The 108,123-nt window shown below is 38.0% G+C and overlaps 1 protein-coding gene across 1 annotated transcript; it reads right to left on the bottom strand.

The window, feature by feature from the left end:
- Positions 1 to 12,487: 12,487 nt before the first annotated feature.
- Positions 12,488 to 107,761, bottom strand: OTOGL (otogelin like). Its single transcript, XM_068401736.1, has 57 exons — positions 107,683 to 107,761; positions 106,739 to 106,778; positions 105,587 to 105,635; positions 103,316 to 103,376; positions 101,514 to 101,612; positions 100,669 to 100,823; positions 97,302 to 97,423; positions 95,886 to 96,091; positions 92,995 to 93,122; positions 92,281 to 92,387; positions 89,894 to 90,000; positions 89,066 to 89,191; positions 88,278 to 88,386; positions 87,978 to 88,024; positions 86,433 to 86,578; positions 84,736 to 84,859; positions 82,894 to 83,071; positions 81,830 to 81,954; positions 79,789 to 79,998; positions 78,830 to 78,995; positions 77,644 to 77,718; positions 76,462 to 76,514; positions 75,608 to 75,770; positions 74,918 to 75,025; positions 73,713 to 73,851; positions 59,891 to 60,025; positions 59,364 to 59,507; positions 57,348 to 57,467; positions 55,006 to 55,122; positions 51,997 to 52,153; positions 51,419 to 51,445; positions 47,209 to 47,376; positions 45,366 to 45,644; positions 44,621 to 44,738; positions 43,278 to 43,357; positions 39,477 to 42,361; positions 38,613 to 38,790; positions 37,596 to 37,738; positions 36,200 to 36,223; positions 35,976 to 36,068; positions 35,118 to 35,307; positions 31,798 to 32,012; positions 29,804 to 29,945; positions 29,273 to 29,458; positions 28,564 to 28,776; positions 27,562 to 27,666; positions 27,153 to 27,260; positions 26,711 to 26,812; positions 25,705 to 25,809; positions 25,574 to 25,614; positions 24,534 to 24,597; positions 23,380 to 23,558; positions 22,963 to 23,067; positions 22,026 to 22,145; positions 20,006 to 20,051; positions 15,840 to 15,919; positions 12,488 to 12,688 (listed from the first exon to the last, which is right to left on the bottom strand). The coding sequence occupies exons 1-57, from the start codon at positions 107,759 to 107,761 to the stop codon at positions 12,488 to 12,490; spliced, it is 9,792 nt and encodes a 3,263-aa protein (XP_068257837.1).
- Between the last annotated feature and the right edge of the window lie 362 nt (positions 107,762 to 108,123).

Below are 108,123 nucleotides of genomic sequence, written 5' to 3'. Positions count from 1 at the left end.
CCCTCACCGTAAAGAAGTTTTTCCTCATATTTATGCGGAACCTCCTGTGTTCCAGCTTGCACCCATTGCCCCTTGTCCTGTCAAGGGATGTCACTGAGAAGAGCCTGGCTCCATCCTCATGACACTTGCCCTTTACATATTTATAAACATTAATGAGGTCACCCCTCAGTCTCCTCTTCTCTAAGCTAAAGAGACCCAGCTCCAGTTTAAGGAGTGTTTAACTGTAAAAGTACATACTTTGCTAGGCTATCATTTAAGTAGTAGATGTCAAGTACAGTAACACATTAGTAGCATAACTATGAATTATTTCCTGTAGCTATACTAACTTTCAGCAGTCAATGGCTGCTGCGATGTTTTCAACTTGCTTTGTATTTTTCCCAATGATGTTGTTCTTATTCAGATCCTAGACTGCACCCAAAGCTAGTATGAACTTGTAATGTGTACAAAGGTAATGCTATAAACTATTTTAAAGCAATTAACAAAATTAAAATCAGAAAGCCCTTTCATTCTAGTAATTGGTGGGACTTGTGGTCCTCAACAGATTTACAACTATAAATTATGTTTTTATAAGTTCAGTGGCTAGACTCACAAATTCTTTTACTAAAAGTTTGCTTCATTTAGTCACAATACTAAGATCTTCAAGCTACTCATTAACCCTTTTTAAAGAGGGATTGTCATAAAGCAGAAACAAAAAAATTTAATATTTAACCAACATATTTAATTTACGTAAGACAAACAATCACAACCCTATGTTGATATGAAATTTCCAGGCTTTAAGTAACTTCCTCAATGGCCCTGTTTTATAAACCTCTTCTCCTAGAATTACTGTAGTATAGCGTGTAACATTTAAAAATCTCCCAAACTTTTACATCAGTCCCATATTGCAGTATTGTTACACCAATCAAACAAGCTATATAAAATTATTCCTTCTACTCTTCATTGCTGAAAACATGCATTGACGCAAAGTTTCTGAATACATGAGTAAGCTCAGGATTTCAACCCCTACTTCTTTAATCTTCAGTATTGTACTATGACAATACCAAAACATTTTTGTGCTACCCTACTTACGTGTCTTAAATGATTCTACACTTATGATTCGGCCATTTTTTAGGGATTCTATTGTGATATCATACTTCTTATTTTCCTCAAGCAGAATTGTAGTACTGACAGGTTTCTGTTCAACTTTAGAAATGTTTCTTACATTCTGCAAGTTAAAAGAATTTCTGGATATAGTGAAAGTAATAAAAATACAATTCATAAATGATCTATGAAGTTTTTGAAAGGGTAACTTATATTGCAGCATGTCAAACTTAAGGCTGTAGTTAAACTGCAAAATACCAAATGCATTTAAAACAAAACCTTTTAAAAATCAAACTATTAACAAACACCTTCATACTAAAATAGCCATATTTTCTATAAGTTCCAGAACATCCTTTGCTCAAAATAAGAACAATGCCCTCCCACAGAGATCTAGGGGTAGCGTCTGTGGCTCTCCTGGAGAAGTTAGACAGCTCCTTCAAGCCACAGTACCTTGAAGAACTTGCGTATTCTTAACTTTGGACGTATGCCTATCTATCCTTATTCAACCAGGATACCCAAGGGTCTTTTAAGTCCCACTGGCTTCAATAGGACTCTGTAAGAGTGCACATAAATGACATGAATTACAGAATTCAGTACAGTCTTTCCAAACTTTCTCTTTATTTGCTATTTCACGTTGTTTTTTTTAAACAAATGCTATTAACTACTGGTACCTACAGCTTAAGTACATTTGGAACTACTTATCGCTTAGATTGACGAAATTTACTTTTTGACTGAAAGCATCTGCTTGCTGGTATGTTACAATATAATAGTCTGGATCCTCTCCTTGGGGCAACTCAGTCCACTCCATCAAAACTACTCTAGCAGGCTTTTTCACTCCGTCACAGTCTAGACTCTCCGAACCCTGTAAAAGAAACATACGTGAATGCAACTTAGTCGAAAATGCAGAAGATGTACCTCTAACCAAATAACTAAATTCTGTCAATTTTAACTACTTTTACCTAGAACTTGTCAGCTAGCAATAGTTTTTATATGGAACAGTATTACCAGCCCTACTGTGTGACACACAGAGGCTTCATAATTTTTTACAAGTTCTGTAGGCAGAGGTTCTATTTTTCTTTGCCTCTCCAGAGGTGGACAAACCATGTCAGCTGACCCAAACGCTCTACTGGGAAGAGAGAAATCTGTCATCATTTTAGAAATGAGGTCAGAGATTTCACTTGCAATGTACAGATTGCAATCACAGCAGCCACTCAGGAGCTGGAGGTCTCAGTCCCATTCTCACATTACACGGTAAAGACTTTAGTGGCATCACTTTCACAACTTCCAAATATCTCAGAATAAGAAACAGCAACATTCAAGATGTAAAGAAATAATTTATTAAACACCTCCCTACCAATCCAACTTAGACATGGCAGTACAAACGTCATTCAGAGTTTCAAGTTCTTACAGAGGTCAACTCTTTCTAGACACAAGTCTTCTGTATTTTTGACACTACCTTTTTAATAACTGTACCTGCTTTTGAAGGATTTCAGCTTAGCTCTTTAGAGAAGCAGGTTCCTTCTATGTTTGAATTTCAATTGGAATCAGAAACTTACAGGTTGCTTCCATCTAACAGGATATAAACCAGAATCACACCTCTAAAATTCAGAGAAATTGGGTCATGCGATACCAATCCGTATCACATAACATTTATTAAAAGATTGCAGTTCTGTCTTTTAAGTTCCATTTTTATTTTCTTTGTGAATTGGGATGACAAATAAATGCCATCATTCAGCAATGAACTGAAAATGCAGCTCAAAAAACCAAACCAAAACAAAAATCAAATAGGAAGCCTAGTACACTAAAATAAAAGTTAGGATTTTTATTATTATATTACTTTGTGTTGTCCTGTAAAGCAATCTACCACACACAAAAAACCATAAAAACAAGAACTAAATTTGCAAATGTACACAGAAATTTTACCATACTTGTATCTCATGAGATGGATTTAGAAAGTCCCTTTTCGTTGCCAGCACCTTGTCAGTACCTTTTAGGCCCTTACACAAAGACTGCAGCAATTAAAAAAAAAAATTAAATTGACCACAAAGACCTAAGGTTCAAATCTATCTTCAGGCTAGCTACACACCAGCCAGGAGACCTAAACAACAAACAGTTACTGACTTCTGCTGTCGACTGCTTCTCAACATATGACTCTAGTAGGCTTTTCAGCCTGAAAAAGAGGCACTTGAGGGGAAATACAACAGAGGTCTGTAAAATCTTAAGTAGCCAGAAGTAAGCAGAGATTGATTTTTCATTTTCTCTTCAAGTACAAGAACTGTGAAGAATGAAATACAAGAACTGGTATGTTCCAGATTCAAAGTAAACAAAAAGAGACAGTTCTTCACAAAATAAATAGTTTATCTGACAAAGCTTAAAACAAGTACTAAAAGTTTCTATGGGCTTCAGAGGGGGCCGGACAACCTCACAGAAGAGAACTACAGCAAAGCTCACAAAACACACTGCAACTACATCTGTCTCAGGAAGTCCTTAAGCTGCAAATGGTGGGAAACTAACACAGTATAGGTAATTCTCACATTATGCTATTCTTACAGTCCTCCCCAAAGATGTGCTTTTTGCCACTGCTGGAGGTATGGTACTGAACTCACTGAAGTTCTCATTTCACTCCATACCACCATCCTTAAGAGCCAAACAGTCTCAACTAGTCTGCAACTGTCAGGAAACCTCCCTAAGGCAGATCACAGACTGCTGCATGATGGCTTCCACAAAAAGCACTTGTTCTTAAGCTCAAAATTGGCCAGTGCAACCAGACACTATCCAGATATTCTCAAGGACTATACGAGGAGCCTGAGTACCACAACAGCATTTCACCACTCCAAAGACACAGCTCTCTTCTCCAAAGGAAGGGAGTGGTAATTGTACCAGTAATTGACAGAGCTTTGAAATCACCTTTGCTGCAAAGCACATTAAGCTAAATGTAAAATAAAGATTACACATACAAAAACTAAATATAGATAAACATGGACAAAGTGTAATAGAAAATTAAGCAGAAAGATACATGTGGTACCTGTGTATGTGGTTCTTTCAATAACAGTCAAACACAAAGGGCTAACCCACAAATGTCAGTTTCGGATTAGAAAGTAAAATACTTTTTGCAGAAGTACACTTCCTAAAGGCATAGCCAGATTATTATTATTATTATTATTATTACCTTGAATTTCCAGCATCACCATGCATGTCTCCACAGTGTCCAAAAGGTGAAAATTTACACAGCAATATGAGCTAGCTTAGCACTTAAAGATGCTGGGATCTCTTACTTCTTCTGGGGAACAACATTAAACCAGAAACAGCAAGCAATAAAGCAGATTAAGGATCTCAAAAGAGCTTCCAACAATTTAAATAGAAGGAAGACTGGGAATGTTCAGTAGCAGTAACTGACAGCTCCCTGTGGCTGCTGGAACAACGAAAAACAAGTCCAAATCATGAACCATCAATTTTCAACACTCAATTAGAATATCTATCCACCTTCAAGAAAGGGAATATTTTTCTTACCTTAAAGAAATATTTTAATAAAAGCAGGAGAATTGCTTGATCCATAGAGAAAGAAACGTTGTAGTCCCAGTGCCTCTTATGTGTTGGAATCACAACAGCTTCGAAAAAAAATCCTGTTAGAATATCTAAGACATAAGAAGAGAAAACCTCATACACATATTTGTACTTCACAGAGATAGAGCAGCAGCCAATGGTGCACCTGAGATTTGTGTCTTCACCCTGGCCCTGCCTCTTCCCAGGCCTCATATGAAGTTTCCTGAGATCAGCAGAAGGCTGTCCTTTAATTCACTGAACTGGGGATGTGCCTGTTGTTCATTAGTCATTTAGAAACCTCTCAGTGTAAAAAACATCAAGGTTTTTTTAAGTTTTACGAGTGATTACTGGATCGCAATCCATTGAAATCAGTGTAACCCCTTGCACTTTCCTCAGACTCCAGCTGTTTTCCACAGTACGCATTTCTAGCAAGGTGCCCCTTTTTCAATGTTCAAAATAAGCCTTAAAACACTTCTCCGTGGAAGTACTAAGCACACCTGCAGAACCCATTGATATGTCTTGCTAGGGTGTCCAAAAGGAATAAACAGTATAAGTTTATGATAATTTCTGTTAAATTTTCTCATCAAAAGACAGGTGCACATCAGACTAGCACCAGGAACTGCATAAGTAAGTTTAGAATTGCTTACAGAAAATACAAAATCCGATTTCTCAATGTAAAAGCAGAGCCGACAAATTTCCTATCTCGCACACAACCTACTTATCAGAGGACTTCTTAAATTTCTAGTTATCACGCAATTCCCGGGATAAATCTTCACAGCACCAAGAAGACCTGGGCATTAACGGCGAACGAAGAAGCGCCGCCGCTTTCTCCTGTCAGCCCCCCACGGCGGCAGGCCCCACGCCCTGACGGCCGCCGCACCCATTTTAAGGCACCGCCCGAGGTTGGCCCCGAGCCGGGCGGGGCGGGGGAAGCGCGGGAGACAGCGCTCGGCTGCGGAGCCCAGAGCCGAGCGAGCGGCATCTGGGCGGCCCCCGCCACCAGCTGCCGCCCCACGGGCCCCGCCCCCTGAGGGGAGACGACGCTCCCCTTCCCCGGAGGGGACAGACACCGACCTGCGCCTGGCTAGGGCCTCCGCTCCGGCTCTGGCCGCTTTCCTCTTCCCCTCCTCGCTTTCTCTGCCCCCACCCCGCACCCCCGATTTGTTCTGGCCTTTCCTGCCCTTACCCCGGCTGCCGGAGGGAGGGTGGAGGCGGGAACGGGGAGCAGCGGGTTCCACTGGGCAGCGCCGTGCGGCGGGGCCCCGGCTGCCGGCACTCGGGTCCCCTCACGCCCAGCGGAGCCGTCGCGGGGGTTCAAACCCGAAGCTTCTCGATGATTTCCCACTCCCTGCGGAGCAGCTCCGCCGCCCGGCGCTCGCCAGGCCGGCCCCGAGGCGATGTCTCCGCCGGCAGCGGGCCGGGCCGGTGTGAGGGGGTGCGGCGGCGGGGTGGCCTCCCGCCGCCCGCGGTGAGGCCGAGCAGCGGAGCCACCGACAGCCCAGCACCGCAAACGCTTCGTTAAAATTAAAAATTGCTGGGATGCTCAGAGAGATGTATATGTATAGATGTAGGAAGTCACAGTCGAACTATTTCTTCAAAATTACTGGGCCGAAGGGAAACACTGGAAGACAGATGGGGCATTACGGTGCTGGGAGCAGTAGGCTGAGTGTTTGTGTGTGCAGAGCTGTTGGGCTTTGTAGTGCCGCACCCCATCTGATCGGCTCCCCGACACCGTTCTTCATAGAATCATAGAATGGGTTGGGTTGGAAGGGACCTTAAAGATCATCTAGTTCCAACCCCCCCAGGGACATCTTCCACCAGACCAGGTTGCTCAAAGCCCCGTCCAACCTGGCATTGAACACTGCCAGGGAGGGGGCATCCACAACTTCTCTGGGCAACCTGTTCCAGTGTCTCACTTGGGTTTTGTTACCCAGCTGTACTGGAATACGGACCCATCTTAAATTCCCTACGGAAGCATGTTCCTCAACTCTTCTTACATGTAATAGCTATGTCTTTGAGGCTTTGTAAATAAATGTGTGCAAAATATGAAAGTTGCTCCCAGGAGTACTGGTTTTAACGTACGTTGAGAAAATACTTTCCACTTAGGCATTACAGAGTTTCAGAGTACGCCTCTGGGAAGTATTAGTAACGAATACTATAGAAGCAACTAGCATGAAATATTGCATTGTATCATTTTAAGTAGCTAGTCTCTTAACAAGCATTTTTTAGTTCTAGATTTTACATGAAAAAGGGTTAAATCAGACTTTAGGAATAAAGTTGGTCTCAGAAATAAAGTTGGTCTCAGAACCGGTACAATTACTCCCCATTGTTACACCAGTTTCCTCACCAGTGAGTATCCCTGCTGTAAAACATGGAGAATAGCCACAAAGGGGAAATAGACACTGACATTGTCTCCCTGCTGGGGTCACTGTAACAAACCTCATTTACCTCCTTTGGGCAGAATTTCTTCTTGGAGCAGAATTTCTGATTCTCCTTATCCAGCTGCTGGCCTCTGTACAGAGGTCCCACAAAGTTATCAGTGCAAGCGTCTATAAACAAAGAATAGACAAGCATATGTAACAGTAGGACCACTGATTTATTTCCCAAAGGCTACTGAACAAGAACTCGCTCAGACAAAAACTTGGGGTGACATCTGCCTTTGGCTAGGTTTGAAGCAGTGAATTCAGAGGTAAACTTACCTCAATATAATTCCCAGTGCCCTAACCTTACCTAAATTAACCTTTTTAATAGAAAATTAGTTTTCCACTGTGCTCTTTGAAATGAAATCAGTTTAATAAGCTGATAAAAATTGTTCACAAATTATTTCCAGACAAAGCAATTAGAGAATAAATAAAAATTAGTGCTACTGTATGTATATGTACCATAAAAATGAGCAACACTCATATTATTTACTGTGTATTTTCTTAGGTGTTATCAAAAGCTGCTGCAACCCCTGTTCCCAAAACACTGAATCAGCCTCTCTGAGAAACACACACACGCATACAGAGCATACGGGGGTGTATCACCTGAATGCTATTTTAGCCTTAAATGTCACAAGTTAGCTGCTGCCTATTCAGCTATTTTACAAAGCAAACATACTAATTTTTTTTTTTCCAGAGCTCTTTGTAATCACCCAGCACAAAGGGAGGCTTTATTAATGGGGCGATTTTCAAGGCAACATCAGGAGCCCTCTTTTTTTTTAACCTCATTAAATTAAGTGTGTGTGGCACATTCCACATCCTTTGATTAAAAAGGAACACTCCCCAAAACTTAACCACTTTCCTTTTATTCAGCATTTCTAGTGATTAAGTTTTAACATAATTAACTATTGGTTTTCTCCAGAATGCAACATCAGTACAGACGCAGCTCTTCAAGTTCCCCCATTCTTCATACAAAACCTACTTGTAAAAGTAGAAACTACCTGTATAAGACATTTTTTTCAGACTATCTCCTTTGAGTAAGATTCTCAAATCTCTGATCTTAGGGAATCTTTTACCACTGATTTTGATAGGCATATGACCACCTCATTGGTCTGTATGTGGAATTATTTTTCAAAATAGTCAAAAAAGGCAGTTCTAAAATGCTCAATATGTGGCTGCCAAGAACTAGTCACTGAATATTTGCAATTGCTGAAGTTCATTGTTCTTCAGCTCTGAATATGCCCTTCCACCCTAAATTGTGGTGACTTGTTCTTGATAACGGATAATTTCTGAAGTTTCCTTGTTCTATAGGCAGCTTGCACATTATGCGTGGCATTTAAAGAAAGGTTGGAGAAAATTGAGTACACAATGTTACGTGCAGACCCTCTCGACCATAACCTTTCCTCAATAAAAGCTTTTTTTCTTTTGCATTAATGGCAAGTGCTGAAGTCTATCCCTCGAAAGATCTTTTACGTTCATGTCCCACTGTAACTATAAGAATTTTCTGTTGATGTTCTGGCCTTCATGCTGCCCCTCCACAATCACTATATTGCTACGGTTATGTGTGACAACTCATTTATGTTTTGTCCCCTGTACTAGAACACACATCTGTGGGATTTTTCCATAGGACATATACCAGCACATGATTACACCAGCAGCATAACATCAAGGTAACCTCTGGAAAAGGATTTGATGGGACAGAACTTAAAAAAATTTGTTCAAGTCAATGTTTTCCTCTGCCACAGTATTCCTGATTGGTTCCTACATGTTTATTGGGCAGTAAGTTTTTACACAAAGGTGAACCTCTGTAATATTTGGAAATCGGGTTTGTCCTTTGAATTCTTATAAAAGGAGAGATGGATGAAAAAGAGATGGAAAGAACTACACAGAACCAATGCATAATAATAAAAAAAATTATCCAGGCTCTGTAAGCTGAGTTTATCAGCAATGCAGAAGGTCAAGAGAAAAAAAACTGGATTTGTGTCAGGAAAAAATGGGGTGCAAAAGAAAGGGGAAAGGAGCCACATCTGAAGCAGCATTTTGTAACTGCTTAAGCACTGTGAACAGCACAGTGGCCATTTGTCACCCTGGAGTACGTTCTTGTAAACACCTCCACTTTTTAGTATATTATGTGGCTTGTTACTGTGTTCTAACGTCATACTTCAGGCCTGATCCTGCTCTCAAAAGAAACTAGTAACAAAGACCTCAGTGCAAATAGCTTTTTCACCAATACACAGGTGCGTGTATTTGGGAAGATGTCTGCCTGCAGTGTGGAAAAGTAAGAAATCATGCAAATATGTTTTTACTTTCAATTTACACTCAATTTACACAAATCACACTCAGTCATGCACACAGCTTCTCCCCAGTTCCTCGCATTTTTCCGGAGGCAGCGTGGGAGTTTGCGAGAGGCATGCATTCCCAGCCTTTCATTTAGGGGAGTAGAAATTATTCAAGTCTCAGTTTCAGAGGGGGTAGAAGGGAGGGAACTCTGTGGGTGTTAAAGCTCTTTTAGTCAATAATAAACAAACTAATTAATTTTGGTATTTAACTAGGTTAGGTTGGAGTTGGATCAGCTTTCCAAACCAGCTCACAAGACGCCTGCGCAAACAGGGTTACACACAATCTGAGGCCGGGGGTTGAGGCAGGAATGCAGAGTTGAAGAGAGATGAGGAAACCGAGACAGAACCGTGAACTGCATCTACATTTATATTTAAGTTGCAGATGGAGGAAATATTTGGAGCAGAACAGTCCTGCCAAACTGCAGGCTCCTTCAAACCTTCTATCCGCTGCAAGGCCTGCAAGGCCTTGTTCACTCTATATGATACATACCACGTTATGCCAATATCACCTTCGTGGGGGTAATGGGAGTGGGTGGCTGTCCAGACAATGGCTCACAAGTTTTAATAGATGTTCACTTTCTGACCAGACCAAAGCAGCCTGAATTTGAAGTTTAATTGTGAAATGAAAGGCAACCTTAGACCATATCCATCTCCACTGAAGATAAAAAGTTTTGCTGTAGGCTTCAGGGAGGATCCTGACATAGTTCCTACTGATTGTTGCACTTAAAAAAATGAATTGGCTAAGTGGGAAAAAGATCTTTTAATACCATTTTTCCTATTACAGGTTATCATGGGGTTAATTTTAACCATAACTGCTTTTAATTTCCAGGTTTGTCTAAGATTTTACATTATTGTTCATCCTTAGTGGCACAGGTAAATTAATTGCATCAACATGGATTTATTATCATGCTGCAAAATAATGTTTATTGATTTCTCTTTAATTACAAATACAGTTCTAAATCTTAGAAAAGCACATTGCTTATAAAAAGGACAGCGGTTCAATCAAAACACATCAAGTGTTCGGTCATTATATGGAAAAATGCTACCTTGTAGGAGCTTCCTTAAGTAATTTATCGAATGCTAAATTCATTAAGAAATTCTGAGCCAAACTTTCCTCATGCAAATATAGGATTCCTATCTCTGTGTTAATAAAACAAAAGGCCTAAGGATCTGCTTTTCTTTTTAAAGTTGTCCTTTTAATTTGCTGTGTGAGTATATAAACTTTACGGCTATGACTATGATTTAATTTCCATTCCTGGCCTGCATGACAAGTTTCTGTACACACATTCCGACAGCAATTTCAGAGACTATTTTGGTTCTAGGCCCCAGTATATAGCACAAAGTGAAATATTTGCCATAAAAATCATAAAAACGTGCAAATGAAGCATATGCTTTCTCAAAATGGCACTTTATTTTGATAGTGAGGTGATCACTATTTCTGTACAATGGTTAAATATTTTACTGATAACACAATGGATTGTTCTTTAATTTTTAAACCAAGTCACTATTTTTTAAGGAAATGGATGAGTAGATGACAGTCTTGTTAGTAAAGACAGTTTTCACTGTATATGCTATTTTTCTTTATAAGCCATCAAAGTGAATACAGCAAGCGTTTAAAGATTTGTCACACAAACCAGCAAAAGAGCCTTGGATTTTAAGATTTTTTAATTTTATATTGCTTATTTTTCATTGTATAAACCAATGTAATAATCCAACCTTTTTGTAATTAAATGATGACACCTTGAAATAAAAACTGTCAAAAAGTTTTCAGACTTTCAGACAAGGATTTTAATTCTGAAACAATTTCCATGATAAGGAAAATACTGTTATCATTTAAACCAGTTTCATTCAATGAGTTTATAAAGCAAAGTAATCTTCTAAAAACAAGCCTAAAATTGTATCCTTAGTTTTTAAGATAAGATTATGTAGTATGTTTAATAAAAGGGAGAGTATATTCCGCATAAGGTGCTGAATCATGGACATTCAAGGCCTGATTGAACATGAATAGCTCACCTAAGGCCTTCAAAACATATATTTTACCTGGATTTTTTTTTCCTGGACTCAAAAATTATGACTCCTAAATTCAGTCAATAGTCCAAATCTCAATATTTAAAAAAAACCAAACAATTTTTATGTATTTTATAAAAATATACTGAACACAAATCTTCAAACTGGAAATTAAAGGAAGAAACTCATAATGAATAGTTAAAATGTGCAGTATCCTGTTTTTTTAATAAATATATATACACATAGACTCTTATTCTACAGCTAGTAGCCAATTTCTTATTTGTGAAAACTGAAAAATGGATATAAAATAGAATCCTTCATATCAGAAACAGCTTTTAGATATTTTGAATGAAGGCAGAAAAGCTTGAACTCTTCAGCCTTTGCCTAGTCATGCTTCATATTTATAATATATATAAAAATTAAATAAATGTCTAAGGTTTAAAGACATTATTATGATTCTACTATATGCTTTGGAGATTTACTACAGGTACTTACAGACCACAATCGTGGTGTTTCTCAGTGACTTACAGTGTAAGCAGAGTCCAGTCATTGACAACAGCTAAATGGACAAAAGATAAGACTTTTCAGCAAGATCAAAAATGTTTCAGTTGAACCCACTTTTTAAAATAAATTTATTCAGTCATTCTCAAAACCCTACTATGCTTCTTTCCCATTTAAACATGGGACCAGTGATGGTTCGCAACTGGCAGTTTCTAAGTAAAAGGAAAACAACCACTGAGAAATTCTGAAGTTCGATAGGTAGCCACAATCCAAAATTTTAAAACACTGGAAACACAGACATTAACCAATATTCAAAGGCTCATCAGAAAGCTGCTGAGTAGAAATAAATGATGGCTAAATTATACGTTGTTCAAAAGGATGTATATTTTTCTTTCTGTACATATTTAAAAAGAAAATTTGAAGAACAATGAACAACATCATCTTTACTAAATTTGTGAAAAGTTATATTATAAAGCCTAGTTGAGGACTTTTGTTTTTCCTCTGCAGAGTACTACAGCCATCCAAGGTCAAAAAAGAGAGTCTGGTGAAAGGAAACTCATTTTAATTCTACAGATTAAATTGTATCCACAGTAATGTTCAGTTCCATTGGCATGAGCAGTCTATAGGCTCTTGAATGACATACATAATTTCAGTGCCATTTCCTGAGCAGCGTAGTGGCACAGTCAGATTACGTGTTCCATTTTCTCGACAACATTTACAGAATCTTAAATGGCTATCAATGTTGACATTGAAAATTGTTGCAGACGGACATTTTCCATCACAAGAAGCCACATTTATCTATGAGTAAAATAAGAACTGAAATTAGACATCTCAAATTTATTTTTTGAGATGATTACATCAAGATATTACATTTCAAACTTCTTTGTGATTAAATCCCATTTTCACATTTGAAAGGGACTCTGGTCTTAAAAACTATTTATCTTCTAAAATTCATTCATTCTAAGTGTAGACACATTTTTAATAATTTTTTTTAAATTAAACTTTTTTTTGGTTGTTTAGTCATGTATTCTGTCTTAACAGTCATGTATTCTGTCTTAACCTTGAGCAAAACGTTGTGCTGTGGATACCAAAATCGAATCCCTGGTTTACAAATTAATAGCTTCAAAACAGCATAGCTAAATTCATGTTCTTTTCATATTCACTGGTGAAAAGTTAAATTCTTCTAAGCAAAATGAAGGAAAGTCTATCCTTCTCCTTGAAGGTTCAAGAGGAAAACCATATCAGTGCAAAAGCTTTTCCCTTTCTTATTCATACTGCTTGTGACTAAGGGCACACCAATATTAGCTGTGTTATCACTGTAACAAATATATCCAAAAAGTAGTTGCAGTAACAAACCAGCAAGGGCAGAGATTGGCTATAAAATTATTTGTGCTCTGGACTTCAGCAGAGCTAAGCTTTTTCACAGAATCACACAGAATCACAGAATCACAGAATGTTAGGGATTGGAAGGGACCTCGAAAGATCATCTAGTCCAATCCCCCTGCCGGAGCAGGATTACCCAGACCATATCACACAGGAACGCGTCCAGGCGGGTTTTGAATGTCTCCAGAGAAGGAGACTCCACAACCTCTCTGGGCAGCCTGTTCCAGTGTTCGGTCACCCTCACCGTAAAGAAGTTTTTCCTCATATTTATGTGGAACCTCCTGTGTTCCAGCTTGCACCCATTGCCCCTTGTCCTGTCAAGGGATGTCACTGAGAAGAGCCTGGCTCCATCCTCATGACACTTGCCCTTTACATATTTATAAACATTAATGAGGTCACCCCTCAGTCTCCTCTTCTCCAAGCTAAAGAGACCCAGCTCCCTCAGCCTCTCCTCATAAGGGAGATGTTCCACTCCCTTAATCATCTTCGTGGCTCTGCGCTGGACTCTCTCTAGCAGTTCCCTGTTCTTCTTGAACTGAGGGGCCCAGAACTGGACACAATATTCCAGATTCCAGATATTTTTCTCACTATTACATTAGGTGAAGAGTCTTAGCTGATACTCTAACAGAAAAGAAATTGATACTTTTTAATTGAAACTTAAGCAGAGTTGATATTCTGGGAAATCAAGAGTGGCCGTACTAGATCTGATTCTTTTTGTGATAGTTTTAAATCTGATTTCTTATGCAAGTGACGTGTGTGAAAGATGCTTTGATCCCTTCCAGCCTGTGAACAAACGGGCTGTATCCAAACGAATTAGACCAAAAGGTTACTCTTACAGCTTTCCTGAAATTTGACAGGGGAAAAAATAGACCTTGTCCTAAGCACTACTAATCTCAGTTATTAATTAATTAAATGAAATCATACTCAGCCCTATCCAAAGTTTGACAGCATTAATCTGGCCAAGGAACACGTATGTGGTTCCAAACCATCCATAGCAGATACCGCCATTTGATGGGCCAAAATCACACAACTGAAACAGTGCCAGGGGCTTTGCAGTGGGGAAGCTGGAGGGGAAAGGAAGTGGAGCTAAGGATATGAATAGAGATTTTGAGGACATGAAAACTTGGAGGTACTTCTGGGTGAAGGGTAAGAGAATCTGGACTGTGGGAAGTGTGGGCAGCCATCAAGGAAATGTGGAATGAGAAGATACTGGGGAAAGGGGGCTGTAATATGGATGGAGGTGGGATGGAGGTAGGTCTTTTTGGAAGGCAGTAGAATGGGAAGGAAAGATAAAGAATCTACAATAGAAAGTCATAAAAAGGAAGGCTTCATTTGTTGTGCTATTCATGGAGTGACCTGGCCAACATTCTCATTGCTCCTCTCTGAACCCTCTCTAGTTCTGCAGCAATGTAGAGGGACCATAACTGCACAGAACACCCTCAATAGTACTGCACCATTGGCTTGTAAGAGACACTAGAATGAGTTTGTTTCCACTCCCTATCCTATTCCCTAAGTGCCTTAACTCTTAGTTAGCCTTCCTGTCTGCAGGAGAGCATTTAACAGAGGTTTTCACAGAACTGGATGCAAGGGCAAGGTCCTTTTCAACTAGCTTAAAAACCTATGAGGTTTGACTAAGTCTTTCTTTTTAATATTCTTTGCTTTAGTCCAATACCATGTCTTTATTTTGTCATACTGCTGTCTCTTAACCTAGGCTGCTGAAATAACTGTGAAGCTCTCCACAGCCTTCTCTCCTCTTAACTGTGGCAAATAACTGTAATTTCATCTCCATATTTATACTCCCTCCTTACCAACCCTCCTTCTAAAACTAAATAAACCACACACTCTTAGTTCTACTATTAAACTTCAGGCATGTCACTGTTGACCTTCTATCAGGATCGAAATTAACCTGCTCAGCTTTCAATCTGTGATGATATTTTGCTTCTTCCCTTATGACTGTTTAGGTTCTTCAACAGAATCTTACCAGAGGCCTTTTGGAAGTCTAAAGACATTGTGTCGATTGCTTCTCCTTTAAGTGCTACGTGAGAAGCACATTTGCTGCTTGGACGTGTCCTGGGTTTTGTAGATGGGACTACACCAAAGCTGAGAAATAAGATGTCTTAAGCAGACCCATAAATAAATGGGATCATGAATTTATGATATGGAGACACATGCTATTTGCAGAAGACACGTAGAGCGTAAAGGTCTTCAAAGAGGAATACAGCAGTGTTTCCATCACATCCTAAGTGGAAGCATTTCTACTCCTCTTTTAGAGTGGGATGTTATTTCATGGTGAAGAGTTCAGTGCCTTTGTTAGTTGCAAGCAATTATGCTGTGTACTTTTCATTAGAAGCCAGATGTTTTTCCAGGTAGGAGGGCTCTGTCTTTCAGCCATAGGAACAGCTAATTTTACTCCATTTACAAGTAGGATAACATTCCTAGGGTCAAAGATCTGCTTTTGAGAAGACAGCAGCATTTTTTGTTGCTTGTTGATAGCTATAACCCACTTCTTAATACTTGATTTGGTATCCTATAGGCCCAGCATCAAAGACAGGTCTTTTATGCTTACCGGGCTTTGACTTATACAGTCATTTTTTCTTATGGTTGTTCTGATTGTCATTTTCTGGCATATCCTTTCTTCCTTTTTGCCTGATAAAATACAGAAAAAGCATACTGAATCAATACACTTTTTGTAATGTATTTGCTACTAAAAAAGTGAAACTAGTAAAATAATTTTAATAATTATACTTTGTTTTTATTCATGTATACACTGAAACTATTACATCCATAATTTAACAATTTTTTAGAAAAAAATCTCATATATTAGTAAATATTTCCTGTGCAGAACTATCTATTTTATAGCTGGCACATATGAGGCATCAAGTGGCCCATTAAGCTACACAGATTTTATAAATATTAAAATATTAATATGATTTTAAATTGCACATATGGCAAGACAACTATAAGCAATTAGAAAAAAGATGTCTCAAGTAATTTTGAATAGTATTAGAATTAATTCTGTTTTGATAGGAATATTGAATGTAAATAAGATTTTGATTCTGCATTTTAGAAAATTTTCAGAACAACATTTGAGAAGGTAAAGCTGTGAATGTGATTACAACCTTGATGCTATTTTGAATGATTAAAATTTAAATAGAGCTAGATAATTTCAATATATTTTTGAGAAAGATGTTCTTCAAGGAAGCTTTGAAAGAGAGAGATGCATGTATTTGCTAAATGTGGTGTGGTTTTTACCACCAGAACTGAAGTGTGTAGCACTGAGTCAGCATACAGATCCAGGACTAGGGAAATACTGCATTTTTAAGTATATTCTGGGAGATATTGATAGGAGGTTTTTTCTTTTATTTGAAAAATAAAGCTGCACAGTACAAAGCCATTTTAACACAATAAAAATCATAATACTGACAGAATTAAATGTACAATCTTTCAGGCTGCACTCCATATCAGACTGTTATTACCATCTGTGTAACAGCAGTTATTTAGATCTCCTATTTCACTACCCATCAAAATCGTCTATTAGTTTTGCTACACAACCATCCTGGACATCCAGCATATAAAATAATAAGCACTATTCAGCAGAGTTTCTCCACCTTCAGCATATGCCTTCGTGGTTGGGTGTACCCAAAAAGAACAACTTTCCTGTTCCCCAGAAGCTTGTGAGCACTTTTATAAGATCAATGAGCACTGAGTAACCAAAATATTCTGCAACCACAGCTCCACTGGTTATTTAAAAATTAGGCTGGCTGCAGAATACAGATAGATTTTAATCTGTGCATTGCAGGATCAAATAAGGTTCTGTTATTGAACTAACACATCACTGTACGATCGAAGCTGTTAGCCTACAGCATCTCGATTTTACTTCCTCGGCAACGCTTAAGAAAAAGAAGTCCTGCGATATTTCCACCAGAAAGCACTTGCCAGCATGAATATGTGTAGACAATGCAATCCTTGTACTTCTACAACTCATAAAGAGAGATACATGACGTTTCACTGTATGAGATGCTGATGTCTAATACTGCTATACTTTTCTCTCTCCTGCCTTCAACTGTCAAGGTCTGCATTCAGTATCAGGTGTGCTTTTTTTACTCACTCCTTATTTGAGTAAGGAGTTTCTATGACTTACCTATCCTTAAAGGCAAAGAATTATGATCGTAATGCAACAGTTCTGTAACATTCTGTAATTTCTGGTGTAAAGAGTATTTATTAATACGTGATTGTAATTGTATATTTTTTCACTTCCAACATTTTCATAATGTTGTAAAATGTTATTTGTGACAAAAAAGAAATACAGCATAAATCCATATCTGCAAAGGTGAGACCGGGCAGTAATGCACATTTTTGCTCTATTTTAAGGCAAAAACAATTCAGTCATTAAATTCAGAGACCTGGTATCAGATTTAGAATCTCTTGGTAACAGTATTCAGGATGATGTAATTTTTTAAAGTAACATTTCTTATTACAACTACCCTGTACAGTAAGTTCATGTTTTAAAACCAATTTTAGAAATGAACAGGAGGAAGAACCATCAGCAGCATATACCATAAATGGATGAACCTAATTCTGACAGGTGCTGAGCAGTGAACCCTAACAAGGCTTTAGGAGACCACTGATCTGGGAGGCCAACAGGGGATCAGCATCTCTCAGTATCAGGCCCAGTACCACTAACTGCACGGTAACATTTAATGGTGATGACAGCTATACGCATATATCAAGCAGTGCTTACACTATTATTGAAAAAAAAGAAAATACGTTATTAAAAATAATACCTGGTTCACAATTAATACTATCAGTAGGCACTACTGGACTAATGGCAAAGGGTAATAGACCCAATCCAGAACCTGGCAGAATCATTAGGAATATAAGTTTCTCATGAAATAAAAACATTTTTATATAAATGACATTTCATTAATTCTTACACTGCCAATTGCAATTTTTCTTTTAGCAAAAGATGACGAGCTTTCCTGTTAGTCTTCCAAATTTAGAAACTCTGCAGCTGCTTCCAGTCTCACTAAAGATGGCCTAAACTTTATTACTCTCCTGGATAACACAAAACTGGAATGATGCTTCCTTGCAAACCAAAAGTTTGCAATGAATCTCTCTATGGCAAGGTAAGAATTAAATATATGCACTCACTTTGCATGCATTGAATCAAGCTCTTTCAGAAAGATTATTTGTTCCCATTCAAATCCCAAGGTGTTGCAAGCTCTATTAGTACTCTTTTTAACTGCTTCACCACAGGCCACATGCTTTTAGTTAAAAATAAAACAAAATAAAAAAGCATATAATTGTATGAATTATGTCTGGTTTTTTAGTAGCCACCTCAGCAAGTATTTCTGAAGTATAACGATGCCTTTCCTGAGGCCACAGAATACGGCCAAAATTGTAAATCTTCCTGGTCAACAGTAATCCAGTAATCATTAATTTTTTTACACTATATTTTAAATAAAGCCAACCTAATTTGGAGGGGGGTTAGTTAAATATTTTTCAACATAGCTTATCTCATTAAAGAATATTGATTAGTAAGATTTTAGCACAATTCTGGTGTGTTACGTTTCTATGCTGATTCTCATTCAAAAAAAAAGTATTCTGTTGTATTAAAATAGATTTTATTTTCTATGTTTTGGATACAATAGAACAACAATACTTGCAGTTCACTTTCAAAGCTTTGCATATCTTGGAAACTTGAGAATTGTTCTGTATTTGATAAATACTAATATTTCCCCTTACATCACCAAATTATTTACAATACATTGCACTCCTTAAATTTATTTAATAACTGTGCAATATATGATTATAAGTCTGTGACTTCCTATTCAATATTATTAAGTAAAGGTTTGTTTAAAAAAAATCCAAAGACTAATTTGCTTATATATTTTAACTGTAATGTTAAACACAAAACAGGCCAAAAAAGAGGGGGAGGATTTTCTGTGGCATTCAACAAGTTCTTGCTCTACACAGTTAGTTTTACACAGCAGTGTTTTATTTTTATGTATACATAATTAAGTACCTTGATAATAAAACTTCTCCTTGATAATAAAACTGCAGACAAAATCAGTTTGTTCTCAATCAGCTTTCAATATTGCATAAATTATAAAACCTTTATATAAGCTTGCATCACAATTCATCATATTTTAAAGTTACACACTCAGAAAATGTGAATGTATTTCCCAGATATTAAAAAGTCAATTTAATGTAAGGGTTGCTAACATCAGTATTACTATAACTTTTCCTCATTTGGGATTTAAAAAAAAAAAGAAATTGTTCCAGTATTTTGGCCCTAGAAAATACATACTAGTGATACAGAATAAATTGGTAAGTATAGAGATGTATTTCAAAATGTCATGAATTAGGAATCAGTTTTAGGGGGTAAAATCTTTATCCTTTATGGTGAAAATCAGATAGGCAATATTTTAGAGTCAGCTTATCAATAAAGAGAATTTCATTATTTTAATACAGAAAACTTTTCGTCTTCCACAGGTTATATTTGGAGAGATTTGGTTATACTCCAGAACAATAATGTTAAAAATCCCCAAGTCAGCAGCCAAATGAAGCAAGACCTTTTAATAGGAGTAGTTAGGTAACTATAACAATTTTATGTGATTTGTGGGGGGACTGCATGCTTTTTCCTTCTTTATGTCCCAGCAACTGAGGTTAAAAAACAAGCCCTCCAAAACCAAAGCCAAACTAGCACATATTGCAGCCTTCATCACTTACAGGTCTTGCAGCAGCCGTTGTTATATGTCTGCACAATTCCTCCATTCTAGGAAAATAAAAGGAGAATATATCAAAGAAGACTGTGCCCAATGCAAAGGTGAATTGTATCTCAAGACATCCCATGCTTTAAAGATGTCAAACTAATAAAAAATAGTATCACTGAAATCAAGAGAATTACACAGATATGTATCAGCTGAAGGTTTGGTTTACAGATTCTTTACAGCCTTTGATGTTGAAAATGAACTCGTCACTGCTTATCTGATCTGATCTAGTCTCCTTTGAATAAGCCACTTTTAGTTTCTATAAGCATCTTTTTATGTCATCTACTACCATCTATTTCCCCACCACTGAGATTTATTAGGATAGTTTAAAAAATTCGTGTATGCAACTTTGCTGATGATGTAAAAGGATTTACACTGATTGTATGCCAAGGAGAAAATTAATACCTAGTAAGTAGCTGTTTACAACATGAAATATGCATATGTATATATACACACTTTTGAAAGAGAACATTAACTGCAGAATTTCAGAACCATTTATGTGCTCCATTCTTTTTCTCAATTACAGTCTTTGTTATTGATTTCTGCTAAAGTTGCTTGTTAGCTAGAAAGTAAATATGTATGAAAGTGAATAAAATGTCCTGTTGCAATTAAAAGAGAGCATGAGAGGGAGGAAGAGACAGAGGTTGTCAGAATCTGTCAGAATGGGTGCAAGCAAGAAACGTGCCCACAATTTTAGTGCATAGCCCAGAACTGCATATCAAGAAGACAACTGAACATAAATAGCACTCTTACAATAACAACAGACAAAAGACATTTTTAAGCTTCCATCTTTTCATGCTAGCATGCATTCTTTATCTCACTACAGAATTACTGAATAAGTAGTTCAAGAATTTCTCAAATGAGCGCTTAAATGCAGCCTCTTAAATCCATGTTCCTAAATTATCCTGAGCTGCCTGTCAGAAGAGCTTTCTCCTCAGCTACCTGTTCGAGTCTACGCTCAGCATCTCTGAAAAACAGGTCAGTGATTCAGGAAGTTAATTTTAGGGCTCCGTTCTTTAAAATCTTAACCATCATTACTAAAGAAAGATTCTAATAGATGGTAACAAAACGGTTCCAAGGAAGAAACTCGAGCATAAAGTCAAAGTAGAACAGGGATTAATTTTAGATAGAATGCCTTCTTCAGGATTGAAAAAAATAAGGACTTTTTTAAACAAATACAATGGAGAAGTAGGACTTGTGCTAAATTTATAATCTATAGTCAAGGCAGCAATGGTACTTACCCTCTCTACATGTATATTTATTTTATTATTATTTGTAGCTTATATTAAATATACGGTGTACTGCAAGTGCAAGAATTACACCATATATTTAATATAAAGAAGTATTATAGAGAAGTATTAAATTAGAAATTAAATTGTAAACAAATACGTAATGTACATGAAGCATCCACCTACCAGTTTATATGGGTATGTCAAATTTACATTTTTAGATATATGATCCAGGTAGATACCCTTTCATACATGATAGATATTTTTTGTTATGTTATACAAAGTTTAGTTTAAGTGATAATAAAGTTTATATATATACTCTGTCATCTTTCTAATCTTTGCACAACTTAAGGAATTTTTAATGTAACCCACTTGTATATGCAGCATTTCTGAATTGCTTGATCCAATTTATTTAGTGTATGTGAACTACAAACTTGGCAAAGTGTTATTCCAAACTAAAGTAAGACATAATGATTAGCACTTTATATAGTGGTATGTGAAGCATGATTCCAATTCCACAATATTTTAAAAGCTGTCATCATTAAGACCCAAAACAAACTTTCATACTCCTCACATATTTTGTCAGTCAAAAAGCAAACAGGAACATGGAAAACAAGACTATAAATTGCTCACTTACATGTTTTTACTTACCGTTTTTTTAATTTAAAGTGCATGAGGTATGCGTGTGTTGCCAAGTGTAAGCCAAACTCCAGACCAGTTATTGTCACTTACCTCACCCAAAGTACAAACCTTTGTACACTCAGTGTCATTAAAAGGGGGGCAGGCAACACTTGATCCAAGTGTGATAGCCCCCGCAGCAGTCTTTGCACACTTGTAGTTGGTGCAGTTGGAGCTCCAGGTGCTTCCTTCCTGAATATATGAAACAAAACCATTGTCAGGAAAGACAAAACATTTCAGCTTTATCTCCAACCCTAATGTCTGTAAAAGTGGTGCCCCCATGCTGTAGTACCTACTGGAGTGGAAAGGTTGTTGCAGACCACCCACAGGCAGCAAATACCATCCTCTAACTACTAGTGGCTACTCTTCCCTAGAGCTGTGGCTCTACTCTCCAGCATGCTGCTCAGCATGGGTGTCCTAGTGCAGAATAAAAGGGCTCTGTGCCAGAAAAAAAGTCTGATGGTTACTTTTGCTCTGAAAGCAATGGGAAGCATGAACCAAGTCATGGCCACATCTAAATTTTCTTGTGTGTGGGTGCTGAAACACACCATCAGGATCCTGAACCCCAGTGCTTCAGTTTGCACACTTCTTTTCAGTAGAAACCAGAATGAGGAGAAGAGTGGCCCTGGGAAGAGGGGTACATAGGAGTCCTGATGTGGACTCAGAAGCTCCCAACTCATATAAATTACAGTATATGGGTTAGAGTTACAATTTGAACCCTACCCTCCATTTAGAGCACACCCAGCCTGAAGTAAATTATGACATTTCCATATTTCTGTAGAAAATACTACAACCAATAAAATGAAATAAGGTATTCGTCCAGTGTGAAATGGCAGGTCTTAAACACACTTTTTTCCTATCATATACCATAAATTGTCCCTAAGTGCGTAACCAGCAGTAAGGAGGTATGAAGCAAGACTCATAGCGTGAGCTAAGAAGTGACTGTCAGACAGACACCTGTTTATCATATTGTTATAGTTATTTTCTATCTCTTTCCAGAGGCATTTACCTCATACACAATTAGTGTTCCATTCTCAGTGTGAAAAGAGCAGGACACGTTTTGACAGGTACCACAACAGGTATGGTGACTGGAGGAACGAACATATACTTGGTGCTAGAAAGAAAGGAAAGCAAAAAAAGAACAAAACAAGTATTTTTTTAAACATAGAGTATATGAAAATTCATTGATTTCCAAAACTAAAAATACCAAGAAAAACAATATACAGGTGTATGGATATGTTTATATATGTTGCTAGAAATTGCCTCTCAAAATAATCCTGAAGACACGAGATACACGTCATCGCTGTTAAGTTCTCAAGTTCTTGCTGAGCAAACAGGACTAGTGAAAGTCTTCACTTTGACTTTTATCCTTATTGTGTAATTGTGCTCACAAATTGCATTATTCCTGTATTTTAAGAATACTCACAGCTTCACATTGCTGGGAACAGTTCACCATTGTGAAGTGCATGGCATTGTATCCTGTGTTCTGGTCTTTTTCTGGTAAACACTGTACAGTGTAACAAAGGTCTCTGTCCAAGTACTGAATCACTGACTGTCCAGGATTCAGTACTGTGACCTCTTGGAAGATGCACACATCATCCTTCTCTAACACCAAAAGAAAGAAATGTTACCAGAGAGGGAAAAAAAAAATCATCAAGCAAATTAACAGAATCACTGTGAAGACAAAAGTAGGGCAAAGTCCTATGCTCTGGAAAAGTGTTCTAAATTTTAGACTTGATTGGTTTGTGGTTTTAATCACCAAACAAGTAGGGGAGGAGGTATAGTTCAGCTTAAGAAAATGCTACAAAATGCAAAATTGCCTAAAATGGATAGTGTTCCTACTATGGAAGTAAAAACAATATCTACTGATCTTATTTTTAGAGAGTTCTAATATTTAGCATTGGGCTAAGTATACTATATGAATTATGCTGCACATCACAAAATGTAGCCTTTCTGTCAATTAAACTAGTATGTCTACAATTACCTGTGGGACAGTAATATGCTCAAGCTACACTGTAAATGTGTGCTTTGCTCCTGGAGGCAGTTTAGCCAGGGTTGCAGTCAGGACTACAGCATACCTCAAGCACCCCCGTGCACAGTACAGCTGAAATCTAATCTACATGGGGTAGCTGAGTGAGGGAAGGAAGCAGAGGTCTGATCTTGAGACTGGGTACCTACCCCTGCACTGGTTGGACAGGTCTGTTGCTCTGGTGTGAGATGTTGTCTCAGTTGTGTGCAACAGCGGACTAGGAGCAGTTGCACTGCTCACACTCGGCTAAGTGACCTAAGCACAACCCGCTTCCCATCTGCCTCTCACCAGAGAGACCGTACCTGACTCTGAAAGCATGGACAGTTTTACGACACTCCTACACCCCACCAGAACAGACAGAAAATGGATGGGTTAGCAGACAAAGTATCATATTTAGAAAAGATAGCATAATTGCATAACTAGGTAGCCATAAAATCAAAATGAAAGAGTGTTTACATTTGAGAAGGTTATTATGGTCCTATTTCTGCTTTCTTTGTGTGCCCTTTTTGCTAAAAACTAAAACAAAACAGCTAGAAATATGAAAAAGTTACCACAAATGTAGTGAGTGCATCCACAAGCACTGGAAATACTAGTATCTATTTTTTTAACTTCTCCCTGAGTATAAAAAGATAAAAGAGTTTGCAAAGTCATGCATGATTAAATATAGTTCTAAACAGACATTTTTCTCTAAAAATGTAAAATATTACTTTCATCACTTCCATCCCTGCTTTCACAAAAGAGAAAAATAGCAATGTAGTCAGAAACAGTAGCATGTTCAGAGTTACTCAGTGTATTTATCTCTTTAACCAGGAGCAAAGCACTTCATTTTCTCTAGGAATGCATATGAATAGCAGAGTTGCTAAACAGCAATTTTTCCTGAGATACAAAGTTATTTCAATAATAAACATATTAGCAAAAGACTGCCTCCTATGAATTTTCTTCCAAAACATAGGTAAAAGCTACTCAAATTTGCAGCTCCTGTTTAGATTTTACATTATGCAGCCTTCACATAAGGGGAAGACAAGGACAAGCTACAGACATTTGTCTGACATCTGTCACTGTGTTAATAATGGGAGTTTGAACATTCACTCATAGTTATTTTCCAGATCACAGTGCCTATTATGAGAAAGTATGTGGGGAGCAATATTTATGACTTATCATATTAGCTAAATTCAATAATGTTAAATAATTTTCATCAAAAGCATGGATTATTAACAAAATAACACATTTCTTCAGATAAATGATCATAAAGCTCATTCCTCATTGATTATTAAAAACAATTGGGAATTATTTACATGGAAAACCTTCCCCACGTATTGTTTCAAGTCACAATTGAACAGAATAATATTACAGTTGCTTTTCTTCTTTTGATATCTTAAAACACACAAAGTGAAATTTCCCCGAGGAATCGTTGACAGCACCGTGCAGACACTTGATGGAGCTAAATGCTTGAGCTGGGGACTGGGAGGCAGTCCCAGCCTGTCCCTTTTCAGCCTTATCACCCTTTACAGTTTATTGAAACAAGGAATGGAAAGGGAGGAATAAGAGGGCTGAGCACCATTAATAAAAATATCTGAAGGACAGTGCTTACCAATTTACAGGTCAGCATAGTAGCGTTTTCACAGCTACATTCTGAGAAGAGAACAAGAAAACCGTATTAGTCAGTTAGCTAATTGTAAGCTTTTGTTAATAGCAGTGACTGAGGAATAAGGCAGTAATTACCACAGTGCCATTCTGGACAACACTGCCCAGGTATTTTTTCTTTCACAAGTGTCATGTCATCTGTGCAATTCATAGGAGGCTCAGAACAAAGATTTTCATCGCAAACTAAATGGGGGGAAAAGACATGTATGAGAATTTACTCAAATTTCCTTTGAATTTTCCAGCTTATGTATCTCTTGATAAATTATTTTTAAATTAATGACATTTAAATTTTTATTATGTTTCTTAAGCATCTGAACTATATTTGGAACTTGAAAATAAATATTTTCAAAAGTGCTTTTAACTTCCTTGAACATGTTTAAATTTTCAGAAAACATCACACAGGAACCATTTAATATTCTTCCTGCTTCAGAGTCACTCAAGCTGATAACCAGTACCAAAGTAAACTAAAATCACAGCTTTTGGAAAACATGTTTGTTTTTTTTTTCTCTCAGCTACAAATGTGCTGTGAAGCACATTTCTTTAAGATAACAGGGGGCAACTGCCCTCCTGGGATGATTCTAATAAGAAAATACCTGCCTCTCTTATCGGAGGTGGCTTAGTGGGACTCTGAAAGAAGATCACATACTAAGATCTAACTTTCTACCTGCCAGAATTTGGCAAAAACAGTGCCAAATGCCTTTGCTGAAACTTTCACCAGCGTGCAAGTGCTAGGAGAAGGAAAGGACCAAAATATGGAACCACCTGAAGTAAAAATTACTAAGCTCCAAACTTACTGGAAGACAGTTTAATTAATTGAAATTACCCGAAGACTACAATAGGACAAGAGTTAATCTAAATTAAGCAGTTACACTTGTAGACATTACTTAAGAAGATATAGCACAATTTATGAGTATACCAAGAACTCTGAACCTACCTCAAATGCAGAGACCCTCATTTAGATCTTTTAATCTCTATCTGAAGCCCACCCTAAATGCTGAATCAAAAAAATCTACACACACACACACAGAGTCTGTTATCTTTGTAAATTTTGGTAACGTAATGAACTGACAACAGTTACACTCACCGCAGTAGTAATGAGGACAACAGTAATGTACGGTATTAAGGTCTACAGTGAGAATTTCCCCTTCATTACACAAGGGAACAGGCTCAATGCAGGATTCACAAACTAAATTTAAAAAAAATCAGACACAAAGTTTTAAATATTAAAAAGGTAGCACATGTGAATTCTATTTAATAGACTACATAACAAGTCATATTATTTTGTTACTTGGATAACAGAGCTTTTATGGATTCACATTCAAATATAAAAACATAACAAAGTTCAAGTATGATGTTCAAAATTATGTTGGAAATAAAAGATACCAAAACCCAAGCCTGACTGTGTGAAGTCCCACTGACCTCCCCAGGAATTCCTGGCTTAAGATACTAGGTTTAGAACTATAGACTGGTTTTGAAAATACTTAACTATTCCTTAGTTATCCATAAAAATATTAGAGGCTTCTTACCACAGAGGTAAGAGAAACAACAGGGATCTTCCTGTTTTGCTTCAACAATAAATTGATCTTTTCTGCAGTCCAGCTGGGAAGCATTGAAACAAGCAGAAGTATCACATTCTGTAGGATGTGAAATAAACAGTATTTTAAAAAGAGTCACAGAAACAATACTAAAAAAGATAAAGAAAATATATTTTCCATCTACTTAGTAAACCAAAATACCCCAGATTGTAAAACAAAAGTGACACAAAACACAAAGACAAAAAATTTTGCAGTGGGAAAAAAAATACATCATTGCCTGGTGCTTTTACAATGTCCCATTCTGTTAACAATCAAAACAACTTGTAAGGCAAGTTTTCTTACAACACATAATACAAGTGTGGAAAATGTCCCAGTAACAGTGTTTTTGTATTTCCCTTACCACATCGGTACTGCGGACAGCAGGACAGGGGGTGATGGCCTACCACTAATTTTTCATTGGGTTTGCATGTTGGAATAATGGCATCACACAATGACATGTTACATTCTGTGGGATGAAAAACAATTTTGACACATTTGAACAGATTCAAGTGCCATTCCTATAGCTCAAGATATTCATATCATCTAGTATAGAGATCCACAAATTAAGAGCAGCCCAAGTCAGCTTAAAGTGCACTCCATACCATCATGTAGACCTCCGAGCTCAACCCAGGGCTGGTATAGCTCCATTCATGTGGCACTGTGCAAGCACAGATATATCCCACTTAAAGCAGGTATTTACTTGCTCTGCTTCCTACACATGAAGCCAGCTAAAATGTCCCAGTGAAAATATTCCCTAAACAGACTGACAATACAGTGTTGGTTACAGGTATCTAACTAATAAGCAAAAGCACCTTATTAGCTGAATCATTTGTTATCATTTTCCTTGAAGTTGTTATGAAGAAAGAAGTATCTTTTGCTTAACATTTTAGGAGCAATAAGCTTATTGCTTTTTCTAACAACAATGGCTAGACAGAATATTAGCATTCAGTGATCAGCTCACAGAATACTGCCTCTGGGAAACAGCAGAAGGTCAAAGGATACTGCTCTTGGTACCAAAGCACTAATAAGAAAAGCGAACAGGCTCTGATGACTGCCCCAATTACCAAGGTACTTCTATCATCAAGTATTTATCAATTTCTTTTGAAATTCTACCCAAGAGCTTAAAAATTCATTATTAACAGGAGTTTTGTTTCACTAGTGGACTTCTAATAAAAAAAAATATTTCAATGAGTCAGTTCTTACAAAGAAAAGCAGCCTGCTTTGCTGGCCCAACCAGCTACAAGTACCTAAAAATCACTTCTGAAAAATGTTATCTTGAACATTGTCTGAAGACTGTCATCTGCCAGTGAATGTCAAGCACTTATGTTATACTTTTGTTACAAAAAACAAGTGTGGTACATACCACAAACTTTCTTTGGGCAGCAAGCTCTCTCTTCGATGACATGGACAATAACTTCCCCTTCTCTTTCACAGACTGGTGGTGGACCCTCGTTGCATTCAGGTTCTACAGCAACAATGCTCCCATTTTCTAAACAGTTGTACATGCAACAGCCTCTCATGGACCCAGCCCAGATCTCCCCAGCAGAGCGGGGCTGTCCTTTGTTATCTGTACATGCTGAGAGAAAAAACATTATATCCCTTTAACAAGTAGAGAGCACAGATTTCCTTCAAGCAACTATGAATTACATAAAATTATTGCACAAAATAAGAGAGCTGTGGAACATTATGACTAGGGAATCCAAGAAAAGATGATGACTATAAAAAAACCCCAAATGAGCAAATGCTTCGCTGTGGGTGAAAACAAGTACTGAGTGCAAGGGAAAGAACCTGCCCATGCTATTCCTTCCTGAGTACTCCAGGAAAGAAAGCTTGGGAGCTATGGAAGAATGACCATCATTTTTCCCCAACAGAAGTACATCAGCACTGAGTCTTGAATCCAAGTGAACTGAAAGCGCAAACTGCTGTAGCTTGAGATAAAGCTAGGCTCTGTTGAAGGGGGCTGTACCAGATTCACACTTACTGAGGACTGACACAGAACTTAAACATCGCTTACACTGAGCTGCAGTTAATATTAGCATATCTGCAAAACCACTCTGTCCTGCTGCACTTACTACATTTTTCTTCTGGTATACAGAGGTCAGCGTCTGTTCTGTGCAGAATAGTGCCATTTTCACACACACAGTCTTCCCTTAAATAGGAACAGGGAGAATCTTCATAGAACCATTTATTCAAGCACGTCTTGGCTTCACAGGGCTGCACACAAGGCTGGTATTCCTTGCCCTCAGGACAACTCAATGCTGCAAGTCATAAAAATAGGACATTGAGTGCTGCTGTTATTCTTTCAGTATTTCATTGGATCAACAGGTAGTAAGAAAAAGTAACTGTATCATAGAAAGCATACATTTATACTTTCAACAGTGTACTTTAGGTAAGCAACTCATTCAATCAAGATTGAAACTGATTCATTACACTTTGACCAAAGCAATACATCTTATGAACTTTTACCCCGATTTACTCTAATGCTGTGATAGAATGAGATGGTACTTACAATAACAAGAGAAAGAAACATATTTTTAACTCATCACTAAACACACATCGCAGTATAAAGCCACATTGGGGATAGAACACGGCTATCTACTTACAACAGTAATCAGATGTCCTCCATTTAATGCAGATGTTGTGCTTGTTGCATAAAGCCACATATGCAGAAAGTGCATCACACTCATAATTCCAAAAATAAGTACTGTTGATCCACATCTTCTCACAAAACTCCTGTGGTGACACCTAGGAACATATTGTAATTGAGAGTTAACAAGTAGAAGAGCTTTCTGTAATTAAATCATTAATTACAAGAAATAATACAGCTACAAGGGAAAAAAAATCACAAGCAGTGTCTAAAGTAAAAAATACCATTTTTTCAGAACAATCATTCTGCAAAATTTAAACTGCCAGAATTTTTTATGCTCATTAGTAGGCACAGAACACAGTCCTAATGATATTGTCACACTACTTACAAGAACTTTTACAGTATAGCTGTGTCAGCTAAAAGTCAACAATCTCAGCTAAACGTTGCTGCTGCAACGTCCATAAATTCCTGCTGTGAACAAATTATTACAGAGTGCTCTGTTTCTGTGTCTATAGACCCAATAACCTATGTTACTGGGTCTGAATGCAGGTGGTGCAACCTATCTTGGTTCTGTTTTTATTTGCATAAGCTTATAACAAGATGGGAAAAGTCAGATTTTGTTTCATTCTGCCTGTTCACTGCTGTGCTGCATCCCAGCTCTCCCTGTGGTTTCAGCAAATCTTCAAGCAGTACCTCGCCACTTCATGAAGTTCATTACGCTGATGACTCTGTTACCTATCCTTGTCCAGTTGCTTCACACCTGTGAAGCGCACAATATGCTCCATACACTCTGTCTCTGCCACCAGCATGTATATGAAAGAAAACAAATTTCATAATGGATGAACCAAGTGCTTTGCAGTTTTGATGCTATGTCAGGTTTTGCTATAAACCAGGAAAAGATACAATTGCATTGTATCTGAGGCTATGAGAGTTCTCCTGGAACCATATATGAAGTAGGAATTCTGACTATTCAGATTCCCTTTAATTATTTTTAAATGAGATATGTTAAAACAATTATGAAAAGCATCCTGCTACCCACTGGTGCTACTCTTTCTCTTCTTCATTCCAAACTGCTTACCTCTGCTCCCTCCCATGTTTCTATGGCAAATATCTATCAATCTTTTTTTTTTTAAAAAAAAATCTCTTTAACCCCTTCCTTTCAGAAGAACTCCCTCCATTTTTTTTCTACCTGGGGAAAGTGAGGAGAGGTCTTGGGAGTTTGAAGGAAGGGGCTCAACTGCCTGCAATACCTTTAACAACGTTTGTCTGTGATGAAAACTGAAGAGTAACACAATGCAAAACAAGGGTGGAAAGGCAGAACAGCAAGAAGTGAATCAGGAATCTGGACACATTTATCTCTGGGAAAGAAAGGGACACTTGAGTAATTAATCCTTTTTATTTTGAATTAAGTGGGAAAAGTAAGTCAGACCTCAGAGATTTGGGGCTTCCACATTTCCCGTCCTGGGAAGCAGCTGTGCTGCACTACCCACCTCTAGTGGTAATCTGCATGCTACAGTTATATTCGCATTAGAAAGTACAGTGTCCAGAAACAAATGATAATGATGTCTGTAAGAAATGCTACCAAATTGTCAATGTAATAGTGACTACACCAAAATTTGTTTAACTGGAAATTTCTTTAGTCCAATCAGTGTCAGACTGCATGAGTTGCTGTTGTATGCAGCAGAAGCATGAGGCTTTCCGTTCTAGTGACCTGTGTCAAGCATTCATTAAAAATAACTCTTCTGGAATGCATTCATGTTGAGGTGATGATCTGGTGTCTCTTCTTTGAGCTTTGCCTACTAAATAATTTAAGATACAGCATAATAGCACATGGATCCATATAGATGTGTGTTTATGATGGAGAACATGACAAAAGTATTAAAGCCACACATCCAGTTAACTCATGAAAATAAGCAAAATGTTAAAAATGTGCATATCTCTCACTCTTTTCTTAACTATACATCTTTTTATTTAATTTGCACCTGGAATTTCTCAGATCTTTGTACTCACTTTCTTGTGACAGGGGATGAAAATGCTTCTGTTTAACAGTTCCATACAGTATGTGCAGTTATCTTCAGTACAGTTTCTTACTGGCCTCCTGGTTGTTACATCAAGTGATTTCTCAATTTCCCAACTCTTAATGAACACTTCAATTTCTTCCATATTTGTAATTATGGTCCTGTTCTGCATTTTCAAGTCATCAGTAGGGTCTCCATTGCACACCCCTGGAGACAGAGCATCACATTCAAAGAACAAACAAACATTTTACTTCCATTGGGAAAGAAAAGTGCACTCGATGAGGCAAGATTAGCATTGCATCAGGCTCACCTGTGAGACTTAGTCATCTGAATTTATAAATGAAAGCATTTATATGTCCACTGTACTTCCAGCTTTCTACTTGCGATTCTAGTTGTCAGCTCAATGGCTTAGCAAACCAAGCAGATCATAAAATACAAGTAACGATACTTTTCCCAACAATGAATTCATTTTTGAGAAAAAATGCTACCCAAATATGCTGTTGAGTGTAGCAAATTCACTGACATGGCACCAGATTCTGATCACATTCTACTCAATAGCAATCAGCTCCATGGGAGTAAATGTAGATGGCTTTCAAATTACCTGCGCGTCGCTGATGATTTGACACTGTACTGAAACATAATTGAACATTCTAAATGAAAGAAGTTATGAAAAGAATCTTTTGATGAACAAACTGCTTTCTCTAGAGAAAATGTTTTTCTTACTCAATTTATTAATACAAAACCACTGAAAAAAATGCCCCACTGTCATGTTTTAAAGCTGGGCTGGCTATTAAACAGGTGGCAGACTCTCTCTGTTAACCCTCCTCCCCCCGCCCAGAAGGGGAAGGGAAAGAGAAAAGGGAGAGAGACTTACGGGTTGGAAAGTTAAAACAGTTTTAATGAACTGTAATAATGAAAAAGAGTATAATAATAATGGTGGAAATAATTAAATATAAATATATATTTATATAAATATAAATAATAAATATATACAAATATATACAAAACCAAAATCAACCTCCCCCGATGGTGGTCGAGTCACCACTGGCACTGCAGGGGAGGCTCCGGGAAGGCCCAGACTGGTCTCAGTAACGGACAGGAACTGGATTGAGGAAAGCACGGATCGGGATCAGGGACAGCAGGAAAACGGACAGAGTCCTCTTCGGACACCGGCCATAGCAAAACGGGCAAGACCCTCGTAATCCCCTCGCTTTATACTGAGAATGACATGTATGGGATGGAATACCTCGCTGGTCAATTTTGGGTCACCTGTCCTGTCCGCTCCTCCCTGGAGGTGCAACCCTTCTGCGGCTCTTCACTCGTAAGCAGTGAGGAATTTAGCAGTGACCTTGGTTTCTCTAAGAATAAGTACAGCAAGAGCCTTTCTGCGTAACAACATCCCTACCAGTGCCTCAATGATAGCTATAAACATTGAGCGTTATCAGTCCTAGAAGCAGACACTGTCTGCAAAACATGCAGTTAGTTTCAGAAAGTGCAGTTACTTAGAAGAAGCTTAGCTGAAAGTAAAAATCACTGAAAGGAAAATTGGTCTGTTTTAGTCCAAACCCCTGACATCCATTAGCTACCTGAATTCATTATTGTATGTATTCAGTTAATTCATCAATGAAAACATATACTTCCTATAAGCACATAACAAGTCATTCATGCCAAAATTTTCATCTTCGGAATAGCGTTTTATGTCCCAGGGACTGATCAGCCAAAGTTCATATACCCTTTTTTCACTTTCCTTCCGCATTGCTAACCACACCCTAAGTCCTTGCCTTCATGCTTCCAGCCCTGCACCCTGATACTCTCCAGGGTCCCTTGTTAGAACTGGGCTAGCCTGGCATGACAGGTTGTTATTCACTCAGACAGCATGGAGAAACACAGAAGATGGTATTTGCATGCTAAGAAGCTATTGACAGTAGCATCACTTTCCAGTATTCTTAACACTTCTGCTTCTCGCTGCTGTCCTAATGCCATCCCACAAACTGTGCTGGCATACGAATTTGTAAGGCCATACTACAGAACTGCAGAATCAATACGGCTTTAAAAATAAAGCCAGTTTACCACATATAGTTCAACAATTTTTTCAGTATGAGAGAGAATAGGAGAATCCCAGACAGGAACAAATGGCAGAGAACAGGAAAGGAGGAACAGGAAAAGAGGAGGCTTCAGAATTTACTGCAAAATATCAGGTAGGGCAACCCTTTACAGCAGAGGTTGGATTTGTCTGCATAGTCTTCCTCTTTCTGTCTTTTCATGGCACAAAGAGTAACTATTCTGTAATCCTTCCTACCTCAGGATTTGACCTCATCTCATCCAAATCTTTTTCAGCGTGCATAGAGAAGATGGCATGATACTGGGAAAAGATGCAGTATGTGCCAGGGCCAGCATTTGCCTTATCTCACTACATCTAGGAGAACTTTCCTTTTGTTCAAGCAGAATATAGCAACTGATTTGAAACACTTAATTTGTTTACATGTATCTTTAAACCATATCTGAATTGGTTTATTTGCTTTTAAAACTAAGAGCAGTTTAAAAGATTATTAAAAGTTCATTTTCCTGTTCAATATGGGGTAGATTCTGTAAAAATACAATGCACCAGAAAATGAACATTTATGATAGAATTAAAGTAACTAAAATACCTGCTTACACTTTTTCATATAATTCATATTGGCAGAGTTATAAAAAGGCTATCAGGGAAGCCTGAAGCATGCTAAATTTACTATCATTGTAATTTAAGTCTGAGACACCTCAGCACGGTTTTGGACCCTAGATCCAACCTTAAGAGGTCTGAATTTGGAATCACTGTTCTCAGGGCACTTGGAGCCTTCCTTTTAGCAGTATTTGCCTTTTAGCAGTATTTGCATAGCAATAAGCTGCCACTGCTGACATTTGACAGTTGTTCTTTTCTCCCGTAATCACTGAAATATACTGTCACTACCTGAACTTCTTCAGCAGCCACTTCTCTGTGGAAAATTTTCCCCTTTTCATTACTTGACTTCAAAAATATTCTTAAATACAGGCAGAGATGAGTAAATTTTTTAAAAGTTAATTAGATACTATGTACTGATCATTACTTGCTCTGCAAACTACTTTATTAGCAAGCAGTGCTTTGAAACAGAATTATTGTTTTATTATTATTAATTAATAGAATTTCACAAAGCCCACCTCAAATCAGATTGTCAATGTAGTTAATGGGGGTGACAAGGAGAGCTATAGGGATAGAAGGTCACAGACACAAAAGGGAAGTGTAAATTTTAAATGGGAAATCATTAAATAAGAAAAAAATTGCCACTACAGCCTCACCACAAAGTCCTTCTGTCTTCATTGATGTGTTAGAGTGTAATCCATACTGTATATCTATGATGCCTGTAACATGAGCCCACTTGATGCTAATACCAGCGGGGGTATTAACGACATACATTGCACCAGTATCCTGAATGCTCAGTCCTCCTTTTGAAAATGGTAATGATTGAGTTACAGAATTCACTACTACCTAAAATAAACCAAATACATTTTAGGGATAAAAACAGATTGTGAAGGTGTATTTTATATGTCTTTACATTTTATAGCAAAAAATATTTTTTACAGCCTCTGCCACATACAATAACAGTTAGTGCTTAAATCACAGAGCTTCCTGTCAGTGCCATCTCCTATAACTGCAAATGAGGTAGGCATGAGAAAAATAATGATACAGAAATCTTTTCTAATTAAGGAAGCAGTAAATCTTATTTATCACATATCATATGATAAAAAAAACAAACCAAACCAAAACGAAAACTCATCCAAATTATGCAAAGTTATCTGTTCTGACCTGTTCTTGACTAGCAGGAAAGGCAGCTTAAGTATTTATCATGTCTTGGAACATTTCTGTTCAGTTCTAGGTTTTCTGGAAATATAGTCTCAAGTATAAATGCTTTTGCAGCTTCTTTAAAATCTCAAAACAACTTTGAAGTGTAATTTTGGACAAGTGACGTATAAGTGAAGCATGGTATCAGAAATGTATATTTTTTGCTTCTAGCACACCATGAACCTGAACTTGAAAAGTAATCCTAATCCTGTAGTACATTCATTATAAGTCTGATCTATTGCGTTCTACAACAGAATAGCCCTCAAGCTATCTTTTAAGCGTACACATGCTATATACTGGTGATACATACTTACTTTTCTTGCTAAACGATTGATAAGTAATTTATTTGTGCGTGTTGTTACATTTAATTTCTTAAAACAGAGCCCTGAAGTGCTCGCAGGGGGAACCTTGAAAGAAAAGTGACAAACAAGTTTAGTTACTATTGTTTTTCTAATTCTGTACCAGTGCTATAGGAAATTTTTTCAGTATGTGTAATATTAATGTATTTTATAATTAGTAAAAGAAAAAAAGTACTCACTAGTTTTCTTATTGAATTTACGCTCTGGAAAACGTTAAAAAATAGATTAGAAGTGCAATGATAATCAGCAGCATACTTATTTGGCAAAAATAAGTTGACTGTTTTCTTTGTGTTTGAAGTTCTTCTACAATCAGCTTCATAACTAAACTATTTTAGTATATTCATTAAAAATTATAAAAAATACACATTTCATAGCTAATGTACTGCACCCTTCTATGAACTATTTTTAGAAACTTGATTTCCTTGTTAAAGATTTAAATCAAAGGGATTTATGTGGAAAACAATACAGAAAAGATAACACAACAACCTGAACAAGTTGAGTTAAAAATACATAGAAATGCAATGGTCATGCCAATAAAATCCCCTGCCCTAACTTTGATAAAACTGCTATTTTACCAAGGCATCTTTCTGCACAAGATTGCAGTTCATATATACCATACCTCACCTGGCTTTTAACTAAACAGCTTTAATTGAGAGCAACTCATTACCAGCAGGTCAAGATTCAGCATATGCTGCAAAGCCCTTTCAAAAAATATTTGTTAAAGAACCACAGCTACAGACTTCTAAAGCTCATCTGCCTATGTGAGCTGCTTCACAACTTTAGACTGCAACCAAGAAACAGTGAAGAGAGGAATTTAAAAGAAAACCTCTCAAACACTCAGGACTTAAAAATCAAGTGTATAGTTGCCCAGTGAGAGTAAATAAGAGACCAAATAGGGATGGGAAGGAAAGAAGCCTGATGAAGTTCCTCATCAGGAACTTGTTTCTCCACAAACCAAAGATGGAAATACAAGCCAGTTGTTCAAAGGTTGCATAAATTAGGACTGTGGACAATGCAAAGGAAATGTATGTACAGACTCTAAGGATGAGACTGACCTGACCTAAACTGGCAGTCTAAAAATAAAGTGGCTGGATCCCCTCTGTAGGCAATGCAGAGAGTTAGACAACCACAAAGAACAACTCATCACACTAATCACAAACTCATTAATACCTTCCTAAAATGACTACAAAAGATTTTTGTGACTATTCAAAATATTTTAGTATTTTGACCATATTGTAAAGTATAAATTCAGGGCCTCAAGAAGATTTGTTGGTGGAGAGCCTGAAACGAGACATGCAGATTCAGAAGTTATGTCACCCCTGATAATTTAAAAGGAACCTACATTTGAATTTCCTTATAATATAATACAACAATTACTATTTAACCTGAGATAAAATTCTTTTATCTAGACAGCATGATTAAGCATGCTCCTTGAAAATTAAATAACTTCCCATTTTTCAGTGGGTATGGCTTTTATCTGAAGGTTTTAAGTGATACACCTTTGCAGAATTTCATACCTATAACACAAAAATTCAAGAAATTATTACAATTATTGTGGAAATGCAAGAATCTTACCTGATTAGCAGGACATTTTTCAATATGAGCAACAATAATTTCTCCTGGTAACCTGACTAAAATGTAGGAAGCCATATTACAGAGGGCTATGTTGTTTCCATCAAACGTAATAACACTCAGTTCAGACAATACGGAACAGTGACCTAAAAAAGAACTATCATTTAATGATGTTACCACAAAACCAAATATAGGGCATTTCTAAAAACTTTCTGTTTCAGTAGTATTTGTTTTCATATATATGTTCATATATATATATTGATGACCTTGTTCTGTGAACAGTATACTGAGCCATAAGCAGAAGCAAGTATCTTAACGTTACTCGGTGGAAATATCTTAACCTACTGCTATGTGTAGGGGAGAAAGTTTAAATTGGTGAAAATTTTCACTTAAGTCAATGTTTTACAGGCAAAGTCAATGAATCTGTACATTGTCAGATAAAATAGATGCATTAAAATATACATCTTTTTGAGATACTGATAACAAGAGACTGATCTGTCCTATCTTGAGACAAATATTTACTAGTGCGATATTGGTTTCACTAATGCTGCGATGTTTTTAATATGACTTCTCTTTGGCCTTTTTGTTCCCTTAGCAGACAGACATCTGTCAGTTTCTGCAGTTTCTAAGTAAAAACTGAAGTTAGAGATAACTGAAATTTGGTGTTTCTGTCTTTCAGAAAATGCCAGTATTTTATTAGTTTTCTTCCCAAAATGTTGAAACCTCAACATTTCTACTGATAGAAATTCTGAGAAGTCTCAGCTGGAAAATGTTGATGTTCATGTTGCAGATTTCATTTCAATGTTTTCATTCAAAACAAAATATTTTGACTTTCTTGAATGTTAATTCAAAGATACCAAAACATTCAGTATATTTCATTCTGTTTTGCTGATGAACAGCTCTTTTACATCCATTCCAGTATTCAGCCTCATATTCCCACTGTAATAAACCCTTAATTTATTACTTGAAATTTACAGATCAAGGCTCTATGTTGTATTTAAAAATAAAACAGTGACTTACAGGGACATTCCCATTCTGGGCAACAACTATCAGTGTTAACTTGAACTGGCATTCCTCGAAAACCACAGTCTGGCTTCTGCACATCCTTAGGGCAGTTCCTTGAAAGGTTGTATAACATCCAACTTGTATTAACACATAGATACTGGCTACATTTGTCAACAGGTTCAAGGTATCTTGGCTGTCATATAAGGAAAAAACAACCAGAATCAACTTTACATTCATTGCCCTTATGAAGTCCAAGCAATCACTTGTTCATCACCTTGCTCTGAGACAGAATCAGCGTTATCTATATGACCCCTCATCAGTTATTTTGGAATGAATTGCTTTTGTGTGGTTGTAACAGGTGACAACAGTGCACGTCCATACACCCACACCCTTCCTGTTCCATCTAGCTTTGGTGGAATACTCTATGTAAAGCATTATGCATTATGTATATGTTGCATTCAGGAATACTCTGAAGCATTTTAAGAAATACAGAATCATGCATTCCCATCATTTTAAACCCTGTGACAAAGAAACAAATGGAAAAAAGAAAGACAGGGTGAGATTATGCAGAAACCCAGAAATTCCACGGAGTATGTTTTTTTCTGCACCTCAGAAATATATTTCTCTATCTAGAACAGCACATAGCTATAAAAGCAATTTTTTTTCCAGAGCAATACATCCACGTTGCAGAATATACTAGGGCAGTATAAGAGCAGTGATACAACAATCCTCTAAGAATAATTGAATATTTTAAAATATACAAATAAAATCAAAAATAGGAGATATTTAAAATCTCTGGTATTACATACCTAGCATAACAGAATGGACTGAAAAGCAATATATATTTTAACACATAGGGGCAAGTAAAACTGATCATACCGTACAGTCGGAAGATGTAGACATTGGTGTATGCATCACTGTACCAAAGGAAGCCTTGTCAGCTATAGCTGTCATTGCTTCTGTGCTTGCCAGAGAAGTTTGTGTTTCCACAGGCTCTGAAGAGGAAGGCAGAGCCATTCCACCACTAGAATGAGATAAATCTGTTATAGTTCTGGTCTGCAGCTCTGTGGGCTCTGTTAAACCAAAGTAAGGTTTAATGGTTTCCTGTGTTAGGATTTTGGACCAATCTGATGTTGTTACATCTGGTACTTCAGAAAGAGAGAGGTTTTTTACTGGGGTGGTATTTCTTGATAAAGGCGAACTTTGAACTGCAGATACTGTCAAATAAGGCAGGGAAGATTTCTCAGTTGTGGTTGACTTTGTCTTGGTAACATTTCTTTGCTCATGTGAAATCTGACCACTTCCTAAAATATCCACAGTTCTTTCAAATGAGGTTGCATATTTAACTTCTGAAGCTGTAAATGAGGTACTCTTCATCTGTGATAATGGACTTGTAGTACCAGTTGTTTTCATGATCATAGTTTTTGGAGTTTCTTCAGTGAACTGTGAAGCTTGAGTCACTGCAGATGTAAATAAAGATTTGTGTGACCCATGCATGGGTGTTTCTATGGTGGTAGGAAGTGAAGCTGAAGCCATATAAAACTCCAAATCAGCAACAAAAGAATCAGTAGTTTTTGTAGTAATCCTAGAGCCTACAGTAGTGCTAGAAGGAACTAATAAACTGGCTGAAGAGCTAGGTGGCATTTTTGCAAAGATATAAGGTGCTTTTAAGGATGTAGCATTCACTGTTGTGTTCGTGATCATTGATGTAGTGGATTGAGTGATGATTCCAGCTGATATGGCTGATATTGTTCCATCTTCTTCTGAAGAACTTACTGAAGAACTCTGTTTTCCTAGAGAAACAGTAGAGATACAAGTGGTCTTAGGAGAAGGTGAAGACATAGAGACCCTACTGGACTGGCTTTCTAAAGTGGCTTCAGGAGCTGTAGGCATTAGTAAAGAGGGCATTACAATGGATGTTTTTAGCGCTGCTGAAAGGCTGGTAGAAGGGCTTATGTTTAAAGTGAATGTAGAAAAATCTGCAGAAGAAGTTGCAAAGTCTCTAACTGGACTTTTTGACATTCCTTGTGTAACTAGAGACGAAATTGATGTTTGGGTAGCAGTTATATTTTGTGTTAATGATGTTGTCCTACTAACTATGGGAATCAATGAAGAACTTGTAGTATGAGATGTCACATAAGATGGTACTGATGTGGATAACAAGATTGTAAATAAAGATGATAACCTTGTAAAAGAAGGATCTTTAGGAATGAAAGTGCCTGAACTTTGTGCCACAGGGTCAGTTTTCAATTCTGTATGTGAACTACTTGGGTGCTCTCTAATTTCTGAAGTGGTTATTAATGTAGCATTTAGAGGTAATACCGATGTCCTAAGAGGGAAGACTGTAGACATAATGGATTTCATTGGCTTTTTAGAAATGGATGACACCGAAAAGGAATCAGTGTGCATTATGTATTTCTTTTCCGTTGAGGCTTTACTTGCTATAGACATATCAGAGCTTGTTGGATTGACCAGAAGAGTGGAAGCACCAGAAGGTACTTTATAAGGACTTTTGGAGACAACAGTGACATCTGCCATAGCTTTGGGCTTCAGGGAGGTAATGGGACAATGCACTGGTATAGATAGTGTGTGTATTACAGAAGGACTCGAAGAAGTGTTTATAGGGATTTGAGAAGCATCTTGAGGTGAAGATACAGTCATTATGGGCAGGGGAACAGAAATACTGCCTTTTATTAATGGAGATGTCTGCTTGGGAACAGTCACTGAAATTTCCACTGAAGATAAAAGTGGCTTTGGAGAAAAACTAGCTAAAGAACTTGCAGTTAATGATATCAAAGAAGTTTTAGACAAGGATTTTGCTGTTTCAAAATATGGAACTGTGATTAATTGAGGAAAACTTGTCTCAGAGCTAGCAAATCTAGTAGTCATAGGAATTTGAGGAGCAGTTGAAGTCAGTGCAGAAATGGGTGTTGGGTGAACTGCAGTTTGACCAATGCCAGACCTAGTTCTAACAGACAAAGCAGATATAGGAGAAGTAGATGGGCTTAGTGTCAACCGTGAACCTAGAAGAAATACAGGTCTTGTGAAAGTTGCTCTGCCAGCCAGCAAAGCAGACAAAGACACTTCAGAGAATACTGCTGCTCCCTTAGAATGACTTACTGAAGGACTCCTACTCTTCCCAATCCCTGCGGGCAGCTCAGAAGTGACAAAAGATGGGTTGGAGGTTAAAGTTGTTAATGCTGGGGTAGGGGAAACTGTTCCTAGCTGTGTGGTTGATGTTTCAAGTGGAAATGGAACTACCACTAGGGAAGTGGGTGTTAATAATGCAGAACATGTTGGAACAGGACTTGGACTGAGCACGGTTGTTGGAGTTGCTATTGTACTGGGTAAAGTTATAGATGCCATAGAACTGACAGTACGTGATGTGACTGCTGATGCTTGAAGAGCAATTGGAAAATCGGGTGAATAGATGAGTTTGGAAAGGACAGTATGGCTGGCTGTGCTGTGAAGTACATCAGAAGGCTCCACTGTACTTGGTAATGAAAATGCTGAATAGGTGGCTGTATTAGATGCTTCCAATGAATAGAAGTCTGTAATGGACTGTGCCGACATATTCATTCCCCTTAAAGTTGTGTTTGCTTTCATGGTTATTTTGTCTGTCACACCAGTAGGAGTTGACTCAGTCCATGAAGTAACAAATAAAGGAGGTGTCTGAGGAAATCTCTCCATGGTAGCATCCATGTGAGAGATTAACAATGAAGGTTTTGTTCCAGTTGCTGGTTCTGTAGGTGTCACAGGTATGCCTAAAAGGAAAAATGCATGTTGCACTGTCTTTTATGGATTATTGGTAAAGCGAAATAGCAACATCTAGCTCTACTCAAGTCCCATTTAATATTAGCAAATCAGAGCATCATTTTGCTGAGAAGATAACTTGCCAGTGGTTCCAGGTTGCCTGATGACTTTGAGGAACTCAGCTGACTTAAGAAGTTTTCTAATTTTCTTTGCAAATGAAGTAGCTAATTTTTTATTATTAGTTAAAACCTTGATTTTGCAGATCAGTTTTGAAGCAACAAAGGAATTCAATGGGAAATTCAGTAAATCCAAAATATTAAACTATTTTGAATAAATATATCTTTGGAAGGTAGTATACTATATGAGATAACTTTGTACTAGCAAATATCAAGCATAATGTATTTAATTCAAAACTTGTAAAATAAAATAAGAGACAGTATTAAAATGTAATTGTTATGTTAAAAGAATACTGTATCCCCAAAATAAGCAAATAATGTGGTATCTTCACACACCAGAAGTTACGAAATAGATGCACTGAATTTGTTAGTGGTGGCTCATCAACTGAAGTGTGAACTTTTTGCCACCGCAGTAGTTCTTCCATTTGGGATCTTTCTGCTATATACATATGATATACTAGCAGTATGTAGTCAAATATAGTTGTGATGAGTATAACACCATCACAAAAGGTTAAATTCAACACACTATTAGAGAAATGAAATAATTCAACTTTAGATAAGGCTTGTTTGGTTGTAGGAGATGTATTTTGGATGACTGCGAATGAAGTCTATGTCCCAGAGAGACATTCTTCAACAGAAAGATGTTCTGGTAAAGCATTTAATAAAACAACAAAGTACGTTTGATTAAAACCTTCCCTGGGATCTCTAGAGTGATTTATAAGATTAGAACAACATAATAAAATATACTTACAGTCTTCTGGATAAACACATTTAAGTGTGACCTCATCAAGGATCATGTTTTTGGGACAGTATGGCAAGCATCCTTCAACCCTTTAAAATATTGTATAGTTAATTCTACAGTCACAGTAGAAATATAAATTAATTTTAAATCATTTACTTTGGCAAAATGAAACATTTGAATGTCTTCCCCATCAGAGTTCTGAGAACTTTCCAGTGTAATGGTGAACACGGTATTTTGAGGCATTGTAAGTCGAAAATACATTGAACAGCACAATTCTGCTTCTAAATTGTTAATAATCAATTCTTTGCATAGGCTGGTGAATGTGATAGCTTTGGACCATTCTGCTTCCACAAGCAGGTGGAAGTTCAGATCCCTAAGTAGAAAGGTTTTCCATAGGACGAAGAACTTCTCTACAAGACTTCTGTTTTACCCAGATATGTTCATCTGAGATATTAAAATATTTAGATTGACTGCATAGAAAGTCTCATTCTTGTGCAATTTCAGCCTAGGAGAATGCAGACAAGTCCATATATTCCCTTACTTTTTCACTTTTGGGGGATTTTTAATAAGAAAATCATGACATTAACAACCAGTGGGCCCATATGGAAAAAGCTAAGAATACCAACAGAAAAAATTAGTATTACAGTAATATTAGTAATATTAGTACTATTCCTAATCATAAACTGCATATGCCTAGGGAGGTAGTCTGAAATTCAAAATATCATTTCTTTTCCACCAGATTTCGTTCCTTGAGTTTTTAGGCATTTTTTCTTTTAGTTTGTTGTGGTTCCATAGATGCCAGGGGAGATCCATGAAGACAGGAAATCTTGTTACTAGTAACAAAACAACATCAGCCGTGTGAAATCCCTCACATCATGCCAACGAGCATCTCCTAGTATAAAGTTCCCTCCTCTTACAGGAGAGGGCGTAGTCCACCCTTACTATTCCTACAGTTTTTGATCTCTGTCATATAAACACCAGAAAGATGTAGTCATTTACAGCATCAGGGGATGCTGGTTTAGGATGTGAATATAAAAAAGGGAATAGCCTTCATTTAATTTAATAGATTCCTACTTAACCACTACCAGAAGCTAATCCCCTGGGCTAAATACAAACCCTCTTATTCTTGTGTTGAAGGATCGCATGTAAACAGGAATATATACTGTGGGAAATGAGGGGCTTGTTACAAATGTTTTCACACGACTTGTGAGAGTTGCTCACAAGAGTGATACTGAAATCCCGATGACTAAAAATGAATGGATATAGCAGCTGCAGTAATTTTCAGAAAGCATACGGTACACATATTAAAAAAAAAAACAATCCGGTAGCAATATGAGCTTAATTTTACTTACGGAGGAAGGAATTTACATGTTATTCCCTCAGGATCACTACATGTTTTAACACAAGGATTAGCACAAGATTCGTATCGCCATTCACACATCCTTCTATAAGGCACAGATGCACTGAGTTCTAAGAAAGAAGAAAAAGGTATTATTTATTGATTCTGTAGTCAATAAACTATAAATTTATAGTCTTTTCTATAATGTACATTGGGATTTTCAGAAAAATGAAAAAAAGAAAACCAAGTAGAGAAATTCTTGAGAACTTTCAAATAGGTGAGATTTTGTTAATTTTCAGTTTCAAGTATTTTAAATTCAAACAAGCTAAAAGACACTAAAGCTTCAAAGATACAAACAGCTACTCACTTTCACAATATATTCTGTTTAAAAACCTTAAAAATCAGTTAAACATAGTGAAGGTACTGTTGGTTGCAGAAGCAATACAGTTACCCCATTCATTTAAAAGGATAGATATCTATAGCTCACAAACAAGACATTAACATGCACCTTTTTGTGACATGCCATGTTCATTTTGAAAGAGTAAAACAGTGAAAATGTAGTTTAAAGATAAAGTGATCATCATATCTGCAAAAATTAGAAAATAATAGCATCTGGAGGCTGAATGGAAGACAAAGATAGAACAGTAATTAAAAATAGGATTAAAAAAGTATTTGTTACTATTGCTGATGAAAGACAAGTGCTCTGAAGGCAAGCAGAAAAAAACCATACTTATCCCTGGGGATTAAGTGAAATTTACCTTCAATACTAAAGCTACTCAAACGTTTGAATTTTTCTGAATCATCATACTTTGCCACTTTAACGCCAGCTGAGGTAAGAATGATGAAAAAGCCTTTTTTACTGTGCAGTTCAAAGGCGCTGAACCCTGGACTCCAGAGGCCCTGATGGTGGAAGAAGGTGGCTCGTCTCTGAAAGGAGGCACTTGCCTGCCACTGTGCCAACCCAATGGTGTCATTGCCATGTACGTACAGAAAGTAGTTCGGTCTTTCAGCAGATTCAAGGGAAACAAGAGAGAGAGCTTCCACAGAAGAAAAAAAAAACATTAATAGTAAGATTTTCACATAAAACAACTTAAAAAGTGAGATAAAATCTATATATTGGCTGTTAAGTGACTCCTTTTAAACAACTGCTTTTCACGAAAAAAAATTTCAGTTTTATGTAACACAGAAAATAGATAGACATGCAGGGTCTAAAGGAGACTTCAAATGATCACATGATCCAGAGCCACCAGAGAGCTAATCAGTTAGATGAAAACTACGTTCAGCCTACTGCTACCAGCCTTCCAAATGATTCATAAGCAGTCTCAAATTGGGAGGTTTTTCTCAAATTCGGACAAATGCCTGACAGTTCAGCTGTACCAAAATTTTATTAGTAAATAACATCATACAACTATTTTAAGAACATGCTTGACTTCACCTTGGGGTCAGACTTTTTTTACATACAGCCATATCCAGCAACACCGTGAGAAAACCTGTGGCCAAATAGAAGACTCTACCCTCTATTTGCTCTACCCATGCCAGAAATCAAAAGTGGAGAAAATTATCTGAAAATTTAAGAACTTAGAAGACAACTGGCTTCATATTTGGTTTTCAACTTGAATAAAATCTTGAAGTGTCTTTAATCTAGATGAATACTATCTCATTCCTCACAAATATGAAAACTACCTGTGTACTGCACAGATATATTGAATGTTTTACTTGCACTTTACATCGGTTGGAGAACTGACAAGACTGAATTAATTCTTCTGTTCTATGTGCTTTCTCATTTCAAAATGATATCTAAAAACCTGATTTCTGAACTGCAAAATTGTCAGCTGTTTATGAATATAGTTTCAAATTTTACTGTGAAGACAGCCCTTCTCTATGTTGATTTTTGAGGGTTTCAACAAATTAAATTCTCTGAGAAAGCAATGACCAAATCTGCATCGACTTGGCACAAACCCAATACATGTGAAGAAAGGAAAATATATACAGAAGGAAAAATATTTAAACTTATTTATTTTTGGTTGTATAGATTGGATCAGTCTCTGATAAGTAAAAAATAAAGCTTAGGAATAGCTGTTCACCTAAGAAACTTCCTTCTACATTGTATGGAGATGCGGCTCACTAACAATGCAGGAGACAGATTGTTTGTTCTAAGTTGCACGTTTTGTAGTCCACTGAAAGTCACAAAAAAGAAGAAAATATAAAGAAAAAGTGATTTTACTGGATACAAAAATATCCTGCATTCACTTTCCATGTTGATACTTGCTAGATACATGTGCAAAATTTTCTAGTTTCCACTTATACAAACCAATTACTTTTTTTCATAAAGGAATTCTATTCACTTGTATTTTGCAATATTTCTAAAACAATCTTTGAAAAGTCAGCTTTAAAGCTGGCAGTAAGGTTTTCCAATATTTAAAAAAAATTTTAAAAGAACAGCATTCCTCCACAATTTCAAAATTGGCTCCTTCATCCTCACTCATTCCAATAACTAAAAATATCTAGACTGTTTTAGGAGATATAGAAGATGCAGCAAAAATCATTCATATAGTTTGAAAAATATGTATTGCCATAAGCAAAATTGTTGAGAACACTTACATAAATCTTTATCTTTGAAAAGACCTGGAGTTATCATGAAACTGAAAAACACATTTCCATATGCTCCGGTTCTAGGCAGGGGAAATATCCTTCTACTGGATACGTTAGCTCCAATAATTGTGTCATTCTCTCCATAACTTGCCAAAATATAGGGTCCTTCACCAAGACCTAAGGGAATAAAAATCAAATAGAAAAAAAAAATTCTCCTTGCATAACACACTTAACATAACAAGACTTAAGTTCTCTTAAGTCTTAGTTGCAATAATACATTGCCTTAAATGTTTCCCCATACTTGAAATCAAACAAATTTGAAACTACAGCTCAATGCCTCAAGGTATGATGCTGGAGTAGGTCTGTATCTATCTGTTCAATGTACTCCCTTTTACACTTTGCTTGCTGTTCAGAATACAACAGATACAAAGTGAGCACAGTAAAGTGTGGGTAGCTATCCTCACAAAATGGCCTGTGCAAGAAAACAATCTGAGCTGCTTTTTTTATGGTATTTAGTCTTTTACATGTCCTTATTTCTATACTTTGACAGATCAACAGAGCAACTTTAATATTATTCCCCAAATAGACATGGAAGCTACTCTAAGATCTACAAGGCAATCCCCCCACCAAAAAAAATCCCAGATTTCAAATTGTAAGGCTCTAATTCAACTTTTGGCAGCGATATTCCATAAGCAGTCGTCTAGTTCATCCTCTCTCACAAACCACTTGCTTCTGCCCCACTACTGCTCTGTTTATTATGCCATCCTAAGTGCTTCAGCAGTGAAGTGGTCCAGCTGAAAAATAACCAGCTAATTTTTCCAGTCTGGTTCACCACATCATTATTCAAAAGCTCATGCCGATATAACAGTGACAACAGCTTCAACTGGTACCACTGCCAAAATGGTGCTGGCCTAACCATGCCCCGCAGCAACCCCCTGGAGCTATTTCTGCTGGGCTGGAAAGGCTCACAGGGATACATCCAGATGCAACAGCATCTGTCTTTGTCACTATATCCCACTGAAAGAACCAAGAGCAGCATACTTCTAAAACCTTACCTTGTAAGTAATAAACAAAATGTGTAAGTTTTGTGAAAGCTTTTAATCCTTACAGTGAAAAGGCTGAGCCCCTTTCCCAGCCTAAGACAACTCCTTTCAAATATGACTCTTCCAAGAGGGAAGAAATTCTCATAATAATGAGATTTGGCTCAGCTAGAACTTAAACACCAATTTCTGAAGAAAACTGCATGAAAATAACTAGTGTTTTTATATGGAAACTATGCTGGAGCTCATAGGCACATGAAGCCCACAAGCTCGCCACAAAATGACCACTTTTAAGGAAGTGGCAAGGCAATTTGTCTTAAAAAGACTCCTTATTCTAAATCATTGGATGTTTATCCCTATAGATTAACAGACATTTTGCCTATGACTTGAGCAAAAGCAGGAGTAAGCTGTAATTGATAAAGTTTCCTTAAAGATTCAACTGTTGTTTGACATCATGCAGAGCAAAGAAGAATCAGAGGAGGAGCCATCCTAGTCCCAAAAGATGTTTTGCTGGCACTTGGTGCTGGACATACGTGTAACGCCATTCTTGACTTTAACCCTGGTAGGCAGCTAAGTCCCACAGAGCCACTTGCTCATTCCCTCCCAGGTGGGATGGGGGAGAGAATCAGAAGGGAAGAACTGAAAATACTTGTGGCTTGAGGTAAAGACAGTTTAATAAGGAAAAAAAAAAGAATAAAAGGAAAACAAAACCAAGAAAAGTGATGCCAAAAAACTCAATTGCTCACCACCAGCTGACCAATGCTCAGCTAGACCCCAAGAAATGCCAGCCCTGGCAAACTTCCCCCCACAACTTTATATGTTCTACAATATCCCTTTGGTCAGTTGGGGTCAGCTGTCCCAGCTGTGTCCTCTCCCAGCTTCTTGTGCACCCCCCAGCCTCCTCGCTGGTGGGGTGGTGTGAGAAACAGAAAAGGCCTTGATGCTGTGTAAGCAGTAGCTAAAACCTGGGTGTGTTATCAATCAACACTGTTTCTATCACGACTACAAAACATAGACCCATACAAGTTACTATGAAGAAAATTAACTCTATCCTAGTCAAAACCAGTAAACCTTATTACTTTTTAAATAAGAGAAAAATCCCTATTGCAAGGAAATTGTGGAAAGTCAGCTATACCTAGCAGGATCTACAAGCTACTACTGTACTAGATGGGACTCCTTGGAGAAGAAAAAAAAGTCATATACTGTATGATGCTCATTATAGGATCCAAGTCGCTAAAAAAAGATGTATCAAAAGTCACATTCATATCATTGGATTTAGTCAAGTTTCCCTTCCTTTTTTATGTCTTGCTTCCCACAAAATACATGCACAGTATCCAAATCTAAGCGAGGATGGCACAGGAATTTAATTTATTAAATGAATACCACTCTCATTCTAATGAACTGTTCTTTAGAGTACGAAATTTGTGAGACTCATGCATAAAATCCTGTAACCTATCAATTTCAAAATATAATTGGTCCCACTTCTGAAATTTACAGTACAAGCACAAGCTAACATCCTTCTAGAGCTTCTCCCTGACTGCCAAGATATGCTGCATGGTACATTAACCCACCCGCACACTGAAAATTATAAAGTTATTAATTGAGACATTAGGGACCACTAAGATCATTCAATACAGCTGGGTCATTGACCTTCACCCATTAAAAACAGAAGTAATGTTAAAACCACATACACCAAGTCAAAGAAAAAGCACATCAATTAATTCAATTGAGTTTTTCATTGTACCAAAGCAATCTCTTTTTTATGTCAGTGTAAGAAGGAAAAATAAAACAAAGCAAGCCACTTCAGAATGAAAACCTAGAAGATAAATGTGTAGTGTGACAAATGTTCATAAAATTTATAAAGTTTTAAATTTTTTTCCAAAAATTGTACCAAATTAATTATTATTCTGATTAATCTTAACTCAGTATCATCATATTTTGGAATGGACTGACTGCCCAGGGAGGTGGTGGAGTCACCATCTCTGGATGTGTTTAAGAAAAGACTGGACATGGCACTTAGTGCCATGGTCTAGTTGACATGGTGGTGTCAGGGCAATGGTTGGACTCGATGATCCCTGAGGTCTCTTCCAACCTGATTGATTCTGTGATTCTGTGATCAGAGATGCATTATATCCACACCATTCATTTTTGGAAAAAAGGACTTGAGTTTCCCTGTGCCAAAGGCAATTAGTTCAGTGAGGTGAAAATTTAAATGGTAATAACCACGTATAACCTTGTAAGATGAACACTAATGTGTTGATATTTGAATCCCTTACTGATGTAGGATTGTCTGTGTTTATAGAGAACAAATCTCAAGTAATACATGAGATATTGCACAGGAAAACAGTACTTTTAGATATCTATAGAAGAACAGGAGGGAAGAAAAAGACAGTATAATGACATAATTATATTAAATAGGCAAGGAATATGTGGCAAAATGACACATTTTGCTCACACTCCAGGCTCATACAAGTCACCTCTCCCTTCTAATGGATTTGAAGGTCCGGTGAGCTTGAGGGATTGTGACTATGCAATCCTACCCTGGGGAACAGGGAGAACGGAAAAGAGATAACCTCCAACACTGCTGCAGCTGACAGATTTTCCTCAGCACAAGATACGAAGGGTTTCATTTGCTGTGTGCACTTTCATCTGAGATGCCAGATGTGTCATTTTGCTTATGACTGTGACGTTTATTTCCATGCCACTACTGTCGCTGGACATAGAGCAGAAAGACCCATGGGGACTTGCTTTGCTAACTTGCTGAGCTCATTAAACTCACATACCCAAATCAGGACTATAAAAAAAAAGTCATTGTAACCTGTGAAAGAGAGAAATTACCTAACTATATTTTCTTCTAGGGTTAGTCTGAGTGAACTGATATAAGAAAAGTGTCTCTGGGATATTTGTTTTTAAAAGCTAAACAAAACAGCATCATACAGAAAGAAAGATGATAGACTAGTACGTCAAAGACACCTGGCATATTCTAGAGTGGTCGATGTGGGAAATTATCTGCAACCAAATGCTTTATAAAAATGGATTCCATTTTGGAACCAGGGAGGACAGATTTGTTTCTAGCACACAGCTAGCTGGTATGCTAGAAAACCTGAAGAGTAAGTGTATTCAGCAAGGTATATAAATACGAGGATGAATCAAAGATGGTAATATCAAATACTACGTACCTTGATTGTAGTATTCACAGTCATAAGCTAAAAGAAAAAGAAAACAAGTACATTATTATTACAAAGTAACAACAGAATCTATGCATATCTGCATACTAAAAATGTAAAATTCACTTTGATCAGAGGAAGTTTCTCCTGTAATGTATATCAATCAGTGACTTTATTTCCTTAGGCTTTTATTCAGTGACATACAGCTATATTTAAATAGATGTGCCGGGATAGCAGACCTGAAGCACAAATTATTCTATAGCCGATAACCTTTCTCGCTGTCAATGAAGAGTAGGACAGACTGAATCTCTTTGCAGCCCCACACAGAACACTGGACGTACCCCAGATCTGGTGTACCAGTGCCTTTCCAGCAGTCTCCACGCTGGCGTATCCTGAGCACAGCCAGTCCTTTTCAGTAAGACAGCAAATTTGGGTGTATAGGACTAACAGCTAACACACAGACAGCTTGAAAAATGTGGAGAAGTACATTTATTTTCCACCTGCTTCTGTCATATTTGTATTAGTGGGCAGCAAAAGGCCAAAGATGCCTCAAAGATGAGCTCCGGTGCAAGGCCAGCCCAGGTACGTACCACAGAGTGAAGGAGATCGCCAGTGAATTGCTGCTCCTTGCTGGCAGCATTTGTGGGCATAAGCTGCAATACTGGTACACAAGCACTCGCAGTCCCCACCAAGATTGCAGTTGCACGTATCTGTGTGACAATTTTTGACAAAAGAAGTCACATCAATCTGGGGGGAGAAAAAAAGGAAAAAGAAAAAAAAAAGAGGGCTGGTGACTTAATTGCATGAGCTGTACAAATTCCTCTTGCACCATTTTCAGCAGGAGTGCTACCTCTGGACTGACTGAAAGAACTTAACACAAAAAATAAGGCATTTTCTAAGGTGTGGGTACATTCCTATACAAAAAGTACACTTCGAATGATCAGCTTGTACCTACGTTAAAGGCCAAGAGAAAATTTCATTCAGTGACCATTAACAAGTATGTCTGTTCCCACACTTGCTGTTCTTCAATTTTGGAGAGTATATTGAAGCTGGCAGTTCTGTTTTTATAAGGCAAATACTGCCATCTATAGCCATCCTGTCAGTTTTGCATGAACAACAAAATCAGAGCTGCAGCTCTGATTATCAAGTAATTAAAGTAATAATTTGTAGAGGGGATGGATTTTGGTCAGGGAAAGAAAACTTGAGCATGCTGGTGATATTTTGCAGAAAAATATTTCTGCAAGATTTTAATATATTTTGCCCGCAAACCTTCATTAGATCAGAAATTCACTTGCCCACTCTAAAATCCTATCATATTATTTCATGGTTTAACATGATACATTATTTCTTGGGTTTTAATCATCTTCTTTGAGCAACATTTCCAAAACAGTGTTCTTACTCAACACATGGAATGTTTAAGCAATGCTTTTCTTCAGTTTAGACTCGTTTTTAGACTCTGGTCTAGCTTAGTTGTAGAGCACTCAAATGGCACACGTCAGATTACAGAAATACCATCACAGTAACAAAGCAGGACTTATCTAACACAGAGACAGCTTCTCAGCTGGCAGTTGCTAGAAGCTGGCAGGGATAGGAAGACTGTTTCTCTGCCTTCAGTGGAGAGAGATGCCATTTTGCTTTCATTCTTTTTCTTGTTTTGAAAACAGGGATACCACTGGGGTGAGGGTATGAGCATTAGCTCCGTTGAAAATGGCTGTAATAGCTTCCCGGGAGCCACCAAACAGCAGATTGGCTCCAAAGAGCTCAACCTGCCTCTCACATCTGCAGGACAGCATCTCTCCGTGGGTCAGAAACATCCTGCTGTTGTGACAAACTGGGAGCCTCAGGTCAAAGCTCCTGCTGAGTCCAGGAGTTATGAGGAAGACCTTTTTTTCTGTGTCAAGGCTCCTCAGCCCCCACTGAATTCAGTGCTCAGCCAGGCAACTGCAATCCGTCAGTCACTGCCAGCCAGAGATGCAAGATCTTTTCTCCCTGAAAACGGGGTTTTCCAGCCTCAGCTGAACTCTGAGGCTGCCTGTCCCATGGGCAGGAGCTTGCCTTCGTGCACAGCAAAACCCTCCACCACCCCACAGAAGGAGCAACTGTAAGAGCACTGCTCCAAGCACGTCCTGAAACCCACATTTACACTTTCTGTTCCTTCCATGCCCTCAGTGTCAGTCTCTGCTTGGGCTTTTTTTCTTGGCACCCAGTTCCCCACCGGTCCAGCCAGTTGCTGATATCCTTGACAGGAGGTAACTTTACATCATTACATTTCTAAGAGCCATGCTTTCAGATGCTGATGAATACATTGTAAAAACACCTGAAAGGTGTTTGCTTTACAGGCTGTCCCATACAGGTTGGATATATGCATGTGAAAATACTTGACTACTAATTAAATTACATGCTTTGCACCTGACATGCATTTTTAACATAATTATGCTAAATTTTGGCATAATATTTGCAAATTTTAATCACAATGTGGATAAGCTATAGAAAATGAATGTTCAAGAGAAAACATCTTTCTTTATGACTTATTATAGTACAGCTCCTTAAAAACTCTCAAAAGTTCCATTTTTATTTATTACTTTCCACTCTGAAAATACACTCATCACTGTGTTCTCAGGCTCATGCTCAAAAAAATTCTTTACATAGTAACTAAAGTCAACATTAATAAATCTCTCAGGTTAAGCTACTGCAACCTCCTCCTCAGGCAAATTCCTAACCATGTTGATATCAAAATTCAGTCCTGAAAGTCATGCGGTTCAGCTGGGACATCTAATGATCTTATTTAGTATTAATAGTCATAAAGAAAATGAGAGAAAATGAGAGAAAATGAGAGAAAATGAGAGAAAATGAGAGAAAAGAGACTGAGACGAAATGTAGTGGTTCTTGCTTGCACAGGTGTAAAGAAGCACCTCCAATAACTAATACCTTTGGGAGGCTAAAATCTGAAATAGGGAGAAATGTATAGAGCATGTTGTGTGTTGATAAAGGGTGGACTAAAATGGAATAAAAAATTCCCACACAAGCTGTTGTTGTCCTCATCTTGTCTAGACTGAACTTAAGGACATTCTTATAACTCAAGTCCCAGGCTCAGCTGGGTATTGGGAAAACAATGACACCATAGCTCAGAGTTTTGATGAAAAGCAGATTAAAAATACTGATAGCTCTGAAACTGAAATCTCACTCTTTCATATTTCTTTCTATATTGAGCAGGACAGTTAACAAAATAACATGTGAGATAAGCTGTAGGCACACTACACAAACACTTATTTTAGAATCCTGCAATATATACAAAAGCCTTAAAAATTTAGTTACCTGTATAAATAAAAGATATAAATAAAACCTAAAGAGAACAGAACCTTGATTATCCAGTCTACTAACTCATGGCTCCCAGTTATCACTATTATGTTTAGGCTCCAGTCTTGAAAGGAACAAGGAGCTCTTCACAAACACAGCCCACGCACATGGAGATACTTGCAGGGCTCTACTCTGTATTCTCCATGGCGTTCAGACTGAGGGAAATGGCAAGAAGAAATTAATTACTGGAATTCTAATACTTTCCTACATGCGAGCACATCTTGGATATTTAATAAACTTACCACATTGCGACAAGGTGCAAAAATGTCACTGTATAAAATTGAGCATTCCTTTTTGGCATAAGGGAACTTGCTCTGATGTACCTCACATGGTCTTAGTGTTTCATTTGGGCTCTTGCACTTAAAAACAAGCAAAAACACCACAAACATTTTATATGAAGGTGTGTTTACCATGGAATCAGGTGCACTATAGTAGCATATAATTCAATACCTGCATACTCAGAAAACAAAAATGAAGTTTAAATAATATCTTCTTCATCTTCCCTTTCCCTGAATTGTTGTTATAATTGAAAACACTTGCACAAAAAAGAATCTGTGTTTTGTTCTGAAGTACTAAAACGTTCTTGCTGTCTGCTCAGTGCATAAAGACAGAATGTTTTCTTTGTGACACATTATAATCATTACCAGAGCAACCAACTGTAACATCACAAACAAATACATGGTCCAAATCCATTCCTGGTGGTTTTGCACTGACTTTAAATGGAGTCACACTACAGATGGCTTTAGCCCTGTAAGTTCAAATAAAGAAGCAGCAGTAGGAAGAGAGCAACCCATAAAAAAAATAGAGTCAAAGATCATCGTGATAACTCAAAAATGGCTGAGATACAACTCCCTCTCTTAAAGTCTCTCTTCAAGAAGAAAAACAAATTAACAGAAAAATATAACAAAATGACACTCAGCTCAGAAAACACAAGTTCATCCAAAACCATAGTCGCTTGGTGCAGCAGGGAAGCCCAGAAGGGTGTAATGATGGATCCATAGGCAGCATTGGAGTGTCCCAACACAGCCTCAGCTGCAGTGCGCTTGCCCACCTACGCTACCCTCCTGTGCGGATGCTCGGATGCTGCCGTGGGGGTACGTGCTGCCACTCCCAGAAGGGAGAAACCCTGGAAGCATCCCATGCTTCAGTGTGCCAGTGCAAGCACGTTTGCCAGTAGCAGAGTGGGGTTCTAGGCCTCCAGCTATCAAATACTCCTTTATAGTATTTAGATTTTGCAGAAAAGATGACCAGGATACATCTCTATGAAGGCCAAAGGTCCTTTCTGAAAAAATCCTTAACGCCTACTGCAGAGACAGATAAAGTGTCAAGTCTGTCTGAGTGCAGGCTGCCTGCGAGGCCAATATTGAACTCAGATCCTGAGTACTCTGGCAGCCACAGAGATAGGAAGATCACATGAGATTCTACAAAAATATATGTATCGCCACAAAAAGGCGAGTGCAAGTTTGGGCTGCATAAGCAAAGGTCATATCCTAGAAGTTAATGTGCTATGCAACCACTACACACTTTTTTAAAGCAGCCACTGAACTGATAAATTGGAAAAGAAAAATTCATGCATTTCATACAAAGTATTTACACATTTCTTTTATGTACCAGCTTCTATATGAGCAGTATAACCACCAACACTACACATTTACCTTGCTTGCTTACACAATTTAAACTTTTTCTGTAGAGTAAAATATAGATCCAAAGGGAGATATTGAGGGAGAGAAGCCTCAAAATCTTTACTCCAAAGCAGAATAGGTGTCATATTCTTTTATGAGGTGAGAGATTTTAGTTCAATTTCCTGCTCTGAGTCAAGGAGAGAACAGATTAAAAAGTGGTTCTCACGAACATCCTAAGGGAGTGCTTTACAAACATTGATTTTTCAGGAGTTTCACAAGGCTATAAAATCTTACATCTTCTCAGCACAAATCAATAAAATACCTATTCTCCTGTGTTATAAAACACAGTTGTGGTCATCCTCTCTCTACAGTCTCTTCCCTTCTCCTCAGAAACCAAGTTTCTATACTGGCTTGTCCCTGTTGCTGTTCCGAGCCTTTTCTGCCTCACCCCTTCACCACTGCTGCTTGTCAGTTCGTTCTCTGTTTACAAACTCCAACTAAAAAAAATCACCAATTTTTTTTTTGGTGTTCAGAAATAAACTTTTTTCCAGACATTTTTTTCCAGCATTCAGATTCTATTTACTTTCAGTATCCTGATGCTTCCAACACCAGAGAAATTACGATTGTTTTTAAAATTGGGCTGAATCCAACATATCAGAAGTAATTTATCTAACTTTGTAGAAAACTGAAATCCAGATAGCTATGATAATTATCTTATATAGGGGAAAACATGTTCTTCCCTAAAGAGATCGTTTCGTTTCATTTAAATTCAGTATACGTTTGCTATGACATAAGCCATTCTTAACTCATTTCACATTTACAGACATAAAAATTAAAAAGTCCTCTTATACGCTGACAATGAGTTTAGACATTCACTGTACATAATGTGCTTATAACGTGTTCATTTACAAATTAAAATTATCATCCTTTTTTTCTAAATTTTTACTGGACATGGGACTTACCTGTCCTAATACCCAGCTGTCTCCAAACACCTGTGCATTTTTCACCTCCATGTTGTTTGATGTAGTCAGATCATTTGAAGTATATTTGTCAAAATTTCCACACAAACCTGCCAGTTTACCCTAAAAGAGAAGAAGGGTGATTTTTTTCACATATACTGACAGTCAATAACTGGTACAAATGACATACATGGAATAAAACATTCTCAAACTGAAAAAGGTGAATGCAACTTGGACTTAATACTTTGAAAATATCTCATACTCTGCTATGCTTACGGTTCCATATTGCAAATAACTTTTTATAGAAATTTATGTTTTCCTTTTTTCTTCCTGTTTTCCAGAACCTGTTCTTACTGTCTGCCTGTGAAAAGGGACTGGAATCTAATCATACTTTTTTCTGAAAGCTTAGAAGTGTATCCAGCCCAAAAGTCAAAAGTTCAGGTGAATTACCTCATTATTGTGAAGCCTGACTAGTTGTTGTCATTAAAACTTGCTGCCTCTAATTTTAGCTCACAATAGCAATAACATTTGTAACAGCAGTTACAAAAGACACAGCTGCAACTTTCTTGTGTTGGGACAAGTGCTGCTGATAGAAAAAGTATATGCACATGCATACACATATATATACATAGAGGAAAAGATATTCCTGCACAACAGTAAAATGAAGAGTAGGATTTCTAGGGTGCTGTGGCTCACTCTAATGAATTCTTTTTCCTTAAGGTCTGCTACTGACATTAGCTTACTGAACTGGAGCCTCTGGAAGAAACAGTCATTGGAAACAAAAAGAGTTTGAAGTATTTGTGTCCTTGCATGCAACCTGTAGAACTCAGCTCCCTGCTAGCTTACTCAAAAACAGAATAATTTTTTTTCACTAAGTATATTAATGGCTGACAAATCAGCTTGCATTTGAAGTAAGCATTTTATGGCTATTTGGACAAAAGGCTACAATAATGTTGCTTTAAAACCAGATTAGATGGCCCTTGTAACTTTGACTTACACTTCAAAAAATCTGATATTGTATTCTAGCATAGAGTGCTTTCTTTTCTTTTACTGGAAAGAGCCCCCTCTCAATATGTGTGTTCACGGTTGAGATGAAACAGGAATGTAATTATGAAATGTGCAGATAAGGTTACTCTGCCAGGACCCAAAGACTAAGTTGCAGAGACACCAAGGCAGATGATGATGTAGGAATGGAGCAAAGAGCAACCGGCAAGAGAAGGAGCCTGATATTCTTCCCTGCATCATGGCTGAACCCTGTCACGGTGTTAAAAGGGTTCCAAAAGGGTTGTCCAATATTGGAACAGGCTGCCCAGGGAAGTGGTTGAGTCACCATCCCTGGAGGTATATAAAAGACATGTAGATGTGGTGCTTAGGGATATGGTTTAGTGGTGGACTTGGCAGTGCTAGGTTAATGGCTGGACTTGATGATCTTAAAGGTCCTTTCCAACCAAAACGATTCTATGATTCTAAATGTCAGGTTTTGTCTAGATCCTTTCCGGTATCTTGTTTTCTTAATTTAAACCCAACATGTGACTCCATCTGTTCATCTCAGCAGCCTCTACTACATCTCAGGGTGCAGTTCCACCATCAGCCTAATTCAATCTGTGCTACAAACCTGTTGTCTTCCATGTTGCTAGGTATGGAAGCTTCTGTTCCATTGGCTTCAGCATTTGTGAAAACATGCAGTGAACTGGGTAACTCAAAACTAACGCTCTCTTCCTGCCCCCAAAGTAACTTTGAGTCAGAGCTGAATCACTGCATATCTGCAATGTTGCAATGTGTGGATCAACAGAGTAAACATGCATATAGGAATCACTCCTTCTCTTCAGGAGTCCAGCCATTAAGTCACATTCTCCATCTATTCTTACCTGGGAAATGCTAGCAGCTGAACACCGTGATAAACAGCTATATCACTGGGAAAGTTAGTCATGAAGAAAAGACAATCACAGTTATTCAATAAAGGATCACATCAGTAACACAGAGAGCTACACAAAATCTTGGGTTTTTCTTTTGGCTCACCTTCCATCGAGGTCCAACTTTAACATGCATCATTGTCTTCTTATCCCACAGAATTGTAATGTCCTGTTCTGCGAAGTGTATCACAGTATAATATCCAGCCTTCCAAAGCTGATAGTTAGATTTGTTTTCCCGTCCCCTTAAGGTCTTCTGATAGAAATGAATATTTATTAAGATCTAATAAAGTAATTCTACCAAGGTATGCAGCCAGTTAACAACAAAGTGTATACTGAAGAATACTTTAGCATGTAGCTGGATCAATAATATTACTAGAAATGTTGTTAATACTTTGATATTTTTGTCTTTTCAATCATTCCAGTTTGCTTTGATTTTGAAATGGAATGAAAAATTTCATTCTCAAAATGAAAAAATAAGATTTTTCCTAGGACCTGCTGCTTTATCCGGGCCTGGGCACTCGTACTATGTTAACTCAGACTGAGAGACATTTTCCAAAAACATACTCCTTTAGAGTTGTAACTTTACAATGTTTATCTTAAAGGGCAATCCAAAAAGGAAAGAAAATAACTAACCTGCTTCTCAGAAGGTTCACTAAAATAAATCTCAGTGTCTCCAACAGTGATGAAAACATTCTTCGAGCAAACAATATCATTGTCAAAGCACTTTTTGTTCTGAGCAATTATAGATATATTTGAGTTATCTGTGCTCTGCAATATGAAGAAGACATCATTTTACTTCTAGATTCAATTGCATTTCACTCCTTCAGATTTATTCCAGGCATACCATCACAAAAAGATGGATAACTTAGTATTTACACATCTTTGAAATTAAATTTAAGAAAGCTAACAAACAAGGAAATGCATTTTTTAATTTAAAGCTGAATCCACAACCAACTCAAACTTTGGAGTTAAACATGAAGAGACATTACATTCAGCTGTGAGTCCTCTTTCTGAGGACTTCACAAACTCAGAGGATCAGCCTACCCCTAAAATAAGCGTCTGGTTTAGGCTTTTAAAATGTGTTTATATGTGAAATCCAATATTTACTGCACGGTATGGTTATCAAAATCAAGACATGCTATAAAAAGAGTTTTATTTTTAAACCAAGGTACATGAGATCAAGCTGGTTTCATTTTTTTAAAGCCAAGAAACCTACCATCTGTCAGTAGTAGAATAATTTTTGTACCACCACTCAACAAAATTCATGACAAAACCATGAGTCATAATGTTGTTGAAGGGGGCAAAGGTTTCTGCTGATATTTTTGTGTGTTTTTTTTTCTTTAACATTTAGAAGATTTGTCTACTCTATTGTCTTTTGATTTGCTCGTGGTTTAGTACCCAAAATTCAAATTTACTGCCTTCCCAATCCCATATCTGTTGGCTCTCCAGCCTGTAAATTAATTTTGCATTCTAGGCACATAAAATCACTTTTGCACCTTGGCTCAACATGTCTGTTTATTCACCTACAGCTTCTGTGGTTCTTCTGTACCCTCAGAGAAATACATGCACCTTCTAATTCCCCATGCTAGGATTGGTATTGGAACAAAGGAGACCAGCTGTATTTTCAGAGTTGATAACACTACCACAAACAAAAATAAAGTTGAGTTACTCTTATTATTTCTTATTTTAATTTGTCTTTCAATTCATTTCTGTACCAATCCTTGCAAGTCAACAAGAAGCCATAACTGTAGAAAAGACTTGAGAGAGTTAACTTCATAACATTAATATAAGCCAATAACAGTGCTTCTGAATTCAGTTTAATGTTTGATCAAATTCAGTCCTACAGTCATTGTAAACCTGAGGTGGCAAGCTATATATCTCACCCGCTGAGTCATCCAGTCTTATATGACACACTTGGGTAGTGCTGAAAACAAAAAGATGTTTAAACTTCTCTTCTTACTCCTACCGTCGTTTAAACAATCTCTGAGACTATGACTAGCAGAAAATAATTGCAGGTGCTAATGGGCACAGTGGGCAAGATGGGAACGGTGGCTTTTAGCAGTTCTCCGGTCCTGGGAAATCCTCTTGGCTCCCAGCAATGCTCTTGGAGAGCTCCACTTGGCCAAAATGGGAGGGATCCCTTGCCTTGGTTTGTGCCCACAGCATCTCTCTCCAGAGCTTTGCTCCCTCCCTTGGTCAGTGTACCCCTGAAAGGTGCCGGGTACATACTCCTAACTACTCCTTGCCTGTCTCACATTTGTACCCTTACTTGTTCTGTGCTTATCAGAATTCAAAAATAAAAAAACACATCAGCAATTTTTCCTCACCAGTGAGAAACATTGCATATAGAAAATATGGGTGCTACAGGAAGCAGCTTTTTTTTCTTTTTCCTTAATAAAAGTCATAGTGACCAAACTGTTTAAAGAACACTTCCAGTCTAAAAAAAAAAACACCCAGCCCAAGCTGATGGGAAATGTAGAGGTATTTTTGTTGCCACACAGAAGAGGTGCTACAGCTTTGCTGCCCTTAGTCTAGTGCAGCCCACAAGCCAGAGGATGCTGCTACTTAGCATAGAAAACCCTCTACAGCAAGCGTGAGTGAATGCAATGAACATAAGGTATGGGAGACCGCCTGCAAGCTTTATGATACCCTAATGCCAGGGCTTAAGAAACAGGTGGTATGTGTTAGCAATTAGCCTGGAAGACAACAGTTAAGGTGGGTAAAGTTAGCCACTAGCTGCTGGTGGTAAGGGGGTGCAGGAAACCAACCTTTCATGATTTAGCAGGGAATGTGGTTTAAAAATACTGAAAGCTTCAAGGGTAAATCAAAGTTCATCTGTTCCGTTCTGCTGTAAAGTTGTTTTAGGTCGCACTCAGAGTAAAATTGGTCACTACCTTTTTGGGAAATACACTGTGTTTTAATTAAGCCAGGCTTGCTGCCGGAGTCAGTCCAGTAATTATTCCTCTCCAAGTCAGATAACAGCCCAGAGCATTTTTTGATTTATTGGAGGTGATGTGGTAAATTAAAAAGGAGACAAACTCATTAGTTTGGTAGATAGGATGCAAGCTGATATATTCTGTGCTGGCCAAATGAAAAGTGAGCAAGGAAGCTACCTCCCCACCATGAGTCTGTTCAAAAAGAGACTTTGCTTGCACTCTATGGGTCTATTTGATGCTTAGGACATTGTGGGCTGTTTTCATTGCAGAGTTCATTCCTCTTCAGTTAGCTTAGCCTCAGTAAAGGGGGACACTCTGAGTTAAGAGGGAAGCAATGTCTTCACTGTAAGAAAAGAGATGGAGCGCTTTTTTAAAAATAAGGGTAGTTAATTCAGGCTAATTATCCCACAGTAAAAATACACCTTTTTTGGCAATGAAGACAACTTCTTGGAGCAGTCGCAAGTAGCTGTATTAGCTACGCTAATTGAAGCTGCTGCCTGTGCCTTCTGACAGTCCAGGCCAATTCCTTCAGCTGAACAGCATCAACATACTCAAGTCAGAAGTTTTTGTGTATGGTTGGGATTTGAGCCAAGGGCAAAAGTTGAGTTATATTTCAAGTTAACTCTGCAGTAGAAAGAAGCCTGGAGACAGGGAGTGTTTTGCTGACCAAAGCCAGAACAGGGAGTCCTGAAGACATGTGAAGTACTTCCTTACTTGTAGGACTACAAGTTGCTGTTAAATTACTAGAAATGATGCAGGACGGAAATGCAGAGACAGCGGTGGTGGTTCAATAGAGCTATGAGTAAACCAGTCATTTAAGAAAAAGGGCTTTGCATTAAATCCTGAGTCTTCTGTGCTTTCTCTCTTTCTAATTAAATCTTAGATCTAAACCGAAATATAAAAACACCATTATGGATCATGTATCTCTTGTGGCTCAAAACTTTCACAATAATATTTGCTTTACATACATACCCTTGCCATTCTCTCCATGCACCTCAATAAAAATTGGGTCTTTTCCCACCTGTACAATACCAGCCAAGTTCAAAGTTGAATGACAGTTTCTATCCTGGTCTTCAAATTATTCTGTAGCTGCTATATGTGCAGCCTCTGCTTTCAGCAGGGAAGAAATAAAGTGCAATTGAAACTTAGCACTTAATTATTGCCAACACAAAAGAACGAATGGGGACTATTTAGATAAAGTGAGGATCATCTTTTAATGTTTGTATAAGACACTGAAGTCTCAGGCAAATCTCAACAGCTTTTAGGGACTATGATAGTATAAAAGATAAGGATTAAGTTCCATCTCTCTAACCTGCACTGGATCCACACAGGTATGAAAACAAGCTTTTGTCACTACCTCTGGAAGAAATGTCTAAGTAGATACTAGGAGCACGTCTAATGAATAACAAGGTGGGGTTTTTTGTTGGTGGGTTTTTTTTTTTTCTGCACAGTCTTTTTCCAAGGCAGAGTTGCTCTTTACCTTTTTGGGTAAAATGCACCCAATGGGATGTACTGCAGTTCATCATGTGAAACCTACTTAGGCTGACAGAAACTAGAAATAAAATGGTTTTCCCACTGCAAGAGTATCTTCCCACGTAAATTACCATATCCGGCCTGTTCCAACTTAATATCAGTTTCTTTGTGATAACATGGAGTTGCCAAGCAACAGGGAAGACAGAGTCACAGCTCCGGGCAGTCAGTCAAAAGCTCATTGTCAGTCCTGCTTCTCAGGACATTCTTTTTCTAGACTTCACTGCACTTTTTTTTCCATATTTTTTCCTAGCTGAAAAAGCAAAGCACTTCTTTCCTCTTTTTTTTTCAGTAGTGCTTGGGAATGCTAGGGTTTATTTTTGTTAGAAACTTTCTATTTCAATATCCCGTTAGAAATTTTCTATCACTATCAACCAATAACAACACTGTGCAGTGTGCTTACATAGTCAAAATGCAGCCCGGAAGAAGACAATTTAAAAGTGCCTGTATTTATCTTCTTTGAAAGTTTCATTAAAATCTCTCTAACTGTTCAGTGTAAAGACTCACTCTTTTCCATTCTTAATACCCTGATTTCCCCATTTTTTTTGTTTTGTTCCCTACAATACGCTAACTTGCAAACCAGGGTGGTCATAAAAGCATCTAGGGACTGGATAGAGATAGATTAGTCCTATTTTCCTTTTGTTTTAATGACTTTTTAAAGGTTTTCATATATAGCCACATGCACAAACAAATGCAAAAAGCTCTAAAAATACTGAAAAAAATATACAGTAGTTTGAAAAGCAGAATTTGCTTTCTCCTTCCTACATATTTTCAGAGAGAGACAATTAGCTCCGTTCAGCCTTAACATTTCAGGACATTTAATGGAAACTCAGAATTAATTTGATTGTTGTTTATTGGGCTCTGAGTTTTTGAAACTATTACTTCTAGTGAGCTCGATCCTAGGAGAAATAAAGCATCTTAGCCCAGATTTAGTGAGTATTTAGGCATAAATATTTGGTTTTGGAGAGCAGACAAATGCCTTGGCACCTGACATGATCTTGGTCTGTTAGTTTCTTGTGCCATTTTGCAGGGGGGGCTGATCTCCAGGTAATCAGTGAAAACACATTAATTATGCAAAACTCTCTTGCAATTTACACAAAAAGCATCTCCTATTGGAAGGTTTCTTTCATTTTGCTGGTGTGATGATTTCTTCTGTACCATTTCAAAAGTATATGTTTACATTCTGCATAACTTTATTTACCCCTTGCTTTTGTGTCCTGTACAAGTTTGTATCGTCAAATGCTTTTCCCTATGGCTATTCAAAAATTGGAGCAATATTGCTTGGAGTCAGCAGATGGCACTGATACACACTGTCTAAGTTTGGGAAGAAATCCATGGGAAAGTTGGGATACAATATTATAGGAAAGATAGTAGGTGATCCCCTTACAGGATAGAGAAAAGGAATAGTAATAATACTTATTTTTCCACTGGTGTTATGTATTTCTATACAAGTATTTTAAAAAAACACATTTAGGAACTAAGAACCTAAGAGCTAAATTGCTCATGCACACACACATGCACACAAATTCTCTTTTCCTCAGCATCTACTACAGAGCTGCAGATTATGTGATTATTTTCACTTAAAATATGGCAAAGAAACTTGCAATACACCTGTAAGATATGACACATTTCTAGCATTGTAGCTCAGTTGAGTAGAAATGGAGGAGAGCAACATGACTGACTAGATTCACTGATGCAAATTCAAAGGGAGTGAGATTATTCCAGCTACTGAATCACCCTCAAACAACTTTTACATATCTGCTAATGCATCCATGATAACTCTTTCCTGTTTCTTTAAAAGTGACTTCCCAAAAGGATACACCTCAGGCAGAATAAACTCTAAACAACTTTTGAGTAAGATACATTACAAGTATCTGTGTGTATGTATACAAACAATAGGAAAAAAAATCATTATATCATATTTTCTTTATTATACACAGTTTTTTTGTAGTAGATTTTATGGCAATATAGAGTTGTTGGGTGTTCTGAGGTTTTGTCAACAATACTTTTTTAAATCGAAATAATTTTTAAAAATCTACTGCTAATAATAAAAAGTACATGATGGAATATTTTACTTGACATACTTCAAAACCTTGTTCTACGTCAACATTTCTTAATTTTGAAAAAGTTGATTCATCAGATAGAGATCACTGGAGAGGTTTTGTTTTTCTTTTCTTATATTTTAAAAGAACTATATTAAAAGGTTTGAGAAAGATCATTTAAAGCAGATTTTCATTTGTTTCATTTACTTAGCTTTGCCTGCTTGTGTATCAGATTTCGCTTTTGCACAGGGCACATTAGTGCAATCCCTTTCTAATTAAAAATGAGATATTCTGAAGATTAAGGATTTGGGAACATTCAAATATTTGTTTCCAAGTGACACATTCTGCAACACGAGCTATTCTGAATCACAAATCAGCAGCAGAGTTGGTGGTGTTAGTTTTAAATATCTAAATGGGTATTTATATAAGAACTGTTAGTATTGTTTTATTAATAAGTGCATGATAAATGTCAATATTTTATCATTGTTGGTTGTAATGATAAAGCATAACAGGAAAAAAAGGAAAAAACATAGGGGGGACAAATTTGCCTTTTCTGAGATCCTGCAAATGATGGCAAGAGCTAGAAAGCTGGAACTTGCACAAAGCTTTTATTTTTTTAAATATAACGAATATTAAATTTGTTCATTTACACTGCTGAAGTTTAGTTTCTATGCATTCAGAAACAAAAATACTCATATCCTGACCTAAACCAGAGTAAATTTAATTCACAGTTCTCATAGCTCACCGACAGCACAGAGTCAGAGGCCATAAACTGCTAAGCAGCATCTGCAGGTGACTAGCCTGAGCATCCTCCCACTTCAAACACAGCAAAAGGCTTTCATTTTACTGCCGCCAACATACTGTGCAGCTTCCTGAAACAGCAGCACATGATCACAGAATCACAGAATGTTACGGATTGGAAGGGACCTCAAAAGATCATCTAGTCCAATTCCCCTGCTGGAGCAGGATTACCTAGACCATATGACACAGGAACGCGTCCAGGGGGGTCTTGAAAGTCTCCAGAGAAGGAGACTCCGCAGCCTCTCTGGGCAGCCTGTTCCAGTGTTCGGTTACCCTCACTGTAAAGAAGTTTTTCCTCATATTTATGTGGAACCTCCTGTGTTCCAGCTTGCACCCATTGCCCCTTGTCCTGTCAAGGGATGACACTGAGAAGAGCCTGGCTCCATCCTCATGACACTTGCCCTTTACATATTTATAAACATTAATGAGGTCACCCCTCAGTCTCCTCTTCTCCAACGTAAAGAGACCCAGCTCCCTCAGCCTCTCCTCATAAGGGAGGTGATGCTGGGTTTTGCTCATCTTTTACTGCTGTATCAGTAAAGATGGGCATCAACAGTCCACAAAGCTGTACCCACCAGAGGCGGTCCAACTCAGGCAGTCATTCTTACAGTGAACTGCCTTTTCAGGCAGACATCAGATTATAACATTTTAGAGTCAGTATAGCCAAAGGGCTGTTGGATGCTGAACATTAACCTAAAAGCAGAAATTCAAGGTGAAAAGGTCACTTTCTTCAAGCTGTGTGGTCGCTAAATGGCAAGGTCCTCAGAAAGAGGATCCAATTTCTGAGTCACACCATGAACACACCGCCTCCAAATTGCCATTCTTATGGCAAGAAACTTTTCCCGAAGCTTTTCCTGGAAGGCCTCCATGCTAATCTGCACAATTGAAAGAAATCTTTCCTTTGTTGGAGAATAAAAGTGATTAATTTACTGCAGAATTTAATGGTCTGGAGAATCAGATGGTGGAAACAGAAAGGCATGTAGAGGTAATTGAGTCTGAAATCATTGATCTGGAGAAAATGGAACCAGAGCATAAATCCATTGCCAACTGTAATCAAGTCTTTTACTCGCAGAAGGGGTAGAACAAATGGAAAAACAGGTACAAGCCAACACTATCTGAGCACTGTGCTTCCCAGCTGAAGACAAGGACAGAAAGGATGTCTCCCATAGGGAGCTCACTACTGACCCTTACAGGACTTCCAGAGACTTAGGAAAAAGACAGCATCCAGAAAGGTTTCCTCTGAAATCATGGGACTGATGAAAAGCAAATTGCTGTTATTTCTTTGCAACTAGAGCAGGGAAAACTATTCACAGTAAATAATATTTTCACTGAAATGTAGTCTCTCTTTTTTTGGACACAAATTTGCATGCAAATTGTCAAGAAACACATCATTATTTCTACACAGTTACTGTTGCTATAAATTATTTGACAAGTGTTTTAGGTGGACATATTGGCATATCACTTACTCATGAAACTATTTGCTGGAATGTGGCTTTGAGGACTAGACCTGTTAATTAAAAAATTAAAGACATTCTTATTGGAACTCCATGTTACAGTTTTATTCCCTGAATAGATGAAAATTACTTTTAGAGTCAGGTTTCCAATTTAAAACATTTGTAATTTCAAATTCAAAGTTATTTACTTTCCCACTAAAATCTTCAGAGTCTATTAATAGAAAATATTTGTCTTAACTATGAACAGTCAGCTTGACCATGTTGGTTAACCATGAACGTGCAGCTTTAGTCCTCCATAGGGTGACTAACAGCAAGCGGAATGTATTAATTTTACAAACAGGCTATGTGAGACACCATGAAAAATACTATTTCATTCTATAGGTTTGCCAGCTTCATGGATCTACAGACTGGCTATCTAGCTTAAATTCATCAATATTCAGATTAGCTGAAATTAAGCATTTACATGATCTGCACTGATAAAACTTAAATGAGTTGGTCTGCTAAGTTGTTTTTTTTTCCTTTGAAATTACTGAGGTTTTAAAATGTTAGAAGAAAATATTGATGTCTTCTCTGTGAATGCCATTTATCCACACAGGGTCTTCACCTCTCAGTGTGTAATGTAACTTCTAATTCCTTGAAAAAGATTAAATTATCATTTCATGAGACATTACTGCCCTAATTTTCTTAATTACTGCATTAAATATTTTTGGTCGTTTTCTGACCAATGAATATATCTTTTAAACTAGTTATAAAGGGCTTTTTCATATATCTACTGTCACCTTAAACAAAAAGGCCTGACAGATGATACTGATGTTGAAAACAAAGTTTGAAGTTTCATAATTGGCTGAAAGTTAGTACTTAATTTTTCTCCCATAAGAGCGCAAGAGCTCCTTATTAAAAACATAGTAAAAAGATGAGGATGACTTCTTTGTTTGGTACAGTGCAATACAATAACAAATTAAAGAGCTGTTCAAACATATCACATTTAGGGAGACTAACAGCCAAATCAAACAGGGAGGGCTGGTAACATGGATGGGAACAGCACATTATTATGCCACTGGGGACATGGGATTCAGATTGTAATTCTTGGACTCAGTTCTATGTCTGGGAAGAACTAATATGCCAACAAATTTATTGCAGTTATAATTTCCCTTATTGCACTGCTATAACACCTGCGTTTAGAGTATGTAAGATAGCAGAGACAATGCAGTCCACTTCTCACAGGAAGAAGATTAGTAAAAGGGAAAGGACAAAGTTATTACAGTGTTGCACATACAACATTACAACCACTTCAGCTGTTCTGATTTCAGGTGTTTGGTGAGCCTTTTACATGTTAGCCATAAAAATCAGCCTCATAACAGCACTGTGAACTACCATTAAGTCAATGGATTGTGTACTAGTAACTATCAGATCTATGATGTTCTGTGATACCTGACAGGTGGGGAACATGAAGCACACAGCACATACCCACCATGGCAGGGGAGGTGGACTAGATGATCTTTAAAGGTCCCTTACAACCTATTCTATGATTCTATGATTTAAGTTAAAAAAATATAAATGTTGGTTTGTAGAACAGGTAGCATGATTTAGGTGGCAAGACTGCCCTGGATGGCAGTGCCTGACAAGGTGTTAGGCAAGGCATTTAAACTTTTGCAACAACATATGCTTTCTCATCTTTTATCTGGCTTGATTATTTGGATAACAGGCTATAAAAGGCAGGGCTCTCTTGCATACCTTCTGAACAAAGAGTAGCTCAAGGAAGACTCATTATGTTACTCTGATACTACCATTAAAAAATGGCACTGCACGTGGCCACAATGTAGGGGAGGATGATAATGAAGAGACAGCCACGGAAACCTCTGCTCTAGGAACAACAAAGTGTATTTCAAAAAAAGAGCAGCTTCATCATGCTGTTATGTCTGCACATATAATGTAGTTTAACCACATCAGTATGCAGTATAACTGTGTACATATATGTGGTACAACTGTGGTGTAACTATGTACATGCAAATAAAAGCATATGAGAAATTGGAGAACAGATGACACTTTGGATTATTACTCAGGCTACCACTAGGATGATGCCAATTACATCTGTTTCATATATTTTTCTCACATAAAATTCCATTCCTGCATAGCAGTAGCTAATTTAATGCCTATCATCACGGTAGCATAGTTACAGTTATTTTTTGTGTTCACTGATTTGCATATTTCATTGTTGAATTTCATCCTCCATTTTATCATGGCAGTGTTTTCTGCCATAAGATCTTCTTTACCTTTTGGTGGTCCATCTTTGTTTCAGCTGTTCAGACTGATTCTTTGCAATCAGCATACTGCACCTCAATCCTCACACCACCTTTTCAAAATTGTTTCTGAAGATGCTGAACTTAGGTGTCAGCATGGGTCCCTGTGGGATGTCACGGGATTTCTTCATTCTAAAAAAAGGCCATTTGTTCCTATCCTTTAACTTCTAATTTGTGTTTCAAAGAATCTTCACTCCCATCCTATGAGAGACTCGTCTCTAAAAAATACCGAAATCTGTCTCCAAAAGGTCTTTAAGCTAAAATACACACATATTGACCTGATCATCATCATCCATATGTTTATTGTCTTCACAGAATAACTCAGCAGATTCATCTTGTATGAATTTCTTTTACAAAAAAGAAGCATTCAACTCTTCCCCATTATCATGTCATTTCTCTTTCTTTGTTATAATTTCTATTAATTTCCTTCATATGGAAATCAGACATATTGGTCTGGTTACTGCCAAATTCAGCCATTGAGTCCTTTTAAAATATTTGGTTATATTTCCATCTTCCATTCCTCTGATTCCAGGATTGCACATCACATAGTTCATCAGTTCTGTGTTTTAGTTCCCTCAAAGGTCTGGGCATCTGCCATATGATCCCATCCTTTTTTTCTTCCCCACCCCCCCCCCCGCCAAACTTCTCCAAACATTTCACAGTCAAAAATGAACCCACAGATACATCATCTGTTCCAGACATAATTATGCAGTGCCTAATTTGGGATAAACAGTCCTTCCATATAGATTATGAAACTTTTCCGTACACTAAAGAGAAAAGAAAAATGATGAACAAATTAGGCCATACTTTCTCACATTATCTAAGTTTGGGGGGAAAAAAACAGTTTGAAAAACTGAAAGAAGTCTGAAAAGTCTGAAAAGCAGATCTATGTAGGCAGCATTTTCGTCATTTGTGTCATCATGTTCACCTGAAGAAAGGCCTGTTGGCAGTGTGCCACATGCCTTAATTATGTGGCTGCCAAATTTATTCTTGGACTCCAAATGCTCCCCATGGTTTGTTTCCAGATAGGTACTTTCTCACGCAGAAGAGTGGCAGGTGACATTTGATTGTAAAAGCAAAACATTCCAGTATCATACTAAAGTGTGAAAAAGCAGCATAGATTTGTCTTACACACCTCTCTGACTGGACGGCATAAGAATTAAGAAATGACAACCCACCTTTCCACCCCATCATACAGGCAAGATGATTTTACATTTAAAGTAACTCCTATTTTCTGCATCTTAAAGGAGGAAGGTTTGTGCAAAGGTTCATATACCTCTAAGAGTAAGAGCTCTTTTATGAGACAATATGAGTGGATGTGGTCTATCTCGATTTCAGTAAAGAGTTTGACACGGTCTCCCACAGCATCCTCGCAGCTAAACTGAGGAAGTGTGGTCTGGATGATCGGGTAGTGAGGTGGATTGTGAACTGGCTGAAGGAAAGAAGCCAGAGAGTGGTGGTCAATGGGACAGAGTCCAGTTGGAGGCCTGTGTCTAGCGGAGTCCCTCAAGGGTCGGTACTGGGACCAGTACTATTCAATATATTCATTAATGACTTGGATGAGGGAATAGAGTGCACTGTCAGCAAGTTCGCTGATGACACAAAACTGGGAGGAGTGGCTGACACACCAGAAGGCTGCGCAGCCATTCAGAGAGACCTGGACAGGCTGGAGAGTTGGGTGGGGAGAAATTTAATGAAATATAACAAGGGCAAGTGTAGAGTCCTGCATCTGGGCAAGAACAACCCCATGTACCAGTACAAGTTGGGGGCAGACCTGTTGGAGAGCAGCGTAGGGGAAAGGGACCTGGGGGTCCTAGTGGACAGCAGGATGACCATGAGCCAGCAGTGTGCCCTTGTGGCCAAGAAGGCCAATGGCATCGTGGGGTGTATTAGAAGGGGTGTGGTTAGCAGGTCAAGAGAGGTTCTCCTCCCCCTCTACTCTGCCCTGGTGAGGCCGCATCTGGAATATTGTGTCCAGTTCTAGGCCCCTCAGTTCAAGAAGGACAGGGAACTGCTAGAGAGAGTCCAGCGCAGAGCCACAAAGATGGTTAAGGGAGTGGAACATCTCCCTTATGAGGAGAGGCTGAGGGAACTGGGTCTCTTTAGCTTGGAGAAGAGGAGACTGAGGGGTGACCTCATTAATGTTTATAAATACGTAAAGGGCAAGTGTCATGAGGATGGAGCCAGGCTCTTCTCAGTGACATCCCTTGACAGGACAAGGGGCAATGGGTGCAAGCTGGAACACAGGAGGTTCCACATAAATATGAGGAAAAACTTCTTTACAGTGAGGGTAACCGAACACTGGAACAGGCTGCCCAGAGAGGTTGTGGAGTCTCCTTCTCTGGAGACATTCAAAACCCGCCTGGACGCGTTCCTGTGTCATATGGTCTAGGCAATCCTGCTCCGGCAGGGGAATTGGACTAGACGATCTTTCGAGGTCCCTTCCAATTCCTAACATTCTGTGATTCTGTGATTCTGTGATACATTCCAGGAGTTTGCTATGAGGTATTCTTATCATCTTTATCAAACCTCTCTCTTTTTAAATTTTTTTTTAACAAAGAAAAAAATCTGGAACCAATCTATTTCATTTCACAGCTGTGAATACTCTTACTAAAACGTACATGAAATAAACTATTTGCAGTAGTCCTTGTTGAGAAACCATGCTTTTTCTTAAGGTTAGACAATTAGGGTTGACAGAAAATAAGTATTCTTCTAAACACATTACTGTAACTCAGAAGACAGAGTCTTAGCCTTAATAATAGCAACAATGATAATAAACAATAGTGTTGTTAGTAAGAGAATATATTTCTAAATGTCAGTAATGGTATTTTTAAACAAAAAAGGCTAGCAATGTACTGTAAGTGTGTGCTATGAGGAACATTAGCATGTAGCTGCCAGACAATCTCAATGAAGGATTTCATTGCTGAATTATGAAATCATTGTGTTTGATTTTATTATACACATACACTCGAGATCTGATGCAGATCACATTCAACAGGGATTCCAAGCAGCCTCAGAGATCCTCATTAACCCTCTGCCAAGCAGAGTCTGTAGATAATTATTAAATAAATCTATAGATTATACCTAGTTCTAGAACAGTTTCTATAGTGTTATTCTTCACTCATTGTGATAAAAGCGTGGTTAAGGTGGAATGGAAAACACGGTTTTCTATTTTTTTGTAGACGACTTAGATACGTAAGGACACACCCATGTACATTTTCAAATGACTGAGCATGAAATGTCATTTACAGATTCTTCCTTTGAGATGCATCTGTTCTGCACCTGTTTTCTTAATGTTTGTTTCTATAGATCATCTCCCGATGTTCAAAATATTTGCCCTCTCATGGAAACTTTCACTTGGACACATGGAAATGTATGAACAATCCTCCTACCTTTAGCAGGTAAGCTTGGCAGTCACTAACATAATCATACTCCAGTCCATCAAAGGTATAATAATGTCGATCTCCATAAATAGTGCATACAGCAGGACAGGGGTAACTAGTGCAATTGAATATCCCTCTCCGACAAACACTGTAAGGAAAATTAACAATCAGTATCTTCTCACATCAGGGTCATTTTCTTTTTATCTTCAAGAAGAAGCTTTCTTGGGTTCTTTATTTCAAGTCACACAGAAATTCATGAAAGGATGAATAGTCTTAGACCTTGAAACACAGAGCTATTCTGTGGTTTGCTTCTGAAATTATTGGTGATGCCATGGCAGAAAAGTGCTAAGCATTTTGCCATCAGCAAGTCTACAATAAAAATGCATAAGAAATGAGTGCAAAATCTTAAATTTTTTATGGCTTACGCAAATATTTCCATCACTGCCTCCAGTATAGATAAGACACTGTGCCGCAACATGCTCATTCATAAAACATCAATATTATATTTTTTCTCAAGAAATGTTGATAAATTTTCTGAGATGTATACTGCATATATTCAATGCAAAAGACCTCCAGTTGCTACCTGTAAGATTTCAGGCAATCAGACAAGTACGAAATGAGTTTAAGAAATGCTCATATTTTGTGGGATTACTTCTGTCAGCTCCATTCAGTGACTTAGATGAATTTGTATGAAGGTAGCACTGACAGCCTCGTTTTGCTTGTGGAAGCGTGTAAGCTCAGTTGATTTCCAATTATGTTTTTAACTGATTAAAAACTGCCATGCCAAACTTTTTTTTAAATTATTAAATATATACTTAACTAAAGATAGATATTTTGGCTAGCAAATTATAGTGGATGAAAAGCTTTTGTGTCAATAGGAGTCAGGTAAGGCTCCTTAAAAAAGATGCTGGGCACTAGCTCATTTTCCAGTTCAATGCTTTTATTTCCTTTTTTTTTTTATTGCTCATCTTCTTCCTATGCAGTCACTCATGTTGAGTGGTAACGCACACTGCGAACAGTCCAGTTCCCAAAGACTATTTACCACTGTCATACATTTAATATTAGCAAGCCTAATAAAAGATATATCCTGTGACTGTCTATAAACAAGCATATACATTTTTGATTTTCAATGTACTCAACGTGTTTTCTGTATTGATTTCCCTTTGTGGCTAGACCCAGATGATTTGGAAGTATGCAAATTGCATGTCACTCACCAAGTGTAACATGGTGTAGCTATCACTTCTCCTGATAGAAATTCCCTGTCTTTCCAGGTGCATGGACAACTGTCAGGAATATAACATTTCCCTCTATGCTCAGCCATCCTTCAAAATAAAAGAATTATTAAGATGAAAGTGTAAATTCACAAGTAGATCAACATAACTGAATGTGCAGTGTATTGTCTAAACCCCGCCAAGGGCAACCGGTCTTCCATCCAGACGAGGATAATCATTTCAGCAGCAAAATCTGTCCGAATCAAATGATCTCCACTGTGCGCAGCTGGAGACCTCGCAAAGCTCACAGCTGTGGCACTATACTGTGCAAGTGGTGGGTGTCACCTCCGGTCCAGAGAGTCCCAAATACCAGCCAACTTGACTGGTAGCAAGCTGGATATCTCATGGGATAGTAGAATCATGGTCTCAGGATGAAGAAACTGAGGGAGTCCAACTGAGGAAGCATTATAGCATGGAGCCTCACACGAGCAAGAAGGAGAAAAAGGCTCTCAGAGACAAAAGAAAGAGTTGGCCTTTTAACTGTGACTGCATATCTGCAAAAAAGTATAGAACAGCAGCTCCAAAATTAGAGGTGTGATACCACTGGAATTTAAAAAGAAAAAAAAATATGCAGAGTTAAACTGTGAAAAACGTGTATATGGCTTTGCTCCAGGTTGTTTTGCCAAAGCTTACCCAGGGGGGCAAATGCAGCCACTTGCACAGGGTGGTGAGGGAACACAGGAGAAGTTCATGGCAAGGTTAGCACAAGAGATCCCGCAATTCACACCCGCCGCTGGTAATCCAGGCACAGGAGATCTGCAGTCATAGTAGATTTTTCCTTCACGGCATATGTGAACTTCAAATGCAAAATGCAGGTTAAATGAGATCAACTGCTCTTTTACACTGAAGGTTTTCTATTTGTTTTGGTTCACAATCTATTTATTTCAATGCACAGTTAGCCTAGGTTACAGTACACATAAGAATACCATCTGAATAAAAGTCTATAACTTAATTTGTATGACAGAGATATAAAAATAATTATGTTTTAATGTAAAAAATGAGCAAAAATATTAAACACCTGGATCTATGCACCCTGGATCTGATACACAGCCCATTCTTAAAGATAGAGCAATTATGCCTTAGACAGAATCTTCAGAAGTGGCATAATTTTCAGTGTACTGAAATCCCTTCTAAATCCATTAGAAATTCATTAAAAATTTACTTTCTAGAAATCAAGATCTTAAGGCTTCCTAAACATGGATAGTGAGCCTAATTTTAGGTATTCCCATGAGAACATATTGACCTACTCCTCACACGTAATTATTTATTTTTTTTTAATTTCCCAAGTGACTTAGTAGTACAATTTGTGCTACAGAAAAGGGAAAAGAAAAAAACAAGACAACTTGTGCTCCTAACATCCTATTTTAAATATGTCATGACGTTACGTATCTCATAATGAAAATACATATGAGGAGAAAACCAAATGACTATTCAATGTCAAAAACTTTCTCTGTGCAACTGTAACATGAGACAAGACTGTAACTTACCTGTATTTTCTGTAGTGGCTTCAATACATTTCACTGTTCCATTCAAACACTGACTGGAAAAGAAAAGCAAATCCATCTTTATTCAAGGGGAAAATGTTTTATAGCCACCATGTTAAAAAAGATAATACAACTTAACCCAATTTAAACAACAGAAATCAGGAGGAGAAAGAGGATTAAAATCCAAAAGCATGAGTTCTGACCAACATTTTGTTGTTTTTTTCTAACCGCTGATCTGTAATGAAGGCCCAGATTCACAAAGGTGTTTATGTACTATTTAATTGCCTGACTTTCGCTGAAATAAAAAAGAAGCTGGGTATGTCAGCCTCTGTGGGAACATAGGGCCAGGTTATTCAGGATGCTGGCAGTGTAACACAAAACCTTATCTGCCTTGGTGAATATGGAAGGATACTGTGTGCAAATTTCCTGTTGCACAGACGTTAGGATACACAGCTTAATTCTTTTTATGATAAAACACAGAATTGCAGAAAAACACATTTGGCAATAACCTAGTCCACATTTTTTCCTTTTTAAAAAATTGTGACAAAACCAAAGCATTGCAGAGGCATAGCAATGGCAGAAAAATAAAGCCCCTGGTCTCACCTCTTGAACTGCATGATTACCAAGCTTCAGTTATAACAACTGTAAGACCTCAGCAAGAATCAACCCTGACACTCAAGTCACAGACATGATTTTAAATCAGCAGGTTGAGAGCATTTCTTGTAAAATTAACAAGTTTGACCAGGAAACCTGGGAAATTTCCCCACTTGTTCAGTGACGTCAGGGTTCCGTCATGAATTAATAATACAAAACGACACAAATATAGCTCCTTGCAAGCCTTTGTTTGAAAGACTTTCCAAAATAGAATCACATTGTTTATTCTTCTAAAACCAGCCTCATATTGCTATCATAATGCCCCCAGGTCTAAGAACAGGACTGCAACCTCTATGTGTGTGTTTTGAGATACTCTCTAGTCCCTGGCTTACAGAGTTTTCTAGGTATCCTGTTGTTAAAATAAGCAGGTACATAATCCAATTTATATTAGGCTCCTTTTTACTAAGTATGTAACAAAAATAAAATCTTGACACAATAGACCTTCATTCCATGTGAAAAAATTCTCAAGGCTCTTGAGTAGCATCCAAACTGTGATACATGAAAGATAAAACTCTTGGCACTCAAACCTACCAGGAGCCTTTTGGCATGGGGAGGATTTCTCCAGGCTGGAGGACTTTGCCCTTGTAATGACAATGACAGGCAGATCTGTTAAAAGAATATTTATGCATGTAGATACAAAATCAAGAGGACATGGGATTTAAGGGCAAGCCATTTATCAAGCTCTCATGATAAGCAGACCTTATAATTCATTAACTCAGTGTTTATATTTACAATATACTTCTAAAGGCAAAAACTAAAGGATGACACTCTGACTGTATTGAAGTCAGTGGCAAAACTCCTACCACCTTCAACAAAGCCAGGATTTTCCTCTATCTCATTATTATTTATTTGCTGTTTCTGTGCATTAGTCTTATAGAAAGGAGCTTTTCTTCCCAGTAATGGGAGGAGTATGACAACACGTCATTCACATTCAAAGTACTGTCAAAATCATGGGACAGAGGAATTATCATAGCAAAATCCATTAACTCTGTCTGTGATAAGAGCCAGATGGGATAGAAGTAGCAACAGAATTCCCTAGAAATCATGCAAAAATACCAAGTTACCTCACACTCTTTAATGGCTTGAAACAGTCTTTATTCCTACAGTATGAACTTTTACTGATCTTTCAAAAATATATGTTGCAATGAACAGCAATAACTCTGTTTAATCTCAAAATTTATATAAATATTCATTCCAGTTTTTAGTTCAGTACCTGAACTCAGTAACTCCCCATGGTGGTAAGGTGTAAAATGTTGGTACACAGTGTACAAAAACTATTTCCTTTCATTGATCATTTCCTTCCATTTAACTGAAGGGGTTTGCATTGTGAGACAGAAAAAAGACACTCCTAGCCACTCTGTCCATACTGTCCCTGACTTTATGGATTGCTACTACATAGATTCCTTCTCATTTTTTCTTAAGTGTTACAAACAAGGTTTTCATGTGAAAATGTTTTCCCATTAATTAAAAAATTTTCATCACCCTTCTATAAAGCAGTGTGACGTATCTTCTCTGAAGTACAGTAGATGGTTGTACACACCGTAGCAAATGAGGCCCCACTATTGATTAGTGCAAAAGAATATGAATTATTCACATATTGCTTGCTATCCTGTTTAGGCAGTCTACATCTTGAGGCAAACAGCAGAAAAACTACTTTAAATCTTGCTGGAAAGAGGAAAATGTGCCTACACATGTTTTCTATTTTCTTATGACTTACATTGATACACAAAAGTTGACCGTCTCTTCAAAATATTTCCCATCAGGACAATTACATCCTTCTGCACAGTCATCACCACAGATATTTGCCATAGAAAGTGAAGCACAGGAGTGTTTACAAAAAGAAGAGCACTGATGATAAAGCATACCACTGTGACACATCACAGCTGGAGGAGAGAGAGGGAAAGAGAAGGGAGAACAACACACTCTTAGAATGTGAAAAATAGAAAACAAAGCAGTATATCATGGGAGTGCAAAACAACAAAGCAAAATGGTCCCTTACTGCACTGGAGTGAGTTAAATTGCATGAGAAAAATATGCTGGTTTACTGATTTCTTATGTTAGAAATGTTTAGATTCAGGTGGGTTTATGTTACACAATTCCTCAGCTGGAATTGCCTATTTTGTAAGCAGTAGGTCTCTATTCTTTATAGATGTTAAGTGTGTGTGGTGGGTGTAACTCTCTAGTAACTCAGGCTTCCAAGAGAGGAAGAATGGTCCAGTTAAGGTTGAGGCATTACTCTATAGTTTAGAAATGCCTTGTTTTAAGTCATTACTATATGCTGCTTGGAAAATCACTGCCCACCCTGCCCTGCCCACCCCGGGGAGCCCCTGCCACCCCGGCTTGCCTTCCCTTAGGAAACAGCCCTGCTCCTGCCACTCCTTGACCACTTTAGCCTAATAGACGTTTCCATATGACTTAGGGGTTCAAAGTCAGAAATCTAAATTCTCTCTGTAGCCAACAGAAAGGGACAGGCACCCCCTATGAGGCAGCTCAGGGTCCCCAACCCAGATGCCTAACATAAAGGCTATTAGCATTCTTCCCTGAGTATGTCCTTAGCCCATGGCACAATTCTAGTTTCCAGTAAAAAAGGTCAATCCCTGTATTTTGTGGAGCAAATAAGTTTCATAGAATTTTGCACATTTCTAAAAGATACTCTGTTCAGCAAACGTTACTCACCACAGTAAGAAATATGAGATCTGAAGTCAACGACGACCCCGTGCTTGCCACAGACGTAAGCGTAGTGTGCCAGAGCATTACACAAACAGCTGCTTCCGCATTTGCATGCGTCGAAGCGGCATAGCTGGTAGTATAATCCTGGACTGATGTAGGCATGGCAGGGAGCAAAAACTTCTTGATTGATGATATCACAGTGAGATGCATACCCAGCTAAGAGAAGGTGACATTGTTTTAGCCAGGTCTATTTTAATATAACAGTTAGTCAAATGAATAGCACAGAATATTAAAACCAAACATAGCCAGTTTTGCAACAAAAAGTTGTATACAATCTCTTTCTGCAAAGTTCTATAGTTTAAAACTGATATTATAAGCAACTCCCTCAATAATAAACTCCACTTAAGGTAAAAATAACTATATAAAAATAGTTATGCCTTCCCCTAGTAGTGCAGGAAACTTAAATGGCAAAACAATATATTTCAAAAGAGTTAATTAGAAGAGTCCTCCAAAGCTTGGAATACATTTTTTCCTACTTGATGTTTCATTTAGCTTTGAAATCAGTGAAGGCCATATAGTTCTTGGCATGTGGTCTCAGAAAGCATTACAAACTGGAGCTCAAGGGCATGCAAGTCCCAAGCTGGTCATATACCTTCTAGCACCAACAGACCCTCCTCCTACCACTGAAGTGTACTGCCACCACAAGTGGTGGATAATCTCAGGAACACGATAGTGTGGATCGTATTTAAGCCAATTTTGCTGCTAAAAGAGTGTCCCTACCCTTCATCCTTCCTATTCATTCCCACATACACACACTGACACAAGGGCTTCTGGAGTCTTTCAGTAAACTAGATTTGAGGAGTGAACTTGACTTGGTTGAAAAGTAACCTGACAAAATAAGTAAACAAACAATCATTTCTTTTTCAGTTTCATCAGATTAAGAACATCACAGACCTAGAAAAATGCTTGTGCTGGCTCAGCACAGGTGGTAGCATGGGGCAGGACCACTTACTCAGGGACTGCTTTTTCCAGTGATTATTAGAGCATCACAGGAAAATTCAGGCTGGAAGGGACCTCAGAAGGTCATGTAGTCCATCCTCCTGCTCTAAGCAGCTTACGTTTATGTCAAACTCCACCTTCACTGAGGAAGCACAGAACTGAAGGTGAGGTAAGAAGTATCTTGGAGAGAGCTAACTTGGCTGAGATGTTCTGCTTTAGAAGACAGCTATTGCTGAAGGCATAAAAAGTCTTAGAGTGCCCTAGAAGGCATAAAAAGTCTTAAAGGTTTGTGGTTATTCTAGGCTTGCTCCCAGAGGCTCTAAAAACAGCCAGATCCCACATCCTTAGTAAGGCCTTATGTCTGAAACATTAAAAACATTAGACTAAATTCTGTCAGAATTGGCATCTACTGTCTGCCCATTGTCTTCATTAATTGAAAAGAACAGCAACATGGAAAGGAGGAGACAGTGAAAGTCCAATGCAAAACATAGGCACATCAACCAGACAAAACTAAATCTTTACTCAGGAATTTGAACAAATCCACAGATCTCAGATTGTTTGCATCATTTTGTGTCAGAGAGCATAGATGGAGGATAAGGAAACATAATGCAACAAGCATGGAGAAGCCAGAGACGGGACTTTTGATCTGAACACTGTCTCAGCAGAACACTGTCTCCTGTACTTTCTTTGTCAATCTACAAACGTGCATCACATCATTTGTCTTGACTGACATAATTTACAGGACTACAGATGGTGTTCTGCCTAGCACTCTGCACGTATATTGGACAGCAGAATTTAGGACTCATGGTCAGTACACCCAGCATTAAATGATCAACTAGCTTATATTAACGAAGGACTGACTTACTTCATTTTACATGTTAAATGTATGGTAAGAATGGTCTTTGCCAAAAAGGAAAAAGGAAGGAAAGAGTGCACATCTAAAACTGAAGCTGAAATACGTGTATGTGCAATTCATTCACAGAGAAAACAAAAAATGTCCCATAATAATAAGATACAGCTATTTCCAAACTCCCATGTGAAAATGTACCATTTTGCTGATTAACGTTGCAGGGATCAACCACAGGAATATTGACAGGCACAGAACAAGCTGAGGAAACCTTCCATGCATTGGCATGAAGTTGTGGGGTCCCTTCTATCATTCCTGCTGGAGAACTGAAAAGGAAAAGATCAACACTGCAAGCATCCTGCTGACCTTATGGACTACATGGGTGAGGACACAAGTACATCAAAAAGCCTTAAATGCATAGTCACATTGAACATTCAACATGTCAAAAGAATTTCCATCTGTGAGGTATAAAAGAAGAGAGGGCATGTGAAGCTTTTTCCTCAATATTTTTTCATGCAAAAATATTCTTACACTGAAAGTCTGCTCTCACACTTAATTCAAGTACTCTGAAATCAGTTGGAGGCGGCATTAATGAGAGGAGTATTTGGCCTTAATTCAAGCACACTCATACAGTGAAATGTCAAAAATTTGACCTGTTAGCTAATTTCAGTGTTCTAGAGGGGGGTTGTTTGCATTTTGATGCTGTTTTTCACCAAGTATTTCAAAAACATTTATTATTGCTATAAAAGTTTTGTGATGTTATAGCTTGAGGAACTTTGGAGGAAATGAAGTAAAAGAATAAGGAAAGTGCGCCCTTCCAATTAAACTATTCCTGTGGCTCAGGATTACATTTTTTTCCATTAAAACTTGATGTAGAAAAAAAAAATCAAGCAGTAGTGTTGATAAGGCGAGGATGATACTAGTGTTATCATCCACTCTTTTTGTCAGTGCTCATGTATTTGCTCTGATGATAAGGGAGAAGCAGGGAGGAAAAAAGTGCCTTCAAGCAATATCCTCATCCAATAACTTCTATAAATAAGATGGTAGTTTTCTAGAATTACTTAGCTGAACATCTTAGAATGACTTGGCTAAATTTCTGAGTTTCACATTTCAAAAAGCAACTAACATTTTAATTAAGAGATTTTATATTGGTTGGTTTAATAAAGTATGAGCATGTTAATGAAATGAAATAATAAGATCATTACATTCAACAAAACTTTTCACTTGTTATTAAACACAATCTAAATGTAGAATATGCAACTTACAGAAAATCATCCCTTAAATTCCCATTATACGTTCCACATAGTCCTAATGTTCTTCTCTTCCAGCCGACATCGACTTGAACATAGATCCTCTCTCCATCTTTAGCAAACAGTATCTTCAAACCAAAACTAGTTTTCAGTTGAATAAAAAAAGAAGATACGTTCCGAATTTCAATAGCCCCTGCACATAGCAAAAGAAAAACAGTCACTGAAATCCAACTTCCAGGTAGTATTGGTTTACCACTTAAACAAAACAGATTTTGAAAACTCAGAAATAAAATGAGAAACTATGCGCAACCTCACCTGTAGCCAAATAACCTCACCCATTCTCCACCTGAACTTATGAGACTACATATCTTTTTCATTAGCAACACGAATCAGGAATTGCAACTACTGTCGACAGTAAAAAATCTCTCACTTTTCTGTACCTGTGAGTTATCCAGAAACCACTCTTGCATTCAATTTTTTTTAGAAGACAGCAATGCAACAGCATGCCTCTGGCAATGAGAAGACAAGACAAGAAATCACTTGTTTCTTAGTCTTCAGGGATGTTATAAGATTAATTAACAGATGTCTGTAAAGTGTATTGCAATCTTTAGATAGAAGGCTCTCTCTTTCTACTATTGATATGACATCGGTATAGCTCCTTCCTTAAACTGTATGTGAACTAAGGCCCTATCAAATTCCCAGCTATCCTTCCCAGCAAATCCATTATGCGAGGAAATGGAAATTTCACTGTCACAGCATTCATTTGCTACACATTGTTGGGCTACTTGCAGCTGCAAGCTTAAAGCAGATCTACCTTCACAAGCAGCCTCTATGCATGTACACACACACACTTAACTGCGTAAACTGAGAATAGGCAGATAAAATGCTTGTGTGAGCTTATAGATGTTCTTAGCTGATAAGACTTACTAGATACACCCAATTATCAAGAATGTGACACCAAAATATTTGTCATAGATTATATTTGTCACAGACTATGGAAAGAGACAAGAAAGTGAATAGGGATTGATTCAAAAGACATAAATGAAATTATCAATGAAATTATGAAGCAGAACTGTCAACATAAGTGAGAGTATAACTGAGCTATGAAACTCATTGCCATAGGAAGCTGTGAATGCCAAAAGCAGAACTGAAACTGGACAAATTCAATGAAGAAAAGACATCGCTGCAACCACCAGTACAGAACTCCCTAAACTCTGTTTTGACAGATGCTGGGAAAGGAAATGGGAACTCCCACTTTACTCTTTCAGAAAGAGACTATAAATCCAGTAAGAATTTACTACTGTCACTGTAAGATATGAAATTAGCAATATCATTTCCACCTTCAGTGCTTAATTTTATAACATCCTTTTAAGGCTGATTTATTTTACTATCCTTTCCAACAAGGTGAAGTAAACTACCTGAAATCACAATGTAAGTTGGCACTGAAAGCAACGTAAATCCCGTAGAGCACATGGATTCTGTTCCATGCCATTTATTGCAAAGAGCTTTAATCAAGCTAGACCTTAACACCAGCATCAAGATGATTTCCAGCCTCTCTTCACCTCCCTTCTTTTTCTTACCTCCTCCCCCCTAAACACAAACAAACTGAGTGGAATTTCTAGGTACTCTGCAAGATAAGAAATGCAAAGAAATGAGGCCATAATGAAGGACTCTATTGCGCAGGCTGAAAAAGTACATTTCTAGAGCCACTACTAAGGTTATAAGAAGTGATTGTACATTCTGTAAGTTATGTTTGAAGAAACTCGTTTTTCATAGACAGATATTCTTAGAAAGCTTTGGAGCATATAGAAGAAAGAATGTGAACCCTGGTAAAATTCTACTCCATGCACTTCTTACCATTAAGGTTAAAAACTTGGTTAGGGCCACTTTGGACTTGACCATATCTCGTGAGAGTTACTTGTTTGCTCACATCATCTTCAAGAACTAGTGTTATAGACTCAGTGCAGGCATGGTCAAAGTTCTAAGTAGAAACAAGTTTCACCATTAGAAATAAAGACATTAATATTACCATGGAAAGCAAAACCAAACAAACGGGAAAAAATAGTTGTATAGAAAGGAAATACCAGAACTGTCATCAGGTAAATCAGTTGTAAACTATCACTCAAAGCATTAAACAGAGCACCCAAAACTGGATGTAGAACATAATAAAACATTGCATATGCATATAAGAGCAAGGAGAATGCATTTTAGCTATTATGGCAGTCTAGTAGTAAGTGGACAGAGATCCCCAAGTACTGATACTGGGTTCAAATGGCCATACTTGCATGGCCACCCTGGGTACTCCTCATTGCTGGGTTTTAACCAGTGTTTGAGCAAGAGTCTGACCCCATCTATACCAAGCTTGTGCAACTAGAGCCCAAATGTTGCAATGCAGGAGAAGAAAGAAACTATTGCATACATGAAGGTGTTTCTCGCCTTGAAACATAGTCACAATCTCTGACTGCAGACCAAAAGGATATAATTTCTCCATAATTATACTACAATAATTTATAAATATCTGACTATCAAAAAATGGTGACTTATAAACTAACTCACACTCGTCATTTTAGAGTGCTATCCAGGCAGAATTTAATAACCTAAGTACAGGACAAAAGGTGAGATATAACCAGCTTAAATCAAGTATCTCGTGCTCCCCAGGCCCTACATTTTCACCCAGAAACTTTCCAAGGTGCCTGGAGTTGTGCTAAGCGTCAGTTCCAGTAGCATCCTTGTCTCTCAGTGGCTACCTGACCACCATTTCATGCTTGAGGCCACCTGAAATGCAGAAGCAGGAGTCTCAACAGCTATGCAAGAGAAGGAGGTGCTTACAAAAAAAGCAGAGGCACCAGCTCATAGTCTAGCTTTTGAAGGGTCATGCGAGAGAGTCCCATAGTAGGGCAACTTCAGTGCATCACTCCCTGCTGATGAGTTCAGGCATTCCAGCTCTCAGCAAACGGGCAGCTGTGAGTCACAGGCTCAGAGCCCCTTCTCCTGATAGCCTAGGTGACTAATCACATCAGTAAATCCAGTCTCACAAAGAAGCACTTTTTATAAGCTCTATTCGTAAAGCCTGTTGTTGGTTACCTGACAAAATACTTTGAAACAAATATGTGCGGTGGCTAGTCTCTTCCATAGTTTTCTAAAGGCATTGTTCCAACAAATAAAATATGCTAGAACATATCAAATAAAAATCTAAAGCTACCAAAAAAACCCTCTTGCTTAACTAGTGGTGCATTAAACCTGTTCAGTGCTGACAGCAAGAACTTTTCTAAAGCCTAAGACATCTGTTTGTGCTATAACCAAAGACATATATACTTGTTTATCGCACATAAATTAATAACTTTTTAGATTTTATCCCACTAAAGATGCAATTGATTTTATAAAGGGCAATACAACATGTAGCAATAGAATCACTTACAAAAAAGCTGTAAAATAATTTCAATTTATATTTTCTGTTAAACATAATCTGGTAGTTTACAGTAGAACCCATACAAGATTGCCTGAAATATGGATGGACACATTTGTTTTGAATGTTCAACAAAAATGTGACTTACCTCTCCACAAAGTGCTTTCTGTAAAGTGATTGTGAATTTGTTTTTCCCGGTGCCTTTTACCAAAATGTACTGGCAAATCCCAAGAAAAGTAAAATGACGTCCATCAAATGTTGTGAAATGAGAGCTACCGGTGATGGAGCACTCAGCTTGAGAGAAAAAGGATAAACAAGAATGTTCACTTGCATAAGAATGTATCATTATTCTGTAAATGATGGGAGAGAGATAAATAAGAAACTTTCTCCCTATTTCTAAGCATACAGTCCAGGCTAACTTTAACCTATATAGCTATTACAGCATTTGGAAATAAAATGTTATATACATCTATTTCCATCAGATACTGTCTCATCTTGCACACACCGATGTGCAGCATCTTTTGGTTCTAACAAGATGAGATGCCTTTGAGTCACGAGTCCTCTAAAATACAGAAGAGCTTTCTCTTTATTACAACTCTGAAGTCTCCTAGAATCTTCTTCCTCATCATCTTTTGGCATGACTGAGTGTGAAAGAGGACAAGCTTCTTTCTCCTTCCTTCCAGGTACTATGGCACTGCTTGTTACTGCAGGTATGAAGAAGCTGCAGGTGTCTGTCCTCAGGGTGCATCTATATTTGTTTTTCAGTTCAGATCAAGAGTGCACTGTTGAAGCAAGTCTCCAGCGCATCCCCACTTACTGCACTTTCATTCACGCCATGCAGCAGTGTCAGAGCACATGAACTACATTCATTTTGGCTGCAAGTACTGCAGGAGGTGCTCTGTGGGAGCACATCTAACCTGCTCCTGCTACTAACAGGCATTCTGTCTCTAGGACCAGACTAGAGTAGTCATAATTAACCCCCCACATGCACACACAAAAGACATATGGAGTGGTTCTTGGTGTCAACTGTTTTACACTACAGATCCACCCTGTCAAACCTTGCTTAGTAACCGTTAAGCCTTGTTTATCACCTCATTCAGAGGGGGCTCCTTAATTTGTAAAAAATTCTCTTTCACAAGTTTCATACCATAATGTTGACTAAGATACAGAACTGTCAAGGGAGTTTCACTACCCCACTACTGCATGTTCCTCTGAGTAACTCATTACAGAGACATGTGATCTTTAAAGATAAGGATCATTATCCAAACATGAACTGCTGTTACAAGGGAGAAAATACAGCACACTGAGCATCAGAATGATGTTTTTCTTATCATTTGTATTACTGTTGCCCCTAGAAGTGAGGAGATCCTTATACCCGGCCTAGGTACTGCACAGGCAGTAGAAATAAGCTGCCTGCCCCAAAGAACATAGAGCGTAACCAGGAGATAGACAACAAGAGGTGGATGTAATGCACTGAGTTAGGGAAGCAAATGGGAAAAGGTAAGATGAGTATGGTCTGGCAGTTAACAGTTTCACCCCAGCTGGTCCACTGCTACTCTCAACATCCATATGCTTAATCTTTCTTCTTAAATTAGCATCCCAAGGCCTTGGATCATATTTGGTTCTGTTGTCTTCTGAAAAATTTATCCCTTATCTTCACTGAGGAGAGAAAAGAATAACGAAATACAGATACCTGGGCAATCATGATCAGTGCAGTTCCAAATGCCGCCAACACAAATACTAAAAAGAAAAATCACAAAACACAGAAATTCAGTGTTCTGATCTTTAGCAAAAAGAGCAGCTTTGAGCTAATCATTATGTCTTGAATTCACCCTTTCCATAAATAGTCTGCATATTTTAGTGATACACAGGGTCCAGACTGTAAAACATAGATACTAACTATTCTTTAAAATATAAGTGTGACTATGATGTTAACCTAACTATGGGCAGCAGTCATAGAGAGAGCAAACAGAGACATGAGGCTTTCACATACCAGTTGCTACATTCCTGTTCAATTTTTGAGCCTACAGGGAAGGTAGTTCCATGGTAAATACAAGGACAATTTGACACAGAGATACAGGTTCCATTTTCCATAATGAGACCTATTGGGAGGGAAGTTAATAAATGAAATAAGAAACAAGTTAACGAACTCCAAATCGCTGCTCTCCTCCCATCGGACTCAAACTTTCAAATCTGCCAGAAGGTGATCTCACCAGTTGTAACTGGGACTAGCAGAGTTGCCCAGTGAGTGCAGAGAGCTCAGAGTAATGAACAGTGAAGGTCTCTCAAAGCAGTTGGCACTCTGAATAGTTGCTTTATGAAAGATGTCTGCCTTAAGCATGTAAAACTGTATAGACTCAAAACTGAAAAGATTCTGACATCACATAATCTTTAGTCCTTCTAGAACAGGACTGTTCATAGTCCAATCCCTAATTTTTGTTGAGTACAGGTCTCAGGAAGTTTGTTTTCTTGTACAGAGCATAAGACATTCTGTTTAAACAAAACCTCAATATGCTTTGGAATAATTCAAATAAAGTGGATTAAATATATGCAATATCTTATTGTAGCAAGCATTAGTGATGGCTCCAGATTTTAACTGACATTTCATCCTGAGCCACCTTTGTATTCTAAAAAAATATTTAGAACACAATAAAAGGATGAATCACAGTGAGAATAACAACAGCTAGAGCAGAATTTGGAATATTCATATTTTGGGGCTTTAAGAACAGTCTGGATATTAGCTTTACACACATTTTTTCACATAAAATTGTCAGTACTTACCATCTGGACAGTAACAGCCATCTAAGCAGTGTAGGTTGCTGCCAAGACAATCTTTTTCAAATGTGCAGGTTGGTGGACAACAACTGATACAGTCACGGTGTACAAAGCTGTCTTCACACTTCTCAGCTAGGAAAAATACATGGTACATTGAATCGTAGTGCAATTTCTCTTTCCATACTGGACAACCCCTCTTTGTCAAATAAACAGTTGTTCAGTGCTTCTGGTATAGGTAATTTTTCAGATCAGGTACCATGGATTGTTTGGAGAGATTTTAACTGATGAACCATGGTGAATCTCTCATCAGTATTTAAGTCTGTCTTTACCAAATTCTTACATCACCCCTCCAAAAGAAGTTGTAGTTTCCATGACAGGGGAACATGTGCTCATATCTCAGCTAGTTCAAAGTCTTGTGCATGAGACTGAACTGCAATTGATAGGTGGTGGTGATAACTAGAAGGAGATGGATTAACTATATTAATTCTGTTACAGGGCCAGTAGAGGCTGAAAGGTCATCTGGGAAGAGGGGCAACATCAAATCTCCACAGATGTTTGTTCTTTGTCCTAGAATATGATCAGCACACATGATGTTTCAGGCAATCTGCGGAAAGATGAATTTTGTATGGATCTAGATCAGATCACAATGGAACTAAAATATTCCTCTGGCAAGTCATTGACTTCATTGTTTGCCAGCAATAGTGAAGCTGGCTGACCTACTTCAGTATCAGGTTTGAGTCCTATAGTGACAAATGTTGTCAAGATAGAATTATTTGAAATGAATAGATGAGGTATTTCAAAGGTCACACAGTATGCTTTATTAAAGAGTCTTACTACAGGCAAGAAAGTCATCCCTCCAATCCCGCACCGGGGACCCAGCATGAGAGCATGCTCTAGTGTACTCTGTCACCGCTCTGCAGTATGTTTCATCGTCATCCACTCTGAAATGATAAAACAAGAGAGTAATCAAGGAACTCAAATCCCATCTACAAATCTCTGCCATGGGACAATGCACAGCATAATTCACACATAGCTGACACTACTCAGTCATAACGGCACACAGTGAAAACACTATTAAAACAAATGAGCTATACTGAATACACTGTTGTTCTTAACATTTGATCTCACAGAAAGCTGTTTCATTTTAATATTACCACAATGAACAAACCCACTAATTTATTACAAAAAAAAAAAAAAGATAAATGCTGCTTGTGGTGAAAGAGAAACATGACCTTGTATTAAAAACAATGGACAACTCAACAGTCTCAAGATCCACGTCTCAGGCCTTCTCCCTCCTGCATGACATGGAAACTGTGACCTACACTTCCGGTCCAAGGAACAAGTTCAAGTTTCCAATTGCCTGTCAGTTCTTGAACTTAGGCAAGAAGAAACCTGTTGGTGGACTCCTGACCTTGTGCTGAAGTGCTTGTCACCAGAAGCATTACCCCATGAATACTGTAGAAAGGGTCAGGGATTTACAGTGCGACCTTGGGCAAAAAGACATTATCTCTGCCTTAGTCTATACAGAAGAAGCTGTACCGTGCGCTTTTGCCAGGATCAAGTAAAGAGACATTCATCAGCGTTCAGGTAAACTCAAATTTTATTCAGAAGTAAGTCGCACAAGGCGAGATACCACCAACCTTTTGTTACTGCAAAAGTCCAACAACTCCCATCACTCACTGTGGAGGACTTGATGCCAAAATGAACTAGTCATAACATGACATTTCTATTATAAGCATGACTGTGACAGATCAGCTGAGTTTGTCTTTCAACACACAAGATCATGCTTCCAAAATTAATGGTCTTAAGAATACATTATATTGTGCTTGTATTCTTCTTTCAACACATCTGTTATCGCATCAAACACCACTATACTCTTTGTTACAGTGATCAGAGTCTCTCTAGCTCTCCTTATCTAATCCAATTAAATGGGTCTTAATAGAAAGAATACTTGGCATATACTATGGCCCCACAAAAACTTCATAAACTTACACTAAGCCACAAGAAGACAGGTTTCTTTTATAAACAAAGTAAGCCTAAATTAATGAGGTTCTGACACACAGAAACTTCCTTCAAGGTTTTTAATGTTCACACAATTCACATCAACACACATATGCATGTTGACAAAAATCAAATCCTTAACAGCATGACACTGATTCAATATCACATTTGAAAATTTGCTTTTCATTATTCTTCTTTTGCTAAGAAAAAGTCACAATAAATTCCTGAATTACAAAGAGACCATACAGAGGCACTCATCTCTTCTCTGAGCAAAATCAATGTACAGATCATAAACCTTAGGAAGCGCACTTTGGAGATTTGCCTACAAACACAAATTCTTCCATCTTGAATTTATGGTAAAGCAGAAAACAAAAAAATTCATCAAAAATGAACTAACAAGTTGTAATGGATTATACTGAGTAATTCTTGGTTTAAGTCTTGTGATCCTTTCCTATGTTTTTGATTAAATTGATAATATTCTGAGAAGACCATAATAGTATCTGGTAAAAATCCTGCTATTTATGACAATCACTTCCTAATTTAAAAACCCTACTAAAAAGGAAGTGGTACACCGCTTGGTCATCTATTCAATCACACTATGGAGCACCAGGTTAACTTAAATGACAAGAAGTAAACAGGAGTCTGGAGAGCTAAGGGAAAAATACTAGGTTGCACATAATCCAGCAGCTGAGAGGGTGTAACTCCCACCAAAGCCAATGAGAGTTGAATTTCTTTTGACAACTCTGAATTTACATAAATAAAACAAGTTTGAAAAATTCTACTAATTTGAACCATAGTCGTTGCTCATAAAAACAGTCAGTGTCAGACAAATGGTCCAGCTCCTCCAGTATCGTTGATATTTCCCCCTAGTATCATCTCCATGTATTTTTGATTCAGGACCTCCAGATACAGGTTTCAGGATTATTGTGATTAGCAGTTCCTCTTATGTCATTAGTGATTCTCCATGGATTTCTCTTCCATTTATTTGTCTAGTATTTCCTTGAATCTATGTAAACCTTTAGCAATCAAAATATCCCTTAGCAGGCTGGTTCTGTGGCCTTTGTTTCCACACTAAATCACCCACCAAGAAATCCCATCGCTTTCACTTTGAACTTGTTTCTTCCTAACTTCCCTCAATGCTGCTCAGTTCTGGTCTCAAATGAAAGAGTGAGCATTCATTTAATGCATCAAAAATAAATACAAAAGAACTCCAGTCTTACCTGCAAAGATCATTCATACAGCTAGAAATGTAAGAATATGGATCTATGCTTTCATGACAGCTGAGAAAAGGAAACTGTAGGAATATTTGGCACTTGAAGAATATGTCCTGCACATTAAGGAGAATCGGTAAGCAACAGTTAGCAAATACTTTCTGAACAAGCATAATTTTTTTTAGCTTTGTTTCCCTAATCTAGGGTCCTTTATGTCCCCATTAAAATTTGAGAATCTCACAGTCTCAATTTATTATTATGTCTTCTTTATTATTCTTCCTAAAATTTGTCCTCTCTGCCTAGGGTAGCTTGATTGCATGCTGCTCCTAAACCAGCTGGAATGAAAAAGCATTTTGCATCAATGCAGGAGCTGAGCATGTTACTTCTGCAGTATTTCACAATTTCCAAAATAATGAGGTGTAAGATGCCAGGACTGGAAACTGAACCCAAGTTTAATGCAGCAATGAAGAGCTCTGCCAGCAGACCTCTGCCACTTGGCACATCCTATCCAAGCCTTTGTACTTCTAAGCTAAACATCTGAAGATCTTCAGACATTCCCTAGCAACAATCCTGATCTGAATCTTCCCTTTCTCAAAGCCTCAATGCATTTAAGGCTTTTTTCAACATGCTGTATATTGCTAGATTCTTGTACCATCACTAGGCAGTGAAGATTAAGAAAATATATATATATATATATATATATATATAAAAACATTAATTTACCTCAGTGGATTCTGCATCAGCAGAGCAAGGACTGGAAAAATCTGAGGCAGTAGGTACACAAGCTACATCATATGAGGTTTGCACAGCCCAGCTATTTGCAAATTCAGCAATGTCTTCTGTATATTCACCTACTGCATGAAAACATTGGGAGAGCATCCAAGAAAAAAAAATTGTCAACACAAACACCAAAGATAGCTTGGAAATTTCTGGTAGTTTTTCATTGTGTTAGTTACCTCAGTTACAGATATGTTCAGAGTACAGGTGGTGTAGAAAAATGTTATTTTTCTTTTTTAATTTCAGGTAGTATTTTATACTACATTTAAATGGAAAGATTGAAAAAATATATGACAAGGTGTTGGTTGGGGTTTTTTTAAGTGCAATCACTGACAATTTTATAACAAATATACAAATAAGGACAAGCATAATTCATTGAATACTTGGGAAAAAATACATTTCTTTAAAACCATTTAAGGCTTTCATCATGGTTCACAAAGGTCAGTTAGCAGCATTATCTCCCTCCTTTTCCCTTGCTGCAGAAAAACCCTGCAACAAAAACACCACTACATGCCAAGCTCTCCTCACAGCATGAGCATGGGAGAATTAATGAATGAGATGCATGACTGGAAGTCATGGCAACGGGCTGAGGAAGATACACGAACATACAAGGTTGGCAGTAAAGGAACAGACCCAAAATTTCCATATTTTTGCAGCAAGAACTATATATTACTTTTTCTCTATGTTCTTAAGTATGTTAAAAAAGGGTATATTGCCTCCACCTTGAAGAACCTTACAGGAATAGGTATCTGTGCTACGGTTCTCTATATCCATGCGTGGTTAGGAGACAGGGTATTGACATGAAATCAGCTACAGTTTTTTTCACAGAGCTGTACTATCCAAAACTTAGTCTAACTTCTTCTAGCACAAGATGTACAAAGTTTGACGCTCTGCAATGTGGAAAGCCCCAAGGGACACTAATCAGATATTTGTACTTGGATCTCCACAAATAAACAAAGATAAGATCCTAACCACCAGTCTATTTTACTTAAGAGCCAGGGAGACTTAAAGCATTTCTCCCTCTGTGACAGAATAGTTCTTTGTGCAGAAAACCCCTCCAAAACAAAAAAAGCTGGGTTTTGATCTAGAGGTAAACCTGTTGACATAACTCTGCTTCTGCAAAAACATTAAAAATATTTTATTTACATTTTTACATGGCTTGAAAAAAATTTCTAATTCCTCAAAAAAGTGCCGCAAAATAAAATCACTGTCCTTGAAACAGTTCTATACACAGATACAGCCTTGTGTATTAAAGCAATACAAAGATGCCATTGAAGATGAAGATAAGGAAACAGAAAAGGAGTTTATTTTTAAACTGTGCTTTGAAATGGAGTATTACATGCTCTCAGCAAATTATTTATTTGGGCATTGCAAATAGAGAGCATTCAGACTCTGGAAGACTCAGGATAGATGTAAGAGCTTCCCTTACACTACACGGGGGAGTAGTGTAGCTGGGGAAGATGAATCATCATCCCAAATGATTTATAAGATTTGAAAACACCTAGAAGTAATTTGAATTAGCAGTGTATTCTTGTGAAGATATCAGAACTTCTTGCTTTATATTTGCAGAGTCAAGGCACCATGTTATATAACTGGTTCAAGGTTGAAATTATTCATATGACTCTCGATTGTACACTACAATAATACTATCATTTCTGATACAGAAAAATGCTGAAAGAATTTATGATGGTGAAGAAATGTAGCTCTGAAAATGAAGAAAGCTAAGAGCTGGAAGTCTTTTATAATAGATAATACATTTAAAGATACTAAATTACTGGTTTTTAGAGATCGTGTGAATTCATTATCTCCTCCAAACATCATTTTTCTCCATTATTACAGATGAGCAGTTTTAACTAGTTATTAAACAGACTATACTCTGGTGTGCGGAAGTTAATGCATGAAACAGGGAACTTATTGCTCTCATGGCAGAAGAGGTATGAGAAATTTATATTGGGCAGATTTTTAAAGACTATACAAAGATAGGTACACTGCATCTTTGTTCACTTAGAAAGTCAAAAATCTCCACTATCAACCATAAAAAATGGGGAAAAACAGAGGAGGGGAAAAAAGTTACAGTGAGAGAACTTCTGTGACTTAAGAATATGGAGGGCCACGGGAATAGATTCGCTCAGCAATTAGCGGCAACAGTAAAACAGTCATATCTTTGTTTTAATCAGAGACAGAGAAAAATATTCCTCATATTCTCAAGCTTGTTCTTTTTTTTTTTTCATTAGTTGCAAGCAGGACAAAAATCCCTATAGAATATTCCCTACGTAGACAGAATATTCTACCAATTTAGCAAGTCATCTCTGCCTCAGGTGCAGCACTGGGCAACTCCTCATCCTATAGGGTCGTCGAAGGCCCATCATACACCTTACCAACAAAGAGATACAAGGAACTCCCTGGCAACAGCTTTGATATTTACATATTTCAATTAGCATTTTTGTGATGCTCATATAAACCAATGACTCGAGATGATGCTTTTTCCAAATATTAATATGTTGGCTCTTCTCTCCTTCTCCTTCCATCTTTAAACATAGAGAAAACCACAAGCATCTGTTTATTTATTTATTATTTGAAGGCACTTTCATCAGCTAAGATAAACATTCCCCAAGTGCTTTGCTCAGCAAGAAAAGGTTTAAACATACATATAAATATTTTCTTGAACTAGGACCTTTTCCCTTAGAATCTTTAATGAGGAGAAAGAGTAGAGCAGATATTCTAATTTCTACCGAAATAACTGAAACAGGACTCTGCCTTTTTGCAGTATTATATTTAAAGTGAACATGGAAGTTGTTCACACAAAGTAAGGGTGTATTTCCAAGCTATTTACTTACTATTTTGCCGTATCAGGTCATCATATTTATTGCCATTAAAATTTCCACAGAGGCCACAAGGTTTTCCCTTATGATCTTCTGTCAGCTTAATATAAATACCAGAGTTTCCATCCCAAGCAAGAGAAAAACCAAAGGTAGTCTTCACCAGAATATAATCAGCCAGTCTCTCAAGGAAAGCATTTCCAACTGTCTGAGGCAACATTAATCTGGAAAAAAAACCCAGCCTACTTCAAAGATCTCAGATGAGATGAGGTTAGTGCTAGAAAAATACCAAGTAAAACAGGAGCTTCTAACTCACTAAGCCCTTTTCCCAGGTATATACAGTCAATTCCATCCAATTCTTCGTCATGTTTTTACTGTCTTTTTTTCTGTTTACTTCTCTATATCAGCCATCAAAAATGAATGCTTTTCTGCTGTATACACCTAGAAGTTTTACCAATTATAAGCCTGAAAGAATAATGAATCTTCATTTTCAAAGTCCAGCAAGGGCACGTTGAGGAACACGTGACTCCATGAGCATGCTGCATTGCATGAGGAGCTATGTGACACTGTGACCACCAGCAGCCCTTCTGGGCACAGGGTCATCACTGGGTTAGACATCTGCAAATGGAGGAACTTACAGTACAGAAAATACTATTGACCAAAATACTGTATATCTTCCTCCTTTGGCCAAAGACCACTGGACAATAATATTGCAGCACGGATCTAATCCTAATCTTCCAAAGTTGCTTCTGTTGGGATAAGCAGTTTCACTGTAGCTATCAGTCTCAGATGCTAATGGCTATAGCATTACATCAAAGAGGATGGCAAGAACACCTTAAAAACTCTTTGAAATTTTCTGTACTTCATCAACCAGTAAAACATACTTATGATAGCCTCGCACTCATCTTTTTACTTATTAAAAAAAAAAAACCCTTGTAAATTTGGGGGGGTTGATGTACCTCAGAGATGTTTTGTGGGGTTTTTGCCCCAAGGGGCAATGGAGACTTAAGATCTCTGATTCAACCAATTCAGACTTATCTAGAAGAAGATAATGTCTTACATTAAGTATAGCTACCAAGAATAAATAAGGACTGCCTTGTTCAAAATGGTATCAGGATGCACCAAGGATTATCTACAACTGTCTGATGCAGACTTTGTCTATACAAAGTAAGGATGGGCAATTGTTAGGTTAGAGCTGAGAAGTTGAATACAAGGTTCATGCGGGGAGTGCATGCTATCCTCACTCAGGTATCACATCTGCACCATTACATCTGCTCACACTAGAGCTCTATCAGCCCCAATACAGAACAGCGAGGGATTAATAAAGGTATATATCAAATTATTTTCTCTGGCTGGTGTAAAAAGCATCCATTTCCCAAACTCCACACTATCTTTTTGCAATAAAATGTTAACCCCCACCGTTAGAACACTTACCTGATTCCATCTTTTCTTACTTCATGTCCTGAAATAATTATTTCTTCTTGGTTTGAAAAAAATAAGCTGACGGACCTCTGACAAGTATATACCGAACCATAACAATGAGGACTGTTATGAACCTTAGAGGGGAAAAGTATACACACAATAAGAATAAATGTTTGTTCTCAAAAATTTCATGCAATTTTTCAAACTCATGTATGATATTTTACATTTCTATGCACTAATCACTGAAAGAAGTTTACAAATAAACACTTAGAATATAAAAATGTCACAAAGGTATGCAAAACTAGAAGTCCATGCTACCCAATACTACTGAGAAATACAGCAACTGCTTAATAGCACAAAGCATCACAAGACAGTGGTTTAAATACTAGATGAAATGCTCAGGTATTTTATGTAGATGAACTTCAGAGATGCTGTGGTGAGCTAGCTTATAACTGCCAACATAAGAGCTTGTAATTTGCACTGAGGAGACACCCCTATTGCTCTGTTTCTAGAGGTCTGATCTATAAGAGGGGACTACAAACCAATACAAAACCTTAGCGTAATACCAGCATTATCCATGCCAGCTGACACTGGCACCAGCTGAACTACAACATGCCTTCCTGAACCACTCAGGATTTGCTGAGATTTTGGAGCACTCCCATAGATCACTGCAGGCATCTAACTTACGTGGATCTGTTAAAACCCATTTTGCATTGGCTTTCCAGCCCTGCTAATGGAGAAGGGCAGGCTTTCCTGAAGTCTGCCTCTCCCCATTATACATATATAGCATAGTGAGCCAGAGTATTGGTTTGAATTGCATATCAGCTTCTCTAATTTGAATACAGCAACGAAAATACAAGTTTCAGCCAGAAAGAGATTTCAGAACTGTGTGTCTCAGATATTGGCAATGTGTGACTTCCCTGACTGCCCACTACTAGAGAGAGGTGTTAAACAGACCTCAGATGCACACTTCTAGAAATGAAAACGATGCAACTCCTATCTCAGCATGTCTACAGTTCCATGGCAGTGAAGCAGATCTCGCATAAAAAATGTATAATCAGAGCTTGGAACAGACATGACAAGCCAGCACTCTTCCTTTTTGTAGTTTGGCAAAAGGAGGCTACCAGTGAAGTCAGACTTCCTTTGCATTCCCAGCCTTCGGCGTGGCAGAGCACAACTCCTGCAGGAAGGTCCTTGTCCCCAGAGACCACACAGCTTTTTTTGGCCAGGGCATGCTCTCCGGACTTGAAAACCATGAGTTCAGATTTACTCTGGTTGATAGGAGATGATAGGGATCTAGGTTTTCAACTTTCTGTGCATGTGCTCTAACCAATTAACTACTGCACAGTTTTGAATTACACTCACATAGTCTAAGTGAGTTTTAAGCACATTCCTACTCCAAGGGCTTGAGCAAAACTTCAACAGCTTTCATTAATCTCAGCGGGGCTGAGCCACCCAAACCTGTGGGATGCCCTAGACTACAGTGCTTCAAAAGCCTGTGAGCTAATTGCAGACACCACTGAGGAGACGGGAATGTGTTGTGAATCTTAGATACCTATCATTACCTAAATTAAAATGTAGACAGAGTTTAGATAGCTCAAATATGACTCCTATGACTGTGTGTGTCACCGTTCTCTGAGAAGGATGGGAGTTGCATTACCAGCTTACTTGGCGGTGCTGTGAAACTAAATAGATTAGTAACTGTGAAACCTGTTGCCAACATAATAATGGAGGCTGTAAAAGTAACTAGAGCTATTGTATTTGTAGAAAAGTTCTGTTGGTAAGCACATACAGTGCTAACACATACTCGAATTAATCTTCCTAAACTGGCACTTAATCCTGGAAGTAAAAACCAGTTACTGTTTCTTTGAGTAAAATAAACCAAACCAGGAAAAGCATTAGAGTTTTTACATGTATAAAGATAATCCTAATTAAAGACATCATAAATGTTACTACTATTGACAGACGGTTTCTCTGTAAACCTGGCCCAAGACAGAAACACAGTCAAGGAAAATCAAAATAATTCTTGTGTTTTCTTCTTCTCTAGAGAGATGGATTATTAAACCCAGAAGGACCATAATGTGAGGATTTGGCAAGGTTCTTGGCTCTCCATTGCCCAGCCTGTAGTGACTTCAGTGCTTCAACATTACTTATGACTTTTCTGAGTAAACACTTTCAGTTTTTAGCAAACATGACATTTTTAGCAAACGTGACATTTGTTCCAGCAATTGAATGGTAGTTTCTCTCTTTCCAGAGCAACAGGAATCCACTGAAATACTGATTCTAGATTTTAATGTAATCTTGGGCTTTGCTACAGCATTTTCTGAAAACTCCTAAAAGATCATAGCTACACACAGAATTCAAAGAATTAAAATTAAATCATGGAAGGCAGATGTAACAGCATCTGTCTGTAACTTGAGCAAACAGAAATGGCAGTTTTAATGGCAGATTTATCTTCACTAGATGCTATTATCTGGGGGGAGAGAAGGTCATGTGTTTATAAATGAAAACTAGTCCTTGGAGCAGAAATCAGCAGCTAGGTCTGCCCTTGCCCCTGCAAGCACTGTGACCACCAGGGCTCAGAATTAGGACCCATCTTGTCCCCTCTTCCCTGCCCAATCAGCACCAAATCCCAACCATTATGTAAAAAGTAACATAATGAGCTTGTATCCTCTCCCCACAGTAACCAACAGCCTGATAAACAGAGCATCTTCCTTCAAACGGGGTATAGGTTTGTACTCTCCCTGACCCAGAGTCATTAACCATGGATACTCAGCAATTTGAGGAAATTACTAAAAAGAATGCCTTCCATACATAGGTCAAGATGAAGGCTTTTGAGCTGTTCATCTTCTCTGCATGACGCACACATAATCCAAAATTAGAACGCAAATCCCCAGGGGGGGACAGAGTTTTCCGTGGGCCAGGGAGGCAGCTCCCCATAGCATGCCGATGGCTGTGAACTGGGGCCCAGTACTCTCGGGTGCCCAGTTATCAGGCAGGTGATAGCTGTTTGCACTTTACTCAGCAATTCAGGGGTTTTTTGCAATCTGACAGCTAAAGTTTATTGAAATTTCCAAGATCTGCTTTAAGACTCACTTTTGCTCCCAGAAAGGAGAGAGCAGAGATCCTTTTTAGGATGGGGGGAGTAAGAAATACTATTTTTAACATACTGACTCTGTTGATTATCATTTCATCAGTGCTTTGAGTTACTGCACATAGGCTTAGACATTTTCCAGAGGCATAGTTTTATATTTAAGTAAGCAACGCAATGGTTTGATCAATTTCTTGTCTCTCTACTTATTTTGCTTACAATGAAAAATAAGTCCTGTAATACAGGAATACTCAGTGTGTTATTTCTAGCATATGCTCACATACTTACCCAAACAGTGTACTGGGGTTCTGGAGTATTGCAGTCTTTTGCAAAAATATAGGAGCAATTTCCCGGGAAGTAGTAGTAGATGCCATCAAATGTTTCAAAATGATACTGTCCCCATGATTTGCAAATCCCATCTCGGTCCTTACCAGTGTTAGGTACTGGAGAGAACACACTGATTTTACAACAAGCACAGCAATCAAAAATTGACAGGTGTCACAAGCATCTACAAAAGTAAGAGCTCAGAAAGGAAATAAGAGCTTATAAAGGAAATGCACAGCAAGGACAAAAGATAACCTCATTTCTTCGACTTTAAGTAAAGTCACTACTTTTATTTTAAGCTTTGGGCTGCAGTTTTAGTCATGTGCGATCATCGTAACTTTTTAATTTACTTCAGTGGAGACATTTTAATTATAAGTAGAGACAAGGGATTTAGATCTACTGCAGATCCTGAAAGACAAATCTTGTTGATCCCTACACACAGCAGATTCCAGAAACCAGAGCATTGAAATAGTCAGTAATTTTATTTGCAATAAGTCACTGTTTATTTGAAAAATGCAGTGACTTTTTGGTTGTTCAGCTAACTATAAAAAAGCTGGCTAGCTACTGGTGTACTAGATAGTGATCTATCTGTTATGGTATCTATGTATCATTACAGCCCAAGTGCTAAAATGTAGGCATTCCTGATGTTGCTGTACATATATCCCTAATGCACATCATTTTGATCCTCTCAGCTACTAATGGAATGACAGTCCTGCTACAGAGGAATCGCAAATGTGCTGTTAACAGTATTGTTTTAAAAACTGGCACCTCAAATCTCACTTGAAACTGAAACTTGGCCCAAAACTTACCAATTTGGCACCTGCTTCCTTGAGCCTGAAATAACTGACAGTCACAGTCACCTGTCTCTGTGCAGGTTGCTCCATTAAGGCACTCCTGAGGACATGAACCTGTAAGCAAGCATAGCAGCCTTTTAGTAGATACAGTATTTTGCAAACAGGCTGAGATATCCACATTAAATCTGTTTATTGTTAAATCATGAGCCGCTATATCAGCTAAGAAAATTAATGAACAAAAATCTCCAGTTTTTAACATTTACTTAATTTTATCCTTTGTGTTCCTTGGTTAAAATTTTAGACGAGCAAGGTTCTCTCTCATTTGGTTTGAGACTTGTAAACTAACAAAGGAGCAAAAGGTCAACCTCCTCCCAGCAAACAAAAGGTCAAGTTCCCATGTAAAGAAACCAAATCCCAGTCCTGTTGATCTCAAAATACACAGGGCACAGATTATTCTCATTGACTAAATTCAGCACAATTTATACATATGTTCAGCTCCTGCCTCCTAAGCGTTACAGCAAAGTGTACATTCAGCTTATGAACAGTCTAGAGTATATAATTTACAGAGTCAAAACTAATTATAAATAACCTTCCCCTCATGCTAAAAAAAAAAGTCAGTTAAAAGGTTATTTTTGCTTAAGAGGTGACTGGAGTCAGAGACTTAAGATTCCATGGGAATGGCTTGTTTTATGTTATAATTAGTAATTATTTCCAAAAGCAGTTTCATTAAAGGGTTTTATAGTCTGTTTGGAAGCTAAGACCTCACTGTCATCTACTAACCATTCACTGAGGTGGGAATAAATTGTAGTTCACCAAAAGTGGAGAAGGTAGTCCCAAAGCAAAATTTCATCAGGTTTTGCAGATAGTTGCTTCTTTTTCTTGGGGGAGGATTAAAACCCTAGATACAAACGCTTACAATCTTGCTGACAGAGTTTAAAAAAGCATTGCAAAAAGCAGGAAGTAACTGAAATAAACAAGCCCTTCCACTCCCAATGAAGCCACGGTAAAGCTGCTAGTGACATTAAACAGAAACAAAATGGGACCTTTACAGTAAAGCACACACAGAAGTTACCAATGATTAAGAACATCAGCCTTCACTGTGAAAACTCTTTTCCATGCTTAGTTTTGATATTTTTCCATTTAAGAATCACTTTCCAAATATACACAGATACTCTGAAAATACTGACAAAGCAGAAAATACTGTTTATAGAAAACAGCACTAATGTGGAAATCTTCTTTCTTGTTGTTAGAATTGTGAGATGTAAAATTACATATATTCATTTACAAGGAAAAATGCAACAGAAAGCACCTACCCAGGCATACATATTTTCCATGAAGGATACCAAAATTCGGTTGCATGCAACGAACTTTTCTGCAAAACAACTTCTGTAACTTGGACCTGCTTTACATGTTTGTGCAATGCTTAAAACCCTCCAGGAGCAGCTGCGTGCTCATTGCCTGAGCACCCCTGTCACTTCGCATAACCAGTTACATGCCTCTCAGACATACATCCTCTGCCAAGGCCAGAAAAAGAGGCAGAAAAGAAAAATTGCAATGGAACTAGACTTTTAAAAAAAACATCAAAGGACTGGCTTAGCTGTTCAGATTTGGTTGTAAGGCATTATTTTGAAAGTACAATTTTAACAGGAATCTTCCATGATTTAACATGTATAAAACAAGAAAATGAGACAGGGCAGGGTTTCGTAGGGGACATAATGAGGAGAGCTTCCACAACCCATGTAACACAGGAGAGCTGGTGGGAAGGCAGCATTTTCAGGACCATCTCTCCTCCTGCGGGTGAGAAGCATGGCACTGACCTCCTGGTGGACTTCGTGTCAAGGCCCCGTGAAGGTGCGACCGAGGAGAGGCAGCTTGAATCTGTCAGAGAAATGTAAAGCAAAATCAGGGTGTTCGTGCTTTACAAATGAGCCGATATGAGCCTGAGGCCTTGCAGCCTAGCAATGGGTTAGGACTTTTAATACAGAAGAGTAATTTGCGGCTCAGCCAGCACATGGCACAGCCACGGGCACTGCAGGAGGGATCAGCATCCTGGGCCAGTGGGCAAGGCCGTGACTGCAGCAACCAGCACTGAGGGGAGGAGAAGCACGGCCTTTGGAGGGATGGTGAAGGATACAGCTGCGCTGTGGGATCACCGCTGGTCTCCTCTCCATGCCCTCCAGTGCCAATGAACAAGCGGGGCTCCACCTGGGAAGTTTTGCATTTACGTTTAGAAGTAAGAGTGAGGGGACAGAGAGCACTCCTGCCCTTTTCACTTCGGTCCAATACCAATAGTTGGAGAGCTCGAAGATGTGATATCTCTCCATTTCATCCTCTCCCCTAACTCATGCGCTGTGCCACACCCTAGTCATCCCACTGTGGCTGCTCCAGCTGCAATGGATTTCATGTCCTCCTTGAGATCCTTCAGAACTGCATTTCTTTTCATCCCAAACAAAAGAGGAGGTGGATCTGCCTGATCTGCTTCCTCTCTTGTTTAGGAACTGGGGAGCATCAGACTATAAGGAAGCCCTGGATCTGACCCAGCACTCTGCTACTGCAGCTTGTCACGTCGCATTGTCCCTTCTAAGAACTGATCCCACTCCTGGCTGAAAGCATTCCGGGGTTTTTGCCCCCACTAGTCTGACTGGAAAGTTTACCAGGGTGAAATGTTGGGTAGTTAAATATTTTCCTCTTACATTTATTCATGGCCAGTTTAAATCCTTCTGTTTTATAAAGCTTTGCCCTTTTGCTTAAATAGCTTTTCTTCCCTATGGTTTTTATTTATTCCCTCTCTGATGATCTATGAGAAAACAGTTATCCTTCTGTGCTCCCCACAGATGTATACGCCAGCCTTCAGCTGCACAACTAAGCAAAATAAATTAAGTCTTCGCTTGTAAGCTAATTTCTTTCTTCCCTCCTGCTGCCAGTCATTCTCCATGTTTGGAGTTTGAACTGATGGATCTCAAAGCGAACGGCACTGCGCAAGGAACAAGTTAGGTTGAGTCTCACTAATGCCTTGTACAGTGACGCAAAAACTTCCCTTTTCCAACTGGAAATACTTTATAGGATGCATCCACGTAGCACAATCTGTCTAAAACCTATCTGCAATGGACTTCATCAAATCACCACCTGGCAGGCACCCGCGCCAAAACTGTTCCTGATCCCCATGGCCTGTCTCTGGCTGGAGAGGATCCTTTTCCTCTCTGCACAACAAGACCCATTTCCATTTCCCCTGATAGTTTATCTGATCTGTCCCCCTCAGGAAAGCGGCTTTTGGCCTTTGCGTTATTTCGGGGAGGTGGAGCGCCCTTGCTGTGACAGCCCTTTCCCTCTGAAGGCCCCTCCTGGGACACCATCAGTCCAGAGGGCCCCTTTCCCTCAGAGGCTCGATTCACCTTAGCGCAGCGTTTCACACAGGCTGCCTTCTGACTCCATCAGGAGGCACGTAGATCTCAAAAGGGACTCAAATAAAATAATCTGTGGTTCGGCTGCAGGCTCCCCGCAAGACCGTGAGGAGAAACTGCCTTGGGCTTCCCACCTGCCCCCATCGAACGGGGTTATAACCCTTGCTTGGGCTCCGTAGCCTGAGACGTTTACCAGCAGGGGAATGAGATCCCCCCATTTGCTATTAAATTTCAGTGCAACATTGCCGGGCTGCAGCATTGAGGCAACAGTGGGCCGAGGCAGTGGGAACCGGGGCTGGGCCGGAGCCGGCACTGCACCACGTGTGGGAGGGAGCCTTGCTGGTGGCGCCGCCATTGTGCCTCTCACCAAACACTAACAGCTTTCCGGGGCTCTCTGTTCGCTCTCACAAAAGATAGAGGCGTCGCGGTGTTATTTCCCATGGTGTGCGTCAGTCGGCTCGTCAGGGTGAGTCCCCCACCAGACGCTTTGCTGCCAGTGAATGAAAGCATGAGGCCACAGGCTGAGGCGGGGGGCAAGCAGGTAGGGAATAGCTGCTCCTCCTCACTGTACTCCTGTTACCGTGGCCCTTCTCCCCACAAAGGCTCCTTTGTAAGGACAGCGAAGGCCCAGAGCAGAAAAAGGGGGGAGGTTTTCCCCTCCCTCACACTTTTGGAGGTATAACCTACCTCGGCTGTTATGAGATCTCTTTTCTGTCGAGTTGCATTAAACTCATTTCTGGAAGAAAACAAAAAGGGTCTTGTATAATCAAAGGTCCCCGGAGTGACCTGAATAAGCAACTCCCCAGAGAGAGGTGTTTCTCTCTGATTACCATCACTTCGATTATCAAAGAGGTCTTTCTTGGGTTAACATTTAAAAAGGTGATTTTTTTCCTTTTTTTATTTTTTTTTTTCTTTTCATGGTCTCGTTTTACAGAATTGGGCAGCACTCCGATCTCTGCTTGGGCAGGGAGGTACCTGGAGCTTGTGGGGGAGACGTAAATAGGCCAAATAGGCTTACATGAGAGGATACAAAACTGTAAAGCGTCTTCATATTTACTTGACTCTGCGTGTGAGTGGCTGCGAGTTCCTCCAAGTGTTATTTGAATATACTGTGATGGTACTTTTAATAGCAAGAGATGACTCTCCAGCTGCAGCTGACTTAAATTTGTGATTAAGTTTAGAAACAAGGGCATCAAACTATAAAGCATACTTAGTTTTATCAACAGTCCAAGATGGCATATCACTTGATGTGCATGTGTGTTCGCTAGATGTATCAGAAGTCATTAGACATCCGAAGCTACGTCCGACTGGATGCTTCCATTGAAGTCGATGGCATAGTTCCCATTTAATTCAATGGGATCAGGAACATTCCCTAGTTTGGGTTTTGTTTGGATTTCAGCTTCTACATGAAAACTTGTATTGAAAATGTTTATTTTAAGGCTGTATAGCATGCACTTTTCTGTGCTTCAAATAGCAGCTAGGATTTTATCACGCAATTAAAACTGTAGAAGGATACTCATTTAATGTATTTTTCCAGTCATGAAATCATGATCTCATCCTGGTTTCATTCCATTATTCCTCTAAGCTTTCTCAAGACCATAGAACAATCATTTTTCATAAGGACCTCCGTTTTTCAAACAGAGGACCCATGCCCTTTATGTAAATTCTTTGAAAAGAGTTATAAACACTCTGAAAGTGTGTTTTACATCCAACATACATGGACATGACATTTTACATGTCGAATTCAAGGCTATATTTTACTTTCTAACTTGCACTGCGTCACATTTATTCAGTCTTGTTCTGTTTGTAGGACTTGACAAATAAGGAATAAAAACTTACCTTGAAGTTCTTCTCAAAGGAGAAAGCTTGCAATAAGATCCTGTAGATTAAAAAATCATCAAGTTAAATGTTTTCTCTACAGCCTCACTCTGCACTTCGTAAAAAACAGTTTGTCAGATTTAAAACAATACTATTGAATTTCCTTCTTTAATGATCCTAAGTTTACCAGAGCATCTTTACACAACCTTTTTCTGTTTCCAAGGGATGTAGCACTACATGCCTTCCTTCCTGAGAGTTTGATTCTCTCAAGTACTCATCACCTGCAAGTTTCCATGGTCTCAGTTCTGGTACATGCTACCATGAAAAAGAGCAAAGAGTTCATAGCTCTTCAGAGGCTCAGAACAAAACTGATAAAATACAAGAGGTGTTCAGAGCTTTGCAGAATCAAGCTTCTAAGGTGGTTACCTATAATCATTTCCTGAATGTTACTTGTAAGACTCAATTGTAAATCATTTAAAATGCTCTACAGTCCATGCTTTTAAAAAAAAGCAAACCCAAAACAAAGTCCTTCTTTCTCATATTGCCTTAGAGATCTTTATAATTGCTGCAAGAAAACTGTCAACGAGATGCAGGTGCAGTCTGTTCAAACAAAATCATAGCCCATTGAAAATCATTAGATGCTTACGCATCTGGCAATAATGACAAAAAAAACCCAAGAAACTTAAATTTTGTTCCTAAATAATTGTTTTGTAACAAATTCAGACATAAAAACGTATCTTTTTTTTAAAAAAAAAAAGCGCTATATTTTAGTTTCTACACCTAGGAGAGAGAATGGCAATATATAGGTTTTTAACCTGTGTTTAAAATCTTTTTTTTTTATTAATTCCAGCAAGGGCCAAAAAAATGCTTTATAATGATAGAAAAAAGAAGGAGCTGTTATATTAAAATATTGAGAAATTTTTTTTTAAGTTAGTATCACTATAAAAATGGAATAAAGTTCTTACCTTGCAAAGAGAACAGAAGTGAATGAAGCAAGAATATACTCCACAGTATCATTAAACTGAGCTTTCCCACAATGTTCATTTCAGTATAACTTAGTAATAGGAAATTCATCCAAATGAATGGCTTTGATTACGATGGCATCTTAGAACTATGTATGTTTACAAAACTTAGATAGTTGGATGCATTATTTAAAATAATGCAATGCAAAAAAGGAAAAAAAAAGGAGACATCAAGCTTGGTAGCTACATACAGCTTCAGGAGCTTCGCAAGCATTGCATACAACGTTCTGGCTGCATGTCTCTCATTAGTAATGCATGGTAACTCCTCAGCACAGTCTGTATTAGTTACCCATTCACTAGACCTGCAAGTATTACTCCTCTGCTGAATTGAATCGGCCCTTTATAACATAGCAGACAATGACACAAAAATGTTGCCATATCATG

Source organism: Nyctibius grandis, chromosome 5 (assembly GCF_013368605.1).
Source record: "Nyctibius grandis isolate bNycGra1 chromosome 5, bNycGra1.pri, whole genome shotgun sequence".
NCBI lineage: Eukaryota > Metazoa > Chordata > Aves > Nyctibiiformes > Nyctibiidae > Nyctibius > Nyctibius grandis.
This window is presented reverse-complemented; position numbering and strand designations above follow the sequence as displayed.

Coding starts and splice junctions, on each gene's coding strand:
- OTOGL (XM_068401736.1), bottom strand. CDS start 107,761: ATGAACATTGTGGGAAAGCTCAGTTTAATGATACTGTGGAGTATATTC. Junction 47,377..51,418: donor CTGTGAATACTACAATCAAG/GTACGTAGTATT, acceptor TTATTCCCTTAG/GTCTTGGTGAAGGACCCTAT. Junction 22,146..22,962: donor GAACACTAATTGTGTATGAG/GTAAATGCCTCT, acceptor TCATATATTCAG/GAAGGAAGCACCTGGAGCTC.